Source organism: Varanus komodoensis, unplaced genomic scaffold (genome assembly GCF_004798865.1).
Source record: "Varanus komodoensis strain SLA01 unplaced genomic scaffold, ASM479886v1 scaffold10, whole genome shotgun sequence".
Lineage (NCBI taxonomy): Eukaryota > Metazoa > Chordata > Lepidosauria > Squamata > Varanidae > Varanus > Varanus komodoensis.
In genome coordinates this window covers 2,568,577-2,701,091 of record NW_025335269.1, presented here as the reverse complement: position 1 = coordinate 2,701,091, position 132,515 = coordinate 2,568,577, and the positions used below count along the sequence as shown (strand labels likewise).

The following is a 132,515-nucleotide window of genomic DNA, read 5'->3' as shown; positions in this document are numbered from 1 at the left end:
GTCCCGGCCAGATGGACCGCCAAAAGGGTTATACCTCTCGGGATACAGCACTCCCAAATGTCCAAGGATAGGTGGGCTAGAGTGGTGGACTTTGTTCCGCCTTGTTGGTTGACATAGAATACTGCCACTATGCTGTTGGACATGATTTGTATTACTTGGTGGCGAAGAACTACTTCGAAGGACCGGATTGCCTTGAAAATTGCTAGTAGCTCGAGGTAATTTATGTGGCTCAACAATTGTTGGCGGTTCCACATGCCCTGGGATCGAAGCCCCGCACATACCGCACCCCACCCAAACAGCGAAGCATCGGTGTATAGAGTCATCGTCAGGTAAGGGGTGATGAAGGGGATCCCCATGTTTAAATTGGCCGGGGATATCCACCAAGTCAATGTTCGTAAAACAGCGCGGGGCATATGAAGTAGTTTGCTGGGTGAATCTCTTTGTGGACGAAAGTTCTTGTTGAACCAGAGTTGAAGAGGACGGAACTTCAACCTGGCATGTGGGACAATGGCAACTGTGGCGGCCATGTGAACCAAAAGTCTTTGTATTGAGAGTGCTGTCACTACGCAGCTTTGTCGAATCTGAGAGATGCAGACGCGGAGGCTGTCCTGACGAGCTTGAGGGAGGAACGCCCTCGCTACCATGGAATTGAGATGAGCTCCGATGAAGTCTATCACCTGTGTAGGGACAAGGGATGATTTTTCACTGTAATGCAAAGTCCAAGATTGTCGAACAGTATGCAAGCAGCTTGAACAGCTGACAGTAGGGTTTCACAGGTCTGTGACACTATAAGCCAGTCATCCAGGTAAGGGTAGACTTGGATGCCCTGAAGTCGAAGGTGAGCACAGACTGGTGCCATACATTTCGTGAAGACCCTCGGAGCTGTGGCCAAGCCAAACGGAAGGACATTAAACTCGTAAATGTCAGTTCTGACGGTGAAACGCAGAAGACGCCTATGACTTGGATGAATCAAAATATGAAATAGGCATCTTTTAAGTCAAGGGAGGCAAACCAATCCTCTCTCCTCAGCAGTGGAAGGATATTTTGAAGGGTAGTCATCCGAAATGTCTTTGGTTTGATAAACTTGTTGATATTTCGGAGGTCCAAGATCGGATGAAGACCACTGTCCCACTTCGGGACTGTAAAGTATCTGGAATAGAATCCATGAAGCCCTTTGGAGCTGGAGATCTGTCGAATTGCCCCCTTACGAAGCAGTTGTTGCACTTCGTTCACTAGCACTGAGGAGCACGGTGTAAATTGAATCGGGCTCGATGGAGGAACGGTATTGAATTCTATTCTGTATCCAAGCTAAATGATTGACAGGACCCACCGATCAGACGTAATGGACTCCCAAATGGGGAGTCGGCCTTGCAGCCGTTCCCCAAAAGGGAGGGGGAAGGGTGGATATGGAGGTGGAGGAGAGGTTCACCCATCCCATCAGCATTGATGCTTCTCGGTATCGAAACATTGACAGTTTTGTGGGAAACGCTGATGAGGTTGTTGCCTTCTGCATTGCGGCCTTTGTTGGTACTGTTGCTGCGGCAGCTGGTAGCGGTAGAATGGACGCGACCATGACCACTTACGTTTGTGTTGTCCAGGCAGTTCCATATATCTAGTTGTCATCCGGGATTCATGGATGGACTTTCGTTCGTGATCGGTGCAGGAGTGAAAAAGCCCGGAGCCGTCAAAGGGCATTTTTTCTATTCGCCGCTTCATTTTGTCAGGGAACTTGCAGTTTCGCAACCAGGCATGCTTTCTCAGTGAGACAGCCCTCACAAGAGCTCTCGAGTCCGTATCCACATGGTGGCATGCTGTGGATAGTTGTTGAATGGCGACTTGCATTTCCTCTTTAATGAAGGTTCTGGCAAGATCCCGTTGTTGTTCAGGCAAGGGAGCGACGATATTATTCAGCCTCTGCAGAATAAAGAATTGATACCTGGCCAGGGTGGCTTCATAGTTGGACATGCGAAGCCCAAGTCCTGCAGCCGCATAGACTCTGCACGCCAGGGTATCAATCTTGCGACCCTCTTTGTCTCTGGGGGCAGTATGGCCTCTAGCTTCCCTGCCCTGGGATGATTCAACCACCACAGAGTTTGGCTTAGGGTGGTGAAGTAAAAAAGGAATGTCACTCTCTCAGACACGATACATGGACTTGTATCTCCTCACCGTAGGCTGAGTTTGGAAAGGCAAGTCCCAAGGTTGCGTCATCGCCTGAAGCAGAGTTGTAATAAGCGGCAAGACGATTGCTGGCGATTGTTCTCCCCTGACAATGTCATAGAACTTGTCGGTGCTCGGATCTGGCTGATGTTGCGCCTCGATCTCGAGTGACCGAACAAGTTTAGACATAAGCTCACCGAAAGATATGCGGGGCTCTTCAGGCGATGATGGGCCTTGAGATGTGATCAGGCCATCCGGAGAGGTAGAGTCAGCATCCGAGTCGGAGTCAGGCCTGAGGTGGTATGGCTCCGACGAGGAAGTCCCTGGTGAAGTGGGATGTTTGGGTTCAACCCGCTGGGAGGTAGATGGCATATCCTCATGTGCAGAAGGCGAGGAGAGATCCCGTGGGTGAGGACGAAATCCGAAAGAATGGTAGTCCTCCCAACCCAACTGGTAGTTGTAATAGGGCTGGAACTATCCTTCTTCCCGCCTCTCGTCCATTCGGGACCGAGGTGGTGGTGATGGAGATCGGTCTGTAGCTCTCGCCGTAGGCATAGGAGTTGGGGAACGAGCCCTCGGAGGGGAGTCCTGAATCTCCCCATCGGATATCGACTCACGGTGTGGCTCCTTGGGCGGTTGGATAGGTAGGCCCTGTTGTGGAGCAGGTTGCATTGGGGACCCTGGAGGGGTAACCTGCATCGCCGCTTGAAGCATCAGTACTGATGGCATTGGTACCGAAGCTGCTGCCAGGATGGATGGTGCTGTCGAACCTGAATCCCGGTGCCTCTTCTTATGAGGCGGTTTGGCTGCCTTATCTTTCTTCGCCTTCTTATGGGCCAAAGACTGATCCGATCCCCCGTGCTTCCTCTTTTCCCGTTGTTTACGCGGGGGAGAAAGAGGTTGCTGAGCCCCAGAGGGGGGATTTCCATCATCCGATGGGTGTGGCTGAGGCATAGGCGGTGTGGGCGAAGGGCGTTGCCTGGACATGGCAGAGGCTGGGTGTTGCACTGACGTGGACGAGGCTGTGGCCTTGCGCTTAGCAGATGGAGCATGCGCTGGCCCAGGCTTTACTGCAGGCTGATCTGATTGCATCAGCGCTTGATCCCATAGGAGCTTCTGCAGTTGTTTCTCCCTATTTTTTCGCGCTTGCTTAGTAAAAGCAAGGAAATGGCGGCATTTATCAGTCCTGTGCACCTCGCCGAGGCAAAGGAGGCACAAGTCATGCGGGTCCACTGGAGACATTTTGGACCCACATTCTGCACATTTGCAGAAGGCCGCTCACTGCGCCATTGCAGAAACAGAAGAAATAGAATATAGGAAAGAGGGAAAAGCAAAATATTTTTGGTTTTTTATTTTTTGTTTAATAGGAACGTAGACAAGAGAAAAAGGAGATATAAACAGCAATGAGGGAACAATAACTGAGTCAAGCGAGAGATGAACAGGCACAAGGCACAGTGAACAGTGGTCTCCAAAGACTGGAGAAAATGGCAGACACTCTGCTCTATATATACTACCGAGGGGGGAGGGGAGCGGAGTTTTCCCGCCAAAACCGTTAGCTTTCAATCTTTCTGGCCTAGGCACTGCACAGGCGCAGCAACCATATGTGTGATGCACAGAGGCCACGACGAAGAATTGATCCATTCATAAGTATTTTGTAGTATGTTCTCCCAAGAATAACTGAATTACTTCTTCCCTTTATAATTCCTCTCAAGGATTTAAGGTTCTTTATCCTAGGTTCAGGTGGTGCAGTAGTTTAAACTGCTGTGCTGCTGGGCTGGTTGATCGAAAGGTTGCCGGTTCGAATCTGCACAATGGGGTGAGTTCCCGTTGCTCCGTCCCAGCTCCTGCCAACCTTGCAGTTCGAAAGCATGCCAATGCAAGTAGATAAAAAGGTACCACTTCGGTGGGAATGTAACAATGTTCTATGCACTTCGGTGTTTAGTCATGCCGGCCACTTGACCATGAAGACTGCCTGTGGAAAAATGCTGGCTCCCTCGGCTAGGAAACGGAGATGAGCACCACCCCCTAGGGTCAGACATGACTGGTCTTAACGTCAAGGGGAAACCTTTGCCTTTACCTTTATCCTAGGTTCATATATTATTGCCTCCAACTAGGCTTCTAGTTTTTATTACAGCTTTAGTTTCTCTTAATACATTCTTATTTTCATCATGTAACAGTTCTAAATGAACAAATTTAGTATTTTTTAAATCCAGCATTTGAGGATGATATCTACTCAGAAGTAAGTTCCACAGAAGTCAATATTTACTCTTAGGAAAGCATGTATATGTTTGTAGTCTCAAGACACATTCAGAAACAGACTTAATATAATTCAATGAAATTGTGAGATCAACTTTTTTCCAAAAAAATGAAAGTACCTGCTAAACATTTTGAATATAACAATTAATAAAAAAGTAAATTAAGGAGTAAATATCTCTAATTATATTTTCATACATTTCCATTATACATAATAAAATTAACCTAATTAGAATTAACCTAATTTGTTAAATCTTGTAATTCTTTCTAATTCACCAGAAAATCTGGGCATTTAATAGTAAAATAGCTCTAATAAATGGGACTTGGAACTAGAAACATAGAAACTGAGTGAGTCAGAGGGGGTCTCCTGTGCCATCTAGTCTGACCACCGGCTCCAGCGGGATTCACTCATGACATGCACAATTAATAGTTGCAGTATAGAATACTGCTATTCAGAATTAAAGCTATTCCATTCCCCCTGGCTTTACCTTCTTACTTCTTCAGGTCAGCCAGCCTTCTGTGACCACTGAATATCTTCAGTTTTCATTGAGCTCCTTTGAGGTTTGCCTCCCATAGGGACCCCGCCCCCGCCTCCCAATACTTAGGTTGTTTGTACTTTTGCAAACACAGACTTTCCTAAATCTGCTGACACTTCCTCCTGGTGTTTAAACTAAGCAATCTCCAATGGCACACTCAGTTGAATATTGCAAATAAGGATAACAATCAGTTGTTAAAATATTATTGTGGTAGATCAAGATTAAGAGAAGATTAAGATTCAGAGAAGTTAAATTATACAATTAGATACGTGAAAAATGTAATATAGTCAGACAGTTCAACCTAAACAAAGATAAAGGGTGTGCTGAGATAATGGTTAATGTAATACCTTTTAACACAGTACATTTCAATGTGCAGGAGGGGAGGAACAAAGAATTTATTCTGTTGTTGTTGTGAGTCGTGAAGTAGTGTCTGACCCATCGCGACCCCATGGACAACATTCCTCCAGGCCTTCCTGTCCTCCACCATCCCCCGGAGTCCACTCAAGCTCACACCAACTGCTTCAGTGACTCCATCTAGCCATTCTCTGCCATCCCCTTCGTCTTTTGCCCTCTATTGTTCCCAGCATTAGACTCTTCTCCAGGAAGTCCTTCCTTCTCATTAGGTGGTCAAAGTATTTGAGTTTCATCTTCAGGAACTGGCCTTCTAAAGAGCAGTCAGGGTTGATCTCCTCTAATGGCTTTCTGCCATTAGAGTGGTATCATCTGCATATCTGAGGTTGTTGATATTTCTCCCAGCAATCTTAATTCCAACTGGTGATTCATCTGGGCCCGCCTTTCTCATGATATGCTCTGCATATAAGTTAAATTGGTAGGGCAACAGTATACAGCCTTGCCGAACTCCTTTCTCAATTTTGAACCAATCAGTGGTTCCGTGCCCAATTCTCACTGTTGCTTCTTGACCCGCATATAGGTTTCTGAAGAGACAAATAAGATGGTCAGGTACTCCCATCTAAAGAACTTGCCACAATTTGTTGTGATCCACACAATCAAAGTCTTTAGCAAAGTCAATGAAGCAGATGTTTTTCTAGAACTCCCTAGCTTTCTCCATGATCCAGTGTATGATGGCAATTCGATCTCTAGGTCCTCTCCCTCTTTGAAATCCTACCTGTACTTGTGGTAGTTCTCGGTCTACATACTGCTGGAGCCTAGCTTGTAGGATTTGGAGCATAACTTTGCTAGCATGTGAAATGAGTGCAATGGTGCGGTAGTTTGAACATTCTTTGGCATTGGCCTTCTTTGGGATCAGAATGTAAACTGACCTTTTCCAATCCTGTGGCCACTGTTGAGTTTTCCAAGTTTGCTGGCATATTGAGTGTAGCACTTTTATTGCATCGTCTTTTAAGATTTTGAATAGCTCAGCTGGAATACGGTCACTTCCACTAGCTTTGTTGTTGCTCAGACTTCCTAAGGCTCATTTGACTTCACATCCAGGATGTCTGGCTCAAGGTCAGCGACCACCCCATCGTGGTTATCAGGGACGTTAAGCTCTTTATTTTATAGTTCCTCTCTGTAATCTTGCCACCTCTTCTTAATCTCTTCTGCCTCTGTTAGGTTCCTGCCATTTTGGTCCTTTATCATGCCCATCTTTACATGAAACATTCCCTTCATATCTCCAATTTTCTTGAAGAGATCTGTGGTCCTCCCTATTCTATTGTTTTCTTCTATTTCTTTGCACTGTTCATTTAAGAAGGCATTCTTATCTCTTCTAGCTATTCTCTGGAATTCTGCATTCAATTGGGTGTATCTTTCCTTTTCTCCCTTGCCTTTCTCTTCCCTTCTTTCCTCAGCTATTTGTGAAGCTTCCTCAAACAGCCATTTTGCTTTCTTGCTTTCTTTTTTTTTGGGATGGTTTTAGCTGCTACCTCTTGTACAATGTTGCGAACCTCTGTCCATAGTTCTTCAGGCACTCTGTCTATCAGATCTAATTCCTTAAATCCATTTGTCACCTCTACTGTATATTCCTCAGGGATATGATTTAGGTCATACCTGAGTGGCCTAGTGCTTTTCCCTACTTTCTTCAATTTAAGCCTAAATTTTGCGACGAGAAGCTCATGAGCTGGGCCACAGTCAGCTCCTGGTCTAGTTTTTACTGACTGTATCGAGCTTCTCCATCTTTGGCTGCAGAGCACATAGTCAATCTGATTTCTGTGTTGACTGTCTGGTGATGTCCATGTGTAGAGTCGTCTGTTGGGTTGTTGGAAAAAAGTGTTTGCTATGACCATCGTATTCTCTTGACAGAATTCTACCATCCCGTGCCCTGCTTCGTTTTGTTATCTAAGGCCAAACATGCCTGTTATTCCAGTTATCTTTTGGCTTCCTACTTTAGCATTCCAATCCCCCATGATGATAAGGATATCATTTTGGGGTGTTAATTCTAGAAAGTGTTGTAGGCCTTCATAGAACTGGTCAACTTCAGCCTCTTCAGCACCAGTGGTTGGAGCATAGACTTGGGCTACTGTGATGTTGAATGGTTTGCCTTGAATTCGAACAGAGATCATTCTGTCATTTTGAAGATTGTATCCCAGTACTGTTTTCCTACTCCTTTCTTGACTATGAAGGCTAGTCCATTTCTTCTGAGGGATTCTAGCCCATAGTAGTATACCTGATGGTCATCTGAATTAAATTCACCCATTCCTGTCCATTTTAGTTCACTGATTCCTAGGATGTCGATGTTCAGTCTTGTCATCTCTTGTTTGACCACATCCAGCTTGCCTTGGTTCATGGATCTTACATTCCAGGTTCCTATGGAGTATAGATCTTTACAGCATTGGACTTTCCTTTCACCACCAGATACATCTGCAACTGAGTGTTCTTTCGGCTTTGACCCAGTCGCTTCATTCTTTCTGGCGGTACTAGTACTAGCCCTCCGCTCTTCCCCAGTAGCATATTGGACACCTTCTGACCTGAGGGGCTCATCTTCCAGTGTCATATCTTTTTGCCTTTTGGTACTGCCAATGGGGTTTTAATGGCAAGGATACTGGAGTGGGTTGCCATTTCCTTCTCCAGTGGATCACATTTTGTCAGACCTCTCTGCTATGACCTGTCCATCTTGGGTGGCCCTGCACGGCATAGCTCATAGCTTCATTGAGCTATGCAAGCCCCTTTGCCACGACAAGGCAGTGATCCATGTAAGAGGAATTTATTCTCCAGGTTGATTTGTTAGTATCAGTGAAGTGATTAGTAGTACTGGTATGCTGAATCACTGCCTTGCTGTTGCTAAAGTGCTTGCCAAAGCAGCAAGCCCTTTAGGCCATGGGTCCTCAAACAAATGCCCATGGGCCAGATTTGGCCCACCATGCTCATTTAACCAGCCCACCCCACAGGTTTTACACTCGCTGGGTGCTGGCGCGTGCGGGTGCACAGCTTGCTCATGAGGAGGTCGTTTTGGACTCACTTGGAGAAAATGATTTCCTCATGAGCAAGCCGGCGCCTCACTGTGCACACGCCCAGCTGTGGCTTGCTTGCGAGGAGGTCATTTTGGACTCGCTTGGAGAAACTACCTCCTCGTGAGCAAGCTGGCGCCTCACCCTGCGTGCCCCCCATCTCTGCCTCGCGTATGTGCGCATGTGTGCGTGCCCCACCCCACGGCCCATGCCCCCCCACCATGCCAGCAGCACCTTGGTGGCCCGTGCCCACTGCTGGTACCTGTCAACTGGCCCCCTGTTGAAAAAGTTTGAGGATCCCTGCTTTAGTCTATGCTCCAGTGCTTGCAAAGGAGGGAAACAGGCATTGCCAAGACCTGCTCTGCCTCATGGCTCAGAGCAAGCGTACAAACACCTCTTTTGTTCTGAGAGGGGAGGTTGTCTTCCTGCAGGGAAGCATCTACTGAGGGGCTTGGGGTCAGGGCTGGGAAGCTTCTTCTCACCTCTCTGTAGGGAAGTCAGTCTCCTGCATGCCACTGCACCCTGAAATACCTAAGAAAAAGAGCCCAGGATAAGGCAGTGCAGATGAAAATAAGTATTATGCAGACAGAAGCAAGCTGAAGCCCACAGGACTCAGGAATGTTTTTAGCACCCATCATAATGGTGCATGCCATTTTCTAATATAAAGGAATGGCTGCCATCAATCCTATGGTCGGAGTGGGAAGAAGTAAACATCTCAGGACTTTGTTACAGCAAAAGCAAAACTGCCATACCCTATACTGAATGACAGAGGATGGCCCCTCTGCATATCTACCATGATTGTCATTGCAACCATATAGATGACTAATTCAGACTGTACATAAGGATGTTTAATAGGTTTAATATTAATAGGTGCATGCTTAATAGGTTTAATATTACATAATTAAGCTGCAGAAATGTATTGTTTTAAAAACTTGAAAAATACAAATGAGTTTTGTATATCCAGTGAGTAAGAAGATGAACACATATGAATACATGACTCGACATCGAACAAAACAGTGCCCTGCATCTTGGGAAATGGGCACAGAGACAACATCAGAGGCAGCTCGCAGAATGGAAGCTTTACAGGTAAGAGCCTACCATCATCCTCTGTTAAGAATTCCTGTTCTTTCTCTCATGCTGTTCCTAGTATAATAGATGCTCAAAAATCAAAATATTTAGGTGATCATAGTTGCTCAAGAAAGTCTGCCACTGTATGAAAGAACAAACTGCATGACAACAAATTGGGTAGGACCCCAGCAGTCATGAAACAAGGTCCATGCCTTAAGCATCAATCTTTCATGTAGCTAGATAGGTTTTACTCAAAAGCAAATACTATTATGCTTAATTGGGCTTATTTCCAGGTAAGTTGTGATAACATTATAGATACAAATTGCTTTTGTACGTAAGGCAAGTTTACTTTTGAAAGTGTGGTTTCCAAAGCAGTTTGTAATATAGCAGAGGTGGCCAAACTGAGGTTCAGGAGCTGCATGCAGCTCTTTGAGTTTATTTTGTGCTTGTTACTTGCTTCTGTGGGTGCCCACAGGTACCCACTTGCCATTTGCAGCCCCCTGCCACTGCTGCCCCACGGGTTCCTGCTTGTCACTTGCCACTTGTTGCTGCAGCCCGTGGGCACCTGCTTGTGACTCTCAAACATCTGACATTTACAGTATGCGGCTTTTCTGTTGAGCAAGTCTGGCCACCCCTGGAATATAGCATGGGAGGAAGGGCCAAAAACATACAAAATCCCCATTCGACTTTGTGAGCTTAAGCAGCTCTTTGGATCCCAGCTGTTGTTTCTTTTTTTTCAGCTGATATGCAACGTTTAATTGTAAGTTCAGTCCTAAAGTTTATTATTGTTGTTGTTATTACTTCTTCTGTCTTTGATCTGCTTTAAAATGCTAGTTTGGTCCTATTCTAAGTTCATCATCATGTTCAAAATCAAGGCTAAAGTACATTAGTCTGATCCTGATAAAACACAATGGCTTAAGAGTTATTTTTGAAAGTATTATAAGTATCAATGTAGGAGTTGCAAAGCAAGGGTTTGGGGTTGGCTTCTTGCCCCATCCCAGCAGAATACCTGGAAAAGTCAAACCACTATTTTTATTATGCTGTAGCAGCCTTGGGCACTTTTTATGCCCACATTTACATTAAATTCTGAACCTTCGGTGCCCTTGGACTTTAGAAGACCAGCTTAGAGCCTCAGTATGAGGTTCAGGTAGAGACTGAGGGGTTCCTCCAGACAAGAGAGAGCCAGTGTGGTGTAGTGGTTAAGAGCGTGGGACTGGGACTCAGACGATCTGGGTTCGAGTCCCCGCTCGGCCATGGAGCCAACTGGGTGACTTTGGGCAGGTCACAGACTCTCAGCCCAACCTACCTCACAGGGTTGTTGTTGTGGGGATAAGATGGAGGAGGAGAATGATGTAAGCTACCTTGAGCCCTTTGTAGGAAAAAGGCAGGATATAAATCGAAAGAAAGAAAGAAGAAAGAAGGGTCCCAGAGCTGTCAAAAAGATAGCCATTTTATTTTTTCTTCTTTAACAGATTGTGGGTGGGGGGTTGCCTTATGTTTTGGTAAGAAAAAGTTGTACAAAGTGGTGGAAACACCTAGAGGGCAACGTATGGATGATAACATCATCCAGACCAATCAGAAGTCCATTCCATGAATGAGGCTGGGCAGTTGTCCAGTAAAGGCCTTGTCTAGAGTATCCTCAGTGTCACTGAACATTTGTAGTGTATGAGACCAATAGTTCAACATATTACTCTGTGTGTGTGTGTGTGTGTTTGAGGAATTTATTTTTAAATACTGAAAAGATTCTACTATTGTCTCTGAGCTAATGATGAATAGATGGGAGGATGCCTGTGGATGATTTCTTACAGAGGGAAACTACATTCCTTGTGAACAGTGCTACAGAATGCAAGTAGCAAAAAAGAGAAAGGAAGTGGAAGTTCGGCCATTGTAGAAGATGGAATGAAGAAATAAAAAGGGAAAAGTACATCATAATGGACATGTTAAAGAGTAGGGGTGGGTGAGGAATTTGTTTCAGTTTGTTTTGATCAGATTCATCCAGAACCATACCCAAAGGCAGACTGGTCTAAAGTCCATACACTTCTTAGCTTGAGATTCAATTTGTATAACACAAAAAAATTGAAATGTATGCACTTGAGAATGCATGCAGATTTGCTTTTGCGAATGGGAGGAAGTGCAAATATTTCAAAAGTGTGCATAATTAATGTGTACATTTGGTAAAGTGCTCACAAAATGTGCAAAAATGTTCATGTAAAAAACCCCTAGTCCTGTGAATGAAACACAAATTGGAATGAGTTTTGAGGATGGAAATCAGAAAAAACTTGATGAGCTGAAATATTGTTGAATCACCCATCCCTATTACAAACAGAGTCAACAGATGCTGCTAAATTTGTTACATGGGAATGTAATTCTTCAAAAATGCAGGAAAAATCAGTAGGAAGATTTTTGAAAAGCAGCATTAAGGTTAGATACCAGATGGAAAATAGCATTATTTCTATCCTCAGTGGCTTTCTGTACTGTATTAACGAAGACATAATCATTATAAAATTGGGAACAACATTGAAAACAAGGTAGATATATTTTAGATATATCTATACAATATACAAATATACAATTATTATTTGCTGGAGATGGGTGGGGAGGTTAAAGGAACTAGGTTTTTAATGCATAACACTTGGACTCTAGAAGGGAATGTACAAAGGATGTGAAAAGGGAAGGGTGGGCCAGAAAATCTTCTGTTTCATGGCACAAGTGCAGAATTCATCCAATCATATCAATCATGGGGCAGAAACAAATCAGTTTTGCATCACATACTTTTTAATCTTAAACATTTCTAAACAGTATGCTTTGGAGCCAAACTAAATGCTTTAATAGACTCTATAGTGTACTTTCACATTCCACATCAGGGCAATACCTTTACTAGGCCAACAAAATGTCACAATTCGGAGCGCAACTTTTCAGGCTCTCCAGAATTCTTCATCAAGCTAGGCAATAAACAAGGCAAAGTGGTTGTGAGGAGAGGAAACCTAGCTGGCTGATGCTGAAGCCATGGAGGTAACAGACATTCAAATTAGGCTTTACTAGACCCATAGAATAGTAGAGTTGGAAGGGGGCAGAAGGCCATCGGGTCCAACCCCCTGCTACTGTAGGAGGCTCAGATCAGTAACTGTGGACTAAATGGAACAATTATCAGGTGGATCCATGGTTGGCTACAGACTCAGGCTCAGAGAATGCTTCCCAATGGTACCTTCTCAAACTAGGGAAAAGCAACAAGTGGGGTACCACAGGGCTCAGGCTGGGGATCAGTGCTCTTCAACCTGTTTGTTAATGACTTGGACAAGGAGGTACAAGGAATGCTGATCCTAGTTGCAGATGATACAAAATTGGGTAGAATAGCTAATACCCATTATTTACCCACTGAATAATATTCAAAGTAATCTTGACACGCTGGAGCACTGGGCTGAAACCAACAGAATAAAATTTAATAGGAAAAAATGCCAAGTTCTACACCTAGGAAAAGGGAACCTGATATCAAGAACGTTGATATTTGACTCAACACTCCTACAAGTAAGAAAGATTTTGGAACTGTTATAGATCAGCCAACAATGTGATGTGGCTAAAAAAAATAATCAAAATCAAATGCTATTTTGGACAGAATAGTATAACTTCCAAATTACTATTCAGTTCTAATTAGCCCCTATCTTCAGTATTGTGTCCAGTTTTGAAGACGACACTTCAGGAAGGATGTAGACAACTGGAGGGTGATAAGAGAAGAGCAACAAGGTTGATAAAGCATTGGAAAAGAACTAGACATGTTTAATATGGAGAAGAATGAGATCCCCTCAGATATGATAGCACTTTACAACTACCTGAAAGGCTACCATACACAGGAGGGCCAGGATTTCTTCTCAGTCATGCCAGAGTACAGGCACGGAATAATGGGCTCAAGTTACAGGAAGCCAGATTCTGGCTGGATATCAGGAAAAACTTCCTGACCATTAGAGCAGTACAGCCCACTTACATAGTGAGGTCATGGGCTCTTCCACATGAGAGGCATTCAAGAGGCAATTGGACAGCCATCTGTCAGGGATGCTTTAACTTGAGTTTTTCCTCATGGTCTCTGTGGATCCACATGGTCTCTGTGGATCACACATAGAGCTCTGTGCCTATGTGGAGCCTGCTGCCAGGATGATTTAATAGCTGATAACCACCAAGTAGGGGGGTTGGACTCCATGCCTTTATAGGTCCTTTCCAACTCTACTATCCCACATTTTTATGTTCATAAGTAGGTGTCTCTGTGTGTACGGAAGAACTCGGGTCACCTGTCTATGTGTCTGTCTCCAGGTTTGATGTCTGCCTCAGAAGGCAAAACATATAGTCATATGATGCTTGTATATTTTGCACCTCATGACACATAACAATTGGTGCTGAGATGATTTTAATCAGGGAACAGTCCATGGAAAAGATTGATTGCATCCCCATGCCATGGATCCAATCCAAATTGTACCACAAGCTGCTATTAAATGTTGTACATTATAGAAAATTATTTTCACAGATCTCATTACATCTAGTGTGGCCCTTAATATTTAAAAGGAGCATTTCCACATCTTTAATGAAAGCTTAAAGTGAAACTATACAAAAATAACATCTGAGAGGAGGGAGCAACTTTCACAGGTTTGTGTTCCCATTCTTAGGATGTACCTCAAGCAAGAATACCAGATGATACCAAACCCACTTCCCTGTCAGGGTAAGTTTACAAATGTATGGCTAATACTTTATTGTTATTGTGTTCAAGTAGCAAATGAACAGACAGCAGCAAAGAACAATCTATCAGTCAATCAGATTTATTGTTTGGTGTTGGTCAAAATTATACAAACAATTAAACAATACAATCAGATTCAGAGACTCACAGCAGTAAAACATTCTACATGTTACCATACAGCTATTTTTCATTAAGTATCCTACTGAAACTGGATTGTTTCTGTTCTAATTTAGACCTTAAGTTTTAACTGCCCAGTTGTCAAAGGAACCGTATTATATATATCTGATACCTGTTAACCATTACATAAATAGTTCAGCTTCAGATTGTGGGGTTGTCAGAACCACAAATCAGCTGAGTGTCATTTTTGCTGGACATTGCTATAAATGCAATAAAAGCTTAAAAAAGCTAATCTGATGCCCTTGCTAACATGGCATAATATTGGCACAACAGCCAGGATTGTATGTGCCCCTGGCAGCAAATGTGAAAGGAAAAGGACCTCAGTTCTAACATGTAGCAACATAATCAGGCATACATTGCTGACAACATGCGGTGGAAGCAGCTATCCCAGCTGTTCTGTTGGGGAAGGGGCAAACTAAGTCTCTTGCTCCTGTCCCCAGCAATTTGAATGGGGTTGCTGCTTCCCTGCTACTATTAAGAGACTTGCATCCATTCTTAAACAACTTTGTATCTTTTTTGCTTGGAATTGCTTTGTTACACCTAGATAGAATGTGCCTTTGAGTTTAAAACCAAATTCAGTACATTGATGTGACATGGCTTAAGCAGCAGGGCCATCCAAGGGAGAACCTACAGCTCCTACCAAAGGTCTTTAACCAAGTGTAGCCATTTCTAGAATTTTTTTAAACCTTGCTGAGTAAGCTCCCTCTCTTGCCTTCTTTCTCCAACTCTCCTTGTCTCACTCTAGTTTTATTATTTTCTTCAACAAAGCCAGAGCCTAAGGAGAGGCTCCAGTTTTAAGCCTCTTCATTTTAATTCCTTTCTTCTACTGAATTTCACCCCCCTGGCCCATCATTGTCATTAGCATCAAGTCCCCCCAATTTTTCATCTTTCAATATATATATGGTAGAGAGTTTATGTACCAACCAAGTCCCTTTTCTTTTTTGTAAGGTATGCGTATATGTATATGTTAAGGATAAAATCTGTAGATTTTATCTAATTTTGGATTTGAATTATGGTTTGGACTAATTATCCTTACTTTAATCCTTAATTAAAACATGGTGCAGAGATCTACTGGGTGTATGCCACACCTGTTAAATGTTCTCTTAAGCCCACATTCATTGTTACATGTCTGAACATGCAAGGTATGTGAAAAAGGATGGGAAGGCGCCAGACTAATATTTCCAACCATTCTCAGCCACTGGGGGGATGATGGGAGCTGCAGCCCAACACATTCACAGAACCATTTTGGGGAAAGCCTCACCAGAGATTATGTGGTAATATGTGCTGCTGATCAGAAAATGTTTCCCTTTATCTTGTAGAGTACACCAAAGCAGCATTCTTTTGGCTTGATCCCTTAAGGATCATAAATCCCACAACTGTGAGGAACAGCATAGAGGCAATCTTCTTTCCTGTGTCCTTCCATCTGCATTATTTGTGGGGAGGGGAATGCTAGGAAGGTTGTTTGGCTTCTTTAGAGAAGGTGTTTCAGTGGAGGAGGGAAGGAGGGTTGAAAAACCTCATAGTAATTTGTATCATGGCATTACCAGTCTCTTTCCCTTTCCAGCCATCAAAATGCTCACTTCCACCTTCTCTGAGCTGAGTTACCAACCTTAGAGGTCAACTGGTACAGTTATTTCTGGGTCCTTAAGAAGGGCAATCAGATCTCCACCCCCACTCCCTGTGGAGATGGGACCCCTAGCGCCAATCATGAATTGGGGAATCTGAACCATCCTATGGCCCGTCAGATGCTGGGGGTTGTTACCTTTGGCACTTCTTTTTTAAAAAATGTATATTTTCAAGAAGTAAATTAGACTAGACTTTTTATTTGTTCCCCAGAACATCTGCTGATTAACTGCAGTTAATCAGGAACAGCATCAGGATGCCCTGTTTCTTGGAGATGATGGTAACATATTCAGAAGAAAACACAGTATGACCACTGGCTGCATCTGATCAAGCACGCTGAAAGGAAAACAATGGAAAGCCAGTTCCTGCTTTGTATAATTTTCTAGGACAGAATCTCAACACTGACAGAGATCACAAGAAAGGAATCTTCTTTCTTTATCTACACTATCATGCTCCTTTTGTCCTGGAGCTCTTTCTGTGAAAGGCAGAGTACAGTCAAAAGGCCAGATTTAAAGAACATGTCCAAGTCTGACAAAGCCTGAAGTTGCACTTCGATGCTCTGTCTGCCAGCATTGGTGGAATGTAGATGCTGAAGTTCTACATTATGTGATAATAAAGGGCTTTGATGTCCTTTTCACCAGCTTGCATTAAGTATCTGAAGACTAACTAATACTTACTAATCAATTAACTACAAGCTGCTCCGAGGACAAGAAAGTAACTATATGCAGAAAGTGTGCATGTATCACTTCAATGTCTTATGGACCAAAATGATATTCCTGCAACAAATGTGCATCTAGTTCTATCCTATTTACTTAGAGCAACTGCTTCTTCCTTTGGTTGTACTTCAGCTGGAGTGTCAGCAGGTGTCTATGGGTCAATAGTACCTATTCTTCCTTGTACAGAACAAGTAAGGTTGACAGCTGTGAAAGCAGCCCAGAGCTGTCATGGACAGGCTAAGAAATGGTTAACAAAATATGTAACAGACAGTCACAGGATACAGAAGATGGCAAGAAAGGCAATTAGCTGAGGTTCATTGGTAAGAGTCTTCATTTGGATTAGGATGACATGTCACAGATCATCATGGGAGCTTACAACACCTGTGAGCACCAGGTTACATATATTTTTCCAATTCATAGGTTGTTGAGTCTTGTGAACTCAATAAGTATGGGTTATATTAAAGTACCTAAAATAGAACATAGCTTATGCAAGGATTGTTTCATATAACCAATACTAGCTGGCATATGCTGCAGCCTCACCATAGATTTAAGAACTTATGGTGGCCTGTCATGTTTAGATTGTCCTCCAAATGACTGTGTGCAAGGAAGCTCAGGAGTGTTTCTCCCAAAATAAGTTTGCATCAAGTGACGCTACAAAATGTTCTGTGTACTAACTTTTCAGTTCAAAACCCCTTTCCTTTCTTTAGTCTCTACTCTGAAAACCAGTATCTTGAAGAAAATGGAATTGGTAGCTAGTCCTTTTTTATATATATAAATAAATTCTATGATTTTGTGTTTTCTACAGAAACAGTTTTATGATCTTTCCCAAACAAAATATAGGAGCATTTCTATCCTAATTTTATATATGAGATCAGGCCTTTTTCATTTGAAATTTACAGAGAAGGGTACCTCTGATTTGCACTTTACATAAGGAATTCATACTTTAGACAGGGATGTTCTTGAGATTTTGAACATGGGAAATGTATGTATGGTGATGGGGAATTGTTTCTAAAGGAAATGTACTCATTTTGTAATCTTCATTATTTTCATATGAATTATTGAAAATAATAAAATTAAGTTAAGACAATATGGGAAGAAACATTATTTATAAGATATGAACAGCTTGTAATTAACCATATATAATAGTTAGCCACATAAATAAATACTAAACTGCTTCAGTCCAGGTAGAAGAGATTAAACCTGCTATCACTCTTACATTAAAAGAAGTACAAGAACTTAATTGTACATGATGAGAGAAAACTTGCTTAGGAGCCGTGCTTCTCCTCTCTGCTGTTAAGGGCTGCTTGATCTATCATATAACCACAAGCCTGGATTTGCCATTATCAAGTAACCATAGCCTGCTTTGAAACACACTTTTTAAAAATCTGTGTATTGCTTTCATATACTTTTAGATGTACATTTAAAAACCGTGTGTGCATATGAAAGATAGGTCATAGGAATTAACTAATTTTTTATCTTTAGTTAAAATGTTCAACTTTTAACTTGAAAGGATTGCTTAGTCTTTGTTAAAGTTTAAAAAGAGGAAAATCCAGTTTTCCTGACCTACCCTCTAAGATGCCATACAAAATAGATTTGGTATTGAAATGCTAGAATTTCTTGTGTGAAGGACAGTAGCATGACTTCTTATGCATTATGGTCTCTTAAAAACAACTATCTATCTGTTTTAGATTTTTATATGCCGTCTCTTATGCATAGCATCTCAGGACGGCTTATAATCATTAAAACCAAAATACAATAAAACAATCCATACCAATATAAAAAAATAACATACAACCAGTGAAAAAAAATAAAAGTGACTGTTAAACATTAAAACACTAATTTCTAAAATAATGATTGAATAAAAAGGTTTTGACCTGGTGCTGAAAAGACTATAAGCTCAGTGCCAGGTGAACCTCTCTGGGGAGCGCATTCCACAATCTGGGCTCCACCGCAGAGAAGGCCCTACTCTGAGTAGATGTCCTTTTTACCTCCTTCAAAAAGGGTTCCTGGAGCAGGGCCTCTCTGGCAGATCTGAAGGGGCGTGAGGGCATATAAGGAAGGAGACGTTCCTTCAGGTATCCTGGTCCCAAGCCGTTAAAGGCTTTATAGGTCAAAACCAGCACCTTGAATTGGGCCCGGACTTCAACTGGAAGCCAGTGGAGCTGTTAGAGGACCAGCGTTATGTGAGAAGAATGATCAGTCCCCGTCAGCAGCCTGGCTGCTCTATTCTGTACCAGATGAGGTATCTGGACCGTTTTCAAGGGCAGCCCCACATAAGAGTGCATTACAGTAATCCAACCAGGAGGTTACCACGGCATGAATCATTGTTGCTAGGCAGTGTTCATCCAGGTAAGCTGATGAACCAGCCGAAGCGCTACGAAAACACTGCTCGCCACTGTCGCCACCTGGGTTTCCAGTGACAGCTCCAGGTCAAGGAGTACTCCCAAGCTGCAGACCCTGTCCTTTAGAGGGATTGCTACCCCATCCAGGACAAAGTCAAAATCACTTACCTGAAACCTCGAACTGCCCACCAATAGGACTTCCATCTTATCTGGATTGAGGCTCAGTTTATTGGCCCTCATCCAGCCTATTACCTTGACCAGGGACTGGTTCAGTACAACCACTGCCTCACCTGGAATAGATGTAAACTAGAGGTATAGCTCAGTGTCATCAGCATAGTGGTGTCTCTGCAGCCCAAACCTCCTGATGACCTCTCCCAATGGTTTCATGTAGATGTTAAAGAGCATGGGGGACAAAATAGAGCCCTGTGGAACCCCATGGCAAAGCTGCCATGGTGTAGAGCTATAGTCCTCCAGCACCACCTTCTGGAATTGGCCAGCCAGGTAGGCGTGGAACCACTACCATGCAGAGTCTTCTACCCCTAACCCAGCCAGCCTATCCAGAAGGATACCGTGGTTGATGGTATTGAAAGCTACTGAGAGGTCCAGAAGAACTAACAGAGACACACTCCTCCTGTTCCTCTCCCTGCACAGGTCATCCTACAGGGTGACCAAGGCAGATTCAGTACCATAACTGGGTCTGAAGCCAGACTGAAATGGGTCCAGATAATCTGTTTCATCCAAGAGTGCTTGGAGTTGTCCCACCACCACCAGCTCTAACACCTTGCCCAGAAACAGAATGTTGGCCACCGGTCTAAAGTTGGTGGCCACCTCTGGGTCCAGAGATGCCTTCTTCAGGATAGGCCGGATCACCACCTCCTTCAAGGGGGCAACGTGAGGAACACGAGTTCTTAAACTCCAGAAGAAATTTCCAGAAATTAGCAATCCTTAATTTTCACATTTCTAAGTCTATCGGAAAGGAATGCCAGGGTGACTTTGTGATTAAAATGAATTCCAAGTAATAACTATAATAATGTCATATTGACATATATATGTATTATAATATTCCTTTATTAAAAATAAACAGGTAGGTAAATGCCTCTTTGCATGTTATAAAAGCCCTTTGCAGCTTATCCCTGGTGAATTATCCTTTAAAATGTTTTGTTCTACCACCCAGCAACAGAGTTCTCAAAGCCCACATGCATGTGTGCATACAAATGCACATTCACACAGACTGCAAAATGCTACATCTGTCTCTATTCTTTATCACTCCATGGAATAACCCAAGGCTATTTTAAAAAAAAAAATAAGTAACAGTATTAATGTTACCCAGTGGTAATCCAATTTTCAGAAGCTGTTTCCTCCCACACACAAAGCTGTTGTGTTAACACTGGTACTGACAACAGCAACAACTGAAATTATGAATGTGCTTTGTGGCATCCAAAGAAAACAAAGATCAGTTGAACATGGAGAGGGCAAGAAGGTTCTAGCAGAGATATTAGTAATTAACTAATATTAGTTTTTCTGAAAATGATTACAAGTAAATTGTTTTTTCAGGTGTGAGTTCTGCAAATTAGTGGGCTTATGGAAAGAAAAAGAAACTCACCCATTGCATTATAAAATGAAAAATAATTCTCACAGGCAAATCATAATGTTCTATGGATTTTTTACAAATTGACTTACCTTTTTTTAGCAGCTGGGAGTACAAATGGTCAACTTTTAACCTAATTTTAAAGGGTTCTGATATTTAACTTTCTCTATGAGTCTCTTTCTCTCTTTCTCGTAGTTACATTTTTATTAGTTTGTTCCACAACTAGAAAACCTGTAAAGTATGCTTATGTGCCTAGGTTGCCAGGAGGAGAAACAGTTACCAAAACAGTGTAAAGAGAGCCATTTTTCAAGATGGCAGCCTTTCATGTCCCATCCAACAAATGGAGATATCTTACCCAGTTTTTTCTTCTTTCTATTCTTCATGGTCTCTGTGTATCACACATATGGGCTCTGGCTGTGTGAAGCCTGTTGTTGGGAGGATTATGCAGTTGAGAGCATTTGGGCAGGAAGCCTTTGCCCACCCCAGCATCATTTATACATGGGAAGAGTTCCCACTCATTCCCTCAATCCTCCTTCAATGCAAGTGGGTAACTCATTCACTTTTGACTTCACTACAGGAATCTATGAGAGAGCATAGCAAATGTAGACATTCCTCTAGACCAGTGATGGTGAACTTTTTAGGGACTCAGTGCCCAAACTGCAACCCAAAACCCACTTATTTATCGCAAAGTGCCAACACTGCAATAAAACCTGAAAACTGAGGTTTTAGTTTAGAAAAAACAACTCACAGCCAGTCCAAGCAAATATAAGTATATCCTTGGCAGTGCACTGACTGGCCAAACAAAAGCTTGGATGAGTCGCGGCTAATGAGTTGCGGCTTGTGACATTATCGCCTGGTACCACTACTCCTTTCTGAGCATGCGCATGGCCCCTATGTACACTGTTATCCGATGCTCAGCTGCTGGGGCGATGCTGGGGTGAGTTGGCTCGCGTGCCGACAGAGAGGACTCTGCGTGCCCACTGTGGCACATGTGCCATAGGTTCGCCACCACTGCTCTAGAGTATAGAACAGATTTTAATAATGAGTGGGCTTTAAAGAGTTGGCTTCCTGCCCCTTTGTAGCATGCAATAGACTGGTACTGCCCTGCTTAAATACATGAAACAGCGGCTTCAATTTTCCCTTCAAAAATGTTACATGTTTTCTTTTTTGCAGTGAGTGGAGAGGAGAGTGATAAACTTGGAATATGAGAATTCCTGTCCGTTTAAAATAGTTTTCATGAATAGTTTCTATTAGCTTAGAATATTAGAAAACAGAATATTTTCCTTTTTAATCTTATTGCCCTATAAATTTTCCACTGTTATCATGACTCTGCCAGAAAAGCAGCAGCAGCAGCAGCAGCAGCAGCTGCTGCTGCTATGATTTCCTGCAATGGAAAGACCACTTCTTTCTTTCATTTTTGCCAGGCCAAAATGTAAACCTAACTCACTCCTAATTTTCCTCACTTCAGGTGCAATCAGAGTTGTCAGCTGATCAGATAAGAACCAGGACTGCTCTGTTCGTGTACCACTAAAATCCACTCAATCCACGGTATGCAGATAAACTTGATCACTTGCTAATTTAATTGCTTTGGGCACAGAACTAAACCAAGGACCAGTGAAACTGAAGTAAGAGTGATGCATTTTGATATAATTACTATAACTGAATTACACTGGGTTGTTAACTATTCAAATAATATTTTCTGGCATGTAAAATTACCAACTGTGCACCACTGTTGTGTGCGTATGCATTAACATATGCGTGCACTAGAGGCTATTTATTTAAATAGTTTATTTTATGGGGAAGCAGGGAGAAAGCCTGAAGATTGCTATGATCTCTTATAAGAAAACAAGACAAAAAATCCTATCAAACTTTGAAAAACATACTCTTGCTCCTCATATGCACCACCCATTTGCCTCCAGCATATGCACAATCAATTCAAAGAAGTTTTATTAACAGTGTCTTATGTCTCCACTCAACAATAAATACAATGAGGGTTTACTTCCAAATTAGTGTATATTGGATCACAGCCTTCCAGCTCAATCCTATGCATATCCCAATATATTAGTAAGTCTTACTCTTGGGTAAATATGCATACGATTGCAGTGTATGGCTGCAATCCTTTATTTACTCACCTGGAAGTAAACCTTACTGAACTCAGTGGCACTTGTTTCTGAGAAGACATAATACAAGATTGCACTTTCATTTTCTTTCCCTTTTCTGAACCTTCAGGTTACTTGAAAGGCTCAGAAAAATCTCAGTCCCCCCACCTCCAGGTTTTCAATGCAAAGGAGTGTACTACTGAGGGAACTGAAACCACTCTACTGCCTACACCACCTTGCAGCAATCCTCTGCTTTAAGCATTCCTCTCACCCTTTCCACCTTAGTCATGGATTGTTGTCACATGCAAGCCCCACATTATGGTTAGCTATGAACTGTTAATAATGAACAATCCAGAGTTCACAGTATCTGTGGTTAACAGCACAGTTAAACCAAAGTGCAGGGTTTGCATGTAATGAAAACCCACAATTCAACAACAACCCAACAACCCATTCAACAATTGTTGTAAGCCGCCCCGAGGCTTCGGCGAATGGGGCGGCATAAAAATGTTTTAATAAAATAATAATAATAATAAAAAAAACTCTGGGTTGTTGTTACCAAGTCAATGAATCACCCTTGCCTTATCTTCATTCACCTCTACTGACTTTACAAAGAAAAGAGTTCTTCTATACTCTCTGTCCCCAAAGATTGTTGTGGGTGGCATCATGCCATTTTTCCAGGAAAAAGTTATTTTCCAGGAGAAATACACTGAAAGCTTCCTAACCAAACAAAACCAGCAATACACCCTCCAGTTTAATGTTCCACAAACATTTGCAAAGACCCAGGGCTAAGCCCAATTACCCTAGCAGGGCTCAATTTTTGCAAAACTCTCCCTTGCCCACACTCGCATGGTGGTCACCTGTGAATTGCCAAAGATGATACGCATAACTAAAAATATGAGAAAATGGTTGCTGATTTGCATATAATTTTCAATGCTGATTTGTGTGGATAAAAATTTAGAAATTGTCTTAATCTGAGTGGGAAAAGAGTGCATCTAAACATTGTGTAGATGACTGTGACCATGTGAGCTATGTGCCTGCTATCTAGGTGCTGTTGATGGGCAACCTCAAGGCCCAGCTCTTCCATCCATTGGGTTTTTTCTCATTACTGCAGACATACACTGGACATCTATGTCCTTCAAATACAGGATATCTTCAAAGTAAAGGACATTCCTCTAACATCTCTTCAAATAACAAACTGTACTCTACCAACCTACTGTCAGTTTAACTTTTAGGGTTTATTTGTACAGCTCTCAAACACCAACTTCTACAATTGGTGTTTTTCCATCATCAGTTGAGGCTGAATCTGCTTGTGTCAAAGCAGTTACACCAGAAACAAAAACTGTGTTTCATGCAGACAGGGATTGGTTCTCATGATCACTGCAGCTCACCCTGGTTTATTTAAGTGGCAGTGGGTTGCAATGCATTCTGGCAGCCATTGTGAATATTCAAGCTGTGGTGGGTGGTCACTACAGCTTGTTGTGGTGTGGAAACTCAGCACAGGGTGTCCGTTGGCATAGTTCACAAACCATCCACAACTGTAAAAGAGCTCATATTTATTTATTTATTTATTTGAAATATTTATATGCCGTCCTTTCGCAGAGCCTCAGGACGGCTTACATAAAAATAAACACATAGGTTGTGTGTGGTTTGTTAACCTTGGGAAGAAACCATTCTTGCTGAATTAAGTGTCCCAATAAGCTACAGTGACCACCTCCTGCAGTTCGAATATTCACAAGGACTGCTGCCACACAATGCAGCCCATGCTAGCTTAAATCAACTATGGTGGACTACCATGACTGTAAACCACAAGAGTGTTCCTCCTTCCACATCTTGCAGCAGCTTTGGGTTGTTGCAGGGAAGGGGTACTACCCACCAGAGCTGATGGGCCTTCAGCGAACAAATTACAAATAGATGAACTGAAGAGTTCTGTCTTCCAAAAGGCCCAGGCCAGCACTATTCCTTTCCAGCACTATTCCTTTCCAATTGACTTGTTCTAATCAGATGGCTGGGGGCAGAGTCCTGAACCCTGTTGTCAAGAGCAGGAAGGCTGTGCAGAGCGTAACTATGCAACTTGCTTATAACTTTGATAGCAGCAACCTAGCAACTGAAACTCACCAAACAGCAGCTGCAAAACACATTTTTTAACATCACATTTGCTGAATTATTTATCTATGTTGAAGATAGAGGACCCAGGAGTCTTTCTACATATAGGGGGATTTTTGTTTTGTTTTGTAAAGTATTTCTGAAAGCTCCTAAAATAAACACTTTTTCAGATATGAAGGAGGAACTTAATCTTGGAGATTTGCCCTGTGCAGATGTTGAGAGAAAACACAGAGCGCTATCTATCTTCCTAGGATAAGAAATGATCTCAACGGTAGCTGTGTTTAACAAAGAGTTCTGTAATGAGCAGTAAACATAACCCAAACAATTGAATAACTGAATAGTGAAGGATTTCCTCAGAGAGGGTGGGTTGAGCTTGTTGAATTGGTTTTTTATATTCCCCACCCCCATCCCACTTTTTGCAATTGGCTATTTTAGCCAGGAAGAAAACTGCATCACAAGTAGCAAAAGGAATCAGAATAAATGAATAAATATAAGCTTAGGGCTTTTTAAAAAATCCACTATAATGCTTGTGCTCCAGCTGTCTCCCACCTTCTACCCTGAAAAATGAAAACTTTTGAGGAGACGCTTGCCAGGCTGTCACCTTTAAACATTCAAAACAAGAAGGCTATGCAGCTGATGTCCACAAAAGAATGGAGAAATTTGCCAGAATATGTGCGGCTATATATGGGAAGAAGAGATGTTGCAGAAGGATAAGTTCCCTTTTGCTAAATGTACGTGAGAGCTGGCACAGACAAAGAAAGAGGAATCAGAGCCACGCCAACTGCTCTGCTGAGACCAGCTTCATTTGGCTCCTCCACCTCTCCCCGACTCATTTCTATCCCAGCTGGTTGTTTGAAGAACTCTCTAACTGGTGCAAGAATTTCCTCCTCCCAGCCATCCTCCTTTCCTATCTTTTTCCTTCATATCATAACTTTCAATTGGTAGCCTGAGGGTAGGGACTATTCCTTTCTGCTTTTTCTTTTTACTGAGTTGGATGTCTTCAGGGAACACTTTGGGATGAGGAGAGATGTAAAAATCCTTTCAAAAAAGTTGAATACGATTTATATATAAATATGCCATTAATCAGGAAGTCCCTGTTTCAAATATAACTTTGGCTGTAAATTTGCTAGAATGTCAGAGGCCAGGGGCTGGCAACTCAGTGGCTCTAGATGTTGGCCAGCAATTCACATCAGCCAAAGCCAACATAGCTGGTGATGAGGGATGACGGACACTGCAGTCAACGGTATTGGGAGGGGTGCATATTGCCCAACCCTGCTTTAGGCAAGGCCCTCCTGCCTCACTCTCCCTTACCGTTGTCGGGGTTACAATAACAGCACTCTGCCTCAGCTGGGCAGAGCCTTCCAACTGAGATTTGTCATGAACTGGAACTGGAGATAATTTCTAGGGGCACCGTGCTTATCTGGGCTTGGTTTCCCTGGAGTTGTATTGCCATTTTGCAATATTTGTATTTAAAAAACATATAGTTGAGAAAACACTCCAATGGACCTCTGAACAGATAGGTCCCCAAAATGGAGTCCAAAAGCTCAGCTCTCTGTTCCCCTCCCTCCCCACCCAGCCTTTCTCCTGCCCCCAGGTAGAGGTGGTGCTAGGTGGGGAAAAGAGAATCTGACTATTGTTTCTGATTTTCCCTAGCCTTGTTAGCTCCCATGGAGGCAGACTGCCACCACACATGGGGGCTATCAGCACTCCTGCCAAATCCCAGAAGCTGAGTGGTTATTGCCAAGGGAAATTCAGCTTGACAGGTCTGTTCATAGTAAACTGATAGAAAAGTCCTAACACTGGGGTTCCCTCTGCTTTTAAACAGGATCTTAAAGCCAATTTATTCTGAAGGACTTTTTTTAAAAACCTGAACTTGTAAATATTTTTAGGAAGGCTTTTTCTTGATGCTGTTTACTGCAGTTTATTGTTAGGTTTTTAATTTACTGATTCATGATTTATATTTTGAATGTAAGCTGCCTAGAGTTTGATTTTTATCACAGACAATGGGACATAGCCATCAAAAGGAAGTAAGGAAGAGAATGCTCAGATTAGAAGAATTATGTACAGGTATTGCAGGTGCAGATTGTACCAGTCAAACAAACATTGAAAAGGAATTTGGGATGTAAACGCAAGGCTCAGGACTGGTCACTGAGTGGCTACAGGATGTTTTAGAAGTGCCAGACAGGACTGGTAAAGGGAATTCCATGTGTAGAAAGGGCATTCCCTGTGCAGGGTGTTCCCTTTCTGATCTCAGAACTGTTTTGTGAACGTGGAAGAGTGGGAAAGGCTGTGTGTGTTATGGAGATAGGATGGCACTACACTACAAAACATCCTAACCCAGTTCAGCTCAAAGGCGTTGCCTCACCGTGAGGAGTTAGACTCTCCCAGAGGCAGGAGTACATAATCACAGCTCTGTTCAAGGCAACGCATGGAAACACCCCCAAGGAAAATCAGGTCTGTTCAACCCTGCCTTCTACCATATCCAAATGTCATGCAATGATGATTAGATTGTGCTGTGCTGCCTCCAGCACCAAGCTTACCTATTTTGCTCTGGCATTAATCACACCTGTTCCATGAGCCAATCGTAGTCTTGGCTACCCAGACAAAACAACTGTCCCCATGCACAAGCTAGGAAGTCCGACTGTGCCCATCGCTACCTGTCTTGGCACCTCCCATGCTCCCTGCTAATTTTGTTTTTGATATTTTTTAAAATAAGGATGATTTGCTACAAAAGTACATGCTTCTAGCACCATCTATACTTTCAGGACTGCCTTTGAGCCTCATGTTAACCGGAGAGCCATTCTTAGAAAGTAAAAATTTTGTGGGGCCACAGAATTCCAGACTGCTCCCCCCCCCGCCCCATAAAGCTGAGGGATACATGAGAGTAGGCAGCGAGGGGAATTTTGCTGATTCTTTTGTGTGAGTGGTGGGGGTTTTGGATGTATGTTTTGTCTTTCTGTTTCTCTGAGCATCACCCAATTTGCTTTCTGCAGAGATGCTATTTTGTTGTGCTTTGCATAACAAAGGGCTAAATATGTGCTTTGTCAACGGGGGCTCAAAGCTACCTCTGTGCTGTAGTCACTTCTCGGTGAAGTTATTTGTCTATGAGTCTCATTAGTTTGTCATTTACAAAATGGGTACTGGAGTAGAAAACTGCTGTTTTAAAAAATGGGTTCATGTCCTGAAGCTCAGAGTCTACTTCTACCTCTTGTATGCAGGTATTTGACCAAGTTACTTTGCTTTTATCTTCATTAGTTTACATCCTGAGACCTGGGTGTTTTGTGAACAGCTACGTTGACCATGCCCCTTCATGGATCATTGCCTTGCCGTGGCAGAGGGGCTTGCATAGAGCAATGAAACTACGAGCTATGCCGTGCAGGGAAACCCAAGACGGTCAGGTCATAGCAGAGAGCTCTGACAAAAGGTGATCCACTGGAGAAGGAAATGACAACCCTCTCCAGTATCCCTGCCACGAAAACCACATAGACAGAATTATAAAGATAAAAGATATGACACCAGAAGATGAGCCCCTCAGGTCGGAAGGTGTCCAATATGCTACTGGGGAAGAGCAGAGGGCTAGTACTAGTAGTGCCAGAAAGAATGAAGTGACTGGGTCAAAGCCGAAAGGACAAGCAGTTGTGGATGTATCTGGTGGTGAAAGGAAAGACTGCTGCTGTAAAGAATAATATTGCATAGGAATGTAAGATCTATGAATCAAAGTAAGCTGGACATGGTCAAACATGAGATGACAAGACTGAATCAGCAAACTAAAATGGACAGGAATGGGTGAATTTAATTCAGATGACCATCAGGTATACTACTGCGGGCAAGAATCCCTCAGAAGAAATGGAGTAGCTTTCATAGTCAATAAAAGAGTAAGAAAATCAGTACTGGGACACAATCTCCAAAATGAAAGAATGATCTCTGAATCCAAGGCAAACCATTCAGCATCACAGTAATCCAAGTCTATGCCCCAACCACTGATGCTGAAGAGGCTGAAGTTGACCAGTTGTATGAAGGCCTACAATACCTTCGAGAAATAACACCAAAAATGATGTCCTTATCATCAAGGGAGAAAAGGAAAGATACACCCAATTGAATGCAGAATTCCAGAGAATAGATAGAAGAGATAAGAATGCCTTCTTAAATGAACAGTGCAAAGAAATAGAAGAAAACAATAGAATAGGGAGGACCGGAGATCTCTTCAAGAAAATTGGAGATATGAAGGGAACGTTTCATGCAAAGATGGGCATGATAAAGGATCAAAATGGCAGGGACCTTACAGAGGAGATTGAGAAGAGAGGGCAAGATTACACAGAAGAACTATACAAGAAAGAGCTTAATGTCCCTGATAACCACGATGGGGTAGTCGCTGACCTCAAGCCAGACATCCTGGAATGTGTAGTCAAGTGGGCCTTAGGAAGTCTGAGCAACAACAAAGCCAATGGAGGAGACAGTACTCCAGCTAAGCTATTCAAAATCCTAAAAGACGATGCAGTAAAAGTGCTACACTCAATATGCCAGCAAATTTGGAAAACAAAACAGTGGCCACAGGACTGGAAAAGGTCAGTTTACATTCTAATTCCAAAGAAGGGCAATGCCAAAGAATGTTCAAACTACCGTACCATTGCATTCATTTCACATGCTAGAAAAGTTGTGCTCAAAATCCTACAAGCTAGGCTCCAGCAGTATGTGGACCAAGAACTACCAGAAGTACAGGCAGGATTTCAAAGAGGCAGAGGACCTAGAGATCAAATTGCCAACGTATGCTGAATCATGGAGAAAGCTAGGGAGTTCCAGAAAAACATCTACTTCTCCTTCATTGACTATGCCAAAGCCTTTGATTTTGTGGATCACAAAAAATTGTGGCAGACCATTTCATTTGTCTCTTGAGAAACCTGTATGAGGATCATGATCAAGAAGCAACAGTGAGAACTGGACATGGAACTACTGATTGATTCAAAATTGGGAAAGTAGTACAGCAAGGCTATATATTGTTGCCCTGCTTATTTAACTTATATGTAGAGCACATCTTGTGAAAGGCAGGGCTAGATGAATCACAAGCTGGAATTAAGCTTGCCAGGAGAAATATCAACAATCTCAGATATGCAGATGATACCACTCTAATGGCAGAAAGTGAAGGGGAACTAAAGAGCCTCTTGATGCAGGTGAAAGAGAAGAGCGCAAATGTTGGCTTGAAACTCAACATCAAGAAAACTAAGATCATGGCATCTGGTCCTATCACTTCCTGGCAAATAGATGAGGAAGAAATGGAGGTAGTGACAGATTTTATTTTCCTGGGCTCTAAGATCACCACATAAGGGGACTGCAGCCAAGAAATTAAAAGACGCTTGCTCCTTGGGAGGAAATCTATGGCAAATCTAGAAAGCTTACTAAAAGGCAGAGACATCACCCTGCCAAAAAAGTGCATATAGTCAAGGCTATGGTTTTCCCAGTTGCAATGTATGGCTGTGAAAGTTGGGCCATAAGGAAGGCTGAGCACCGAAGAACTGAGGCCTTTGAATTGTTGCTGGAGAAGACTCCTGTGAATCCCTTGGACTGCAAGGAGATTAAGCCAGTCAGAGTAGATCAACCCTGACTGCTCTTTAGAAGGCCAGATGCTGAAGATGAAACTCAAGTACTTTGGCCACCTAATGAGAAGGACTCCTTGGAGAAGAACCTAATGCTGGGAACAATTGATGGCAAAAGAAGAAGGGGACGGCAGAGGATGAGGTGGCTAGATGGAGTTACTGAATTAGTCGGTGTGAGCTTAGGGGACTCCAGGGAATGGTGGAGGACAGGAGAGCCTGGAGGAAAGTTGTCCATGGGGTCGCGATGGGTCAGACACAACTTCTTGACTAACATGACATAACATCGACCATGACAGCCAATTTGTGAAGAGTCAAGCCCAGGGGTCATCAACCTTTAACACTCAAAGAGCTATTTGGACCCATTTCCCACACAAAAGAAAACACCAGGAGCCGCAAAACCCTTTTGACATCTAAAATGAAGATAACACTGCATATATCGTTTTTTATCTTAATGCTATGTATATCTTCATTATGATTTAGCTGCAGCTCTTGTTCAGTCACTAAAAACTGTTATTTTTAATCTTACATGATAAACTAGTAGGACTCCTTTCATATATTTTGAATAGGAGAACAGCTTCCTGAAGAGTCAAAGTCAGTGCTAAAGGGCTGCATGCATTAAACAACAAACCCCGTAAGTTTGTCAGCAGTAAAAGCAAATGAATCTACCCAAGTATCATTAAACGCTTGGTTTTCTTCAGAAACTTTTATTTTCTTTGATTTATCCATGGTTGGCCTATGCCGGGGGGGGGGGGGGGCGGAGCTCAGTAAATCAGCATGGGTCTGCAGAGATATAGGTGTGTTTAGTGAGTGATTAGCAGATAAACAGTCAAGTGCTGTGAACTGTGACAAGTCCCAAGCACAGCTTTTAACATTCAGATGAAGGAGATTACATTGGGACAAAGAGAATCTTTTCAGCAGTGTTTCTTTTCGTGTAACATGAGAGCCTGCAGGAAGCTTGTTTAACAGAGGAATGTAGTGATTTACTTAACTAGCTGATTTACTTAACTGTTCCTGAGTGGAGCTTCGAGCAGATCAGCAGCTGTGCCAGCACGTGCTCTGAGCGACGGAGCCGCAGCAGAGGGGTTCAAGATCCACATGTGGCTCCGGAGCCACGGGTTGCCGACCCCTGGTCAACCCCTACCTGTTTTATGAGAGGATCAATTAAAATTCCAACTATGTCCAGTAACACATTTTACAACCCATACTTTAGAATGGAAAAGGATCAAGCATATGTCTCTGGTATTTTTAAACATCTATAAAAGACTATTCGCAACATCCCCATGCAGCATGACCAACAAAAAATTAACCTTTCTCAGGGCCAAATATACATTGCATGGAATTCCGAGTAATTTTCCTCTGATTTTTTTTATGAAAAACAGGCTAGAGCTTGCAATCAAGAGCAGAGGAAGGGTAGGTAGGAGGGAAGTACTCAACCCATTTGCTCATTCAAAACCATTCCCTCAAACTCCTTTTTCTACCACTGGAAAAATGACAATAGGGATGGAATTTCTAATTTCTAATATCTTCTGAAAGTTTTAAACAAAACCTAAGAACTTCAAAGCTCTTAGCATTCTAAATTGATCATTGGACAACAAAGAATTTCTATTGCATGAATTTAGTTCCATCGTATATCTATATCCAGTGTATAGCCAGTGTGGTGTAGTGGTTCAGAGTGTGGGACTGGAACTCAGGGGATCTGGGTTCGAGTCCCCGCTCGACCATGGAGCCAACTGGGTGACTTTGGGCCAGTCACAGACTCTCAGCCCAACCTACCCCACAGGGCTGTTGTTGTGGGGATAAGATGGAGGAGGAGAATGATGTCAGCTGCCTTGAGCCCTTTGTAGGAAAAAGGCAGGATATAAATTGAAAAATAAAAATAAAAATAAAATATCTGTAGAAATACACATCATTAGTATAACGAGTATATATCAGTTGCCAGTATTAACAGTTCAAACACACCAGCGTCTCAAACGTTTCTTCACATATGCTTTGCATTTATGAGAGGCATTTCAATCCTGAGATATTTTTAAAGAGCTACATAAATTCGACTGTTTGTAATATATTGGGTGGACTGGCCACTATTAATAAGAAAATCCTTTCTCCCCCTGCAATTTCTTCCTTGCTTTTTCAGATAACAAACTTAGGTGAGAACTGTGGTATAATATTAGAAAAGTAGTAGTTGGTGTAATGAAGTGTTAAAATAAGCCAGATCCTTCATTCTCTGAATACTGAGGGTTTGATCATAGGCAAAGTGAGTCAGACTGAAGTAAGCAATTCAGTGTTGGCCTATGGCAGCAAGAAAGCTGGATCAAACTCTTGAAACAATTTTATCTAGCTTCTGGCTATCTACCAAATTTTAGTGAAGGTGTGGTTTAAACTTTTACCCACATAAGCATAGAGATAGGCAGACATTCTAATTTTGCACTTTTGAACCAGTATACCACAAAACAGAATCCATTCCATTCAGTAGGTATCCCAAGTTTTCAGAGGGGCCCCATGGGGAGAAGGGGGAGGCAGTCTATTTATACATGATTCAATCTGGACCCAACTCAGATTTTTTTGAAATTCAACTTCTATCAGCTGTAGTCTGTATGACCAATGGTCAGAAATGTTGGGCATTGTATTAGCAGGTTTCACTTAACTGTTGTTGCCCTCAATCCAAGAGAGAAGTCATAAAATGCCAAAGAGAAGTCGTAAAGAGATTCCTTTAAGTGAAAATTCTCTATTTAATAGGGAAAGATTTTTAAACAATCATATGCTGAGGTTGCAAGGATGTATAGTAAGAACAAATCTTCTGTTAAATTGTGAAAAAGAAATGAATATAGTGTTCATGTGTGTGTGTGTGTGTGTGTGTAGTGTTCACACACACACACACATAGACATAAATCAGTATAGTGTGTTCACTATTACCCGTAGTTTCAGGCATCCACTGGAGGGCTTGAAACCTAGCTCTTGCAGATACGGGGGTCCTGCTGTGGACGGCATCAAGTCTGGGAAGGCTAGGCAAAACTAGTCTGGCATCTTGGCCAGTGTTGTCAATAAGGAATAGAAATAGAAGCAAGACACATAAAAGGAAAAATAAGTACATTCTAGTTAATACTGGGATTTTCATCCAAATTACAGAAGTAGGAATACAAGGCTTGATTTTAAGCATTTTGGAAAAGCCCAAGGACCATACTAGACCTTATGTCTATATATGTCTAACATGGGAATTACATCCAAATTACAGATGTAGGAATGCAAAGCTAGATTTTAAGTATTTGGGGAAGGACAAGGACCTTATAAGAGCCTTATAGTACACATGTGTCTCTTTTCTCTGAGGCTCTGGGGTAAGGGTTACATTAACTTTTCTCCCTAGGACAGTTGTCCATCCAAGTGGAACTACTACTTTCCTTCCCAATGGAATTGAGTGTGATCCCACTAACAGAACACAGGTCATTGGTCATCTTAGTATGGCCCACCAGATGCTTGGCTAACCTGCCTGTTTTTGCTGTGAGCACTAATTAGAAAACTGCCTAAAATATACTTGGTGCGGTCCATTAGTAAAATGTATAAATGCCTGCCTTATGGATGTTTTGTGGGCTGCAGTTTTGTCACTGAATACCACTTTATGCATGCCTGATATACATGCTGAACAGGTAGAAGGTGCTGATCCTTTCTATGCCATCATTACCTCTTACAGCTCATCTACCAATTCCATGCATCAGAGTGATTTCAGATCAAACCATGCAGAGCTGCTCCAAAGCACTAACATGAAATTTGGTCTGAACTGTCTTTACATCTGAACTCACAGGTCTTTCTCCTGGAGTAGGTAAATAACTAAAGAACTGCTATCGCTGCCAAAGCAAACACTTTTAGAATTACTGTCTATTGATAACCTACAGTACTGGATAATGGAAGGGCATTTTTCCTTTCTAGGAAGAATGCAAACTTCTTGGATATGGGGTAAACATTCAATTTAGCTTTGGAATACAGAAAATGGGAATCCTGTGTAGGCTTTGCAGTACTTCAGGTTTAACTTGAAATACCATAAACTTTGTTTTTCTTTGATAAACTGAATGCATATTGGCATTGTAGGAAAGTAGGGCTAGCTGAGTAGTACTTTGCTTAAGCTAGTGTAGTGCAGCAAGAGAATGTACAATCCTAAACATGCAAAGCAACAAGTAAATCCTATTCAAATAAATTAATCTTACTCTTGGAGAGAATCAGGTTTTAAGTGACAGAGCCATGCCATGTTCAAACTCATTGGGTGACTTTAGGCAAGGCCCTGCAATATGCTGATAAGCCTGACTTATCTTTCAGGAAAGAATATTAAAAATAGCCCATCCTGTTCATGAGGAAAAACTCCAAAACTCATAAGTTGGGCAATACCTTTATTAAAACCAACCAAAATGCAAGCTTTTGAGTTCTTTGGAACTCTTCATCAGGTAGAATACGAAAGGGAAGAAACAGTATTGTAAAGATTACTCAGAAACATTTGCACGCACATCTTTTATACTTTGCATTTGTACTTTGCCTGTCCCCCAAGGAATTCAAAGACAGCATATATTGTTTTTGCCTCTGTTTTATTCTCACAACTGTCCTGTGAGATAGTAGGCCTAAAAGAGAATCTCTAGCCCAAAGAGCCTCTTGATGTGGGTGAAAGAGGAGAGTGCAAAAGTTGGCTGGAAACTCAACATTAAGAAAACTAAGATCATGGCATCTGGTCCTATCACTTCCTGGCAAATAGTTGGGGAAGAAATGGAGGAAGGGACAGATTTTATTTGCAATGTATGGCTGTGAAAGTTGGACCATAAGGAAGGCTGAGCGCCGAAGAATTGAGGCCTCTGAATTATGGTGCTAGAGAAGACTCCTGACAGTCCCTTGGACTGCAAGGTGATCAAACCGGTCAGTCCTAGAGGAGATCAACCCTGACTGCTCTTTAGAAGGCCAGATAGTGAAGATGAAACTCAAACACTTTGGCCACCTAATGAGAAGGAAGGACTCACTGGAGAAGAGCCTAAAGCTGGGAACAATTGAGGGCAAAAGAAGAAGGGGACAGCAGAGAATGAGGTGGCTAGATGGAGTCACTGAAGCAGTCAGTGTGAGCTTAAGTGGACTCCGGGGGATGGTGGAGGGCAGGAAGGCCTGGAGGAGTGTTGTCCATGAGGTTGCAATGGGTCGGACATGACAACAAAGCCCAAAGTAACCCAATGAAAGCCATTGCTGGGTCTTCCCAATTGATGTTTGCGACTGGAAACCCCTTATTAAAAGGATTTTTAAAATATACCAATACTGCTCTAACTCTTTAATACTGCCTCAGAGAAAAAATACTATCATGAAGATATATAATTTAACCACAATTTCAAAAAGCTGTCATCTTGCTTCATTAACCACCTTGCTAAATAGTGCTGACTGAAAAGGTCATCCTTTTTTAGTAAAAAGGATAATTATAGATATAGCCATACCTCTGTGGTACTGTAATGCTAGGTACGTAAGCAATTCGGGGCTTAGACCCACACGATGCAAATCTGCACATTGAAAAGGAAACCAGGATTTATTTAAATTTCACAGCAGACAAAGCCAAGTAATTAATCCAAATCATGTCCAATAGAATAAATTCAAGTAATATTCACCCTGACTCAAAACACCCTAACCAACAGAAAGCGGTTTTTTCTAAATATAATTGCCATGCTCGTTAATATCTGCTGTGTATGTGTGCGCGTGTGGGGGGGGGGGTCGGGGGGCAGAGAATGGCTGCAGTGGGTGGGAAGGGTAGAATTAACCCTTCCCTTCCCACCTGCAGTCTCCATTGAAAATTGCCAGTCACCAGCGGAACAAATCCGGGGTTCTCGCAAATCAACACGGAGACAGCGCCCTGAAACCGCGGAAAGGTACCCGCAGAATTCGAATTTGTTTTGAGCGTCTCTCTAGAGTGCGGAAACAGGAAGCGAAGCGGCTATTCGGGATTGGCTGATAAGCGTAAGAGAAGAGCTGCTTCACACTAAAGAACAGATCAACGTGCTTTAAAAGATGCAGGGGGCGGGGATTCTTCCCAAGCCGAATCTGCCTCCGGGGCTACCGAGAGCTGGGCTACGCCTTACCTGCTCCGGCACCTGCCGCCGCCTTCTCCCGGGGGCAGATTCCCCGCCTTCGAGAGACCAGCGGGGCCATGTAAGGCAGTAGCGGCATTGGCGGCGGTCGCGCTCCGCCGGCCTTGCAAGGGAGGAGCCCGCCTCGCCGGCCCCGACGCTTGGGGAGGTGGGCAACCCGGGGTGGGCGGGCACCACCAGCGGCGCTTCACCAATGCCAGGCGGCCAGGGCGGGGCCGACTTGTTTGCCTCGGAGCTTGCCTTCTTGCTTTAGCGGTATCCGCGGCTGTGCTTCGACGTTGCCCCAGCTGGGCTCTGTCGCCCTCGACGGGTGCAAGAATCGTTCCCCAGTCTGATTTCTCGCCTGTGTCTCTTTTTCTTCCTTTCCTTGCGGGAGCTTGGAGGTAAGCGAGTGACGCACTCCTGGTAATTCTGCTGCATGGTTAGATCTTGATGCACTTCGCACTGGTGGCGATCCGGAGCGAAACTGGATTGGAAGTCCGGTCGGTCAGTCAGTCCGCCCTTTTTTCCTTGCAAGTGATTTCTGCTGGGAGTCGGCGAGCTTAACAGAGACAACCTTTTATCTTGCGCCTCTAGGGCCGCCAGCTGGAGTACGATCAATTGCTGCAAGCGAAAGCTGTGGCGGGCGGGCGGGAGAGCTGCCAAGGAGCGCGCGTGTTTATGTTTGCGCCTGTTATGGCATCGTCGGTCTTGCTGCAACGTGCGAAGAATGGCGATCCTGGAGTAAGCCTGTCATTAGGGTCTAACTCGAGAGAGGGCTGGTTGCAGGCTCCCTCCCGCCAACCTGTTTATGTAACAACGTGCCTTGATAAAGAGACCTGAAGAGTTTTTTCAAGGGATAAATATATTAAGCTATATGAGTTTTGCAAAAAGAAAAAAGAGATGTTACGGTGGAATGGGAGAAGATTATCTTTCATCCTGCCCCAGGGACGATCCGGCAGAACCCGGGTCTCCCATAGTCAAAGCTAGCTCTGTAAATGCTGCAGCATGGCCTTTCTGACCTTGCTTTTGTCCTTCCTAAACCCCACTCCCTAAGGGAGGCCTGAGCAGTCTGTGTTGTTAGTTCTATATGTTTATTCCAAACCATTATTTACTATTATTAAATTTATATCCCGCCCTTAAAGTAATGTAGGACAGCTTTACATAATCCTTCTCTGTATTTTATCATCACAACAACCCTATAGGGTAGAGTAGGCTTATAGCAAGTAACTGACCCAAAGTCATCCACTGAGCTTCATAACTGAGAGGGGACTAGAACCCCACAAGGCCCTCAGAGCAGTTTGGAAACAAAATAAACATCTGGAACACAAAACATTAACATGCTGACTAAAACAACTGACAGTAGAGACTTGCAAGTATAGATGGTACTTACATAACTGACAATTTGTCACATCTCACCCTGTTGCTTGCTTTTTCTGAGACGGGCAACCTTTTCTTCTGAAGGGTTTTTAACTGACTTCATTTCTATATCTTCTCCCTCAACTCTGGAAGGAACCAGGCATATCACTGGCAAATCATCAGCCATCTGCATTGGTGGTCCTTCTTGAATCAGACATGTGGCATCAGAAGATACTAGGATGCACACAGCAATGGGCGTGATCTGTTTAAAATGTGGAATTTGGGGGAGCCAGGTGTGCATGTGAAGGATATTTTCAGGTTCTCTGTGCCTCTGACATAAAGGTTTTTCTGTTGTTGAGCTTCTGGTGTGCCAGCTACTAGGTGTTTCAGAATTATGTAATATCTCTGGAAAGCTGGAAGCAGTGAGTTTTATCCATTCTTAGTCTAATTTAAGCCCTGGGTTTATGTCAAGTAGTCCTATGTAACATTGGATACAATGTAATACTCCATTTATACTGATATTACTTGGGATTTTTTCCTCTTTCCCCCTTGATTGTGGTTTGGTTCTTCCTCTCCTTTTCTCCTGCTTGTTTGGGAATAAGGATCCTGAGAAGTTGTTTGGCATCTCTGAAGGCTGTCAGGCTGCTTCTCTTCTGACTTAAGATGACAGGGCCTATAAGGGAGGGATGAACAGCTGCATCTGTCATTGGGATTCCCTCTTCTCCTGCCTACCCCCATTCCATTCCCCTGCTTAGAATAAATGCAACAGCACCTGCCCTGAGACACTGGAGGTTATTCACACTGGATTCTTCAGTGGATGACTTAACTTTCATTTGCTGCTTTCATTCCAGCCAGAGAGGGTGCAGTGTTTACACATTGTTGTGTTGCTGTTTGTGTGTTGCACATGATCTGGTCTGAAATCCTTCTGTGACCCATTCAGGCTGCCGTGGGGTGGCAGGAGGTCTGGGACAAGCATGGAATGTTAATGTTGAGCTAAAATACCCTTGATTTCCAAGAGGAAAAACACAGGGGGGCACAAATGTTCCTGAAATTCATATCCTCTCCAGAGTGGTAGGCAAAATCTGCAGGTGTCTGAATGCCTCAAGGATAATCCTGACATGTTGCTTGTACATTCAGCTTTCAATCTTTTCTTGCACTTTTAATTTCTTAATTATGAGGCAGGGTTGTCCAATAAGACACACACAGTGGTTTATCAGTGTGTTTTGACCAGAATACAAAGGCATTAGGGTGACTGGACACATATGGGGTGCTTGCATTATATTTCTTACTTCAATTTTCTTTGCTTGTATCTAGCAGAAGCCCTACTTAGAACAGGCCAGTTGAAATGATTGGGACTTAAGTTTATTTATTCTTCATATACCATCATTGTTTCTCAAGTAGGCTTACACAATCCTCTCTTCCTCCATTTTATTCTCACAAAAGCCCTGTGAGGTAGGTTAGACTGGAGTCAGTGACTGGCCCTAAGTCAGCCAGTGAGGTCTAGGACTCAGATTTAGTTGGACTAACATTGGATGCAATCCATTTCATAGAACCTCAAATATCTTGAAATAATAAACAACTGTCTATATGCTGTGGGCTGGCGTGGAGGTATTGTCATTTTATATTAACCCTTAGTGTCTTATTAGCCCACACTGCTAATTAATTTCTGATGGTGGGTTTGTCCCTTTGGCTTTGAAGACTTTTTCCAAAAATGATGGGTGATGGCTTGTTGTGGTTATTCAGTCACTCAAGAGAGCCACTTTGCACATGCTGAAATACATTGTTTCTTATTATTTCATGCCTCAGGGAGCAATTTCAGCACTGAAGGAAAAAAAAATTGGATCAGGAGCTGGTGAGGCACACCTTCTGTTAAGTGCTATGTTTGAAGAGTCTTTTTTATGGCATTTCCTTAAACTGCTATTCTTTTACTTGTTATGGTTCTGACCTACTTCTCACTGAGACAGAGAAACCTGTGCCTGGGCTATACCATTTCAGATTGTAGATGGGGGGGCTCACAACAAGGAATGCGATTTCATACACAGATGTTTTCTGCACTAAAAAAGTATATGTCAGGGGGATAACTAGCCTAGAATTCTTCTCTCACATATGTTATTTTTTTATATGTAGGGGATATCAGTGCATCTATGAAGTGGTCTGGCCTAAGCTCAGGTTTATTACCTTTATGAACCTCTGCTTTGTTCATAAGTAAAGAAGGGTGACATCTTAGTGCCTTTTCAATTAAATACTTTGTGATGCATTAAAACATGTAATTATGGAGAACTCAAGTAAACAACAATGATGTCATATAACCCTAACAGACTTGCCTACATGGCCAAAATCATTTTTTCACTGTTGCAAATAATACTTAAGTGTCTTAATTTTAACTTGCATTGTGTGCTCTCTCTGATGACAGTAGCTCTTTCAGAGGGCAGAAGAGTGATCAGACATAAGCATAATTGCCCATGGTAGGCATACTTATCCTGCTGTCATCTCTATTTACAGGTTCTTAGCTTTGTCCAAAGAGCAATGAAGGTATATTCTACAGGGAATTCAAGCTAAAGACAGATGTAACACTTTCAGTGTGATGGAAGTACATGAATGCACATTTGCTCATTTTTTTAACATTTCTATTCAGGGCTGTGAAGCTGAGTTCAAGGCACTTCCACTCTTTAGATGTTACATTTGTCCTCATGCTGTACTTCTACCTTAGTACTTTCAACTTGTTTTAAAATTCTTGTCTATCTCCAGATTGTGTCAACTTGAAATTAATTGACAAGGATTCATGAAGAAATCCTTGTAGGATTAGGAGTATATTTTCACAAATATATGTTAACACAAGTTTTTCCAAACTATTATTTCAGGATTATTCCAAGGGATTATTCAGAGTGCAGTTCTAGATATGTGTATTCATACCCACTGAGTTCAATACAATCCCACAGAGATCTGTATTCCCACACAATCTGTATTGGGAGGTTTACTTTTTAACTTTTCATAAATGTCTGAAATTGGGAGTGAGCTGTGATGCAGCCTAGTTTGCCAATGCCAAAAATTACTTGAGGCTGTTATAACAAAAAGAGATTGTGAGAAGTTCCAAAAGGATCTCTCCAAACTCCAAACTCGAGGAATGGGCATTAAACACTATAAGCAAGTGAAATGCAAAGTGATGCACACTGAAGCAAAATAGGGTCTGAGCTGATTGCAACTGACAAAGAAATCTTGTGTTATGGGGATAGCTTGATGAAAATGTAGACCCAATGTGTGGCTGCTGTGAAAAAGAAATTATATTCTGTGTTGGATATCATTAGGTAAGGAACTAAATGTAAAAGATACTGCCAGTATCATAATTTCCTTATCCAAGCCTATAGTGCTGCATGCTGCTCTGGTTACTGTACCTCAAAAAGGATATCGTAAAATTGAGAGAGGTACAGCAAAGGGCAATTAAAATGTTTGGGGCTGGAGCTGTTCATGTTTGAGGGAGGAGTACAATGCTTGGAATATTTAAGCTTAGAGAAGAGGTGAGTAAGGAGGTGGCATGATATATAAAATTATGCATGATAGAGAGCAGGTGGATAAGGATATATTTTTCTTTCTGTTTTGTAGTATAATCAGTTGCAGCCATGAAGCTGAACGGTGGGAGATTCAGGATGAATAAAAGGAAGCACTCGTAACACAAGCATGTAGTCAAACTGTAGAATTCAATTCTCCAGCATGTAGTGATGGCCACCAAATTGGGCAGTGTTAAAAGGGGGTTAATGGAGGAGATGTCTGTCAGTTGCTATTAGTCAGGATGGCTACATACCTTCTCCAGCTTGGTGAAAATGTGTCTCCGTATACCAGTTGTTGAGGAACACAAGCAAGAGGGTGCTATTCCCTCATATCTTACCCATAAGCATCTGGTTGGCCATTGCGGAACACAACGATAGACAAGATAAGTCTTTGGTCTGATCCAGCTCTTCTTACATTCTTATGGAACTTCTAGGTAAGTATATGCAGTGCTTTTTTTGTAAAAAAAAAAAAAAAAGTGCCGGAACTCACATAATGGTCGCTGCCTGCAGTAAGCACTCAGTGCGTGACCACACACACCAATCCCAAGCCGAGCAGTGCCCTCACAATCAGCGCCGACAGTCAGCGCCGACACACAAGCAGCCTGCAGGTGATTCAGAATCACTCCACTGGAAAAATCCGTCAAAAAAAGGTGCCGGAATACCATTCCAGTGCGTTCTATGACAAAAAAAGCCCTGAGTGTATGGGATTGCAGCCTATACTGTGCTAATTAATACATAATATGGATATGTGGTGATGACTGCAACCTTTGTTAATGATGGGGGTGCCATCTGGAATAAAAGAGTGCAGTCTCAGAATGTAAGCACAGAGATGATTCTCATGTAATACTGGTTTAAAAATCCAGTATATTTTTTAAAAAGACCAAAGACATGATAATTTGTGTCTAAATTTTAAAGTGCCCCATGCATTCTGGAAAGAGACCAGAAATACCCCAGGGGCAAGCTGTTATAGGACCATTTCAGCTTATATTGATAGTGTTCTTTTTAATATGGCCAGAGCTTGGTAATTCATGACCTTACTCTATCTGACCAGAGTTTCAGGCCTTCCTTGTTTCAGGTAATTTCTTGCATGCTTGCCTGGCCCATCACATCACATTCCTATAGGAACAGGCCTTTCTTGTCCTTTCTTTTCCCCTGTTGTGTGTACTCTTGTGCTTCTCTCTTCCACTTTCATGTAGATAGGCAGGCATGGGCAGATTGTAGCCTTAATGTGCTACATAGACAGCTTGTTTACCTCCTCCTTTGCCATGTATGTTGTATCATTTGATACTGTAGGCCTGGGGGCAGGAGCTGTATTGTTTTGTTATTTGTATGTAAGTTCATCTCGCAGACTTTATGGCTGAGAAGCAGAAGGAACAAGTATCTATACTTCTATTTTATATTCATTTTATACCAGTGTAATGGGCATAGCTTTCCCTAAAGAATCCAGGGGATTAGAGTGTGGTGATAATGCTGAACATTTTTGCTAGAGATTCATTATACCCCTTCTGAATACTTGCTCCACTGAAAAAAATTATGAAAATGGAAAGTTATTTTTATGTAGCATCACATCTGTGTCTGAACAGAAGCACAGATACAGGGAGAGAATCCTATTGCAGCTTCCGTCATAGTGCTGTAACCCTTCTGTCATAGTGCTGTAACAATTCAGCAGGATGGGTTTGGACAAACAGTGTTCCCATCATGTGGTAACAGCAAACTTGGCAAGCTTTCATAATATGACATTGTCTCATAATTAATGATTCTGCAGAAGAAAGTTTTAACTAAGAAATATTGTCCTTTGAGCTCTCCCTTTTCTCCAGTCTTGTCAAAATTCTGAAAGAGTTCAAATTTGTGTATTAGGACTTAATGATTTCTAGGAATCCTACCCCTACTGGGCTCCAATTAGAGTTGCAGCATGCGAGAATCTCCTTTAAGTGACCAAGCTGGGAAGCTCTGCTAGGCTTTTTTCTTTTTTTCCTTCTAGAATGATAATAGATTGCTTAAATCCATGTCTAGCAGCTATCATATCTTTACTCTAGTGCAACTGCAGAACCCCTGATCCAGCTTGGGATCCTTGCGTGGCAGGGGGGCAGGGTCACGAGACTTTTAAGATTGGGCTTTGGCTCCCTGCAACTGCGCTAGAGTAAATATGAAGAAAAGACATACCTGCAAGATATGGTTCCCATTTTGGCTCTAATGCATGTGGGTAGCCAGAAATAAATATCTAATAAAAGTTTTTGTGTTCCTGTTATGCTTATAGATTTTTCTTGCAAGACTGCATTAGAGTGCATTATACTTTTGCCTCAACTTTCCTTTGTGTTGGTGAAGGAAATATAGTAAAATGGACCCAGTTCATCCTTGTCCTTGTTTCTACCTAAGTGCCACTCTGGGAGTGAGCACAATTAATGTGCAACAATATTCCCACAAATGAATTTAACAAGGAGGGGATTAAAACTCCAGGTTGCCTTTAGCAGAAATTTAATAGAGCCTGGAAAATGAAATTGATACTTTGAGATATTTCGCTGATCTTTTTAAGCATTCACAACTTGCCTCTGACCCCCCAAGTGAGAAAGCAGCAGCTGTGGCACAACCCAGAGTCATACTGGGCAGCTGTTCGGAGCTCACTAAAGGGAACAGTGATCTTTGTTTTGATCAGTTGTAATGTTTCCCGCAAGACCCAAGGATGCCTTTTAGGTTATCCAGGAAAACGCTGATTCTTTCTGACAGCATTTTGCTGCAACAGTGGATGGAATGGCTGCTATAAAGTAGCATGGTGCACATACCACAATTGACTTGCAGCCTTTAGCTTTTCATGCTGAAATCGAAATGGATCCTGCTCCTTTTTTTCATTATGCTTGCCTGTAGTGCTGCCTTTCTAATAAATGGACCACTTTGTCATCTAATCTAACAAAAATAAAACCTGATGATATCCAATCCTCCCCAGTGGGGAATGTCTTGATCTAGAAGGTCGTCTGGGACCTGTACCCACACAGCACTAATTGTACTCAGTGCTTACTCAGTGTTCTCTCTTTGAATTGCACAGGGTTTATTATTTATTCCATTTATTCCCTTCATCCAAGGAGCATGCACAGGGTTTTCCCATTTGATTCTCACAAGAGTAATCAATGTGAAGTAGGTGAGGTTGAGAGATGGTAAATAATCCAAGGCTGCTGGCAAGCAGCAGGGGTAAGCAGGGATTGGAATCTACCATACTGACTTTTACCTTTCAGGTACTCTCACGTACGCCTCTCACTCTCAGCCAGGTTGTTTCCTGTAGACTTCCATTAGCAAATCCAAGTCTCTGGTTGTTTGCCTTATGGACACTTTGCTGGAAGCTCTGGGCCATCAATGCATTTTATTAAGGAATGTGAAGAATCTGCTAAGAAGGGCAACAACTTTCCAGATACCTCGGGTCTCCAACTTGGTGACACAGAGCACCTCTGTGCCTCCAGATCCTTCTCTTGGCTCCTCTCAGACTCCCTGCCCTCCAGATTGTTACATGTATGTGTCTAGGCCTGGCATGCTGCAAAGTGGCACATTAACCCTCCAGTGCCATCTTTATTTCAGTGGCATTTTTGGAAAAGAAAAATGTGAAGTGACTGAAACACTGTGCTTTACTGTGAAACATGCCTAGCTTCCCAGAATGGGAATAAAAACTGTAAGTTGACTGTAGTTAGAAACATCCTGAGGGGCTAGAAGGAAGTGTTTTGCTTGGACTGGGGAGGTTTTGCCTGCTGTTTTAATGTGTGTGTGCTATTTTTTTGTTTCTTTTGGCAAGGTGTGCATTTTTTTTTTCTAAGGTGTGTATGTCTGTGCCTGCCTGCCTGCCTGCCTGCCTTCCTGCCTTCTCTGGTGTATGCACATTACTCTCGATGTGGCTAGCCTGACTTCTGTGAAATGGGTATCATGTTGTACTTACTGGGATGCAACAAAACTAAATCAACAGTCAGCGCTCGGAACCCCGCCACACACAATTTCTGCTAAAGTTTCTTGTCCAAGTTATTTGTATGTGAATCTCATCAGTTTGCCCTCTATGAAATGGAAATTGGAGCAGAAAACTGAGTCCAAAAGGGCACAGCTCCCACCTTGAATTTGTTCTCGGGCAAGTAACATTTCCTTTATCATCATCAGTTTGACTTCTGAGAAATCAGGGGCAGGGGGCGGGGGTGTAATTGGCCATTCCCGCCATGGCAGCAATTTTGTAAATGAGCAATGCCTGCCCACTCCCATGCAAGCATATTGTGGGGGTAGCTACAATGCTTTTTCTAAATTTGAAAAGTGCCCAATTCCCTCAAAAGGTTTACTTGCTTTGCACAGATTGGGGAGTTTATGTGTGTGTGTGTGTTTATTTTGTGACAGTTGAATGCCTCCTTGTAATATCTCATTCTCTGGGCAATTGACAAAGACCCTAGCAGGAGGCACCCCTGTGATCTTCCCCACTTAGCTTTTAGGGTGCTTTTGGATCAGTTGTTCACCCAGATGGAGCAGTGGGAAAGCGCAATCTCTCATATGATATTTGCAGCTTCATCATTTTTTCATGTTTCTTTTGCAATGTAGGCAAAAGTGTGTCATTTAGTGTTTTCTGCATTTGATTATTGGCTGTTAATGACTTGCAGGAAAAACACTAACCATGAGCTTAGTGCAGTTCAAAACCCTGTCCAAAGTGCTAGTAGGCATGAGAAAATCTGGAAAGAGCTGGTGCACTCAGCTATAAAACCTCTGTTCAAGCTTATGCATAGTGTATCAGCTCATGGACCTAACCCAGGTGGATCCAGGTCAAGTGATGTGGATGTGAGTGTATTCCCATTGTGTATTCCCAGTGGTCAGACACACAGGCACATTATTCTGCAGTTCCTGAGCATTTAATGACATTGACCATTCAGGATCCTTCACTAGAATGCATTTTACAAATGTTCTGCCACAATTTTGAAGCAAGAATGACCAAATGTGAGCAAATATTTTCTACATTTGATGGAATTCACCAGCTCTTTTGCCTCTGTTGATATTTCCAGAGTGACTCAAAGCAGATACTTGTTAAAGTACTTTTTGTTATACTGTATTTGATGGTAACTATTGTAGCAAGTCTTATGTGGGGCTAACATTGAAGAAAGTTTGAAAACTTCAGCTGACCCACAGTGTAAGAGAACCATTTTTGTGTGGAACTAGCTGATGGAGCACATTTGCCACAGGCTGCCAGTTCTCTGAAGGGCCAAACTCAAGGTACTGTTTTTTTAATTCTCTTAAGCTCTAAATACCTATTGAGACCATCGAGAGGGAATGAGACCATAGCTTTAGTGCCAGCATCTCAGGCTTAACTGGGGGTGTTCCACAAATCACATTTATTTATTTATTTTAATTTATTTGGGTATTTTTATTCTGTCCAATTATGTTGCACGTCTCTGGATGGCTTACAGATCAAACAATAAATACATATAAACTCATAATAATTCATGACTGAGCATAAACAGTTAAAATATTTAAACATAGAAATTATGGGAAACTAAAAAGGTCTTGACCTGGCACCAAAAAGCATATGACATTGGTGCCGGGCAGACCTCTCTGGAGAGCACATTCCATAGCTGGGGCGCCACCGCAGAGAAGGCCCTTTTCTGAGTATATTATCTCCTAACTTCCTTCAAGGAGGGTTCCCAGAGCAGGGCATCTGCCTTTATTATTGAGGTGGTTCCCTTTCTGCGAAATTCCCCTCCCAACAAAGCAAGATTTTTCTAGATCTACTCCACTGAAGCTCTTTTAGAAGGGCATTAGAATCATAGAACCACAGAATGGTATTGCTGGAAGCGGCCAAGAAGGCCATTGGATCCAACCCGCTGCTGTTGCATTGAAGTTAAGCTTCTAAGATCTGGCAGTTTTAAACAAATTTTGTAGTGTAGTGTCTCCCACCTCCTTTTTAAGTCTTTTCCTCCCCTTCCCAACACTGAGCATTCTTATTGCTTACTGGGTTATTTGGTTCCTCCTCTGAGCCTTCTGATACCTCCCTCGTGTGTGCAGATGGTGCCGTTTTGTCTTAATAATCCATATTTGACTGAGCCCACTTTTAGGATGCAAGACCTTGCCTCCTGCTTGCATATTGCATATTGGGTTTATTTTTATTTTTCCCCATTTTTATTTTTTTGACAAAAATAATTACAATACATCACAACAATAATAATATAACATAACAAAAACACAATAATAAAAAATTAAATAATAAAGTACCCCCACCATCCCGGAGACCAATGATACCACCATTCACATACCATAACAATTAATAATATATAATATACTTCAATTATTTCCATATCCCCTCCAGAAGTTCATATAATCTTGACTGGGTTTACAGCCTTTGCTTTCTATCAGTACTGCTTTTACAAAATCTTCCCAAATTGCGTTATATTTATTTGCTTTCATTAACCCTCTTTTAATTTTTATTTCTGTGATCAATTTATCATTAATTACCATGTTCCATATTTCATTATACCATTCATGCCTTTGCAAAACCCAATTCTGTTTCCATGCAAATTGGTTTTATTGTAGTTACTTTACATTGTACATTTTTCTTATTGTTTTGTGCTGCTTCAATGGTTAACATTGTTATTTTACTGTATTTCTCCTTATGTAATGCTGCCAGGCTCTTGTGGGCCTTGATTGATAGAAAAGAAAAATTAAAAGTGGTGCTTTGTTAGTTGGTGAATAGAGGGAAGAAAATAGTTTGACAGTAAATTAGTACACTCTTAGCCTGTTACATTGTGCTTGATGAACTCTGGCTGTAACAAGCATCAGTTGTACAGCTAATAGAATAAGTAGGTTGTACCTCTTCCCCTCCCCTCCCCGCTTTACTCACTTCCACACTTATCTGTCCCTGCGTGATCTCTGCACTTGAGCTATTGATAGAGCAGTTGTCCTCAGAGCCAGTTTGTGCTGAAAACAAGACTTCTGTTGTAATCCTGACTGCCCTGTGGATGCTTGAACATGGAGCCATTTCACCTGTGATGCCTCATCTGATACTTGGACAGAATGCCTTGGAAGGTGTTTTTGGTGAGAGGGGACAATAGAAGACTCATCCCTTTGCACATGAGGGTGACTTCTGGGCCTGTGGGGTTTGTTGTTTGTTTTAGACTTCTGCTGTTGAAACCATGCTTTGCAGTAGAATTGGTGAACCTGAGTGCATAGCAAATATGCTAAGTAAGAATAAAGAAAAGACATTTTGAGCATATGTAGAGGGAGAGCTTTTTAAAAATTAAGTATTTATTATATTTATAGGTGGCATGCATTTATCTGGTATTTGATGTGCTTAGCACACAACTCTCATTGCCTTGATGCATCTACAATAGACCACATCATTGGCAATTATTACCCAGGGTTTTTTCCCAGTGTTGGGGTTACTATGAATCAACCAGCATGCTAATCACCATGGCTTGATCATTTCCACTGCTGTCAGCTTTGGATCTCTGGCTTGTCTTTCTCCTGACAAGCCAGAGTTGAAACCTGGGATTGAAAATTAAAAAAAAGTGATGAAGCTGCTAGATATAGCAGCGAAACATTCCCAACAGATTCTTTAAAAAGTACCTGAAATCCTTAAACGTTACTGTTTCATTGCTCATCTTTGTAAAGCTGATTCCTGCTTAGCACAACTGCCAAACATGTTTCTGTATAGTTGTTCTCCAGTTCTGCTGGCATATTCTTAGAGCCAGGGGAAGGGTTTCAGAGTATTCACAGAGCAACTCTAAGTATCTTTACTTACTTCTAAGTAAGTTCTGTTGTTTAATAGTGCTTGTTCTTTAAGAAGTATTGTAGGATGTTAGCTGCAATCTCACTTTTCTGCTTGTGCCATCAGTTAAATGCATTAGTCTGTCTGTCTTGCACCTGAGCAGTGGAGCCAGGCTTGTAAGTAGCTTGTAAGTATGTGGTGGTTTATGGTAAGTGAAGAGTCATTCAGAAGATCAGGTGGATCAGCATCCCAAAATCTCTGTTGCTAGGAAGAAAGTGGATCTGTTTGCTGCAATCTTTTCTTTTCTTGGAGCTTCATGCCACATGAGTCTTATAACCGTGAGGGAAGGGGTACTTGCTTTGCCATTAAAGAACCCTTGTTGTAGAATATCAGTGAACAGGTGACCCACTTTGTGCCAGAAATGATGAATATAGCTCATGTGTTGTAGGGCACATATTAAACATTTTGGGAACTGGATAGCATGGTTGTTCTGGCCACATAGCCAGTATCTCTTGTTATGAAAGGCACCCTACTTCTTACCCTAAGAATTGAGAGATCTAAGCAGGAGGGACTGTGCCAAGCAGGAACAGTGCTCACAAAACCAATGCAGATGACTGCAGGTGGTGCTGCTATCACTGCTGCCTGCCTGTCCAGGAGAGAGGCTGGATCAAGAAGCAACCCAAAGCTCTGAACTTGTCTGAATGGGGAAATCACTCTGTCACATTCATCACCAACTGCTGCATGAGTTCTCCACAGCAGAGCCTCTATCTTGTCTAGAATCTTTGAAGGAATATCAAACCTGAATAGGCACCAGGTTGAACTGCTTTGCAAGTGAAAAATTCCAGTTTCAATGCCTGACTACTGCCAATTAAAAATCTCAAGGTGCCAAGCTTGGGAAATATTTCTGCCAGAGGTCCCACAGAGTTATTGCCAGTCACTAGAGATCTACCACTGGTCTGATTCTTGGTTTTTTAAAAAAAACTGCCTGCCACTGTCTAAATGACTGTGTGAATTCCTAACACGTGAATGTGAAATTTGCTGTAAACATTCATATCTATTTGGTATAGCCGTGTGCTCCCTGATTATCAGAGATGTTGCATAAATGCCGCTTGCCTGGTGGCCTTTGGCAGGTGAGACTTCCTATTGCCACCCAGACATGGCAGCTTTATAGAATCTAGTATTGACTGTCTTAATAGTTTTAGCCTAAAAGGAATGGAAGGATGCATTGGTGGCCTGACTAGAAGGCATTCTATTAGGCTAGTAGTGTTTCTGGATTTATTTGCCAGGCAGTTTTAAAAAGAAATTATAGTACCTCACCGATGGTAATCTTAGCATTGCTGAGATACTTGCAGGAATAATTTAATAAAGATGTTTTATTTTGTTTAGAGCTTGTCAACAGATTTTGTGGTTTTGGATGGCTGCCGTGGGCACCTCCGCAGAGCCAGGCAGTGCTACTGTGAGCTGCAGGGGTGGTACACCCCACACATGGGAGACAGCAGTGGTGTGGCTGATGTTCCCTGCTGTTGTGTGTGAGGCTGCTGCACAGCCATGACTCTTGCACTTGGAGTGATGCATGTGTCTGGGTAAGGGCACATTGTGATCAGCAGCTATGGACCTACAGGGAGACAGATCAGACCCTTTCACTCATTGTACCTGCTTCAGCTGGCTATGCATGGGTATTTCTCCTGCTCTTTTCCATATGCTGCTGCTTATACTGCCATGCCTGGTTCAGGCACCAACTTAAGCATGCTTGTCTTCCACAGGAAGAGGATAGCTGTTCTATAATTCATTTTTTTAAATTATCAATTTTTCTAAACTACTACCTGATTGAAATTCAAAATGAATATTCAGCAGTATTATATCAGATTCTCACTTAAATGTCTGATCTCTTGTTGCATGATTACTTGCCATGCTGTGGCATGTAGCTGATGGTGTGAGCTGGCCCCTCTGTTGACAAGCATTGCATTCAAAGTGCTGTGAATGTTTTTCTAGCTGTGTGGCAGGCGATCATGGCAGCTGAGGCTTACAGAGGTAGCAGAATGAGGCAGAAGCAAGGTGGCCGAGTGTGCTGTGCCACTTCTGTGGGTGGGAATGGACAATGCAATTTTTTAAAAACGGTCTTTGTACAGGGAAAACAATTACTGGGAGAACAGGAGCACAGCATGGAGCATTCTGGTCCAGAGCATTTTCTCCTTGATATGCTAGGCTTGTTCTGACAGGGAGTTTTTTTAAAATAATCCCATAATGGTATCATTTATCTTCATTCTGAAGTGATACACTGTCCTTTACTGCTGCATGTGTAGACTAGACCTCACTCACTAGTGTGGCTAGGCCGGAGCCAGTGGGAACCAGCCTCTCTGGCTCCTGGATCTATTCCATATACCCTGTCTGTCCATTTGTGCCAATATAAGGCAATGAAGATTAGGAGCCCTCTTATCTTCCACTGGTTTGGGATGATCTGCATGGGGGGATTTACTTGAAGAATTCATTATTTTTATAAGAAGTAATTATTTTTATATTTCCATATCATATATCCTCTAAGATAATTTGCAGATTTATGTCCTATGAGTCTGGACCAAACTCTTTTAAGCACCTAGCAAAAATATTGAAATTCTGTATGTGAATGAGGCCCCATTGGTGTGGGTGTTCAAGGATAGGCTGGACGTCCACATGGTGGGCATGTCGTGAGCAAAGCCAGCTGGTGCTGGAGGTCAGACTAGATGGCCCGGGAGGCCCCTTCTGACTCGATCTGTTTCTATGTTTCTATGTTTTTCAGTTCTAAGGACAGATTAAGGGGGTAAAAGTATACTGTTGTACAGTAAAACCTTGGATTGTGAGCATAATTCATTCTAGAAACATGCTTGTAATCCAAAGCACTTGTATATCAAAGTGAATTTCCCCTTAAGGTTCAGTGTAAATAAGGTTAATCCATTCTGTAACTTTTTTTTTTTTTAAATCACAAAAATTTGAAATGTGCACGCTCGGGGAGGGGGGAGATGGGCGCGAACACGGATGCGCTTGGGGAGGAGGTGGGTGCAATCACGAGCGCAATTGGGCAGGAGGAGACGATGCTGTAATCACACCCGCAGCGAGAGAGAGAAGAACCAGCGCTCAGTTGTGACGTGACGCTTGGCAGGCAAAGCATGCGTAATACTCGTACTGCAAAACATCGCTCATTTATCAAGTTAAAATTTAGAAAAATGTTTTGCTCATCTTGCAAAACACTCACAGGCCAAGTTACTCGCAATCTAAAGTTTTACTGTTTGTTTGCTTGTTCATTTAAGACCGAAGAAGGGCATTGACATTCATGAACACAGTCTGATCCCCCCGCCCCCTTTTTAATACAAGCTGTGGCCTACAGAGAATCAACTACCTCTTCTCCATTCTTCCTTCTAGCACCATGGCTGATAACACAAGCAAGCCCGGCAAGCCTGTGAACAAAACACCTCCAAAGTCTCCTGCGGATCCCTCAAAAGAAAAAGCTGCCAAAAGGTTATCCTGTGAGTCGAACAGCTCCCATGAGGGGGCCAGTGGGCCTGAGCTAAGTGCTCTTGAAGAGGCTTTTAGAAAATTTGCCATCCATGGGGACACACGAGCCACAGGAAAGGAAATGCATGGGAAAAACTGGTCGAAGTTGTGTAAGGACTGTCACGTGATTGATAGCAAGAATGTGACCCTCACAGATGTTGACATTGTCTTCAGCAAAATCAAGTAATGTTTCTATCTGCTCCTTTACCCTTTTTTTATCTCGCCCTTCTCCAGCCTGGTGCTCTCCAGAGGTGTTGGATTACAGTTCCCAGCACCAGATTGTTAGATGTAGTCCAACATATTTGGAGTGCACCAGGTTGAGGGAAGCTGTTTTTTTCTTCCTGCATTGATATTTACAAAGTCTTTGTGAGAAATAGATAGAGCCTATGACCTACGTCCATTCCATTTTCATCTCCCCATGTTCCATCATAAAATTTGACCCCATTTTTAAAAAATGCTTATGGTGGCCTTTTGAAGGTAATTGTTTCAAGTTCAGGAACAAAAGAGGGCTTTTTCCAACAAGTGACCTTGGATTCTGAATCTCCCATATCTAGAATTCAGATGTCAACGGACTTCAAGGAACTGTTGATGACGAATGACTTACAAGTGGACTATACCTGGCTAGACCTAAGGTGGTTTACATCAGCTATACCACATCCATTTTTAAACTGGAGAGGAAAGCCTTCTTACCCTTATGCAATTTTCTAATTACAGCCAGCTCCCCTGCCCTGTCCCATGTTTGAGAAATACAAGTCAAACATTTGGAGGGCTTCAGGAAGAGGTGGTCAGATATGATGGAGGTGGAAGGTCCAATGACTGCAACACGTTCCCACTTCCTTCCCTTGTATGACTGGCGTTGTGTGATGGGGAATGAGTGAGCAGAACTAGAGAGAGGGAGAAAGAAGAGGTTGACATTTATGTTAACGAAGGTCTAGTTTCCAGATCAGAAAAAGTTGAAGACTATTGTACTAGGTATATCCAATTCCATTGTTTCTGTGGTTTTATGTCTGTCCTGAATTAAACAGAATTCATGTTTTTCATACTAAAGTACATTATTAGTTTCACTTGAGGAAAAACATTTTTCCTCTAAGAAAATAATGCTGTAAATTGGATAGCCATAGGAGAAAGACTGGTTTGTTTTAAGGCAATTAGATGCTAATCACCTGGTAACTGTATCCTCCTGTAAATGTCTTGAAGTCTAATTTTCACAGAATATGATCTATTTGGACTGTTCTCAAAAAAGAGAAAGAATGCTAGAGAACAACACTGCTACCAAATGGGTGCCAAATAAACCTCCTAACTTCATTCTAAATGAACTGCTTGGTAGTAAGGCCAGGACATTTGATGTAGCAAGGCCTGTCCTACTATTAGACAGAGTGAGGTAATCACCTCCAGTGGAAAATGCCTCAGATAGTGCTTTCCAACTGCTCCCCTAGTTGGTGTTGGAGACAGAGCTGGTGTGTTCCATGGCCTAAAATTGTCCTCCTGTAAACTAGTTTGAGGCCTCATGTGGAATAGAGTTCACCATTCCCTACAGGCAGTATCGAACTAAGATTCAGCAGCCAATCCAGCTGACTTTTGTGCATGGAACAGAGAGGAAGTTCTGTCTGGCCTGCCTCAGGCAACAAAATGTCTTGGACCAACTGCTGCAAACTTTGGTTAGTGCTTCAATAGGTTTAAGTAGATGGACCAGAACTAACTGGTAGAGCTCATGTTTCACGCAGACTGTGTCAGGTTCAATCCCTGGCATTTCTAGTGGATTGGATCAGGGAGTTGGTAATGTGAAATGACTCCTTCCGAGAGCTTGGAGGCTTTCTGCCAGTCAGAGTAGATGTTACAGGCTAGATCATGGGTCCTCAAACTATGGCCCGCAGGCCGGATCCGGCCCACCTCAGAGGTTTTGGACTTGCCATGCCTGCGCCCCCCGCTGCTGCCCGCCTCACCCTGCGTGCAGGGAGGTGGCAGCTTGCTTTCGTGGAGGTCGTTTTGGACTTGTTCGGAGAAAAAGATCTCCAAGCGAGCAAGCTGCTGCCTCACACGCCTGTCGCTGCCTTGCCACGCGTGCCTGCCTTGCCCCCATCTCACCTCCTCTCCCCTCGCCATGTGCGCCAACACTTGCCTCACTGTGCCCACGCACCCCCACCCCCTCGCTGGCCCGTGCGCGCCACTGGCACTGCCTTTCCAGCCCATGCCCAGCACCAGCATCTTTGAACCGGCCCCCTGTTGAAAAAGTTTGAGGACCTCTGGGCTAGATGGACCATAAAGCACCTTCCTCTGAAGCACAGTGAAGGAATTGAATGGATTGTATAATTTCAGAGTTGATATATATGGGAAGCACATTTGTTAGGGTGTCCTAAAATGAAAATGAGAAGCTCTGCTAGACAGTAATTGAATTGAAATAGTGATAAAGCATAATCCTATGCAAGTTTCAATAGAAAAAAAGGCCTGCTACTGCCGGTAGGCTGCCTTTTTTAGTCCAAACTTGCATAGGGTCTAGTTGTTTTTACCCTATTTAATGGACATCATACGTTAGTTAAGGCTTTTTCTCATTCTCGGATTGATTTGCTATTGATGTGGGTAATTTAATCATTTCTTTAGCTAATGACACTATCTGAGGGTAAGACGACCATCATTATCTACTGTTCAAAAGTGGTCAAGTGAAATTAAAAGGGGCAGAGAAAGCACTGAAGACGACCCTCGCTCGGGCGGGCCGGTTACTGCCACTACGAAAGAAAATGTGAAAAAAATTGAGAAACTTGTATTGGAAGATGCCCGAATAAAAATCAAAATGTTAGCAGAGATGACAAACCTATCCATTGGTACCATATTTACTATTTTTCATGACCATCTTAACCTTTCAAAGGTCTGTGCAAGATGGGTGCCGCGAATGCTCATGGCGCCTCAGAAACAAGTGCGAGTTGAGTGCTATAGGGAGTTTTTAGAGCTCTGTGGTGAAGATCCATTGAGTATTTTTGACCGGATTGTTACTAGAGATGAAACTTGGGTTCATCACTATGACCCTGAAAGTAAGCAGGAGTCCATGCAGTGGCATAAGGAAGGTGCTGACCCTCCGAAGAAATTCAAAGTCACTCTGTCGGCCGGAAAAATCATGGCCACAGTGTTTTGGGACTCAAAGGGAATTTTATTGATCGAGTATATGAAAAAAGGTGAAACCATAAATGCAGCATCTTACGCAACCACTCTGTGTAATTTAAGAGAAGCAATTAAAGAAAAAAGGCAGGGAAAACTGACCACGGGTGTGTTGCTTCATCACGACAACACGCCCATTCACACGGTGTGTGTTTCGAAGGCTGCTGTGCAAGACTGTGGTTTCGAAGAAATAAACCACCCACCCTATAGCCTGGCCCTGTCCCCCAGTGACTACTACCTATTCCCGAATGTAAAAAAAGATCTTTGTGGAAAGTGATTTTCTGATGATGAAGAGCTCAAGGCTGCAATTAACGCACATTTTTTAGACAAGGAGTAAGGAGTAAGGGTATTTTTTACAGGGAATTGAAAAGTTTATTTCTAGATGTAGTAAGTGTATTGAAGTTATGGGGGATTATATTGAAAAATAAAAATTATTTCAGTTATTCCTTTTTCTTCATGCTGATACTGAGAATACATTGAACGCCCCTCATACATGTGGATAAAACTAGCTCTGGAGCAAGAACAATGTGCAGATAAGTATTTAGCAGGCTTCATCGAAGAGCCATTCCTCCAGTGCAGAGAAGAAATAATCTATTTTAAGAAGATGTTTGCCATATGCAATCTTTATATTTACTTGAATTATAAAATTCCTTCTCAGTTGATTGGGAGTATATGCTTAGTTTCTTGGGAGTACAATCCTAAGAATGTTTAGACGGAAAAAGTCCTGCAACTCCCAAGCCCTAAGACTGCAATCTTGCATGTACCTTTACATGACTGTAGGTTTCATGGAATACAGTAGAAGTTCCTTCTGAATAATTATGAATGAAAAAGTGTTTTAAACATTTTAAGCATTTTAATGTACTAATATTTTAATCTACATTTTAATTAATTATATAGACAGCAGCAAACTACTGCTTAAATATCAAGATCATGGCCTGGGTGGGCTTCTGCATCTAACATAATTTCTAAGCTCAGTTTAGTTTGATAGCGCTTGTAGCCCTAAACAGTTTGGGTCCGGGAATTGTCACAGTGAGGTGTTTACCAGTAGACACTTCAGGCTGAAGAAACACAAATATATTGATACATTTGAAAACTGTGGGTGGCTTTCTAATTGTCCAACATGAATTTATTCCAGGCTTGATTTCCAGATAGATAGATAAATGGGGCATGGGCCTAGGTGGGGCACAGTTGGGCATATTAGGCTGCTAACTTTTTGTTTGCGTGAGGTTTGCAGTATACCTGTAACATAAGCTATTATATTGGGTAGTCCAAAGATATTAATGTGAAGAAGTGTAAATAAATGCAAAGCATAATGTGAAAAACCTTCAAACTGAATAAGTTTTCTAATTGTTTCTGCTTTTAGAAACATTGAAACAGAGCGAGTCAGAAGGGGCCTCCTGGGCCATCTAGTCTCCCGGGCCACCCCTGGCTTTAGCTGGCTCCGCTCATGACATGCCCACAATGTGCATGTCCAGCCTATCTTTGAACACCCTCACCGATGGGGCCTCAGCCACCTCCCGTGGAAGCCCATTCCATACAGTCCTGTCAGGAAGTGCTTTCTGGCATCTAAATGGAAGCTTGGTTCCCTGAGCTTTGCTCCATTGGAGCATGTCCTGCCTTCCTCTGCAGGGGAGAACAGGTCTCTACCCATTTCCATGTGACACCCCCTCACATACCTGTATGTTGCCAACAGATCTCCTCTGAGTCTCCTCCAGGCTGAAAATGCATAGTGACCTCTTCCTATCCTTATCTGCGGTGTGAAGTGTATGATCTAGGAAGAATGGCATCACATAATTTACCTAGTGCTCTCTTGTTTTTTTTCTTGTCACCCAGTATGTAGTAAATAGTTGAATTATGTTCCCAACCTTCTCTGGAGGGATATAGGCAGATGTCAGCAGCTTGGATTAAACAGTCTCCAGAAAGTATTAGAATAACAGACTCTAGAGATCAACAGATTGAGGTTACATGCCTTAATATTACCCCATTAGTTCTCCATTAACTAACTTCCTCCATCCATTGTAAGAAAATGCAGCAGGCATTTACATAATTTCCTTTCACTTAACTGAGAATATGACTAAACCGAGGGACATGCTCCTGTTAGAAGGAAAAATGGGCAAAATCTGACTCTTCTGAGTAGAATAGTGCAAGAGAGAATGAACTAGGCAACACTGGCTGGTTTAAGAAAGATTGGCTAATCCCTGAGAAGCAACTAATTCGGCTAACAGAAATTAAGAAAAGCATAAGAATAAAGATGGACCAGTGAACTTTCACCAGTCTTGCTGCTCAGGGCTTGAATCCAGAGCTGTTTAAATTGTCAGAATATGCATAATTTTGCTATATCTTGTTGTCCACTGACTAAAATTCTAGGCAAGGGCCTCCTTACATACATTATAGGATCTGAAGACATAGCAAGAACTGGAAGGAGAAGGAAGTTTACAGATGATCTATAGCAGGGAGCTGGTCAGTGATAGTGTATGACACAGACTGAGAATACTTGATGTGTGAAGCAGGAAGAAGAGAGGGCCACTTGGGTATTCTAACCCAAGAGCATTTAATTTTACTCCTGTATTGTGTAAATGTGCCTTAGTATTTTAAGATTGCAGCCTTAGTTATATTTTGACTAGGGCAGGGCTGTGTAATCTGTAATTTAACAACTGCATCATGTCAGTGCTGGATTGTATCCAATATTAGTCCTTCATAAAGAGAGACTCATTGAAATGAATGCAACTTAAGCTAGACTAGCACTGGCTATTACAACCCCCTGCGTTTGGTACTAGACACAAAGTTCAGCATTCTGAATCTCTTACCTTTCATTAAAATTAATGAAGGCTGCAAAGTTATCCTCAGAAGTATATGGACTAAAGCAAGAATGGATCCATTTGTGTCTGCTAGAGGTTTGGGCCTGCAGTGTCCATCTGCCCTTAACATTGGCTCTTCTGGCTAAGGCTGATGGGAATTGTAGCCAAAAGTATCTAGAAGACAACAAGTTGAAACATAGAAACATAGAAACTGAGTCAGAAGGGGTCTCCTGGGTCATCTAGTCTGACCCCCAGCTCCAACTGGCTCCACTCACGACATGCCAACCATGTGCATGTCCAGCCTATCTTTGAACACCCTCACCAATGGGGCCTCAACCACATCCCATGGAAGCCCATTCCATATCCTCGGGGTCCTATCTTTAGTCTAAAATGTTGCCTACCTTTAGTCTAAAATGTCAGAAACAAAAGGATGCCTCAGTGTTTTTATGGCTGTGTGCAGTTCTTTTGCTCTACTCAAGAATAGCACAGGTTGATTAAATAATACAAAGCAAGCAAATATGTGCAGAAATATGTTTAATTTGCATAAGTCAAGGTAGGTTGCAGAAGTCAGCTGTTCTTGGCCCAACATTTGAATGAATTTGTTGCAAAATTTCAATCAGCTTAATGTATACATCACTGCATTAAGGAAGGTATCTAGTGTTTTCCCCATCTATTTAATTCTGAGCATGATTGCAAGAAATATCCAAATGTGGGCCAGAAGAACTCTTGTTGCAGTGGTGATGCATTAAGGGAGCTCTCAATATGTCTGGAAGGCACAGGCATTTTGTAATTTTTGCTTTCAGTGAAGATGTTTTTCTTGTGGTAGTTTTTGTTTGCTTGTTTTCTCCTTTCAATCCTGTTACCCTGTGAGGGATAAGTGACTTCCTATCTAGGGGAAAATTAAATGTACTGATTCTTGTGCCCGAAGAGAAAGGTGACTAGAAGGAAAGCAGTTTGATTGCAATTAAAAAGGGAGAAATGATTTTTTTACTAGAAATGTAGTTGCCTATCTTAATGATTCACTGAGAGTCTCTCTCCCCCCCCCACCCCCGTGTGTGTGTATGCACGCACATGTTATTGTAATGTGGAAAAGAGGCCCCAACATATCCTAAGAATAGATGTGAGGGACCTTTGACCAGCATTCTGACATATTTCTTTGGGCATATAAATTTTCATTGTTTATTGGGGTCAGCAACTGCTCTTGGGAATTCGATACTGTAGAAATACCAGAAGTTATGTTGCCTAACTGGTTGTAGTAATAGCCACTATATAAAAATACTTTTTTCACTGTGCCATCCACTGTGGAAGCTACTAAAGCTACTAAAAAATACAGCCACAAAGTTGCTTATTCTGTGTCATTACTTGATTGAAAAATCCAAATATTGCTGCTCCTACTGGCATGTTGCTATGGTCACATGAATGACATCATGCCTTGGATCTCTTGTGAGCATTTATTTAGATAGATGTCTCCATAGAAACATTTGTTTGTGTGTATGTGTGTTTTTGTGATGTTACTAAGTGTTACACTTTAATGTGGGTTTCTGTACCAGATTGCTATCAAAAACTCTTGCTAACATTAAGAAACACTATAAATATACTTAGGGCTCTCCACACCCAAAATTAGATAATTGGGGGAAAGAATCCATCAAAAGAATAACTACCTTTTTATGGAAAAAGTGGTTGCTTTTCCCAGGGAATGCTCTTGCAATATATGGTGCCATGATTTCTGAAAATTCCACCCATGCCATAAATAATATACATTCAAAGTGCCCAGCAGCTGTTGTAGCTTGGTTCCTACTGTACAGGTCATACCAGTCTCAGAAAACATCTTACCTGAGGTCAAGAAGATTTGAATCATGCAGTAACTACAGTAAATAATGACATGAGAAATCTATTGTCCCTGACAGCTGTGTGGATGGAATTTTGGCAAGAGTTCCCTGCACCCTTTACATATGCCAGATAATATTGTCCCAAATTTCAACTACTTGTGAGGAGTGAGCATTTTACAACTGCCATTCATTTTTATCTAATAAAGATAGTACAAAATGCATGTATTCTTTAAAAGAATTATGAAGGGAGAAAATTGGGGACAACACTCAAACTGTCCTAAGAAGCAGTGAAAAATTTGCAGTATCCAGTTGAAAAGCATTTTTTAATGCTAGCTTTTTTTTACAGGGCAGAAAGAGTTACTGCTTAGGACAGCACAGCACAACACATTGTGGATATCTGAAGGCTATGTGTGGTTGTTGTTGCCTCTTCCCAGGCCCCGGGAAGGGGAAGGGCCATGCTCCAACCACACAGAAAGTGATTTGTTGGCAGTGGAAGACACTGTTAGTTCTGGCACCCAAATGTCAATGCTAGCAAGTATATGTGGAAATGAATAAGGACCTGGGGGAACTGGGTACCCCACAATAAGCTTTCAGCTACCTGAAAGTATCATCTTTATGAGATGATAAAGTATCATACTTTATGAAAATGTCATCTATATCATAGCACAGCATCAAGTTTAGCTCAATATTTTGTTTTAGCATGAGATGCATGCTAGTAATAGCCAAAATATGTATCACTAAATAACTAGGAGTATGCTTCATAAAGGAAACATTGGACCACTCCTGATAGGACTTCCATATCTCCAAGAAAGAGTCCCTGTGCGATTTGCATAGAATTGAATCTGTCTCAGTTTTTTATTGGGTGGATGACATTGCCATGCATTGAAGTTGTCCCAAAATGTATTATGAAGTGAACCCTTATTCCTTCATTTCTAACAGCATTAGCTATATTGACATAGTAACATCCTTGACAGTGTCTTGTGACCAAGCTAAGCATGGGGATGGATGAGACCTTATGTTAGAAGATCACAACAATGTCTGTTAATATCAGCAGGTATTAATATATAGTAAAGGAAATGTACCAGAATGGTTTTAGATGTTTTAGAGGGGTTTTGTTTTTCATGATTGATGATGGGCTGACAATGAAGAGATTCAAATTACCTTGTTCAGTATATTTGAAAAGCTAATTTTGTAAAAAAAAGGACCCAATTTGACACCTTCAGAGCAGAGGTACTGCAGATACCATATAGATTCCAAAGAGAAACCAAATGAATGATACTTTTGGTCATTTGCAGTAACATTGGAAATGGGCAGTGCAAACTTTATTTTGTTATTTCTTATATTAGTGTGATTGATATCTGAAAGTTATTTATTTATTGAAATTTAAAGGTCAAGATCATTTTAACTCATTTGAAATATGTTGTGTTTGTTTATAAACCTCTATGGAAAGTTTTATAAGCACCTTGCTATACAATAGGGCCAGAAATTGTTATATACTTGTTGTTGGCATCTGGAAATTCAGGGATGTTCCCTAACTGTGTAGTCTAGTAATTTTGACATATTCTCTAGGAGCAGAGGAGTTGCTTTAATTTAGTTTCTTTTTCTGTTAGTCTGAGTTATGCCCTGCATAACGTACTATTATATTTCCTATAGTTAAAAGATGCACAGCATCAGATCTTAGTGAAATGTGTTAAGTGTTTTAGGTAATAAATCTGGCATGGAGGTCAGTTAATCACTTGTACCTGAATTTAAATGAATTGGCAGATGATTGCACTGCCTGAAAATAGGCCTCTGCCATTGAGAGCCATTTAAGCTGGGCTGTGTCACTGGATGCTCAAACGCTATCCATGGCTCAAAATATCTTTCAGCAGTTTTGACTGGTGCACCACCTCTTCCTCTTGCTGGGAAAAATGAATCTTGACTCAGTTATCTGTGTCTTGGTATGGCCATATTGTGCTAATGTGATGTATTAAACATAGGACTGCCTTTAATGCTTATTCAGAAACATCCTTCAGAATGTCTGTTCCTGGTTATTATTAAGGGCTTCTAGATTTCACAGTAGCCCCATCCTTAAAAATCTTTGCTGAATTCTGTTTTGTTTACAAGCTCGGTTCAAAGTGCTGCTTTTAACTGGTAAGCCTCTAAACAGCCTGAAAACAGAGTATTTTGAGGGTAGCCCTTCTACCTTAGAAATTTGTTGATACATTTTCAATGTCTATAGGTCATGTTTCAGATAGCATTGCTTTCAGAAGTGAAGTGTGTGGTTAGCTGATTTAGACTGTGCTCCCATTGAACTGGGTAGACATATATAAGATTGCACTGTCTTTTTTGTTGCTGTGAAATTCAGATTGTAGAATTTCAATCTGTATTTTTCAGCTGTATTGAAAAAACTGCTTTTTATTACACTTTAGCCCCAGATAAAATATGTTGTCCAGCAGGATAGTTCTTAGTCTATTTTTCTCTTCCTATTACAGTTCCAAAAGAATTGGGTGGGTAATTTGCAGCCCTTCAGATAATGTTGGACTGAAACTCCCATCAGCCCTAGCCAGCAGAGCCAGTGGTGAGGGATGGTGGGAGTTACATCCAACAATAGAGGGTTGCATGTTCCCCATTCCTGCACCAGAACCAGAGTGGCTAAAAAAATAAAAATAAACCTCAGCCCAGCAAGTAAAATCAATTAAAACTAAGAATGTCTGATTAATTTTTTTGCACATGGTGGGCATGTCGTGAGTGGAGCCGGCTGGTGCCGGAGGTCAGACTAGATGGCCCGGGAGGCCTCTTCTGACTCACTCTGTTTCTATGTTTCTAAGTTGCTTTACTATGCTAGCTTTGGGCTATACAATAAATAGATAAATGAAAGAACACAGGGTGTATTTTGAGAGAGTGTGGCATTTGTGCCAGGCCCTGCCTTTTAGACTGTATTCTCTTCTGGTCCACATCTATGATATTTAGACATGCAGACCAGAGTCAGGGAATGTCAGTTGCATAGTTGTTCATGTTATCCAAAGCTGTTTCATGTACCTGTAAATCAGGCCTGAATGAGCTGTGTGCCTGAGAATGGAAAACAGGCACCTGGTTCATTTTTGATAAGTTTTTCCAGCTGAAACAAGGTATATGGAGATCCAGGCTGATACCTGTTCTTTTTTTCTTTCTTTTTAAATGCACTGTCCCCGTCCCCTCTATGAGACTGCTATATTTTATAGTTATTTGTCTCATATTAGTGTTGTTACGGGCCTGAATGTTGTTTGTGATTTGTGTAATAAAGATAAGATAATAAGCTTGCTTAGGATTTTAAGTTTGTTACTGATGTTATGAAGTTACCTTGGAAGGGGTTGACCATAAAGTATATCTGAAGAACCTCAGGCCCAGGAACTGAATCTGCTTTTCCAGTGCTCCCAGTTTGGCTCTCCTGTGTTTTGCAAATGGCCCTGTCTCTTTACTGTAGGTAATGATCATTTCATAGTTTCTTTACTTTTATGCAGTTTTTCTCCATTCTGAGAGGCTGAAGTGCATTTCCTAAGGCTTAATTATTAGCTTTATGCTAGTACAGAGGGGTGTGCTTTTATTTTTGGCCTCCCCCTCCTGACTTTGCTTCTTTTGCATTCAGCCTAGAATATGGCCCTTGAAAACAAATTCAGCTCTTGGGCTAAAAGAGACTCCCCACTGCTGCCCTGAGCAATAGCCTACACACACATAAGATGTGCTTAGCTATGGATAGCCCAAGGAAAAGCTTCCTTGTTAAGAGTGAGGGTGGCAGTTGCTCTTGGCACCTGTTCACAGGTCACACCAATTTGGCCTTCGAAGGAAGGGGAGGGGGCAGAATGGCCTTGGGCTGTGGAGCTCTGGACTCTGAGTTGAAAGAGCAGAGCCGATTAGCTCAAGGCTGCGCTTTCCAAGTGCTCAGGCAGGCTCTGAGCATAGCCAAGAAGCACAGGTGTCAGGTGGGGGCATGGGAAAGGAGCTCTCAGAGTCAGACAAACTTGGTGTGGCTTGACCTCATGACATGGCACTGGGAGAGGGGGATCAACCAATTAGAGGATAGGTGCATAGGAAAGAGGTGTTGCTCACTTCCTAAAGAGCCCTTCAGAAGGAATCAGCCCTAGACATACTTAAAAGGGTTTCTGGAAGTAGTTGTTTAGATTGGGTTCGGTGAACCACTCTGTGCATGCTCAGAGTTACATTATGTGGTGATTGCTTTTATTGAGTTTCCTTTGGTGAATAAAGAGCTTTTGGAAAGACATGGTCCATTGACTTGAATGTGAGAAGGGAGGAAAACTTAGTGCATGACCCCCCTGGACTGTCATTCTGCCAGTTCCAGGGCAGGGGATACTTGTACACATGCCCCAGTGAGCCCTGTGGTCTATAGATGGCAAATAATCTACCTGGCTTTCCTACATATGATAGCTGCAGGACAGTTACCACAGGATTTGGGCCCTGGTTAGCTGCCACAATCACTCTGATTTAGTCAGCAAAAGGAAATGACACTTTGGTCCAGGAAAATGAGTGCAGCACAAAGAAGTCAGTCACCTACATCAGCTGCCCAGAGTCCAACTCACCAGTCCAAAGCTGCAAATGCCAAAAAATACCAAAAAGATTTACAAATGACTCTTTTGGCGATACAAACATCTCTAACATCTACGCAAGCATCCCAAGAGGCTATGCAAAACTCTATATTAAAATTAAGCTTAGAGCAGAAGAGCATAGCAACTGAACAAAGAGAACGTCTTGACTAATTGGATAGCTCTGTTAAGGATGTATCAAACCAACTGGCAGATGTTCGACTTAAAACTGAACAGAATACACAAAAGATACAACAAGCCCATGAAAAAACTGAAACAGTAGACAAAGAAACACAATTATTAAAACAAACAAGTCATTATGGGATTCACTCGCTATATTAGAGATGGAGAAGGCATCCAATTGTCTAAGATTCCAGAACATACCCGAGGGAAAGAATGAGGACTTAAGGGAATTAATAATTACTATGCTGGCAGAGGCGTTGGATCTGGAAAAAGAAGAGGTGGACATAAGCATTGACCTTGTTTACAGGGTGAATTCAAGTTATGCTAGGAAACACAAACTTCCTAGTGAAGTTCATGTTAAATTTGCAAAAAGGTCTGTAAGGGATAATGTCTGGAGGGCTGTACATGATAAACCTCTAAAGGCTGATGATCATCACAAGGTGACTGTTTTGAAACAAATACCATGGAAGATTAGAGAAGGACGAAAGAAATACTTATTCCTTACTATGAAACTGATTAAGAAAGAGCCAGTGTGGTGTAGTGGTTAAGAGCATGGGATTGGGACTCAGATGATCTGGGTTCTAGTCCCTGCTCGGCCATGGAGCCAACTGGGTGACTTTGGGCCAGTCACAGACTCTCAGCCCAACCTACCTCACAGGGTTGTTGTTGTGGGGATAAGACAGAGGAGGAGAATGATGTAAGCTGCCTTGAGCCCTTTGTAGGAAAAAGGCAGGATATAAATTGAATAAATAAATAAATAGGTGGCTAACTCCAGAAGGAATATTTTTCATCTGGAACTCTACAAGATATAAGCTGGACTCAATCTTAAAGGCACAAGAGTTTTATGAAAAATTCAGAAGTACATTTGAAGAGGAAGAATCAGGTGCCCCAAAAGAAGAAGGGAAAGGTGCTGAACCAATGGAACTAACAACATACCACTCTGAAGAAGGAGAAATAGTGAATTCAGACTTACAGCAAGAGGGACAGACACTGGAACCAAAGGAAAAGAAAAAAGGTAGAAGTGTAAAGGCGAAGCATAAGTAGATAAATATATACCCTTTAAGAATGGCTTTCAAAATGAAAGGAAGAATAGAACTGCTCTCTTTAAATGTAAATGGATTAAACGGACCCTCTAAGAGGAGAAGGATTCTTTCTCAACTTCAAAAACGGAAATTAGATATAATTTGCCTACAAGAAACACATATTAAGAAACAACATAGTAAGCTTTTGGAATGTTTTAAAGCTTGGAAAGCTATTTATATCTTCCGCTTCTCAAAAGAAGAGAGGTTTAGCATTATACATCAAGGAAAAATTGGAGCCTAAATATGTATTGGCTGATGATGATGGTAGGATTCTGATGGTTGAAATCACAATGTAGCTTAAAAAGGTGCTTTTGGAAGCAATCTATGCCCCAAATTAATATCAGGAAAAGTTTTACCAAAAACTACATGCTTTACTCTCACAATTGAACTACCAGACCGTGTGCTTAATGGGAGACTTTAATGCAATTGTGGACAAGAAAATGGACCATAAGAGTGAGACTAAGGACAGAAAAGGCAGAAGGATACTTCCAAAGTCCTATTTTAATATGATTGAAGAATTTAGATTGATAGATGTCTGGAGACATAAAAATCCAACCTCTGCTAAATATAATTTCTACTCGAATAGACATAGGTCATGGTCTAGAATTGATATGATTTGGATAACCTCAGACCTAGTACCAGATCTGCTAGAAGCTGAAATCGAGGCAAATGTCTGGGCAGATCATAACCCTGTAATTATGACATTAAATTTGTGAGCCGCCCCGAGGCTTCGGCGAATGGGGTGGCATAGAAATGTTTTAAATAAATAAATACATAAAGTTTTATTAAAGGATAAAAAATTCAAAGAAGAGATAAATAAGGAAATGGAAATATTCTTTCAAATTAATAAAATTGAAGAAACCTCCCTGCAAAATGTCTGGGATATAGCCAAAGCCTATGTCAGAGGGCTGATAATAACATATTCAGCAAAAATAAATAAAAGGAGAAAGCAGGAACAATCTAAAATAGTAGAGGAATTGACGAAATGTGAACAGGAACTACAGGAAGATCCATCCAAAAAAGACCTTATGGTACAAATGAATCTTCTAAAACATAAACTGAACCTCTTGATACAAATGAACTTACCAAGCAAATGAAATTGACCAAACAGAACTTCTTCAAAAATGCTAATAAACCAGGGAGATGGTTAGCTTATACAGTAAAGAAGGAAAGAGAGAAGAGACCAAAAGTAAACTGAAAGATGGAGAAGGACGACTGCAAGTACAAAGTATACATATTAAGAAAATAGCGGAAGATTTTTTTTTGCAAAGCTGTATCAGAATGATGAGATTCCAACTGAGAAAGTAAATGAATATATCCGAAAGGGAAATTTACCAAAGCTACAGGAGAAATATCAAAAAGTATTGAATGAAGAAGTAACAATCACAGAAGTAACGTAGGCAATTAAGAGACAAAAGAATGACAAAACCCCAGGCCCAGATGGGCTACCAGCAGAGTTTTATAAATCCTTTGAAGGAATCTTCTCTACGCTTCTTAGGGATATATGCAGTGCAGCATTGTTAGATGCTAAAATACCAAATACTTGGACAGAGGCAAACATTACATTAATACCGAAAGAAGACACGGACTTGATGCAGATTCAAAACTATAGACCTATATCACTATTAAATGTGGATTACAATTTTTTTGCCTCCATAATGGCAGAAAGATTAAAGAAGTATTTAACAGACTTTATACATTCAGATCAAAATGGTTTTTTACCTAAAAGACAAATGAGGTATAATATAAGAACTATCTTGGACATCTTAGAGTATTATGTATCTACATTCGGAAAAACCAATCGCACTGCTATGCATGGACACACAGAAGGCCTTTGACAATGTTAATTGGCAATTTATGAAGCAACAACTAGTTCAAATGGAGTTTGGTGAGAAATTAATTAAGCATCTATCAAAAGCAGTCTGCTACGATTATAATCAATGGAGAATTTACAAATACTATAGATATACAAAAGGGTACAAGACAAGGATGCCCGCTATCACCGCTGTTGTTTATATTGATCCTAGAAGTCTTAAATAGAAATATCAGGGATGATATGGACATTAAAGGCACTAGAATTAGAGATGAAAGCTGTACATTGCAAGCATTTGCAGATGACCTAGTTTTTATAACTGAGGAACCCTTAATAACAATGCCTAAACTCCTACAAAGGATTGAAGAGTATGGTGAGGTTACTGGGATGAAAATAAACAGAGAAAAGACAAAATTGTTAGTAAAAAATCTCACACAGGAGCAGAGAAAAACTCTGGTGGAACAAGTAGATCTTTTTAACCTCATGTTAAAAAGGTTAAATGTTTGGGAATTTTTCTTACAGCTAAGTGTACCACATTGAAAGAAGACAATTGTGATAAATTATCTAAGAAAATTAAGAGTGATTTAGAAAAATGGGCTAATTTGCAATTATCTTTGCTGGGAAGAATAGCGCTAGTTAAAATGAATATATTACCAAAGCTTTTGCTTCTATTTCAAATGATTCTCAGAAAAATTGATAAAAAATTTTTTGATGATCTAAATTCTCAGATCTCGAGATTTATATGGAGAAAGAAGGTAAAGGTAAAGGTTTCCCCTTGACGTTACGTCCAGTCATGCCTGACTATAGGGGGCGGTGCTCATCTCCGTTTCCTAGCCGAGGGAGCCAGCGTTTGTCCGCAGACAGTCTCCGTGGTCATGGGGCCAGCATGACTAAACACCGAAGTGCACGGAACATTGTTACCTGCCCACCGAAGTGGTACCTTTTTATCTACTTGCATTTGCATGCTTTCAAACTGCAAGGTTGGCAGGAGCTGGGACGGAGCAACGGGAACTCACCCCATTGTGCAGATTCGGACCGGCGACCTTTTGATCAACCAGCCCAGCAGCACAGCGGTTTAAACCGCTGCGCCACCTGCAGTTCTGGAGAAAGAAGTAGCCAAGGATTAAATTAAAAATGCTTCAGGAGGCTAAAGAGAATGGGGGTTTTGGTCTTCCCGACTGGATGTTGTATTATCAAGCTTCTGTTTTAACATGGCTAAAAGAATGGAATAAGACAATCTTGTATCTTGAAGGGCATGATTTGCAAATGGGTTGGCATGCTTATATGTGGTATGAAAAGTGTAAGGCACAGGTTTGTTTTTTAAATCATTACATTAGGAAATCATTAATGTTGGTGTGGAAAAAGTTAAAGACAAAATTGTATAATAAATTGCCAAGATGGCTTTCACCTATGGAAGCTCTTGTATATCCAAATGCATTGAATTTTGGAGGGATCATAAGATATGATGACATTCTGGATAAGGATGGAGGATTTAAATTGAATCAAATACAAGAACAAGGAACTAATATTTCTTGGCGGCATAAGGTGCAGATACAATCGAGATATATTAAAGACTATAGAATGTGGGGCTTTTATAAGGACTTAACAGCATTTGATCAGGTGATTCTGAAATCAGATGAGAAAATGATTAAAAGATTATACAACTTCTTACTAGATAGGAGGATGGAAGATGAATAGGTTAAGGAAACTATGATAACGTGGGCACAAAACTTTGGATATAATATTGAATTAGAAAAATGGCAAAAGCTGTGGGAAAGAAATATTAAAGTAACATTAGCAACTTCATATATAGAAAACCTGTATAAAATGTTTTATAAATGGTATCTGTCACCAAATAGATTAGCTAAGATGTTTCCAAATATGTCAAATGGATGTTGGAAATGTAAACACAAACTGGGTACTTTTTATCATATATGGTGGACCTGTGATAATGCAAAAAATATTGGATTAAAATACATAAATGGCTTGAGGAAATGTTACAAAAATCTTTGGCATTTAAACCTGAAGTTTTCTTATTAGGTATTATACCTGATGATGTTAGCAAACAAGCAATGTATTTGACTCTACATGTAATCACTGCAGTGAGGATTGCATTTGCCCAACACTGGAAGAGTGAAGAGCCACCTACAGACGAACTGATCCTAAAAAAGATCTTGGACTGTGCAGAAATGGACAGACTGACTTTGTCATTGAAGGAGAAAGAAGATACAGACTTCTATCAAACTTGGGACTTTTTTTATTATTGACTAGAGAAACGGGGCTTTGCATAGATTTAAATATTGTTATAATTTAACATAAAAAGAAAACATGTGGGGGGTTGACCCAGTAGGTCCAATGTTTCCGATGATTGATGTTGTTTTTAGGGGTTTTTTTTGTTTTAGGTTTATTTGAATAAAACTTATTCAAAAAAATAAAAAGAGAAGTCAGTAGAAAGGTGCAATGATAAATGATTCAGTAAAGCTGTCAGGAGAGTCAATATATTTGATTGAGCTCCGTGGAATAAAGGCAGGATATAAATGTAGTAATTTAAAAAACCCACCAATATTCTGTAATTTTATCATCCTTGCAGTAAAAGTTGTAGGCGTTTTGCTATAGTTTCTCTTAGTGCCCCATAATGAATTCACTTGCTGAATATGGTTGCTTCTGCATGTTTTTGTGCTATGCTCATTTTGGAGGATTGCTCACCATCAGAATCTGGGTTCTGATACTGAGAGTAGATCAAATCACATTCTTTCTTTGACTTCATGTGTGTGTAGATGTAGGTATAGATAGGGTTGCAATGATATATGTAAGTAAGTGTATATATAAGCACTCACCTGGGGCAAGTGTGAATTGTTCCCAAGTGATTTAGATAGACAACCTGGGCTCTTTATGTATCTCTTTTAGGGTACAGCTAATATAGGTTGGGTGGGCAGGCTGGCTAGAGATGTAGACTACCAAATTTTAAGATGTAGGATGCTAAATTGGAGGGACTAATTTGCAAGGCTGACATTCACCATTGCTCAGAATATCAGATGGAGTTTGAATATTATGCTGAGCCCATGTAGCAGTGATAGCAGTTTTACACCTTCTTTATATCACTATTGTTGTCATGTGTTTAAGCCAACACAAAGAGGTGAAAGTAGAGTGGTGGTCAGCTTCTTATCAAATACATTTCAGACCAAAAGCCAAGATGAAGGACCACAGATGACTGGTGTGCATCAAAATGGCTTGTAACTCTTCCTCAGAATATGTCATGTTGTGGAAACAGGTTGACAAGAAACTGCTTTCAACTGCAGAGAGGCTCCATTAATCATGATGCTAGATTGCAGCAGCTACATACCAGGCAAGCAAAAATCCTGGGAGTAGAGTTACAGCACAGGAATGGAAGTGTTTGCTTGTTAAAATGCTAACCGAGCAACAGATGAACAGCGCCTTTGGAGCTGTTTGGGACATGATTACAAGAAAGTAGTGAGGGACCTGTGCCAAATGAGTACAGCGTAACTATTAATTACAGGATGGATGCCATCAAGAAAACAGTCTTTGCATGCTTTGGATCAGACACTAATTGGTGAGGAGTTTAAGCACTATCTAGAGATAAGGCAGTCTTGTCTTGCTGAAAGACACCAAATTAATGTTACATGAAACCATTCCTTTTTGAGATTTCATATTGATTTCCATGGATGATTCTAGGACTATTTTTTTTAAAAATTCTAGGAGTGGAAAATTCCCAGATGCCAACTTAAAATATGTGTATGTATTTGTTGGTTCTTTTAATCTTTTGGTATTTGTATAGTCCCATTTTACACATTTGGAAAGATGTCTTAATTTCTAAATGTGTACATGTGGCATAAGATATGAGGTTTTATGGATTCAGGAAGTTTATTAGAAAGCAGAATTCTCATAAAGCTAGTTATAATAAATAGGGCATCCCTATAGCATTGTCCTGTGTTTGCTGCCTCTTGATTTATACAGATTTGCAGTGACAGTCAGCCCCTCGTATGTGCAGGTCCAATGGGAAATAAATTGTCAGTCTTTCTGGAACCTGTAGATGCTCAGACATGCAGATTTGTGCTTGCTGATATTTCAGCCCAACCTACCTCACAGGGGAGATCCTTGGAAGGAAAAAAGGCAGGACATAATTACCATAAATTAATTAATTAATTAAAATAACCCAGTTATTCTACAACCAAGGCTAATTCTCTTCCCCCAGTTGGTTTTGCAAACTGCTGCACCAGCTCATCCTCCTGTATTGTTGGCATTTGGAAAGCTGCTTGATTTGATGAAATATGGAAAGCCTTTTACAAGGATGAGAGCTGCTTCAGATGTGCCAGATCCAGCTCCTGCTAAGGCATCTGTAGCCAGCAAGCATGGATCACCTTTTTGCTCTGATCAGTAAGCAAACCTGGCCTTTGAGCAAGCTTTTACAGCAGTCAGTCCAGCCTACTTTAGTCCACTAGTTTAAGGAACACGTATTGGATGATTTTCCTGCACTTTTCCTCTTTTGGACAGAATTTGGTGCTGGAACTTACTGATAGTAAGTGGGGTCTTCACTTATTATTCTTGTATATATTCCACTTTCCCGACCTCAAGCTATGGACACCTGTTAATGCAGCTAGCCAAGCCCTCTTTGTTTTGTCTCTATTTGGGTTTCCAATAGAATAAGTATGTAGGGTGGGATGTGGTTCACAAGGATACTTTTCTCTTCAGAACTCTTAAACTGTAGTCCTGTTTCCTGCTAAACACTCCCCCAAACACCACAACTGTAGGAGAGTCTCCATAGCAACCAGTGCTGAGGTGAATTATAGCATCTGTTTACAGTTTTAGGTTGCTAAACAGGAGATTAAGAGAGGAAGTGAAGGAAGCATGGCTGAACTTTTCCTTAGTGGAAAAATTGGTGCTGGTGATGAACACAACACTGGCAGAAATTGAGTTTAGCCAGGACACCTGAGTTAACATCCCTGTTTCCATCCTTGTATTCATCTAGAAACAAAAGCTTGAGGTTTTGAAATTAAATCTTGCTTAACTTCTGGGGGCAAGCTACTCTCCTCATCGTGCTATACTGGTAATATTTGAAAATTCATTCAAATCAGTGGTGGGATTTTTAAAAATTTTCTCAGTTTTCAGTTTTGGAGTTCCTTGAAGATTTTTTTATATTATTATGGCATAAGCTTTCATGGGAAGTATCCACTTCTTCAGAAGAACACTGTCTGCAAAATCCTTTGCAGTAATAAGTGCTGTATTGGTGCATTAATAATAATGGTGCATTAATGAATGGGGAATGCAGGGAGTTGTAGGCCTTTTTCTGCCTAAACTCGCATAGGATTGTATCCTTGGTTTTTTAAGGTATTGCAAGACTTGTTTTCTAACAAGGCTCTGTCTCTAGAAAGACTTTCAAGTTGTGTGTTTTTCTCCACATAAACCACTTGCAGTTCATATTGCCTTACACTTTCTTCAGGAATAAAAGTTCTATCAAAGCGCTTTTTCCAGGCTTAAGTTCCTTGTGAGGAAAGAATACTAGGACTCATATTTCCTTTTGTTATTTATTGCTTATTTTCAAAATATGCCATTTGGGCAGATGGGATCTCACAGGGCTAATGTTTTGTCTGCCCACCACAAAATATCTTAGCAACTTGATCAACAAGTTTCAGGCCTGGGTCATGTTTCCTCTTTGTCTGCCCAGTAAAAAAAGTTTAATAACAAATAAAATTATTATAAGAACTGGGGTATGAGAAGGTACCAAGTATCAAAAGAACTCTCCTTAAAACTGATAGTCATGAGTAGGGATGTGAAAGCAGGACAGTGAAGAAAACTCACAGGAAGAAAATTATGTGTTCAGAAAATGGTGCAGGAGGAGAGTTTTGTAATTTCCCTGGATTGACAAAAAGAGAGACAAATGGGTCCTAGATCAAATCAAGTCAGAACTTGAAGCTATAGTACTTTGGGCATGTCATGAGAAGGGAAGACTCACTGACTGGAGAAGACAATAATTCAAGTAAGTAAAAACACAGAAGAAGAGGAAGACCAAATATGAGATGGATCAAATCCATAAAGGAAACCACAGCCTTGAGTTTACAAAAGCTGTGCAGGACTATGAAGGAGGACATTTTGGAAGCATCCATTCATAAGATGGAGATAACTGATGGTGCATAGCAGCAGCAGTTTTGGAATGTCTTCATCCCCGCCCCTGCATACTATTTTTCACCAAAAAAAAAAAAAAAAAAAATGCTATCTGGCCATTACACAGAATTATGAACTCTGTCAGTTCAGACTGCTGATGGGGCATGTGTGATGCCTCTTTTTAATATTTCCTGCACGCCAAAACAGGGCTGTAATTTTCATGTAGCAACTTAATAGACCAGGGAGAAACCTTTTAGTAGACCTTTCCCTGTTATAATAGTTTTTAAATGTGCAATCCTATGCATGCCGTATGAGGCAAGACTGAGGGAACTGGGTGTCTTCAGCCTGGGGAAGAGGAGACTCAGAGGGGATATGTTGGCGACATACAGGTATGTGAGGGGATGTCACACAGAGATGGGTAGAGACCTGTTCTCCCCTGCGGAGAAGGCAGGATGCGCTCCAACAGAGCAAAGCTCAGGGAACCAAGCTTCCATTTAGATGCCAGGAAGCACTTCCTGACAGGACTGCGAGGGTATGGAATGGGCTTCCACGGGAGGTGGTTGAGGCCCCATCGGTGCGGGTGTTCAAAGATAGGCTGGACATGCACATGGTGGGCATGCTGTGAGTGGAGCTGGCTGGAGCCAGGGGTCAGACTAGATGGCCCAGGAGGCCCCTTATGACTCGCTCTGTTTCTATGTTTAAACAGAATAACTCCCAGGATGACCCAGCCATTTGTGCTGACTGGGGAATATTGGGAGTTGTTGAACTGTTTTTTCTCTCTAAACATCCACAGGATTGTACCCTAAATACAACATATTTTTCTGTGAGGGAGCATTAAAAATGTGACACCTCCCCCACACACAGTCTGAACTTGTACTGATAACATTATACTCCCTTTTTCTGCATAATGCAGAGATGGGGAAGCTCTTTTTGTCCAAGGGTCAAATTCTCTTCCATACAAGCTCTTGAAGGCCATATTCTTCTGGTTGATGGGCCCAAAACAGAAGGTTTGGGAGAAAAAAGAAATAAAGTAACAGTATATTATGGTTTAAACATTTTGGAGTGAATTAGCACAGAACTTGGGAAACTTTAGAATTATCAGTGGTTGTGGGGAAGTGGCTGGGGCCAGAGCAAAGGACCATGGCTGAATGGAAAACTCTGGAATGCTGGATTTATCTGCCAGGCTTGAGGTTCCACTTGAGGAATGTGTAGAATGGTGCTGAAATCCAGTTCTGATATTGGCACCTGCCTTTCTGATATATAAACCCGAACCAGATTCACACTGTGATATTTATTGTGGTAGTAACTGTTTTAACAAATCTGGATGTGTGAGGGAATATTCTGGGATGTAGTCTTGGCTTGCAGTGTCAGGCTTGACCATTTGTGGTTCCAGTGGAGAAGATGACTATAGAAATGGTTGGGGATAGGCAGTGAGTCCAAGTTACAGAACCTGCTGTCTAAACAGGGTGGGAGAAGAGGCAGTGGAAGGGGCAGCGAAGAGAAAGAGCATGTTGTGAGAAATGACAAGGACCTAGCCATGCTTTGTGTCCTGGAGACTGGGGGAAGTTGCAGAGCTAGGTGAGTTTACAAAACAGTAATTTCATTGTACACATTGTATCTATGGATTTTCTGCTGAGGGTCACATTCTATCAGCAATAGTTGATACAATGTTTCCCCAAAAATAAGACCTGGTCTTATATTACTTTTTACTCCAAAAGACGCATTAGGGCTTATTTTCAGGTGATGTCTTATTTTTTCTTACGAAAGCTGTAAGATTCTTGCCCAAAAGTCCTCCACAATTCCTTTCTTGTACTCAGTGGAATAGCTCATTCTTTTTACACTCATCTCATCTGGGGGTCAAAATATTATTTCCTTTAATAATATTATTTCCTTTAAATCTGCCATTAAATCAAGTGTTAATTGAAGGCTTACAAGAAAGGAGTGGCAACACATGAGTGCATTAAGTATGTCTGTTACAACATACGACATACTGAATTATGAAACATCCATTATCAAATGAGCACATTATTTGTGCATTGTGTCTGTACTCCGATTGGTTATTCCGCAATACGTTTTGAGTTCATCTGTTTACATAGGCATTTACCTCTTGTCCAAAGGCGCAAGCTTGGGTATTTACAAATACTTAATTATAATGTATATTATAATTTATTTTAAGTATTAATTTCAATAATGTTTATTTATATATTAACATTATAATAATTTATAATTCAATATTTATTTATTTAAAATTTTTGTATGGCTGTGAAAGCTGGACCATAAGGAAGGCTGAATGCCAAAGAGTTGAGGCCTTTGAACTGTGGTGCTGGAGAAGACTCCTGCGAGTCCCCTGAACTGCAAGATCAAACCAGTCAATCCTAGAGGAGATCAACCCTGACTGCTCTTTAGAAGGCGAGATACTGAAGATGAAACTCAAGTACTTTGGCTACCTAATGAGAAGGAAGGACTCACTGGACAAGACCCGAAGCTGGGAACAATTGACGGCAAAAGAAGGGGGCAGCAGAGAATGAGGTAGCTAGATGGAGTCTCTGAAGCAGTCAGTGTGAGCTTAAGTGGACTCCAGGGGATGGTGGAGGACAGGAAGGCCTGGAGGAATGTTGTCCATGCAGTTGTAATGGGTCAGACACAAGTTTGCAACTAACAACAACAACAATGCTGTCCCTTATGCAAAGCATCTCAAGATGGCTCACAAAGTGTTTCCCATCCATGTGGCTGACGATCTTAACTGGGGCTTATTTTTGGGGTAGGGTTTATATTATGAGCATCCTGAAAAATCATGCTAGGGCTTATTTTCTGGTTAGGTCTTATTTGCGGGGAAATATGGTAGGTAGCTTAGTATTGGCAGTGAAGCTTGTGGTGGTGGTGCTGCTGCTGCTGCTGCTGCTGCTGTTGTTAGTCACGAAGTCGTGTCCGACCCATTGAGACCCCGTGGACAACATTCCTCCAGGCCTTCCTGTCCTCCACCATCCCCCAGAGTCTACTTAAGCTCACACCGACTGCTTCAGTGACTCCATCTAGCCACCTCATTCTCTGCCGTCCCCTTCTTTTGTCATCTATTGTTCCCAGCATTAGGCTCTTCTCCAGGGAGTCCTTCCTTCTCATTAGGTGGCCAAAGTATTTGAGTTTCATCTTCAGGATCTAGCCTTCTAAAGAGCAGTCAGTGCTGATCTCCTCTAGGACTGACCAGTTTGATCGCCTTGCAGTCCAAGGGACTTTCAGGAGTCTTCTCCAGCACCACAATTCAAAGGCCTCAATTCTTCAGCACTCAACCTTCTTTATGGTCCAGCTTTCACAGCCATACATTGCAACTGGGAAAACCATAGCCTTGACTATACGCACTTTTGTTGGCAGGGTGATGTCTCTGATTTTTAGTATGCTGCCTAGATTTGCCATAGTTTTCCTCCCAAGAAACAAGTGTCTTTTAATTTCTTGGCTGCAGTCACCATCTGCAGTGATCTTGGAGCCCAGGAAAATGAAATCTGTCACTACTTCCATTTCTTCCTCATCTATTTGCCAGGAAGTGATAGGACTGGGTGCCATAATCTTAGTTTTCTTAATGCTGAGTTTCAAGACAACATTTGCACTCTCCTCCCACATCAAGAGGCTCTTTAGTTGCTCTTCACTTTCTGCCATTAGAGTGGTATCATCTGCATATCTGAGGTTGTTGATATTTCTCCCAGCGATCTTAATTCCAACTGGTGATTCATCTGGACCGCCTTTCTCATAATGTGCTCTGCATATAAGGTAAATTAGTAGGGCGACAGTATACAGCCTCGCCAAACTCCTTTCTCAATTTTGAACCAATCAGTGGTTCCGTGTCCAGTTCTTACTGTTGGTTCCTGACCTGCATACAGGTTTCTCAAGAGACAAATAAGATGGTCTGTTACTTCCATCCCTTTAAGAACTTTCACAGTTTGTTGTGATCAACACAATCAAAGGGTTTAGCATAGTCAATGAAGCAGAAGTAGATGTTTTTCTGGAATTCCCCAGCTTTCTCCATGATTCAGTATATGTTGGCAATTTGATCTCTAGTTCCTCTCCCTCTTCAAAATCCTGCCTGTACCTCTGGTAGTTCTCGATCCACATACTGCTGGAGCCTAGCTTGTAGGATTTTGGACACAATTTTGCTAGCATGTGAAATGAGTGCAATGGTGTGGTAGTTTGAACATTCTTTAGCATTGCCCTTCTTTGGGATTGGAATGTAAACTGAATTTTCCAATCCTGTGGCCACTGTTGAGTTTTCCAAGTTTGCTGGCATATTGAGTATAGCACTTTTACTGCATCATCTTTTAGGATTTTGAATAGCTGAGCTGGAATACTGTCGCCTCCACTAGCTTTGTTGTTGCTCAGACTTCCTAAGGTCCATTTGACTTCACATTCCAGGTTGTCTGGCTCAAGCTCAGTGACCACCCCATTGTGGTTATCAGGGACGTTAAGATCTTTCTTGTATACTTTTTCTGTGTAAGCTTGCCACCTCTTCTTAATCTCTTCTGCCTCGGTTAGGTCCCTGCCATTTTTGTCCTTCATCATGTCCATCTTTAGATGTAACATTCCCTTCATATCTCCAATTTTCTTGAAGAGATCTCTGGTCCTCCCTATTCTATTGTTTTCTTCTATTTCTTTGCACGGTTCATTTAAGAAGGCATTCTTATCTCTTCTAGCTATTCTCTGGAAATCTGCATTCAACTGGGTGTATCTTTCTCTTTCTCCCTTGCCTTTTGTTTCCCTTCTTTCCTCAGCTGTTTGCAAAGCTTCCTTAGACAAGCCATTTTGCTTTGTTGCATTTCTTTGGGATGGTTTTAGTTGCTACCTCTTGTACAATGTTGCGAACCTCTGTCCATAGTTCTTCAGGCATTCTGTCTATCAGATCTAATTCCTTAAATCTGTTTGTCACCTCTACTGTTTATTCATCAGGAATATGATTTAGGTCATACCTGAGTGGCCTTGTGCTTTTCCCTACTTTCTTCAATTTAAGCTTGAATTTTGCAACAAGAAGCTCATGATCTGAGCCACAGTCAACTCCTGGCCTTGTTTTTACAGACTGTATAAAGCTCCATCTTTGACTGCAGAGCACATAGTCAATCTGATTTCTGTGTTGACCGTCTGGTGATGTCTATGTGTAGAGTCATCTCTTGGGTTGTTGGAAAAGAGTGTTTGCTATGACCAGCATGTTCTCTTGACAAAATTCTACCAGTCTGTGCCCTGCTTCATTTTGTATTCCAAGGCCAAACTTGCCTGTTATTCCGGTTATGTTTTGGCTTCCTATTTTAGCATTCCAATCCCCCATGATGATAAGGACATCATTTTTTGATGTTATTTCTAGAAGATGTTGTAGACCTTCATAGAACCGGTCATCTTCAGCCTCTTCAGCATCAGTGGTTGGGGCATAGACTTGAATTACTGTGATGCTGAATAGTATTGCAGATATTGAAAGACAAAGCAACCTCAATAGAGCCCCTGAATTCTATCTTAGGGAGGTTTATAGGCATATTGTAATAGCTGCACTGTATCTCAAACAGTTGGAATTCCGTAAACACAGGAGGGCTTTTTCCCCGGCCCACCTTAATGGACTCCCCTCAGAAGTTTTGGAGGGGCGGTACAACAAGAACCCCTAGTCTGAGTGCCTTTGCCCCTGCGGTATGGAACATTGAAACCACAGCGCACGTCCTGTTGAGGTGCACGTTCTACAGGGATATTCGCACTGCACTCATTTCCCCACTGATAAATCGCTTCCCAAGCCATATGGAACAACAATACATTTATATATTGCTGTCTGATACTAAACCAACAATAACATGTAGTGCTCCCAAATTCTTTGAGGCTGCGATGGGTGTCCGACGACAGATCCTGCGGGATTGTGGCTCTACTTCGTCGAACAAGGACAAACTCTGCAATTGTTGCCAAATTATGATGACTGATATTGTGTTGAAGCATTGTAAATCTGAGTGGGGTTTTAATATGGATAATGTTTTATGTAATTACTTTTTTAATCTATGTATTTTTTGAATAGAACTGGTCTTTGACCAAAATAAAGTCTGCCTGCCTGCCTGTCTGTCTGTCTGTCTATCAATCATTTTTTGGTGTTAATTCTAGAAGGTGTTGTAGGCCTCCATAGAACTGGTCAACTTCAGCCTCTGCAGCATCTGAGGTTGGGGCATAGACTTGGACTACTGTGATGTTGAATGGTTTGCCTTGAATTCAAACTGAGATACTTCTGTAAGTTTGGAGATTGTATCCCAGTACTGCTTTTCCTACTCTTTTATTGACTATGAAGGCTACTCCTTTTCTTCTGTGGGATTCTTGCCTGCAATAGTATACCTGATGGTCATCTGAATTAAATTCACCCATTCCTGTCCATTTTAGTTTACTGATTCCTAAGATGTCGATGTTCAGTCTGGTCATCTCTTGTTTGACCGCGTCCAGCTTGCCTTGATTCATGGATCTTACATTCCAGGTTCCTATGGAGTATAGATCATTACAGCATCGGACTCTCCTTTCACCACCAGATACATCTGCAACTGAGTGTCCTTTCAGCTTTGATACAGTCATTTCATTCTTTCTGGTGCTACTAGTACTAGCCCTCTGTTCTTCCCCAGTAGCATATTGGATACCTTCTGACCTGAGGGGCTCATCTTCCGGTGTCATATTTTTTGCCTTTTGGTACTGTCCATGTGGTTTTCATGGCAAGGATAGTGGAGTAGGTTGCCATTTCCTTCTCCAGTGGATCACATTTTGGCAGAGCTCTCTGCTATGACCTGTCTGTCTTGGGTGGCCCTGCATGGCTTAGCTCATAGCTTCATTGAGCTATGCAAGCCCCTTCACAACAAGGCAGTGATCCACGAAGGGGGTTTGGACTATAACATAGCTTAAATAGATAATTGTCTTTCAATAGACTTTTCCTCAAAAAGCATTTTATTTTTAAAAAAATCTGATTTAAATTTAAAAATCCAATTTATATTCTAAAAATCCTATTTAAAGAAAAAAAAAATCCAATTCTTTGATTTTTAAAAAAAGAATTGATTTTTATCAACCTTGCAACCCAGATTCTTTCAAACAATTCAGATAATCCCAGCTGCAAGGATAATGTGTTTATCAATTTATTTAACTCTATTAGTAAATTGAAGACAATCAAGACCTTCTTCTTATTGTTTTATATTGAAGATTCATAGAATTGCCAACTTGAATGTTGAATGCACTTTTTTACAGCCAAGAATGCATTTTTTTACACCCAAAAATCATCATAACAAATGGGAACATGAACTAATGAGAGTTCTTATAACAAGACCGGAGCTCATTGTGCCTGTTGTTAACCTCCTTCAGAGGCTTTGTTCTATACTCTATGATAGTGGGGAACTAGCTTGTTAAAAGAAATGATACACTGTTTGGATCGACTTCTTAATAAACACAAGAGGCCCGAGGGTAGAAGCCTTGAGCCTTATGATGTTTGTTTTCAGCCATGGAAATTCTAGCTAATACCTTTCCATTGACCTGCACTGTTGTGTCAGGGCAGGCAGAAGGGTTGATTCCTCTTTGAAGGTAACAACCACCATAAAGCTTATTTTGCTAAGGGGGTTTGGCATGGGGGAGGTTAAACAGAGAGGTTTAGGAAGGCTTGATCCTAACAACATTCCTCCCTTCATGGAGTGAAGCTAGCCGCTTGCCTTTGATACACAAGTAGTCAGTTGTTGGTTGTGTGTGTAAGCTGTGAGACAACAATTGTGCAATTTAAAATACTGACTTTGCCACAATCCCACTGGACAGATTTAGGGGAGGACACTGTTTTGCTGACTCATCCAAATCTTGGATTAAGAGATAATAATACTGGCCCACATGATGGGGCTCATTTGGGATTATGTGTGAAGTGCTTTGGACAGTTTAGCTGGGATTGCTTAGAGGCCTATGTGTTGCTGGCAGCTGATTCCCCCCACCATGCTCCAGGGGACCCGTCATATTTGAAGGAGAAAGATGAATGTTTCCAGGACATAGTGGATTTGAGCTTTTGCAGTGTGCAATGTAGAGTTCAATTTTATTACAAGACAACTAGCATAAGTGTGCATTTGTCACCTGATCTCAGTCTCTGACCTTCAGCCTGACCTCACAGGGTTATGGTGATAAAATGGAAAGGAGGAGGGTCATGTATGCCACACTGGCCTCCTTGGAGGAATTCCTCCTTAGAGGAATATGAATATATACAAAGAAAAAAATGCAGGCCTTCTCAGCTTTTGACCCACCAAGGGGAACATAGTGTTACAGCCATAAATTGTGGTCTGACAAGTACTTGACACCTCTGTTCCTTGTTGTTTAGTCTAAGATATGTAGCAAATCCAGGAGATTTATAGTACCCCTTGTGGGTGCCCACAGATAGCAGATGGACTGCGCTTGCCTTGATAAATTGTGTGTTCTGCAGGCATGGGTTGATACCTGCCTGTGTGATTATGGAGTAAACTTACCCTCCATCAGTTGCACAGGTAATGCAACCTCTGTATTATTGCTGGGATACATTTCTTCAGGATTGGGATTGGTCATTTTATTTTCCTTTAACTGAGAGATCCCAGGGAAGGCTATTTTTCCTGGTGTGGAAGATGAGGATTTAGAACTCGTGTCAGGTGGCCAGGCATTGCAAAGGGAGAAACTGCTGGCTAGGAAAGGTGCTTCTTACTGGAGACATCAGTTGTATAGCTAGAGTTAGAGTCTATGTGAAGGCTGCTTGTATAGAAGGTTGCCTCTTGATGGTTAGCTGAAGAAGTCTTCTTTCTAGAAGCACACGAAGAAACAGCAGCAGCATTGTGCTCGATACAGAAAAGTAAAGGAAGCAAAAGGGTGGGAATAAAGAAGGAGTATTATGGTTACAACATCAAGCAAATAAAGAACCTTTATTTATGAGGCATTTGTTCTGCACTAATGATTCCTCACTCAGAGTACTTTGCAGGTGCTTTGCATGACTTTGTCATCCTTCAGTGCTTCTCTTAATCTTTGCAACTATTTCTGCAGCTCATTTTACATCAGGGGAACTGTGGTATTATCTGGAAATGGCAGCATGAACCCCTTATGTAGTGTTTGTGTAATAGAACATAAAAAAGAAAAACCCTAGGAAAGAAAATACATGTAAATCAGCCAACTTTAATCCCACAAAGAGTGCAGAACAGGAGCATCAGTGAAGTGGCAGATTAAAAGATTCATACAGAAAAACCCAAATTCTAATTGGCAAAAGAGTTCAAGGTGGAAACAAGTGGAATAAGACAAGAAAGAAGACTACAAATAAAATAATGCAATAATCTGTATGAGATAAAATGAGAACAGAATCAAAGGGTTTGCTAGGGAGCAACAACAGAAATGGGTGGCTGCCTGACATCCTGAGAACAGCAGAGAGTTGCTGAAGAAGATAGGTCTTTGGATCTGGTCAGAAGAGTTCTTCTGATGTCTTGCACTGAATTGAAAAAAAGAAATGGATGCCTGTAAGACTGAGACTTACTTAAAATTCAGTGTGACTAGAAAATGAAAGTGACTAATCAAAAGTAATATTCAAGCTATACACAGAAATGGATATAGCTATATAGAGAGAAAGAGCATACCACATAAAAAGCAAGATTGAAGGTCTTTTCTGTTCACTCGGTGTGTAAGAAAATAATCTTTTTAAGACTTGCTGTGATAGGATTAGAAATATTGGAAATGATGGAAAACTGAGGGGCTGGAACAGAAAGATGAAAGTCAAGCAATGATTTTACCAAGGGAAAATGTAACATATAAAAGAAGGTCCCATCAGTCATGGTGGAGAAACCTTTTTCAGTCAAGGGCTGAATTTCAATATGGGAGAGGTCTGGGTCCCAAATTTGATAATTACTGATTTTAAGCCCACTTGAATGAAAGCCTTTGAAAGTCTCACAGCTAAGCAGGACTAAATCACTTCTGGAACACTTCCAAATAGTATCCCAAATATTACAGCTTTGCATGTTGTCCACTCAGAAGTAGGAACAGCACCTCTACTCACAAGTCAACAGAACTGAATAACTCAGGCGCTTTCTTCTCCAGCCCTATCCCTTCCTTCTGGCAGGGAAAGCTTTTATTTTTACCAGAGCTCCTCATGGAGTGGAGTGCTGAAAAAGAGTTCCTTCTTTCAGTGCCCAGCCAGTCCCCCAAGGGCTAGAACATGAGGACACTTCTGCTATGAATCACCAGGAAATGTGGTGGTGGTAGCGATGGTGGAAACAGGTAAAAAGAAGGGTTTTTTTTGTGGGGGGTGGGGTTAGTGAGGCATGTTCACTGGTTCAAGGATAGGCTGGAAGTCCACATGGTGGGCATGTCATGAGCGGAGCCGGCTGGTTCCGGAGGTCAGACTAGATGGCCCGGGAGGCCCCTTCTGACTCACTCTGTTTTCTATGTTTCTATGTAAAGGTTTCATAGGATTAAAAGGCCAGATGTTCTCCAACCCTGCTATGTATATTCTGAAATGCTACCAACAGGACTTCTTTTATAAAAATGCTTGTGATTGTAGTGATGGCAGCAATCTCCTTGCTGGCATGTATAGCACATGAATTAGTCTGATAGTTCTAGACTGGCAATTATTATGAATTAAAGCATTCATATTACGTTTGATTGAAGTTTAGTATTTGGGGGGATATTTTCAACCTTTGAAAGGTGAGAGCTTAAAGAGTCTTTTATTTTGTTATGCATTAGTTATTACTTAAGAATATACTTTCATTCTGAAGAGAAGAGGGTTTAAACAAATGCAGTAAGACACACCTAAGAAATAGGGGTAGGAACATTTTGGCAGATGTTTATTGATAAACAACTGTGGTACTTTTATAACAGCAAACATCAAGGCCTTTTTCCCTATTCTCTTTCCTTTCCTCTTCAATCCTTTCATGTTCCTCCAGCAAATGGTTTCTCATTTTCTTCACAGAAAATGTTTCACAGGGGCCACAGTGGTGAATGCTGGGAGATGAATCTGTGTCAGAGCCCCTTTTGAAGCTATTGAAATTCCCCATGGGAACAAAATTATCTCCTCAGTCTTCTGCTCCTAGTTAATATTAAATGCAGGTTTCAGTAATGAATTGTCCATGGCCTGTTTTTATGTAAAATGGGTTTTTAAGATTATCATGATTAGAGGAATGAAGTGGCCTTGTGTTTCCTACACTTCTTGTTGCAGGAGGGAAGGTTGCAAAGTGCTCCCCACACAGAAAGGTAATAAGTCAGGGACTTGTCTCTGGAATCAGCAGTCTGAGGTAATACAGTGGTACCTCAACTCACGAATGCCTGAATTCACGACCAAATCGGGTCACGAACAGAAATTTCAGGAAAAAATTGCCTCAGGTCACGAACTCCACATCAGGTGACGACCATGATCGCCCCCGGCTTCCCTGCACGAGCACGATCACGATTGCAGCCATCTCCCCCCCCCCCGAGCACAATTGCTATCGCACAATTTTCGTTTGGACTCTCCCTCCAAACAATAACTTCTTAAGTTAGTGTTCTCTACTGTACTGTTCTTTGTTACTTTGTTTCAAATTTTTATGATTAAAAAAATATTACAGAATGGATTAACCTTATTTACAGTGAACCTTATGGGGAAATTTGACGTGGCTTGTGACCAAAATCAGCGCGCAACCATGTTCATAGGGGTCAGAACGGATTAACCTTATTTACATTGAACCTTATAGGGAATTTGTCTTGGCTCCCAACCAATTCCGGTAGCGACCATAGTCGTGGAACGGATTAAGTTTGTGGCCAAGGTCCCACTGTATATCTGAATAGAAGTTGTAGCACTTAACTCTGCTGATTGAATAAACTAGCTCCTATCTGTAATGTTTGTTTTGCTAATATGGAAAACACTATTAAAAACAAATAAAATTACCCATGAAGGGGGAATTGTATAGTTTTAAGAGAGTCATGGAAAACTAAGGTGAGACATATTTCAATTTCTTATTTATGATCGAGCCACTACAAGCAGTGGACCCTAAGGTAAGTTGTGAGATTTCAGTAGCTGTGGAGCATTGAAAAATTTGTGCAATTATCTTTATCACTCCTGCTAACCATCTGTTATTTTCCACATTAAAAACCTATTTAAAACCACATGCATTTAAAGCATGACTGCCAGAAATAAGCAACCCTATTTAGCTTTTGTTTTGTTTTACTTAATTTACGTAACAATCTTTGCAGATAATTTGCTAGCTTGCACTTCATTTTAGATTTTTAGCAGTGTAGTGGATACTAGTAGAAGAGCAATAAAGAGCTCCATTCCTCTGCATCAAATTGCTAGATTTCTTTGCTAGGCATAAAAGAGGGAGCTTCTCCTATCTGGCCGTCTGTTTGATTTCTGTGCAAAAATTGGGATCCAGCAAATTAGAAGATGCTTAACTAAATGCCTGTTCCAGGTAAATTAATTGAAAATACTATAAAAGATACAGGTAGTAAGTAAACAGATGTATTGTGCTGAAAAGGAATCAACATGGCTTCCACAAAGACAAGTTTTGTCTCACTAACCTTTTAGAGTTCTCTGAAAGCATCAATAAACATAGGGATAGGGATGATCCCATAAACATTGCTTAATTTTGTCAAAAAGGCTTTGACAAAATCCCTTACCAATAGTCATTAAATAAAAAAGGGGCTGATTGGGAAGAGGGAAATAAGTTGTCACAAGTCCTCACCTTTCTTTGTTTGGATATGGTGTCTTTAACTCTCTTGATATTTGCCTCTCTTTCTCTCAGTATGTAACACTGCCAATAGGAATTCCTATTAATTAATCTCTCCCTATATTGTGCCCAAGTTATAAGGCTTCTTCATTGGATATGGTCCCAAGACACTGGTATTCAAACATTCTTTATTTGTACAATCAGCATATTGGTTTCAAGATGTTCAGTAACTTATTTATTTCAATTTCCTTATTTATTTCATAAATAAATTTATTTAATAGCTTTATTAATTATAATTAATTATATTATTAAATAGTTAATAGCTTTATTAATTATATATTAATTATATATTAATAGATTATTATTAAATAATTAACAAAATTAATAATTTTTATTTATTTCAATTTAATCTTTCCCTTCTGCATTCAGGTTTTCGTCAGCTTCTCTCTCACACACCCTTGTAATACTTGATACTATTAGGTTTTCACTCTCTTTAGTTGCTAATATGTCCTCTCTGTATTCTACTTCCTTCTTTAGAATCTTAAATGCTTTTCACAGCACTGTCAGGGATTCTAATGAGAAGGCTGCCTCTTCAGATTTTGCAGGGTGCTGACTGACCACAACTCTGACTGTTTACTGCTGACTGATAACTTTCTGCCTTCTCACATCCTTCCAAGCTGCCTCCATGCACCCTCAGTCACCAACCAATCACTTCACTCACTTATCCCCTATTTTATCCCCTTGCTCTTCTGAAACTTACCAACATTTAAAGGAACACACTCATAAATACTTTAAATCATTACACAAGAAGAGATACTTACTTATGTAATGCTGCCTATCTGTTACTGGTTATGTGCAATGGTGACTGGAGGATAAGGGGAATGGATTCCATTCTAGCCGATGGAGAGGGCTTCATGGACTTTTCTTGCTGCCGATAGTTACAGGGCTTCCCCCCCTTTTTTTAGGGAGTGTAAGGCAAGTCAAACAATGATTTGGTAAGAGTGACTACAACTGATGTAGTCACCTAGGACTACATAACCTTGGCAATTATAGGCAGCCTATAAATACATGTATAAATAAATATAAATAATTGTATATATCTAATCTTGCCATACCATTCCAGCTCTACAGGTAAGCCTCTTCTTAAATAGTCTATATGAACAAATGGGTGTTCATTCACAGAATTTATTTTATCTCATTGTATTATAAGAAGTGTGGAGAAAGAAGGAATCTTGTTTGTAATCTGGTGTGCTGCTCTGTGCTTAGGGAGAAAAGTACTCTGTATCAAAGATAAGTGACTGGTGAGCAGGGTCTGGATTTAAAAACTCCATACAGTGTTTTAAAAATTAATTAGCATTAAAAATTAAAAAAATGTTTGATCGCTTGCTCAGAGAAGGTGCTTGATTTTTTAGACAGCATGTTACTTAACTGACTTAATCCAATAATCTTTGTCATCTGCACATTAAATGTTGATTCAGTTAGTAAATGAGTATGCCGTTTGTCCTTCCAGAAGCTCCAAGTAGCACGGTGATTTCTCTCCACCCTCCAGAGAGGGGCAGGGTGGGGCAAGTGGCCTTGCCACCTGGTCCCAAGTTGCTTTACAAAGAAGCAAGCCTGGTGGAGCACAGAGGGCTTGTTCCCACACAATGGTGCAGAAGATTTGGATTGCAGTGTGCAACGCCCTCATGTGCCTTTTCATGCGAGCAAAGTGTGCTATGCTCTGTAGGACATTTTTCTAAATATGCCAGTCTTGGGATGTGGCAAAACAAAAAGGTGATGAGGTACCTCTTTGTTTATCCATATTAAGACTCCTGCCCCGGCAGGTTGCTAATCACCAGTCCGAAGCAATCGATGACTGTGCACACCCACCCTGGCTCCGGCCATGTGCTCACCTAGCCCAGTGGGAGGGTTTTGGCTTATAGAATTGCTTTTCAAAAGAGTTTTTGGCCTTGCTCCAATCACATGGTGGGAAGGTGAGGCAGTGGGCGCTGTGGGTGCAAGCATGGCATGGCGAGGCGGTGGGCGCTGCAGGCACGGCGAGGTGAGGTGAGGCAGCAGGCCGGATAAATGGGCATCGTGGGCCGTATCTGGCCCGCAGGCCATAGTTTGAGGACCCATGGCTTAGACCAACCAGTGGCCATCCTAACTATGAATTATGAGAGTTTCATTCCAACACGTATGGGAAAGACTGGCTTAGACTGCTCTTTAGTTCTGTGTATGTAAAATACGAAAGTTGATAAAGCAGCAGAAAATACTGGAAACAGCTGCTGTTAATGCTTTTTAGTTCTGAGAATTTTCTCCATTTTTGTTTACTTTTGAGGATGTTTTTGTGAGCTGTTTATACCACAGTTCTCTGTTGCTTGGGGTGACAACACATTCCTTACTAGACAGAAAGCTTTGCTTGAGTGGCCTTTCTTGGTGGAAGCTAATGTTCCAATAGATTCCTTCTAGCACTGTTCAGGTTGAGCAAACCGGTGTGTCAACAGTGCCCCCTTTCATTAAAATCAACCACCACCACTCTATTATTGATACTCTGCAGAAAGTGGGAAAGTTGCTTAGTTAACTTTTACTTTTCTCCCATAAAAGCGGTGGTGTAAAAAAAACAGGTCTCCCAGGATCAACACACCAGGACCTTTTGACTGGCAGGAACGATAACATCATCTGCCATCCTCCTCAAGGGATCACACTTCCCTCTAAGCTTAGTTGCAATCCTCACAGTAGCTAGGGAGAGGATGCATTTCCCTGATTGTGAGGATTCCTTGCTGTAATGTAAAGTATTTTGCGGGGGCTGGACCTTGAATGAGCAGTTAAGACCTGTTGGGTTTGCAAAAGACCTATTCCTGATGTAGATGAAAACTTCTGTAACTTTTTTGTTGATATGGATTAGCTCAGCAGTCTACAGTCTCTTCTGGGGCATGAGTTTAGGACTCTCATGCTGACTTTCCACTGCACTTTAAAATGTGCAATTACACAACTGTGTAATGTGATTTATTGACCAAACTGACTGGATTGAGGGTGCTGGAAATACAAGAATGCCATCTTTAATGTGAACTTAAACTTTCCCCAGAAATTCAGCTTAAGTGGCAAACAATATCCAAGTGTTGTTTCTTGATTCTGTCATTTGAGACCGATTTTATTCAGTATAGAAGGAACAAATTATTCAGTACCACTGGTTCTTCTTCGTGGTCTCTGTGCATCACACACGTGTGCTGCACTTGCTCAGTGCCTATGTTTGGGAAGGTTCTTTTAGCAAAGCCTAGAAATTTTGGCAGGAGCCCTGCCCCCTTCCCTGTTAATATAAATGGACAGGCTCCTGCCATTTTCTCAGTATGCCTTTGACCACCATTTTCAGTGTCTCGGGATCTCTAGCACTTCTACTCCTTCATTACCTCAGACTGTCTCCTTCTATTTCCATCTCTCCAATTACACGTTTCTTCACCTACACAACATCCCAAATTTATTCTCCCAGGCACATGGAAAGATACTGCACCCTGACATTCAAATGCTTCACCTGACAGCATGGTTGATTACATAGTGGCCACAACTATGACCTTGAACCCTCTCCAATTATAAGATCCTACACCTATCCAACATTCCAAATCTACTGACCCAAGGGAAAGTAAAGCTACTTCATCCCAATATGTGAAGGCCCCACCTGATGACATGGCTGATTACCTAATGGTCACAACTACTGACTTGGATCCTTGAATCCAAACCACCCTACAAGCAGCACTGCATCCAAATACTAGATGCTCCTATTCCACTAAAGGGGCCAAGTTCAAGAATTATGTGGAGGAATACGTTGAACCAACCTCAGCTTCGATACAGGGAATACTGGAGTTCCTTCACTCCCTGCATCAAAAAGGTTTAAAGCCTACCTCTATCAAGGCCTATCTGTCCACAGTCTCCTCCTTCAGAGGCCCCATCAAGGGTTCCTCAGCCTTCTCTCACCCTCGTTCACAAAGATTCATGAAAGGTCTCAACAGCCTAAACCCTCACATCTGGGTCAGTAGTACCCAGTAGGAATCCATCTGTTATGTTGCAAGCACTTACAGAGCCTTCACTTGAACCACTTGCAACTGTCAATCTCCACCTTGCCTCATGGAAAGTCTCCTTCCTGGTGGCCCTCATCTCAGCATGGAGAGCAAGGCAACTGTGTGCACTACAAGTAGACTCTCCATACCTAACATTCCATAAGGAGAAGGTGGTCCTTCAGATGGACCCTGCCTTCATTCCTAAAGTCTCCTCTACCTTCCATCTAAATCAAGAAATAGTGTTTCCAACTCCATTGGCAAATCTCGAAAGGACTCTACACACATTCGATGTCTGAAGAGTATTAGCATTTGCCCATACAGAATCGATCTGCAAGACTAAATGTCTAATTATGAAATATGGAGACCATTCCAAGGGTAAGCCAATTAGTCCACAATGCTTGGTACACTGGGTTGTTGAGACAATCAAGCTAGCATATCAGCTAGCAAACCTGGACTTGCCAGACTAACTCAAAGCCCATTCTACCAGGGTGATAATGATATAAACCACTCTATATGCAGGCATACCATTACATGTGCTGTGTAGGGAGGCTAGATGGTCGACACAGTCCACATTTGTCCAGCATTACCAGCTCAATGTAAAAGCCAGACAAGACAGTTCCTTTGGTCATGCTGTTCTATCATCCATCCTTCAGTACTGTCACCTCCCATCACCTTTCATTGGTAAGGTCGCTACTCACCTATATGTGTGATGCACAGATACCACGAAGAAGAAAGCCAGTAACTGTCATTTTTTGAGTGGTCATCTGTGATATTTTGCCTTGTCGAAGCTTAGTTTTACTTATGTGCTGCACCAATGTTGGGGACTGGAGTGACTCGCTTCCAAGTCTGACTCAAGTTGTGTTAGCGACATGACTCAGAATTGACTCATGAGCAAAGATCAACTTGACTCGACTCTACTTGAGATTTCTATTGTTTTTACAACTAAGTTGCTTTTAGGCATGAGGGAGATGGTGGAAGGGAGGGACAAGGGGGTGGGGGAAGGGGGTTGCAGTATAGTTAGTCCCCAGGTTACATACTTATGAACATGGGGACTGCCCTAAAACCCAAATGAATATCTCTAGGGAAAAGCTGTGAATGTCTCTAGGGAACTACACAATGTGTTTGGCAACTTTTCAGCAGCACATAGTTTCCTAGAGATAGTGACAGTAATAAAAACCTCTATTAGCATAATACCTGAGAGATATCCATGGCTTTTTGTAGAGATACCCTAGAGATATTCACGACAAGTGTACCCAAGCCAGTATGTTTTGGGGCATATGTAGTGCCTCAAGGATGAAGCAGAACCACAGCAAAACAGTTTCTAGGAAGGGCAAATTCAGTGGTGCCCACATGACTTCTGCTTACTCCTCTGTTGATGTTGTTTCAAAGCTTGAAATCTTGTTTTTATTCATAGCTTCCTAATCCATGAGGTAACATTAAGCCTAACATTAACTAATGATGATGGAAATGGACCTGGTGCTAGAGAGTCAGGGTTTGTTTGTGCTGCTCGGGGCAGGGGCAGGGACCACTGGAGTTGCTTTCTTGAAGTCAGCCTCAAGAATTGTTTGCACAGCCTTTTTCGTTTTCAATCAGCATTAGCATGTCTGTACCTCAGATGGAGAAATGATGCTGAATTGATAGCAGAGAGAGAGAGAACCAGAGCCTAAGTAGAATTTAGAAGCAGATTCCTTCCAAAGTGTCCAACAGACTTGCAAATATTACCCGTCTATAAAAAGAAAGCAAGTTCTGGATATTTTCTGTTTTGTTTTAGGTTTGGTTTTGTTTTGTTTGGAACTGTGCCATTTTATTATTATTGTGGTTTATTGTATATTAGCAGTGCAACTCAGAAATATATTCAGAAAATGTACAAACAAAGAGCAAACAACATATAAGTAAAGTGCTCAAAATGCTTCATATTCATGATTTTGTTATAATCTATGCAGGAATGATTATGAACTAGTTTAACTCTATAAGACATTGATTTGAAAGAATGTTCTAAACTGTTTTAAGAACTATTTCTTTAATTTGTTTTTTACAATACTGTATACATGCATACATAATCTCTCTCTTTAGTACCTGTAGTTATTTTATTATTACTGTATTATTATCATCATTACAATGCTGTGTTGTGTTTAAGATTCTTTAGTGAATATGGAAGTGTTTCTTAAGTGTTTTATATGCACAGAAAGGTAAAATATGTGCATATACTAAGACAGACATTTGGCTTACTCATGTGATCCAACTTACATACAAATTTGACTTAAGGACTTTCTCAGGAACAGAACTCATTCATAATCCAGGGACTACTGGTACAGGGAGAAGGCTTCAGCTCTTTTTGGTGCACTTTGCTTTCCTCGGCAGGAAGTACAACAGCACTTCTCCTACTGTTGCCTCTGCTCTGTTCCAGTGCATGTCCAGGGAGAATAAAAGTACCAGGCTGGGGGTGAATTTTGTTGAGAAAACTGTTTTTCTAAATTGCAATCTTGATAAAATTGAATGAGAGTACAACTTTGTTCAAATAAATTGTGCTTGAAGTAAAGACCTCAATGCATTACAGGTAAATGAGCAAATGGGAACATCAGGGGGTTACAGCTCTCCCACACACCCCCACACACCCCACCACCACCTCCATTTTTTCTGTTACAGTTGGCTTTTGAGACTTGAGAAGAGATTTGAGACCTAACTCGAAAATTTCTTGCAATGACTTGAGGTCCAACTTGGACTTGAAAGTAAAGACTTGAAACTTGACATGAGACCCGGAGTAAAGGACCTGAGCACTGTGCTGCACTGCTTGGCATGTACGCTAACCTGGTTTCAAGAAGTGTGAAGGAAGTGCTAGAAAATGGCCCTGTCCCCTACCCTTCTCTCTCTATAAAAATATAAATCTAATTTGCTCAGACTTAGGCTTCAGAATCTCATGGGGTGATAGCAAAAAGAATAGGCAAAAATGGGTGCCTGGCAGCCTGTCCTGTGTCACAGGGGTTGGAGGTGGAGACTCTTGTAGAAACAGGTAAGCAAAGGACAAATAGGTTCTCTGTTGCCCAAATAGATTAACCTTGAGCTTTGAGCTGGTGACACTAAACCCAACATCCCTGACATAAGAGAATAAACTCAGATCATGAGTTGCACTGTTTGGTGGCCTCTGTGAAAATGTTCTCACAAGAAGCTTTCTGTGTTGCTCTTGGTGCCAACCAGACCAGGGTACCTGGCCCAGAATACAGGAATTTTGTTGTATATCAGACATATGACATCATCTAAACACTGAACATTTTCCTCCTGTATGTCAACAATATTTCTGCTGTTTAAACATTCAGTTAAAGAGGTTAAATATGATTAGAACATGACAAGCTTGAAGAATATTATAAACCTTGAATGAGTCATATACATTTATATTAAGTTATTTCATCTTATTCTCTCTTTCAGAATGATCAATGAAATTATCTTCAGGCACAATCCTATGCACATTTACATAGAAACATAGCTTACAACTTGCCCCTTTCCTCAACCTGCTAAACCTTCATAGAATTGTACCCTCAATTACTTTATCTCTGAGTTTGTTTCAATGCAAGCCCTCTTAGATATTCTAGAGATTCACATTCTGATGTGTTATGCTTGAAATTCCCAACCTAACAAGCAAAATGCATGTGAAAATTGGCTTAACTGGATAGCTGTGGTGTTTCTAAGTGCATGTAATGATTCTTTTTGTTTACCACAATGGGTCTGGCTTCTATTTTCAACTCTTTATTTTATTCCACTCCCCAGCCTACATTTTATGAACTGGCAAATGTATTGATACACAGTTAGGCTGCTCAACTCTCTTTGAATGTAATGGGACATAAGCAACCTAAGTGTAATCAAGCTGAAAATGCTAGGGTGTAGTAGCTCCATCTTGGTTCCATCCTGTGTTAAAGGAACTTTCTCATAGTCCATGTGCAGAGTTTGGATTGGATCCAAACTGCACATGGACTATGTAAGAAAAGTATTTGATATGATTAACAACCTGTTTTGTGTTCTTAAAATGTTTTGGTGTGAGTAATGTTGACACCACATTTTCTTAGGGAGCCTTTCTCTTGGGGAAAAATCGGGGGAATATCTGCTTGCTTGTTTTGCTTGTGGCTTCACAATTTCCCCAAATGATACCTCACTTGTGCAAAGCTGACTGAGGGATTATGGTAATTACAGTGCAACACATCTGGAGAGCACAAAGTTGAGGAAAACAAAAGGAAACTCTAACAAAAGTTTGTCCAGGACTGTGAAACAGGTGAGAGTTGTCTTAATAATTTGTGGCCTTCCCCAAGCTGATAGCTGTCTGATATTATGTACCATAAGTGTCACCTCCCTTGACTATTAGCTATTCTGGCAGAGGCTGATGGGAATTGTATTCCAACCACTTGAGAAGATTGGCACAAAGGATCACAGTTTGCGCAGGCCTGCTACAACTAAGGGAAAAAAAAGACTTGTCCGCTGAGCCACCTTCTATATATTTGTAATGTATAAGAAGTATAATCTAAATCCTGCATGTGAGAGCTGATGGCAATTAAAAATGAATATGCAGTAATCAGACTGCTTGATAAGAAGGTTCCTTTTCCATTGTTCAGCTGAGCAGATATTTTCTTAGCTCCCAGTCTCTATGATATTTTCATCAAAGGTTTTCTCCTTTTACCCTCCCTATTGTAGTGATTTTTCTGTTGGTTTAACTTTTTTGTCAGTGAGTTTTGATGCATACTGCTGCTATCAGATGTTATCATTGTGCTTATATCCCTACAACTTGATTAGATTTTCCTTTTGCTGTGATTCTCTTTGTTCTCTGTGTGCCTATATTTCCTCTTCTTACCAAGCTTCCATTAATCCTACACAGTAAGAAAGCCATGAGAAAAGTTCCAAATATTCAGATTTTATCTTTAAACCTGTTGGTTCAAATAGTAGTTAATTAAAAAACACCATTTTTATGTATTAAGAGAGAGAGAGAAAGCTTAAAGTTGACATGTACCCAACCAGTGGCAGCTCATTGCTTTGTGGTTAGCACACCCTTCTCTTGCCCAGAAGGCTCAGAACCTCTTACAAGTTTGTGCACAATAATCATAGTCTCCAGTTGCTTTAAATTGCTGTTACTGTCCATCTGTGTCTCTGTTCTATTAGTAGTTGTTCCAGATAGGAAAGTTGTGCCTCTTTTGCTTCCTGGGTTGATAGCACACACTCAGTTTCCCAAATTCTAATGTGTGTGTACTGCGGCAGGAATGACTGCAGAGGGCATGCAGGACATCCAAGAGGACCAACTCTACCAGATGTCCATATTTGGTCCTGATGGATTCTCTAGTATAAGTCAGAACCCTGCTATTTGTGTCTAAAGAGGGCATCTGCTGAACACAGTCACAGCCCATTAGGATGCTTCTGTTGCATCTTGCTTTGTTAGTTGCTCTTAAGAGTGTCTGCATGCACATGCAGGGATTGGTGTAGCACTGGCAGTCTGGGAACCCTTTCTGTATTTTCACCTTGTTTTTAATCTGGAAGCCTGGGGACATGTGAGCAATCCTTGGAACAACCAAACTCTAATTTTCCCCCATCTTCTACTATTTTCTTTACCTCTCCCCCTATTTTTCAGATGGGTTCCTATTGCCTGAAATGGTATGCCAGCTTCCTCACCTGGTATCCTTCAGAGGTGTTGGACACAGCTTCCGGCGTCCCTGAACATTGGTCATGCTGGCTGATGAGTACTGCAGTGCAACACATCTGGAGGGTACCAGGTTGTAAAATGCTGTAATATGGTCCCCCTAAACTGTCCTTGTAATGGATAGACACAACAGGGTAGCCTGTACCTTTGGGCTGAAGGTGGGTCTTCAACCCCTGTGCCGCTGATGGGTTCCAGTCTGTGGCCTGTTAGGAACCGTGCCGCACAGCAGGAGGTGAGTGGCAGGTGAATGAGCAAAGCCTCATCTGCACCTGGACCCACTCCCCAGCACCAGCACCACCGCCTCAGCCCCTCCCCAGACCACCAGGCACCAGATGCCCATAAGGAACCTGCAACCCAGATCCCTTGCATGCACAGTTCACGGTAGGGTTCGCACTCTGAGCACCCATCTAAGTGCACCCTGGAACCTGTGTCCCCACTCAGGCAGGGGCTAAGCCAGTAAGTTGGGATCCTTTTCCTTGGCTCTTGAGCCGGCTATAGCCAAAGTTTGGCACTTGGCCGGCTATAGCCAAACTTTCCCCCAACTTGTCCCCGTTGACTCGGAATGCTCCTGAGCCTCCAGGGAGGGGATGGCAATGTAGCCAAGGCTGCTGGACCCCTCCTATTTTGATTAAGCCCTTCCCAGCCATGGGGGTGGGGGGCGGAGAGCGAGAGCGAGAGCGAGAGAGAGAGAGAGAGAGAGAAAGATAGAGAGAGAGAGAGAGAGGAGGAACACGGAGGAGAAAACTTGCAAACTCCAACAGCACCCGGTTCCCTCCATCGCCTCCTGGTGTCTGGTGCCTGGAGGTGCAGTGAGGGAGGCCAGCTCTGGGGCCTCTGGAAGGCAACAGCCCCGTACTCATTCACTCACTCACCCCCACGTGGACTTTCCTAGTGGTGCAAACTGTACCGCAAACTGCATACATGAGGGATCTAGGCTGCGTGCTCCCCACAAAAGTCAAATGCCCAACGATCCGAGCTCGAGCCGAGGCAGCAATGCCAGCACTGGGGAGCAACTGCAAACACAGATGAAGCCCTGCTCGCTCACTGCCCGCAGCCCACTTCCCACTGTACAGCCCGGCCCCTAACAGCTCCCACTGATCCTGCATTATGGTGAGTTGTATAATTATTAAAGTCACTCATATTTGTTTTGTACTGACAGGATGGGAACACTGTGCATATGTGATTGCTGCATCCTAGAAGTTGGTGCTAAGCATGCACTGGGTGGCATTCTATGCTCAGTGGAGTACCATGTAGCACATACCTTGAGAATGGTATGAAGTGCAAGATTTGGCAGCTGTAATTCTGATGGGATTAACTGGAGGAAGCCATGTCATACCAATTCTTAAGAAATTATATTGGCACCCTTTTTGCCACCAAGCCTGATTCAAGGCACTGGTTATCCTCATTAAAGTTTAAACAGCTTGGGACTAAAGTCTTGAAAGGGCACTTCCCCCTATAATGTCCTGCTTTTACATTAAGGTCTCCAGAGACGTCCCTGCTCTGTACCATCAGTGGAAGAAATGAAACATGCACTTAGAAAAGAGTTGGCCTTCTCTATGGTGGTGTCCTGGCTGTGGAGAGTCCTGAATGGCAAATACAATTTGTGCCAACCTTCCTTTCCTTTTGGTGTGAAATTGAACTGTTTCTTTTTCCCAGGCATTTGAAAGGTTGGGTGCCTGTTTACGTCGAAAGAGTTGATAGGTTGCTTACAGGTTGAATAGTTTTTTATGTCTCTTATTTTGTAATTTAATTGTTAACATATGGCATTTGTGCCTATAGCATTCCTTGGATTCCTTGTGGATAAAGGGCAGTCTGTGCATTTAATAATAATAATAATAATAATAATAATAATAATAATAATAATAATTTGCAACATATATTTTCAACAGCTTTATACCATTCATTAATAATGTTATCTGGGATATGTGCAAAAAATTAAAATGGTAGAGTATAAAAATAGAAAATACATAAAAGATTAAAATAGGTCAAACTTGCATTGGCACCAAGGGAGACTTGGGGACAATGTGAAATAAGAAAAAATACAGAAACAGTACTGGATATAACTAGGGGGACTTTGCCAGGAAGTGCTTTATGAAGCGTTGTTATTTCTTGTTTCCTCCACTTGGATTCCTTTCCCCAGAAAACTTTTAAGAACTGTAATACTTCGAATGATTTACAGGAATCCTTATATTCTCAGAACCCCGAAATTGCAATTCCAAGGTTTCTTTGAGAGAAGCCAGCATAAAGCCAATATGAAGTTTGTAGTGTTGATTTTTTCTCTGAGTTTCTTTAAGGAAATTGCAAAGGAACTAAAGGGCTTAATGGGCCATATAGTAAATTTTGTTCATATGCCAATGCTGTAAACCATCCCAAGATTTTTAAGTATGGAATGGTATAGAAAAGTTTTAAATAAATAAAGCATAGACCCTCTTGTAATTTCTGTTGTCCTTCTGTGTTTTTTAATGGTCCAGGGGAAAATCAAGAACAATTACTTTTGAGCAGTTCAAGGAAGCACTTCAGGAACTTTCCAAGAAACGCTTCAAAGATAAGAGCTATGAAGAAGCTGTGCAAGAAATGTACAAGCTAATTGAAGGGAAAGCACCAATCATATCTGGAGTTACGGTATGATAGCCTGACACATTATATCTTACTTACTTAGAAACTTCTAGTTCTCTTTCATGGCAGGAATCCTGGCATTTGGATGCACTCAAGTAGAGACTCACTTTAGTATCCTGTGGTAGGGCAGCTTTTACTAACCCTGAACATTAAAAGAAGTTCCAAATGCAGAACTGCCTCCTATGCATCTTTCTCTAATGAAAAGGTATCAAAAGAGGAGACAAATCTAATTCTGGGGAAGGCCTCAGTGGCTGCATTCCACTGGGGCATGGGGCTGAAAGCAAAAGGACAAATCCAAAGTATCAAAGATTTCAGTTTATTTTGGTATAAAGTTGTTACTGCTAATAACTAAGTTTTAGAAGCAGCATTGCAACATTTCAGTATGTGGGCCAGGGAATCTGGGACCATGCAAAAGTCAGGAAATCACCATACTATTGGAAATCAGTGGAAAAGAATGTAGATAGCAGAAGGGAATATAGCTATCAAGGGAATTCTGAAAAGGGGTTTCGAGGGAGCAATGGTTTTAAAACCTTTTTGACAGGGCAATAGGAGTATTTTGACAGCCATACGTTTCTGTCAGAAAACACACATTGTTCTGTTAAAATGCCTTTTCCCTCCAAAAATGGATAGGATGCATATTTGGACTTTCCCAAGCAGCTAGCATCTCAGGGAAAAGGGAAAAATGTGCTGCAGCCTGAAGACAAGTCAAGACAAAAATGATAAGGATCTTGGCATGAAGGGGCTGTAAATTTTGCTGACCTATTTTTGCCAGCAATGTTGCCTTGCACCTTTCCCTTTACGGTTGGCATTTTGGTAGCTGTTCAGAGAAAGGAAAAGGAAGACAAAGCTTATTTGGAGCTTCCCTGTGGTTTTAACACCATCTTAGAGGCACACCTTAACATGGTGAAAGGGTTTGAGAGTGTCAGAGAAACCAAGAACAATGCCATCAGGATCCCAGACTGTCTTGAGTCAAAGGTGGAATAGTCAGAGCAGGGACATCTACTGTTGTGAGCCAACAGTTTCCTCCTTCAAGCATTCAAAAGTCACAGACCATTTTCCTTGCCAAGCATTCTTTACTGACCCAGAATGAATCTCTGAGCATGCACAGAGCGGTTTGTTGAACCTAATTTAATATTCACCTCCAGGAACTCTCCTTATGAACATGCCTGGACCTCATCCCTTTGGGAAGGGCTTTCTGAGACTGAGCATGCCTCCTTTCTGCATGTCAATTGCCTAAGTGGGCCACCTGTCTCTGCTGACTGCTCATCATGGGGTCCTGTGCCAGGGATGCCTGGTCTGCATCTGAGGAACACTCATTCTCATAATCCTACCTGCTGGGTGTATATCTTGGTTATTCCCAGGAGCCAATTGCCCACATGAGAAGTCTGACCTTGAGATGTATGCCTCCGCTTCCCTCCTCTCAATGTCTCAGCATGGCCCATCCTCCCCAACTCTCCTTTGATCTGCTTCACATTCCAGTTCTGACATTTCTGAAACCCAGCTAGCCGTCCTTGAGAATGAGCACCTGAAGCAGCCATTCTTCTCACTCCCGACATCTACCATCTTCAAGAGTAACAGTTACATCAACAGAAGAGAATAGATATCTCTAATGTTGATGGGGGCAGAGAAATTTCTGAAGCAGGCAGAAGTAGTATTTGATGTAAACATTGGAAGAGGATTCTTCACAGGCAATGGCAGTGAAGCTCAAGCTAAATCTGGTTAGTAACTGTGCAGAAGAAGGCAACGGTAAAGCACTTCTGAGTAGTAACCTTGTGAACCCTATAATGAAACAATCCAAAATGCTATAGGAGATAGTGCCAGAATAAGGCTCTCAGGTCAGAAGCTACTCAGTGAATTACTGGGGGAAAATGAAGGACAAGTACAAATAGTGCTGTTGCTAATGACACAGCTAGATCAAACCTGAAAAGTAGAGAGGCAAAAGGAAAGTCTAATGCTGCACAACACATACAATTGGAACATACAACATAAGAAATATGAATCACAGAAAACTGGAAGAATTTGAATTGTCACGGAATCAATACAATTTTGGAAGGGGGAAATTTTCTGAAATAATTTTTGAATGAGTTCTCAACATGTATCCTATGGTCCCAGTGATGGGGTGCACAATATTTTTAAGATTTTAATTGTATATTTAATGTTATGTTTTTTGTTGTATTTTATCTTGAAAAAAATAAAGTCTTTTTTTAAAAGCAAGGAAAACTGGAAACTGTAAAGCAAGAAATGGAACTGTTAAACTTTGTAGTACTTGATATAACCAAACTGCAGTGGACTGGAATGGGACATTTTCGGTAAGAAAAACATGATGTATTTTACTCTGGAAACAACCAACTCTGAAGAAATGGAGTATCAAGATGGCAAGATGTAGCGCTGGCAGTAAGGGCTATAATACACAGCCCAACTAAATCATATCAGTCATAATTTATGGAAAACCTATTGTCGTGCCTGAAGCCCCGACAGAGACAGCACCTCACGAGGAGGTCTTGTGCTTAGGACCCTGTATCCAAAAGCCAACCCCACAACCTAGCTTGGGGGTGGCTGAGCAGATAGCTGCACCTCCCACTGACTCCCTGCCCATTGAGCAAACACCCGAGCCCACACCAAAGCAAGAGAGCCCTGAGAGAAAAGACACTACTAGTTCTACAAAGAAGGAGTCAGAGCGGGCTGTCCCTCCTCCTACTGACGCTGAACTTTCTGAACATGACACAGGAGACGCAGGGGGCGTAATAGACTTTTCTCTAGCAACCAATTCTGAGAAGGTACGAGCAAAGGCAGACCTTGTTATGCCAGAGGGAAGAGAGGTGTGACCAGGAGGGCTAGTCCCACGTGGGCTCGGGGAGAGACACCATTAGAGGATTAACATCTGCATTCCAAAGAACTCAACAGAAGAGCTTATCTGTAGAGTTGTAAATCTTGTAGACGAGTAGCAATAAAGGACTTTAGTTTTATCGCTCGTGAATGTGTGGGTTGTTTACATGTTGAGTAGCACCTGGACACCTATTGACAAAACTATTATTCAAGTCTATACTCCATCAACAGATAATGAAGAAGAAGAAATTAAAAACTTTTAAACAAGCATCCATGAGGAAATCGGTAGCATCAAAACAAAACAAGGAGAATGAAAAGTAGGAAACAAAGCCAAATCAAATGTTGTAAGAGAATTTGATCTAGGGGTCAGAGTGTCTCAGAGTTCTGTGAAACCAACCATTTCTTTACCGCATATACATTCTTCAGGCAACTGATCAGAAAACTGCACATGTATTCATCATCAGATGGCCAATACAAAAATAAAACAGACTTTGCAATTGGAAGCAAGAAATGTGGAAGCTATATTCTGGCTGCCAGAGCAGGACCAGGAGCAGATTGTGATAGTGACCATGAACGATTAATATCAAAAGTCATAATAAAGCTGAAAAATCATATTACAAATATACAATGGCTACTGGAGCATACTAAAGAATTTCAGAAGAAGATCAATCTATCTTTTATAGACTATAGCAAAGCCATTGACTATGCAGATCATGTGAAGCATGATGGTCCTGAAGGAAATGGAATGTGCCTCAGCATTTGATTGTCCTGATGCATAACCTGTATTGTAGACAAGAAACTACTGTTTGGGCAGAATATGAAGAAAGAGAATGGTTCCCTTTATAGAAAGGAATCAGACAAGGGTGTATTTTACTTTCCTGTCTCCAGTCAGTATGTAGAACATAATATAACGAAAGCTGAATTGAAATCAGAGGAAGGAGAAGTGAAAATTGGCAGAAAATGTATCAATAATTTAAAATATATAGACTACTGAAGTGCACAGCTTTAATGTCTACAATGAAGAAATTGAAATTATGAAAGATTTTGCATAACTTGGCTCCATCATCAATTCAGACAGACTGCAATTGGGAGATTTGGAAGAGAAGCAGCAAAGAATAAAAAATAGTGAATAGCTTTCTTCACTGAATAGTGAAGAAAGCTGGCAGGAAGAAAATTGATGTGTTTGAAACATGGTGTTTGAGGAGAACTTTGCAAATACCTTGTCCTGATAAAAAGGTGAACAAGTGGCTTCTAGATGAAATCAAGTCAGAACTTGCCTTGGAAGCAAAAATGACAAAACCTCTCATGAGAAGGCAAAACTCCCTGGAGAAGACAACTATGTTAGGGAAAGTTTGAAGGCAGAAGAGAAAAAGGAAGACCAAATATGAGATGAATTGATTGCATAAAGGAAGCCACAACCTTGAGTGTACAAGAACTGAGCAAAGTTATCAAAGACAGGGCATTTTGGAGAGCAGTCATTTATAGGGTTGCCATAAGTCAGAAACAACTAGATGGCATGCAAGAACCACAACATGGTTTTAGTATGTTTGTGTCTGTCAATGTGAAAAAAGTCTGGAGCCCTGTCAACCACCTTCCCATTTTCCTCTTCCATTCTCACTTTTTCCAGCCTACTCCAGGTGTGGTGACTTTTATGTGTATTCACTCTAGCACATATTTCAAAGCTGAGGATAGTCCAGTTTCCAAATAGTTGAATTAGGAAAGAGAAGAAGAGAAGTATAGCACCTCTTCCCACCTGAGGGCCAAATTCCTTTTCTGAGAAGTTCTTGGGGCTGCATTCCATTGCTGGGCAGGGCCCAAGGAAAAGGAGCTGGGCCAGAATACCAGTATAATTTAGTCTGAAGCACTTATAGCTAGTAACTAAGCCTCAGGGATGCATTTCAACTCTTTAGATTTGGAAAACACTGCACAAAGGCCAGAACACTAGCAAATCATCCATGACTCTATGGCTTTCAAAGACTGACTCTTTGGTATATTGGTGGCCTTTGCTGTTTCTTTCATGTCTTTCAGTCAATGAATATATAAAGCATGGGGCATATAAATCAAGTCCAGAATAGCTGCACTGAAGTCTTCAATCTGAATGATAAATTTCACTTTACCTAAAACAAATGGTGGAAAGCAAAGGAATGAAAACTCTTACCCCATTTGGACTGTTTGCCCTGAGCACTTACAATATAGAACCATGGATTTTTACGGATTTCATTTTTTCCTATGAAATGTATGCTTCTTGGAAACTTATGTTCAATCATCCTGCTCCCATTTGTTCTCAAAAGGTCCCAGAGAGGCATGTTATTATCAGCTGTGGAGAAGTGTGGTGCCATTTCTTCCTGTTTTCTGGTAGCCTGGGGAATGCCTAGCAGTTAGCCAGGAACAGTTTGGAGGGAAACCCCAATCTGCTTAAACTCTGCTTACTATTCTGTTGGCATTGGCAAAGCCCTGTGATAGGTCATCCCAGTTTGGACTGCTGCTGTGCTTAGATACAGTAATTACTGATAATGTCCTGAAGGCCTGCCATTTTAAAGGTGTCCCTGATCTTGCTTACCATGAGCACTGAATCAAATAGACATTAACATTATATAAGGAAATTTTAAAGTTACTTATTCTTGATCATGTAGAGCAGAGCTGAAAAATATAAGACTTGAAAGACCTAGGTTAAAACTCTGCCGCTTCCAGTAAGCAGGACATTTTGATAGGGACTGATAGATTGAGCAATGCCTAGTAATTACTCAGCAAGGAACCATTTGAAGGGAAGCCCCAATCTTGTAAAGCATCTCTTACTGTTCTTTTGGTATTGGCAAAACCTCATGATAAATAATCCCCAGTTGGAATGCTAACTGGTTAGAAAAGATAGTCTAGTCTTGAGAAGTTTGGTATGTTACACAAATTCATGCAGACAGATTAAAAAAGAACAGAGTTGATAGAAAAAGCCTAAAGGTTTCCTTGTGTGCTTTCAGATTGTGCTCAGGACTAAATAAAAGAAGAAAATGTTGGAGCCAGAAATTCCTTTCCATTTCCTTTTACTCTCGTAACATGCTGAAGAAGCAACTTGTTTATTTAGTTTAAATTTTAAATAAAAATAATAGCTTACATCTCCAGCAGGGCTGGTGTCAAATGTCAACATGATTGGGCACCTGCTGAGGGCCCACGCCCCAGCAAGGACCACTGAGAAGAGCCCCTTGGAATTGATCATCCTCTTCACCATGGCAACATGGTTGTTTTCCTGTTTCTCACTGTGACCCAGGCAACAGTCATAGTGAAATGGAGGAGCAGTAGATGCTCACTGGCTCACTTCTTGTCAAGCAAGCAAGTGCAAGAGGATGAGGAGCATTGAGGGTGCTTGCCCAAGGACCATCAAAAGCCTGGAATGGGCCAACAACCTAGCAATGAAAACTGCAGTGGAAACCATAGTAAGGTTACTTACCTGTAACTGATGTTCTTCATCTGGTCATCTGTTCATTCACACATATGGGCTTTGCAGCTGTACAGTGCTTATATTCAAGAAGATTTTCCTAGCTAAGCCCAATATTTTTGGCAAGAGCCTTCCCCTTCTGCCTAGTATAAATAGGTGGGGCTCCCACCATTTTTCCCAGAGAACAGTGTTTTGGCTTCGGAACTGGGGATTCGGCTGGAGAGCAGCCTGGTCCATTTGATATACCATGAAATTACGGGAGTAAGGAGAAGGATCTATGCTGAAGTCCTAGCTAAGTCACCAACACCAACGTGGGGCCAGTTGGTAGGTTGTGTGAATGCACAGATGACTACTCGAAGACTGTCGGATACAGATAAGCAACCTTACTTTCTTCGTCGTGGCCTCTGTGCATCACACATATGGGTGCTGCGCCTGCACAGTGCCTGTAGCCAGGAAGATTCAAAAGCTTAACAGTTTTGGCAGGAACTCCACACCCCTCCCTCCCCCACAGTATAAGAAGGCAGAGTGCCCGCCATTTCCCCAGTCTTCTTGTGACCACCATTTGCTGTGCCTTAAGCCTTTCGTCTCTCACCGTAGCTATACTGTTGTATCTAAAACCTTTTACCATTTTTCCTTCTCTACTTAGTTCTCTTGTTAAGATCTCCAAGTTATATTACCCTCCCCATTAGTTCTTTCTGATCCCCCATTTTTCCCTTTCCCCAAAATATTTTTTTAAAAATTAAACTTTCTGTCATCTATTTTTCTCTTGCTTTGCTATCTTCTCTTTTCTCTTGATGGCACAGAGTGTGGCTTTCTGCAAGTGTTCTCAGTGTGGAGCCAAGATGTCCCCCACTGCTCCTCGTGGTCTGTGCCTTCTCTGTCTCAGAGAAGGTCACAGAACTGATAAGTGCGGCCATTGTCAGGCCTTCAAACTGAGAGAACCGCCTGCACAAACTTCTCTGGGTCCAGGCTTTAATCGCATCTGATCTACTCGCGACGCAGTCCGCTTTGCAGCCTTCTTCCTCAGCTGCTGCTCCCTCTCGCCCATCAGTCGATGGAGCTACTCTGCTGGAGGGCAAACACTCCTCTAGATCTCCTCACAAACAAAAGGAGAAGAGGAAGCACAGCAGCTCAGACAAGTCTTCGGCCCACAAGAAGGCCAAGGACAGGGCAGACAAGATGGCCCATAAAGCCAAGAAGGCCAGCCAGCCACACTGCTGTGACTCAGGATTGTCCACTCCATTGGTCCCGACCTCGGCGTCACTACCAACGCCAACTGGCCCAAGTCTTCAGCTGGCCGTGCAGGTGACCCCACCAGGGTCTCCACAATGGATTGTCCCTTCAGCCCATGTCCTCACCGGACCGTTAGGAGTTGGCCCTGCTGGGATCGATTGCAGATGGAGACATTCGGGACTCTCCACAAATGGCCCCTCCAACGGCACACTTGCCCATTCCACAGCCTTCGCCTGAGGTCTCCCCTAGGGCCCCACCTCAGCAGGTGCGACAGCAGCAGTGCACTTCTGGCCGTTTGTTTGGAGACTGGGTGCAAGTGCCCTATGGAACCTCCCATTGCAAGCCCTGGGATGATTATGCACCTTACGGATATTATCCATCTGTCCGTCATTGCACATTGTCTCCTGTTCTGAGGGATGCTCCCTTGACATCCATGGCGGCCCAGTCCAGGTGCTCTTCCTCGCCAGCCAACTCCTCCTCCAGTCCTCCGCTCCACTATCATATGGATTTGGAGGATTCTTCACCAGTTCTTCACCAGACGCGGTGATTACTATGCAAGGTCCCAGCTCACCTGAGAAGTCGTATTCGACATTTAGGGAACTGATGGCAAGATTGGCAAGGCCACTGGAGATCGAGGCCCAGCACCACTTTGATCCCAATACCGACAATTTTTACAACATCGTCAAAAAGGAGTAGTCTGCTGCCATCATCTTGCCTCTGATAACAACCCTACATCAAGCTATGATGGAGTTGTAGCAGTTCCCCAGCCAACCGCAACCTACTTCACGATGGTACAAATCCATGTACAGAATTTGGGAGCAGGATATCCCATTACTCCTGTGCCATCCTAAACTGAACTTTTTCGTTGTGGAATTGTCTAAGGGCCATGAGACAACGGAACACTCCACTCCTCGGGACAAGAAAGGGTGAAAGTCGACATGATGGCTCACTGTATCTATGCTGCCACAGGTCTCAGCCTCCGCATTTCCAACTATGAGGTGACGCTGGGTTGATATCAGTACTTTCTGATGCAAAAGTTGGAAAACATCACAGCGTCGCTTCCAGAGCAGCAGAGGGACCTGGCACGCATCTTTGCCAGAGAAACGATGCAGGTGGCCATTCAACAGCTCTCGATGGCGAGACATCATGTTGACCGCGACTCAAGGGCCCTCATTGGTGCTGTAGCCCTCCGTCGCCATGCCTGACTCCGGAACTGCAATTTCCCGGATGAGACCAAGTGCTGGATCAAGAACATGCCCTTCGACGGCTCCAGGCTGTTCAATGCCAGGATGGACCACAAGCTGAAGAACATTCACGATGCTTGCGTTATGGCTCGTTGCATGGAGGTTCCAGCACAGTCCAGACATAAGTGGTCGTGGTCTTGTCCTTATCAGTACCAGCTGTACCCTCAATTCTCTGGCCGGCAGCGGTTCCAGATCCATTAACTGGTGCAGCTGTAAACAACCAACTCAGCGCTACCAGCAGGATCATTGCCACCCTGACTCCAACAAGCAGCAGCATTGACGGGTCAAGCGAACCTCTCCTCTACTCCAAAATCCACCCTCCCCTCTTCCTTTTGGGATCGACTACAGAGTCGACTCCCCATCTGGAAATCCATCACATCTGATCAGTGGGTTTTGTCCATTGTGGAGCACAGATAGAAGATCGAGTTTGATACCGTACCCCCATTGGGACCAATTCAATATATGTCTCCATCATCAGTTCTCAAAGATGAAGTTCAGCAGCTTCTTCGTAAAGGAGCAATTCGACAACTCATGCACTCTGAGGGGCTCCATGGATTCTACTTGAGATATTTTACAGTCCTGAAACGGAACGGTAGTCTTCACCTGATATTGGACCTACGTGGCATCAACAAGTTCATCAAGACTAAAAAATTCCAAATGACCACCCTTCAAACTATCCTTCCATTGCTCAGGAGAGAGGATTGGTTTGCTTCATTAGACTTAAAGGATGCTTACTTCCATATTAGCATCCACCCATCTCACAGATGACTTTTCCGGTTTACAGTCAGCTCCGACCTGTTTGGGTACAGTGTTTTGCTGTTCGGGCTGGCTACTGCGCCAAGGGTCTTCACTAAATGTATGGCCCCTGTTTGTGCACACCTATGACTTCAAGGGATTCACATTTAACCTTACCTCGACGACTGGTTGATCGTCTCCTCGTCTAGAGAAGGCCTTCTATCAGTGATGTATACTACATGCTCCCTCCTTGACAGTCTGGGACTTTGTATTAATCATGAAAAATCCTACCTTGTTCCTTCACAGATCATTGACTTCATCGGAGCCTGTCTCGATTCCCTGAATGCAAGAGCCTTCCTTCCGCAAGATCGTCAGGAGAAAGTTTGTTCATCCATTTGCCGAATCCACATGGACAGAACTGTTCCAGCTCTGTTGATACAGAAGCTCCTCAGACACATGGCCTCCATGGTCTCCATGGTCCCCTACACCAGATTATGGATGAGGCCTCTCCAACTGTGGTTTAATCGCCTCTTCCACCCACAAGACTTGCCACACTGCCCCCTTCATCTACCTTTCTCCATCCTTCGGACTCTCTCATGGTGGATGGTGAAGAACAATCTATCTGTCGGAATTCCATTCCATCTACCTCAACCATCACTGACTCTGTTCACAGATGCCTCCCTCACAGGTTGGGGAGCCTTTGCACCGATCTTCACATCCAGGGCACCTGGCACGACCATGAGACTACCAGACACATCAATTATCTAGAACTCTTGGCAGTCTTCAAAGCCCTTCAGTCATTTGAGAATGCTCTTCAAGACCGAGTCATTCAAGTTGCCTCCAAAAACATTGTCACTGCCTTCTATATAAACATACAGGGCAGAATGAAGTTTGCCCCCCTGACTCATCTCGCCCTACAACTCTGGGACTGATGCATCCCAAGGGGAATTACTCCTCTTGCCATTTACCTTGCCATCACTGACAATGAGGAGGCAGATACCCTAAGCAGACAAATGTCAACGACTCACGAATGGGAGTTAGATCATCAAGTATGTCATCATCTTTTTCAACTATGGGGCCCTCCAGACATAGATCTTTTTGCCATGCACAGCAATGCGGTCTGCAGGACTTATTGCTCTTGAGCGGGCATCGGTCCAGATTCAATGGGGGACACTCTGATGGTCCCATGGACAGACAGATTCTTCTATGCATTTCCTCCGATACCGCTCATTACGAGAACTTTAGCCAAGATCAATCACGACAATGCTCGGGGAATTCTTGTCACTCCCTGGTGGCCTTGCCAACTGTGGTTCCCCACCATTCTTCACCTCTCCAACAATACTTTCCAGTGGCTCCCTCGCATAGCCCATCTTCTAACTCAACAAGATGGAGCAGTGCAGCATCCAGACCTTCATTCACTCAATCTGACGGCCTGGCTTATCTGATAAGTCCGACTACTTCTTCAGTACCAACAATCTTGTCAGATTCGACGCTGATCTGGCGGCGTCCTGCCACAGCTGTATCCTCATCCCTGATACCGATAGCTCCTTTATCGAATCCGAGCGCTCTGCACCCGGATATTCAGTTCATTCTTCAGTCTGCACTAAGACCTACAATTTGCCGATCATATGCGGCTAAATGGAGATGATTTACCTCATTTGCTGAAGCCAATCATTTCACCATTCACTCTGCTTCTATTGAGAATATTCTCCAATTTTTATTATCTTTACACCAGACCGGACTTAAACCTTTGTCAGTTAAGGTTTACATTGTGGCAGTTCCTTACTACTGTGGCCAAGTTTCGGGCTCATCGGTATTCTCCAATGTCCTTATCTGTCGCTTCCTGAGGGGATTACAGAATCTTCAAGATCAGTCGTCCCGACATGGAGCCTTTCTGTTGTCTTACAAGCGCTCACCAAACATCCTTTTGAGCCTTTGGCCACTACCGATCTACGTCTGTTGTCTTGGAAAACAGCTTTCCTTGTTGCGCTCACATCGGCTAGGAGAGCCAGTGAACTTTGTGCTCTCTATATCAATCCTCTTTACCCTAATTTTCATAAGGAGAAAGTCATTTTACATACCGATCCTGCGTTCTTCCCAAAGGTTGTTTCGCTGTTCCATGTCAATCAGGACTTGTTTTACCGGCATTCTTCTCTACGCTGTCTACTCCAGTAGAGCGCTCACTACACTCTCTCGATGTGCGTCGCTGCCTCACCTTTTACTGATCTCGGACTGAATCTTTTTGAAACACGAAACATCTATTCATCAAGTCTATTCCAACCATAACAAGGGCTCCCCAATCAGGTCCCAAAGACTTTCTAAATGGATTGTCTACACCATTGAACTCGCTTATCAACTCTCCAAGTTAGAGTTGCCTGTAATGCCATTCTACAAGGGATGTTGTGGCATCCTCTACCTTCTCTGCTGGCATCCTGCTTCAGGACATTTGCAAGGGCAGCCACCTGGACTACCCCTTGCGCATTTGCCAAACATTATTGTCTAGATGTTCGTGCCAGACAGGACTGCTCCTTTGGTCGCGCAGTCCTCTCTTCTGTTCTTCAGTGATGACACTGTCCCGCCTCCGGGTGTGGTAGGCTTGTTAGTCACCCATATGTGTGATGCGCAGAGGCCAAGACGAAGAAAGGCAGGTTGCTCACCTGTAACTGTCGTTCTTCGAGTGGCCATCTGTACATTCACACAACCCACCCACCGGCCCCATTCTTTGTCGGTAACTGGGTTTACGGTACCATTTTTTCTTTGACTGCGGTTCCATGTGTTATATACTTACCTTGTGTGTCTCCTTTGAGCACACTTTGATCTGACATAAATGTGTAATAATTATCGGTTCCGCTTGGGGGCAAACGGTAGACTGGGGAAATGGTGAGTACTCTGCCTTCTTATACTGTGGGTGGGGAGGGGTGTGGAGTTCCTGCCAAAACTGTTAAGCTTTTGAATCTTCCCGCCTACAGGCACTGCGCAGGCGCAGCACCCATATGTGTGATTAGCATGCTTATCAAGTATGATGGTGGGTGGTGCCATCATCAGAGACTAGAGAGGGTTGCTGCTTTGCACAGGTCTTGCAGGGGGGACACCTGCGTGCAGTGCGGTGGATGTTGCTGAGGCCCTTGTTGAGTGTGCTTTTGGTTGGTCTGGGAGCTGCAGTTGTGTGAGCTGGTATTGTCTCTACGGTCCAGCGGGCAAGTAGTTGTGGACTGATCAGTTCACCTTTGGATTGTTCAGTATAGGCTATGAAGAGGCTTTTGGAATGGCATATCAATTCAGTGTGTGATCTGTCAAAAGGGCCTTTCAAATGTCGAGGTTGTATTTGTTGTTGTTGTTGTTAATTGCAAAGTCACGTCTGACCCATCATGACCCCATGGAAATCATTCCTTCAGGCCTTCCTGTCCTCCACCATCCCCCAGAGTCCACTTAAGCTCACACCGACTGCTTCAGTGACTCCATCTAGCCACCTCATTCTCTGCTGTCCCCTTCTTTTGCCATCAATAATTGCCAGCATTAGAGTCTTCTTCAGTGAGTCCTTCCTTCTCATTAGGTGGACAAAGTATTTGAGTTTCATCTTCAGGATCTGGCCTTCTAAAGAGCAGTCAGGGTTGATCTCCTCTAGGACTGACTGGTTTGATCTCCTTGCAGTCCAAGGGACTCACAGGAGTTTTCTTCAGCACAATGTTGTATAGTGCCATCTCAATAGGTGTAGATGGAGATGAAAAGAAGACTGATAGAGCTATGTCTCAATCTAAATGGAAATGTGAGGTGACTTTCTGTAGAAATGTTTGATCTAGTTTCAGGATTGCCTTGTCCTTGTGAAAGGTGAGAAATGGAGGGTCTATCCATAAAGTGCATAATTTGCTCTCTCTCCAGGCTGAAGTGATGGCCACTAGAAAGGTGACTTTCTAGAAAAGGAGTCATTGCAGTGGCGAATGATTCAGATGATGGTTTTGTTACAGCCTGTAGAATGATAGGCTCCAGCTAAGATCGGACAGGTAGATTTAGGTTGTATAAACCATTGGGAGAGTGGATGAGAAAACACAGGAACTGTCAGCAGAATCACAGACATCTTGATAGATGAAGGTTTTAGTCCTTTGACATAGAGGGCATGGAGGAAGGTCAGGATTTTGTGGATTGGTGCTTGGAATGGATCATAGGGCTGTTCCTGAGTACAGACTTTGAATGTGTTTCATTTTGTTGTGTATGAGTGTCTTGTCTTCAATCACAGTGCTGCCTGTAGTACTAATTGAATTTATGGATCAAGTTCAGTGTGCTGTCTCACCTGCTGATCCCCCAGGCTATCAGATGAAGTGTTCTCATGTCAGGATGAAGAATGTTGCCCCGGTTTTGTGAAATACTGTCTGGTCCGTTCAGTAGGTGGAGAATGGTTTGGTTCAACAATTGGAGGAGGTGTGCAAACCAAGCTAGTATGGGCCACCATGGGAGTACTCTGTAGAATGCAGTTCTTTTTCTCCCACTGGATTTTGGCAAGTATCTTGGTAATCAGTGGGAATGGAGGGAACAGAACTGGAAAAATACATAACCAAGTGAGTTCTGGCTGATTCCCACCAGAAGCAGAAGGCTTCACATGCCGTATGGTTTTGTGTTGTGAATATATCTACATTTATCCCAGGTGGCAAAGATATTCTTCTAAACATCTCAGTGGAGTCCCACTCATGAGTCTGGTATGGTGTTCTGCTGAGAGCATCTGCTGTGGTGTTTCAAGTGCCAGCTAGGTGAATAACTATCAGTGTAATGTCCCTTTGAATGCACCAGTCCCATATCCAGACCATGAGGCAAGAAAGCATGACTGACTTGGTGCCAACTTGTTTGTTTAGCTTTGTTGTCTGAGGCTATTTGTATATATCTGCCTATGAGGAGATGTTGAAAGGAAATTAAGGCCTTCTGGTCTTCTAGGAATGAGGTAGTTGATGTTTTCTTTGGTGCCATTTAGTTCATAGACCTTGCATTTTGTTGTTTTTACAATGAACTCCCCAGCCCATGCATCTGTTGCTATGGTCAAGGAAGGATTTGGCAGCATGAAGGTGACTCAGTTTGTTAGGTTTCTTTTGTCAGTCCACCATGACAGGCTTGTTCATACAGAACAGGGGAGCTCCAAAATTTTCCAGGTTGAGTCACAGCGTGGGCAAAATGCCTGTACGCACCACAGTTGAAATTGTTGTATGTGTAACCTTGTGAACTGAACAACCACTATCATAGAGGCCATATGCCCAAGAGTTCGTTGTATTCTCTGAATGGTCACTGTTGATTTGGACTGGAGGTGGAGGGCTGTCTTGGAGAGCTTTCCACATGCTGTCAAGTGAGAGTTAGATATGTGCCAAGATGGAGTCCAGCCAAGCTCCAATGTATAGGATAACCTGGGAAGGAACAAGGACAGATTTTTCATTGTTAATATAGAATACCAGTTTATGGAGTAGCTCGCATGTCTTTCATATGGAACACAGGAGGTCCTCCTGGGATGGAGCGACTAATAGCCAATCCACCAGTTAGGGGAAGTTTTGGACATCCTGCAATCTTAGATGGGCACAGATGACTGCCATACATTTTGTGAATGCTCTTGGGGCTGTAGAAAGTCCAAATGGTAGAATTCAAAATCCATAGGCCATGGTGCCAATTTGGAATCTGCTGATCTAGATTCAGTATATGGAAGTATGCATCCTTCAAATCTACAGTGTTGTGAACCAGTCCCCTTGGCATAGCAATAGAAGAATGTTTTGTAGGGAGATCATTCAGATTTTTTTGTTGGGGATAAAGTAGTTGATATTCCATAGGTCTAAGATTGGATAGAGGCCGCCATCTTTCTTCAGGGCAATTAAATATCTTGAATAGAAACCATACTGTTAGGTGGACAAATGGGATGGATCACTCCCTTTGATAGAAAGGAATTAACTTCCTCAGTCAAGGCTCAGGGCAGAGGGAGGAATAGTGTAGACTGTCTTGAGTGGTGGTAGGGTGTCCAACTTGATGCAGTATCCATTGTATTAAGCGTTATACTTACTCATTCAATGTAATGGCTTCCCATTTGGGAAGATAGTTTTTAAGACAGTCCTCAAATGACTCATTTGAACTAAAAGTCAATGGTGCCTTTTCTCAGTGTTTAGCTTTTTCTTGGTGAATTGTTGGAAGCATGGTGCTTCTCAGTGGTGTTGGCAGGCCAACTGTTGTTATTGTTGGTGCATATGGATGTTGAATTGACACCTGCTCTGATAGGTTTGTAGGGTGTCAATGGACCCCATGACCACTTACGTGCTCTGGCTGGTTGCAATGGTCTGAAGCCCATTCATTTGGTCATTACCTGTGCTTTCTGGATGGCGTCAAGTTTCTCATTGATCCTTGTGTTAAAGAGCCCTTCCCCATCAAAAGGCATGTCTTCAATGCGGGACTTTGCTTCTTGGGACAGAAGCCACGCATATCTCTGGATCACCACCATGCCAGTGCTGTGGAGTCTCAGTTGACATGGTGACAAGCAGTATTAATCTCTTGCTTGGACAACTAAAGCATCTCTGCCTGGAATAACCTAGTGAACTCTTGATGTTGTTCAAGGAGAAACTCAGCTAGAGCACCCATTTTTTGCCAGAAGAATCCTATGTCTAGACAACATCATAGACTAGATCTAGTGTTGATTTAGTCAGCTGTTGAGATTACTGAGGGATGTTGCCATTCAGAGGACCTGTTCCAAGAACCTTCCCAGGTCTTTGAAGAGGGATCCTAGACCTTGTGCCAAAATGTCTTCTGGTGAAGTTGAGACTGGGTTGTCATAGGTTGGTGGCATGTCAGATTCAGGTGTAGTGGGCTGGTTCTTATGAGGAAGTTGTTTGTGGTGATGTAGGCTGTTGAACAGTTGTGGCTTCCTGGTGGCGTCAGGCTGGTGATGGTTTGGTGGAGATGGGTGGATGGATTGGTGGCATTGGTGTCCATGGTTCCTGCAAGTGGGAAGTGGTTCATGGCCACAGGTAACAATATGGTCCTGGTGGTCCTTGTTCCTAGGGGCATTCTGTATAGTAGCATTGTGGGAATAGAAGAGGTGGTGTTGCCAGTATATTTCTCAGTCCCAGGTCGGTGTTAAGGGTTGACAGGTGAAGGCTGGTGATGGTGCTGGCAAAATGGTCTCATAAAGCTCAAGCAGCTTTGGAGAAGCTGTCTTCTGTCCCAATGTGGTGTGCCAACCAAATGGGTAAAGAATGGGGTGGTGTGTCCCGTATCTCTCCTTTGGAGAAAGATGGCACTGCAGTTGGTTCAGAGTGTCCTTCTGAGCCCACCAGTGGGACCAATATAGGAATGAATGCAGCAGCAGGGGAGGCACAGGTTGGTTGTGAGGCCAGGGTAGGTTGCTGGTGGGAAAGGCAAATGGGCATGCACTGTAGTGATTGGAGAGTGGTGCCTGCCTTTTGTGGGATTTCCTTTGCCTCCTGACAAAGTCTTTTTCAGCTCCTCAGCCACCTTGATTTTCCAAGCGCTGATGGAGTGGTTGGTGAAGCTCTTGCAGTCGCTGATGGAGCATGAGGCCAGGCCTCTGTGCAGGATGTGGAAGGACATTCCTGTGGGTCACTGGTGATGGTTTCCATCACCACAAGAGCCAAGATCCACATTTCCATGTTCAAATGGCCTGCCCAGTTCTTCCTGGCTTGCTTGGTAAAAGACTGGCAGGAGTCCACTTGGTGTTCATCACCAAGGCAAAATAGATACAAAGAGTGTCCATCTGAAGGTGGCAATTATGTTACAATGAACACATTTTCAGAATGCCACCTTGAGCGTCATCAAGGAAGAAAAGGAATTGAGAAAAAAGGGTAGTTGAGGCAAGAGAGATGAAAGAAGGGGCTTTCTTTCTTTCTTTCTTTCTTTCTTTCTTTCTTTCTTTCTTTCTTTGAGCAGGTAATAAAACTGAAGGGAAGTGGGGGAAGTATCTAAAGTAAGCACTTAAAGAAAACAGGAGGTGAAATATGAAGTAAAGGATTCAAGAAATCAGTTTAAGGTAGCTAAAATAGAAAGTTGGAGAAGCTGGGTATCTTGAGAAGCAAAGCAAAGGAAAAAAGCACTCAAATGGTGGTCAGAAGAGAACTGGGCAAAATGGTGGGAGCCCTGCCTATTTAAATAAATAATAGCCCTATTGTAATTAATTCCAACTAAATGTAATTGAAATAATCATATATTCCTTCCTTGTTTGCTCTTCTTCCTGTTTCCCTGCCATTTCCTCTGTTTTCTTTGCAATTATTCCAGGCTTAGAGTAGATCCATCCAGTGGATAAATTAGTTATGACTAACCTTCAGCCCATGAGGTTAGTCATAACTAATTTGAATGAGTTTGCTTTAAGAATGACTGCATCTGGATTCAACCACTTGTGTTTATTTTTAGATTGTTAGGCCTCTGGGGCATATGTATTTTTTTTAATGGAGATAGGCCTCCCTTACATAAAGTAGCCAGAACTCACAGATGCGCCCTTTTTGGTGCCTTGCAAAGAACACACAAACCAAAATTGGCATCCTTGATATTTTGACATTTTATAACCATTGAGTTGATGTATTTATTATGCTCTTTGCAATATTAATGTTCACTTTTTCTTCCTTCTTTTCCACTTCCTCATCCCTCACCACCACTTTTGTTACTAGAAAGCCATTTCATCTCCAACTGTCTCACGGCTTACAGACACAACACGTTTCACTGGTTCTCACAAAGAGAGGTTTGATCCAACTGGGAAAGGCAAAGGCAAAGCTGGACGTGAAGATCTGGTTGACACATCTGGCTATGTCTCTGGGTATAAGCATGCTGGCACATACGATCAGAAAGTACAAGGAAGCAAGTAAAGTTGAAGATTGAACAAGCTAAGGTATACCTGCAAGGGTGAGCTAACTGAGCCTCTCCTGTTTACCAGTCCTCTCAATACCTAAAAGACTACACCAGCTAGGGATTGGAACCAGTTTTGACATCTACTGAGACTCTTGCAAGGATGCACCACTTCATTACATTCCTCATGCTTTATGGCAGTGAAAAGGAAGCAGCAAAGCATTTTGCAAGAAATGCAAGAAACCACATCCAAGGGCTCTATCGCCACCCTTCATCTGTACTGGTAGCAAATTGCAAACATTCCTTTATGTCTACTTCTCTGTCTTGCTGTTTTGGCTGTAGCATCAAACCTTTTCTCTTGAGAATGGTGGTGTTTCAGTTAAGGTGACATGTGCTGGTAGCTTTTCTAAGAAAAATACAGTTGTTAAATTAGATTATTTATTATTGAACAAAGTCTTAAAAGTGGACAGACACTCCAATAAATTAATCTTCATTAAATTGCTATGGGGGAGGTTTGTAAAGGTACCATCCTGGAAAAAGTAAATAAATTTATTCCCCTCTCCCCACATTTGTGAACAAAAGCAACAGTTTAATTGGGAAAAAAACACTCCCCAGTCTCCCAAATGTAAACCATGCATCATTTAAGCCATTGAGGGTAACAGTAAGAGAAAGAATCATGGAGCTTACTATGGATGTCAGCTTGAAAATGACACTGTTGGTTGCAATATTGATGTTTGTAGTGCCTCTAACTGGAAGTCAAAGGAACATTTAAGGTTATATTGATGTATTGTTAAATAGTATTATGTTTTGCAGTTAACATCAGAAATTGGGCTTCCGTGTGGGCTTCCGTTTAGTTACACTCCACAGAGCAATGCACAAACAAACACTTCTAGAAGATTGCCTCAGCTATGAAATACGGCTGGTCAGTATTTCGCAGGTGATAAATTCAAACTACTACCCATTGAAATTGTTAATATCTACTCTATTGAGTCATTTTGGCAAACAATATTTTGATTTATAAAACTGATTAAATAATCTCTTTAGTCTTCTGACGGCAAAATATAGGAACTCTGTTGTTCTCTCATTCATTGCACTCATTCAGTGGGGCATAATTTCATCCTCAAATTTTGCTGGTAGAAACAAAGGAAGTGTAGATTTGTTGGGCAATATCCAGTGGTGTCATCCCCAACCTCAAATACACCAGCAGAACTCCACTTGGTATGCAAGTGGTTGTGCACTATGCTTGGACAACCAGTTGCAGAATGGATTAGGAAAGTACAATGTGCAGCTGGTTGCACAATGCAGAACCCTAACCCAAACCCATTGAAACCAATGGGACCACAGTTAATCATGACTAACTTAAGCACCATTGATTTTGTTGGCTTTCCTCCAAGTGTGACTAAATTCAGCCTATTGTTTTCCAAATGGTAACCACCTATCGAGTTCTCTTTAGACAAAGACCAAGTAGTGAGAAAAAGCAAATATCTAACTTACATTTCTCCCCAACAGGACAACACGCCTAATGGACCATGGGTACATTATCTAGCTCATTATGTGATCTTTCTGCAATGTATGTTTCTTATTGAATCAATGCCATACTCTGTTGAGCTTATAATCCAGTAAAATAATGGCTGTAATTTTTACTAGGGTGTTTGCTAGCAGTTGAATGCTTTGTTTTCTATGGAACAGAGCTCAGCAGCTCAGCCATGATCTTCCATAGCTCTTACTTAGAAAAATAGAGATTCACTAACTTCTACTGCGACTTCTTACAGTTATCCCTTTGACAAGGCAGATGTACACTAAAGAGCTTGCTGTACCAATTTGCTTACAATAACCCAAGCTAATTCTTCACCTTGATGCTGGTCCTTGTCCAGACACTGGCCATCTGTCACATTAGTTGATGTTATCATGATTATTCAGGAAAGTGTTTTTATTTTATTTTTTTATTTTTTTTTTATTTTTCAATTTATATCCTACCTTTTTCCTACAAAGGGGCTCAAGGCAGCTTACATCTCCTCCTGCATCTTATCCCCACAACAACAACCCTGTGAGTAGGTTGGGCTGAGAGTCTGTGACTGGCCCAAAGTCACCCAGTTGGCTCCATGGCCGAGCGGGGACTAGAACCCAGGTCGCCTGAGTCCCAGTCCCATGCTCTTAACCACTACACCACACTGGCTCTCTGTTTCTTACAGCTTACAAGCATGGATCCTTCAGCTCATACTTTGAAAGCTAGACCAGATAGTTAAGCTGGTAGAAAGCTAGTTCAGTTATAATAATTATTCTATGGATTGGATCCAGATTTAAGTGTATGCAACTGGGTTGGCAGAAACATACTTACTGGCCTTACAGCAGCCTTCCCAGCACCCTGAAAATGCTATGCAGAAGGTTGGGATCCCTGCTGAATGGAGTGAAGTGTCTGTCCAGAAACTGAAAAATTGGGCAGATGCATCTTCAGTGAGCAGAGCGTTTCTGTCAATGGAAGGCAGATCCTGGATCCAACCCAATGTTAAGTATTGCCTTTGTGGGATTAGAACAGGGGTGTACAACCTGCAATCCCAGGTCATAGGGAAGTTCAGTTTATTACTCTGAGCAGAAGCTTCAAACCAATAACACACCCAAGAATTATCTCTCCTCTGAAAAGCTAACAAAAGGAATGTGAATGGCCCCACAATTATTTTACAGGGGGATAAACACATCAGAAATATATTTGGGGCAGATTTCATTTATTTAGTTTGACAGTTTTGCCATTATTTGCTCGGTGGATCATCTGAGAACACAGGTAACTCAGTGGAGGAGAGACTTTATCAGTGTCACTGTTCTCAGGTCAAGTCTTAGGTTTTTTGGTTAATAGAAACTTTCTATTATCACTAAAGTCAGTTGCAGGACTCTTGTCGATGTATTTCAGATTTCTACAGATTTCAGATTTCTAAACATTAAATATAGATGGTTGCCATAATTTCCTTTTTTTAATGAACAATCCATATTTTTGAAGTATTTTTTAAACCCACCAAATGCTGCTATCTCTAAAGCAGAGGTGGGAGGTCCAGTGGCCATCCACCTCCTAAAATAGAATTTTTAAAAATTGTGTCATAATGACTGCGGGGCACCAAAAAGGTCAAAATTAGCATGTTTGTAATCTACATTTGATATTTTTGATAGGCTATAACCACTATGGATGCCATTTTTAAACGAAATTCAGAGGTGGCAGGGGCCAAATGTATCCTGTAGGCTGCATAAAAGTGCTATTGTGGCAATTCCTTTTGCCAGAGTACCAGCAGCAGTAAGGAAAGGACACACCCTTCTCTGTCATCCCAGTGCCTCCTCTCCAATTTTTGTTCTGAAATTCTTGGCCTACTCCATCTGTAGCATTCAGTCCTCTTCATCTTAAGAGAGCCTGGTTCCACTAGATGAGGAGAAACTTGCCTTAGAAGAGACCAGGAACCTGGTTGTAGACTCCTCAGGCAGTAGCCTGTGAAGCTACAGCAAAGGCGTAGTTCTGCCACAGTTCAGGCCATTGACCCAGGTCTCACCTTGGATGCCAGGGCTGTAATGGGACTGGGTTTTCTTCTACTGTCCCTGTCCCTGTATGTTTCTTTTCAATAACATCAGTATCTCTTTCAGATTTCTTTCAGCACAAAACGGACTGTAAAGATGCAGCAATTTGCTTTGTCATCTCTGTTTTAGATCCTTATCACGGCCGCCCTTGAAACTTGTAACAGGGGAAGAAAATGTGAAAAAGTTCTTTAAATGTGAATATGATAAAGATCGTATCTGTAGATTATTTGTTTTTACAAAATACTACTTTGCAACAGTACTTTGTTTACAACGCCCTTTCTGATTGAGTGGTTACATGTTTTACTCAATGTTCTTTAATGTGGGTTGGATCCAGGAAGTGCCTTCCTTGAGAGGAAGGGCTCTGTTCACAGAAGAATCTGCCTGATTTTTGAAAATTCTTCTCAACACATACATCACTCGCCTCCTTCACAGGGTCACTGTGCAGCATTTTCAGGGGGCTGGAGGGGCTTCATAGAAACATAAACATAGAAACAGAGTGAGTCAGAAGGGGCCTCCCGGGCCATCTAGTCTGACCCCTGGCTCCAGCCGGCTCCGCTCACGATATGCCCACCATGTGCATGTCCAGCCTATCCTTGAACACCCGCACTGATGGGGCCTCAACGACCTCTCGTGGAAGCCCATTCCACACCCTCGGGGTCCTGACTGTCAGGAAGTGCTTCCTGGCATCCAAACGAAACCTTGGCTCCCTGAGCTTTGCTCCATTGGAGCGCGTTCTGCCTTCCTCTGCAGGGGAGAACAGGTCTCTACCCATCTCCATGTGACACCCCCTCACATACGTATGTCGCCAAGTATGTCGCTTCCATGGGAAGGAGGGGGCAGCAAGTCCACTTCTGCCAGCTAGACTAAATTTGGATGCAAATAAAACTCATTCTGGGGTATTTCCTTTTTGTGCTTTTTGTTTCACAAGCAAGCATGTATAGCGTCCTCACAGAGCACACTGACAGAGCACCGTGTCTACAAGGACTGCCCCAATATCTGCTGCAACCTGGAATAAATTTAACCTGGAATAAATTCTCTGTGATGCAGAGCATTTCCCAGCTGCAAAGAAAACTTAGTAGTCCCAGTACAGAGAGCTGAATGTTTATGTCGGAGCTCCAAAAGCACAGTATTTAGGAGGAGGACTCTCTGAGAAAATCTTTGAGTCTGGATAAGATTAAGAACTCTGCATTGCCAAGCCTTGGTTTAGAAATGTGAAGCTACATGTAAGTGTTGGAGCCTTGCTGGATTTTAGATTATGAGTATTTTGAGTTTTTTAATAGCCATATGGTTTATGGAATCTAGTCCATCCTGTTTTCTGTCTGCCAGTAGATGCTTATGTGTACTAGGATTGGGGCTATGGAAACCTAACTTTCCTTCCAAAGAGTACTTCTAGAGCAGGGGTCCTCAAACTTTTTAAACAGGGGGCCAGTTCACTGTCCCTCAGACTGTTGGAGGGGGCAGACTATAGTTTGAAAAAAATATGAACGAATGCCTATGCACACTGCACATATCTTATTTGTAGTGCAAAAGACAGGAAAAAACAATACCATATTTAAAATGAAGAACAATTATAATCAACATAAACTTATTAGTATTTCAGTGGGAAGTATTGACCTGCTTTTGGCTAATGAGATGGTGACACTCCAGAAACGTGTCCACAGCAACACAATGCGTATAAAACTGATACGATTAGGACCATTTCTGCAAAGAACAATCATAAGCTTATAATGAGCACAGAGCTCATTTACATATGTGGTGGTGTGATCCACAGGGGATCACTTTTGGAAAGCAATGGACAGCTGTGATAAAGTGATCTGTCGCCTCCATATCACCTGTTTTAACTGCCATCTCCAATAGCAACCAAATGACACTAATAAATCTGCACTCACATCAGTACACATCCATAGAAATACATGACATGTGGCATCCTACATCAAAATTTGCATTACAATTTATTTTTCATGAGCAAAAATGAGGAGGAGAGATAGAGGGGAGCAACTTCTGAATCTACTAGAAATTATGTCTCTGAATATAGTTTGTAAAGATGGACTCAGGTTGCAGGATGTAGTGAATATTCAGTGAGTTTCTCTTTTTTTAAAAACCTGTGTTATATTTTTTAATTAAAGAATTATAACTTTTTGCAGCTTCAGAAGTTGTGCCCCTCAACCTCTTCTCCACTGCCATGTGGTTCCTGTCACTGCCATGTTGTACATATCTCCTGGAAGGGGTCAATGCCAAGTTGTACATATCTCAGGGCTGCCAGAGCACAGATAGTTATGAGAGAACACAGGGAACCTCCACACATACACACATACACTCTGCTCTCTCAGCTGATAAAATCACACAGAGAATTATCATCAGCGACCTGTGAGGGGCTGAACTCTGCTCCTTATGCTGAAAGTTATATATAGGGAAAAAAATAAATCTGACACAGAAATATCCATTAATAAAAGTATTATATAGTTAAAAATATATATTTTTCTTACCTTCTATCTTTTTTTAGTGTCTCTATCTCTCTCTCTTCCCACCGCCCTCCTCTCTTCTGTATTCCTGCTCCTCTCTTCTGTATTCAGAGCCAAAGCATGTATGCAATAGGGGGAAGAGCCAGCGCATGCGAAATTCACACTGGCAAGACCAGCACAGCAGCAGGAGCTAGCCAGAGCTAGCAGAGAGGGCTGGCGCATGCACAGTTGAAGGGAGCTGTCACAATTTGGAGCATGCGCTGGCTCTCTGCTAGTCTGCGAAATGGAAAGAATTTCAGAGTATGCCTGCGCCGGCTCAGAGCTTTTGGACTTGTTCAAAGATTGTTTTCTCTGAATGAGTCCGAAAGCTCTGAGGCGGGCCGTATTTGGCCCACAGGCCATGGTTTGAAGACCCCTGTTCTAGAGTGTCTAGTTGATTGAAAATGAATGCTTCTAAAACAACCCTAGTGTATTGTCAAGATCATCAAGCATAAAGATGCTTCACTGGAGACCAAGATCACCCACGTTATGTAAAGCTGGATGCTGAAGAAAACTGGCAGGAAGAAAATTGATGTGTTCAAAATGTGTTGGTGGAGAGCTTTGCAAATACCCTGGACCAACAGAAAGATGAACAAGTGGGTTCTAAATCAAATCCAGCCAGACCTTGATGCTAGGGAAAGTTGAAAGCAGAAGGGGAAAGACTAATTATGAGATGTAAAGGAAGTCCGGCATTCATTCATAGGGTCACTCTAAGTTGGGGTGACTTGATGACACGTAACAACAAAAGCAAGTCTAGAATGAGGCATGCAGTTTAAAGTCATTGATTCTACCTCACCTTCTAAATCACTGTATGGTGCAGTGGTCTCCAACCTTTTTGGCTCAGTGGGAATACTTGGAATTTTAGAAGTACACTTTCAAAACAACTAACATGGCAAGTTGCTTGTACATTCACAAAATGGCAGCCATTATGTGCATTGCATGGCTGGTCATAAAACAGTTCACAGAAGGTAAAGTGGTGAGACTAAGAGAAAAGTTAGTTACCCAAGAATCTAAATTGAAGCAAAGTTGGGGTCTGAATGCCAAAGCACAAACTACTCTTGTGTGAACAGGGAGAGCATTGGGTAGCTTTGCAGCACATCAGCTTCCCAGATTTTTAATTAAAAAAAAAGAATAAACTATAAAACAAAACCACAGTGGAGAATCCACACATAGCAAGTTGTTCAGAAGATCATAATTCAGAGAACTATGGAGTACAGTACAAGTTTTTAAAACCTTAGCAGGTTGTATTTAGACATATGAAGCTGCCTTCTGTAGAGTAAGATATTGGTCAGTCTAATCTAGAACTGTCTGCTGTTATAGTTCTTTCGGTCTCAGGCAGAAAATAGTAATTCACATGCTTAGCCCCTAGAGAGCCTTTGAACCGATGATGTAAGATGTGAACCTATATTCTGGAATGTGCAAAATGAGTGCTCATTTAATGGGTCCATTTTAAAAAATGTTCAGTGATGCTTTATCTCTAGGGGGTTGTTTGTTTACTCCCAAACAAGTCTCCCAGACTTCTTCCTGTCTCAATTTCTGCTGTCATTTTCATGCTTCACATTTCCCCAGAAAGAAGTACTTCATATTGTTGAATGCCCCAGCTTCCTGCTCATACTATTACCACTTTGAATTTTAATTTGTGAGGTGTTTTTGTGGACTGATTTTGAACATTTTGTGTCTGAATGCATTCTATATAAGGTTGGATTCAGATTTTGGCATGTTATGCTGAGCTGGCTGAAGTGAATTCTCTTGTCTCCTCCTCCTCCCATGACACCTTCAACCGCATGAAAATGTAGGGGGTATTACTGAATGGGATGAGTAGTGATGCAGGGGATCCCTGAAAATGATGCAGAGGCACATCCTAGCTATGGAAGGCAGATCCTAGATCCAACCAACTCCGTCCTGTTCCAAATCTACCTATGCCTTACTGAGATTCATGTGCAGCTAAAAAGGACATCTGCTTGTGTCCCACAGGTATAATCACATATATTCATGTTTTGCTGTCGGTATTGAGTAACTGACTTGAACTTCACAATGAGAATATGTGGTAACCGTTGTCATATATGATCTTCAGAATAAGCCTTGCATGTGCCAAACAGCCACCCTTTTTTGCTGGTTTAGCTTGCAGTGCACATCTTTATACTCATTGTTAGCTACCAGTTAGTGATAGTCAAGAATATTGTTAGTCAGTGTCTGCATGTATGTGAGTAGTGTTGCCTTACTTGCATATGGGTGCTAATCAAAATCCATAACTAAACTATGGAACAGATCATAGTAGAACAAAGTGGCCTGCTATGGCTCTGTGTTTCCTTATGTCACCATCTAGTCAAAATATGGCACTACAATCTGTTACTTCAATCACCAGTTCACTGGAGGCTCCAAAGATCTGCACATGTGCAGGTACACTCTGATTTCTTTTGTAGGAGATGGAAGGAGGAACAAATGCAAATCCAGAATAAGGATTTGCTCTTCTCAGAATATTATTCACCCTGGGGTAACAGAGAGGCTGTTTTAACTTGGTTAGGGATTATGGCTGTTGTAGTCCGAAACAACTCGAAGGCACTGTGTTGCCTACCCCTATTTAGATGAAACTTACTATGGACTAGAGATCTGTAAAATATCCTCTTAATTCTGCAGATATTTTCATCTTCTACCATTCTGTACCTGGCAGCGCAATCCTGTGTAAGTTTACTTGGAAACAAGTGGGGCACCAGCAGATGTCCAAAGCATTTGTCTAGTACAGGTGCAATCTTATGTAGGTGCCCATAACACTCTGAACTCATAATATTATGGGCAGCCAGTGTAAGGGACAAGGAATGCAGAGGGTAGGATTGCCCCTGTGCTATTCTCACCTTTCAGCCATCTTAAATGTTTTCTTCCTCTTTCCAAGGAGGAAGGGCTGATGCAATGCCTGGATTCAGCAGGCAGCATTTCCTTGCCTCTCCCCTCCCCACCTTTTGGGACACCCTCCTGTCCTAAGGACTGACTTTCATCTTCAAGACTAAAGATAGTGCAGAAAGAATGGCACTGGCTATGAAGGTGGGTCTGGAAGAGAGCCTCTGAAGTCTGAATCCCTGTTGTGAACTCAGAAGGCTTTTTGCAATGGGGACTTGATCTTTTCCTATGGCTGGCCAAACAATCTCTTCCACCCATACAATTGTGCCCTGCATGTTTTAGGAATGCAGTCTGGGATGCTTACGTACAAAAAAACAGCATGTGTGTGTTTGAATTCAGATCCATATCAACAATGTACATTAATCACATGCACACATGTCATGATTTTGCATCCTTAAAAAGCATAAATGTGTAAGAAATATAATGGATCATACATGTTCACAACTTCAGTTAGCTTATGCACCTAGGAACCACTTTTGTGTATGAGTGCAAGCAAGAGAATCTAGCAATACTAGTTGTGGGTCAATGCATTTATCGCAAGTCTCTGTGTGGGTTTTACATCAGAAGCAGAAAATTTGTGGCACTCCTCCTGTAAACGGAGAGCTATACTACTAGTAGTGATGAAATGTAGTCTTTTTGCTTACATTTTTAAGTTGGTATCTTTGCCTTAAGTAAAGTCTGTTCAGCAATTATATTTCTAGCAATGAATATACAGATAACTGACACTATAGTACCTGTAGGATGCCATTTGGTTGGATTCAGACTTAATCACACTTAGTCCAGTCCCACTGAAATTAATGGGAATAGCTAAGCCCTGTTGATTTAAAGTATGTGTAAAGTATGACTGGGACTGCAGGTGGCACAGTGGTTTAAACCGCTGTGCTGCTGGGCTGGTTGATCGAAAGGTCGCCAGTTCAAATCTGCACAACCGAGTGAGTTCCCGTTGCTCTGTCCCAGCTCCTGCCAACCTTGCAGTTTGAAAGCATGCAAATGCAAGTAGATAAAAAGGTACCACTTTGGTGGGCAGGTAACAGCGTTCTGTGCACTTCGGTGTTTAGTCATGCCGGCCACGTGACCATGGAGACTGTCTGCGGACAAACACTGGCCCCCTTGGCTAGGAAATGGAGATGAGCACCGCCCCCTAGAGTCAGGCATGACTGGACGTAATGTCAAGGGGAAACCTTTACCTTTAAAGTATGACCAGGCCTAGTTCCAACCCTTTGTCTCTTATGTCAGATATTGTTAAAAGTAGAGAAGAGATCATCCAAGAAAAAAGGGTAGGACCTGCTCAAAGGGAAACTGCTTGGTGTAGTGGTTCCTCTCCTACTGAACATGGACTGAATGCAGCTGGGAAGCATTAACTGGTGCTTCTTTTAAGAGGGCCGATCTACAAGATAGCCTCAGTATGCTTAAAAATTGATCACTGCAGAAATTGGCATAAAATCATAGAGGCGGAAGCAATTTAAAAGTTTCAACCCCTTAATGATCCAATAAATCCAATTACAGCACCTCTGATGTAGAATCATGATCAAGAAAACACACCATTTTTGACCATACATTGTAATGTATGGCCTAAGTTTTAAGTGTGGTAGTACAATATGGCTCTCACCAAGTCTTCTCAACAATATAGTATGCTTATGCTTAGATTATCCTCCTTTCAACGTTTCCATCTTTACCTCTCCACTACTTGCTGACAGTAACAACGCTTTCCTGCTTGCTTTTTTGATGAAGTGTAATCAGTGATTTCAGTGGGACCTAAGCACAACAAACTCACTCCTCCTATACTTATCTCTCTCCCGCATTGTGCATACACTAGAGCACCTGATGCTTGCTCAGTTCCTGTTGAGCTGCAGTGGGGCACAAAAGTTTGAACAGGGATTCATGGATGTGTATGCTAGGATATGCATTGGAATCTTCTGCAGTACAAATGATACAGGTAAGTCATCTTCCCAGAAGATAATACCTGAACTAGACAGGGATGAACATAAGGTTTAAATTTCATTAAGCATGTTTTTTCTATAGATTTTAAGTAGAAAAGGAAAACAACGTAATTATACTGAAGGCTGTTTTAAACTAGTATTGTTCGCCCATTTTATTCTTTGTCCTGTTTTCTGTCATGTGATGTTTGAGCAAACACATAAGATTTTGTTGTCATGTCATGCACATATAAACATTAGCAACACTTTGTTTGCTTTCACCTTGCTTGCCTCTGGCTACCTAAATATGCATTTGCATCATAAGTCAACTAGTAGTGGAGTAGGGGAATTTGCTCATAGCTCCATTGGAACCCCAGACAATATATGTAAAACTGACATGAATTCAACCCATTTTTCAATAATCCATCATTAATAATCTATCATTAATAAAAACCAACAAATAATACACCACAGAGTATTTGTGCATGCTAACAGACCTCCTAAATTGACTGCTCTGAGCACAATGGGTACAATCTAGCACAAATTATTTTATGCTACAACTGCAGTCCTATGAATGTCGTTTCATGGATGCTTATTAGGTGAAGGGGGGCTTACTGAGCAAACTTGCATAAAATAGGGAACTGATGGAATTTCTTTCCAGGGGAACAGCAGTTTGGGAAGAACATTTTTCTTGTACCATGTATGTATTGGATGATGCCCCTACTTTCAGGAGACTCAAGCTTGACTGGGTCTTTTCTAAAAAAGAGGGAGGGATGCATGTTAAATGCAATCAACATTCCTATCTAATTGGCCCTATATTTTGCCAGATTCTTTTGTGCTCACTGAGATTCTAATATTGTGAAAAGCCCTATATAACCTTGGAAGTTGGCCCAAATTAGCCACTGAAAATACTACAAGTTAAAATAGCTACTAGAGGAATGATTGGATTTAATTAAATGGTAAAAGAAAAAGGAGGACTAAAGAGAACTAGGCATTTGGTCACTGCAAAACATATTTGCCGATACACTGGGAAAAAGAAAAGCCCTGCGCAATGACTACTTATGCCATCACTTTGGCCTGCTCTAACCCCTATTTTTTATTTTGTATTAATTTAAACTGCTAGTATTAAATCTTAAAACAAATAAATTAAAATAAACTTGAAAGAGGGTTATATACTACTAGTTTGTACTAGGCTTTTTCAGGAAAATGAAACAATTTATATGAATATATATATATATATATATATATATGCAGTATATTTTTTACACAGTTTATTAATGCAAGAAACTTAAATGTTATCACTATCTGGGTGTATGTTAAAGTAGTGGCAAGTGTTCTGGATGTTCACATTTTCTGCAACTTGTCTGGATAATTTCTAAAAGCCTCATTAACCATAGTAACTTGTGCTTTTCAGGCAAACATTCATCAATTAGAAATGTTTGGATTCAGCAGTTGTCCAAATAAGTGCTGTAAAGCTTGGCTTGAAAATAGATTAGTTGGTTTATATATTGTGTAATACATTGTTCTTTAGATTTAAGCTTTCTGTAATGTATATTATTGCTGCTGAGTGTATAGAATTGTATCTTAAGTTGGTAAAGTGATCAATAAATGTGTTTAATATAGATGAGTTATTTGCTTGTAATGAGATTCATTTGCACATGTACATCAGGAATTCTGAACCTTTTTCAACCTGAGGGCCCAACTCCATGTTGCATAAGCTCTTCAGGGTTCTATTCTGGTCGTGGACAGAGCCAAAGGCAAAAAAGACCACTCCAAAATCCCAGCATATTTTACCTTAAAGAGCTTAGTGCCCATAACTGAGTCCTAGAAGAGGTATTTCAACTTTTTAGAAAGGAAAAGAAAGCTGCACAGAAGCTAGGGAACTTCCAAATGATTGTTAGGGGAAAGTGCTGTTTTGGGGGTGGGAGTTATGGCTATCTGAGTAATCCTAGAGGACTGGATTTGATCCCTGGGCTTGAATGTCTGTGTCATGATGTACATTCTTCGTGATCAGGCCAATTTTTTCCTTCTTTGTGTCACAGGCAGAACTAAATACATAGGACTGTGCCCTTAGTCCAACTCAGTAGATCTTGGAAGTGTGGGGATATAGTGGTCGATGCAATTAATCTGCCTTATTGTATATTCAGAGTATAGTCTTACTCTATTCAACTGCACAGAACAGGAACTGGTCCTCTGGTTGAGAAATATCACTGGGCAACTCCACTACTCACATTTTGCACATCATTCAAGTTTCCTACCACTTACAGTAAAATCAATCTAATACACACATTTCCTGTGGGGCTAACACTCAGAGGGTAGTAAGAACAACAAAGATACACGCCTGGCTGTGCCAAGAAGATTCATGGAAAGTTGCTAGCAAAGTTATTTTTCTGCAAGTTCCAGCTGTGATTGATCCATAATTCTATAGCTATCCATCTTATTACTACATCAACTATCACAACTCACAGAAAGTACTGTATAGCTCATAGGGCTACATCAGCCATAAAAGGGGCAGCTTTGGCTATTTTATGGAAGGTTGGGTATGAGGTGGCAGTTCACCCATCAAAATTTCAGGGTGTTCATTCTTCAAGGCCTCAATCTTGTCAGGAGAAGGTGTACTTTTTCTATACTGGATGCAGGGCATCTGCACAATCTTGAAACTGCCCCCCTTCACTTGGGGGGGGGGAATGGATAAATGGGAGGGTTGAGGAAACACATGATTGATGTTCTTAGCCATTCAGCCTAACAGGCTACGAAGTTTTAGCATTTACTCAAGTCCACTATCTTCCTAATCCATTTGCAAAACTATGGGAGCTAATTTTCACCTATAAATTAGAAAGTGTAACATTTGTTGTTTCCAGGACAGGACTTACCAGGGCCTGTGTGGGTTCTCCTCAGTTTGGGGCAGCACTGGTGTAGGATAGCCACTACCATCTGGGAAATTTGGTATAGCATCTGAGAACTCTTCACATCTGAGCATCTTAGCAACCAGACTAAGGCTTGATTGCTGATGCCTGAGATAGAGCTCCCTTCTTATAGAAGACTGAGCGTTAATCCAGCTTCTCCTTTGGAGAGCTGGAGGCTGTAAGAAGTGTGTTTGTCGGGTTCAGGCAACACAACAAGCAAACAAGCATGGTTACCAGAGTTTGTGGTTTTCTATCATGATGTATCCAATAACAAACAATCACATGGTTTCTACATTATTGTGGTTTCCACATCCTCCTTGCTCAGTCCTCTCACTGTTGGCATATATCCCATCAGCTACTGTGCCTGAAATTCAATTCCAATGTGTACTGCTCCCTGTCTATGTCCCCTGACTCTTCTGTTTTGGTCCACACATATAGGCTGGATGCCTAGAGTAGTTTTTCTTTCCAGGGCACTCCGGTAGTTGCATATTGGGACTATGGAAACCACAATCCTGGGTTCAGACAGCACAGCAAGCCATAGTGGTACAGAGAAACCAGTGTTTCTTATTATGGTTTTTAAAGACCAAACTTACTATGGTAAAATACCACAAGTGGATCTGGACAACACAACAAACAATGTAAAAAAACCCTACCATGGTTTGCTGTGTTGTCTGAACTCAGCCAATAACTTTTAACTTACTGCCTTCTATAGCCACTTAATAGTAGATACCTGACTTCATTCCCTGAGTGAACATCTGATCCAGGGGAGGGAGGGAGAATGAGGGCAGAGTGCAAAGACAGATGAACAGGTGTGGTGCTCTGATGAAGCCCTGAGAAGGCACCCTGCATCATATAAGAAGAGAGCAGGCAAAAATATTTCCACACTGAAGTTACCCTCTGTGGCATCACTGAGGGAGAATGCACATTTCAAAGGAGTAACATCAACATCAATTCAACATTCCTGAGCATCAGGCAGATTGGATGAGAGATAGGTATTGTGTAAGCCATCCTGAGCGCTTGGCAGAAGGATGGGATATAAATGCTTGTAATAAATAATAAATAAATAAATAAATAAATAAATAGGGGAACGTGGGTAAGATGCAAAGATCCCAGTTGTTTAAAATACTTGCATATGAAACCTTATACAAGATTATGGATGGTTCTTGTTTTATATTCACTAATTGATGCACAGAAATATTAGGTACACATTCAACCCAACAGTGGTACACATTCAGCTGTTGAAAGGAATTAACAAACCCCTGTCTGCCCATTACTATATTTTCTAATCTCACTTTGCTATTTACTTATGAATTATTAAAATGAAATGCTTCATCTGGAGAGAAGATGAAGAACAACTCAGCTTAAAAAAACTGAAGTGCATT

At 41.8% G+C, this 132,515-nt stretch overlaps 1 protein-coding gene across 5 annotated transcripts; it reads left to right on the top strand.

Annotated features, from left to right (window-relative positions):
• The first annotated feature begins 21,989 nt into the window (after positions 1–21,989).
• On the top strand, positions 21,990–118,404 carry LOC123034903 (tubulin polymerization promoting protein). Of its 5 annotated transcripts, none has more exons than XM_044452689.1 (4): positions 21,990–22,132; positions 52,454–52,768; positions 98,943–99,093; positions 117,186–118,404. In XM_044452689.1, the coding sequence occupies exons 2-4, from the start codon at positions 52,458–52,460 to the stop codon at positions 117,378–117,380; spliced, it is 657 nt and encodes a 218-aa protein (XP_044308624.1). In that variant the 5' UTR covers positions 21,990–22,132; positions 52,454–52,457; the 3' UTR covers positions 117,381–118,404. The 5 variants fall into 5 exon arrangements, with proteins under 5 accessions (XP_044308624.1, XP_044308616.1, XP_044308642.1 ...); XM_044452681.1 differs by lacking the exon at positions 21,990–22,132 and adding an exon at positions 36,176–36,250; XM_044452707.1 differs by lacking the exon at positions 21,990–22,132 and adding an exon at positions 36,465–36,530.
• Positions 118,405–132,515: the final 14,111 nt, after the last annotated feature.

Bases quoted from the DNA above. Each gene is read 5' to 3' on its own strand.
- LOC123034903 (XM_044452689.1), top strand. From the start codon at position 52,458: ATGGCTGATAACACAAGCAAGCCCGGCAAGCCTGTGAACAAAACACCT. The intron at 52,769-98,942 runs GTAATGTTTCTA...TTAATGGTCCAG, and splicing joins ATTGTCTTCAGCAAAATCAA to GGGAAAATCAAGAACAATTA. The intron at 99,094-117,185 runs GTATGATAGCCT...TTTTGTTACTAG, and splicing joins CAATCATATCTGGAGTTACG to AAAGCCATTTCATCTCCAAC.